General features: G+C 44.6%; 1 protein-coding gene across 6 annotated transcripts; it reads right to left on the bottom strand.

The window, feature by feature from the left end:
* Positions 1–18,717: 18,717 nt before the first annotated feature.
* On the bottom strand, positions 18,718–119,830 carry KLHL24 (kelch like family member 24). Of its 6 annotated transcripts, XM_075569486.1 has the most exons (8): positions 119,642–119,825; positions 79,477–80,631; positions 73,930–74,899; positions 70,520–70,704; positions 50,634–50,752; positions 43,829–44,017; positions 30,510–30,698; positions 18,718–23,401 (listed from the first exon to the last, which is right to left on the bottom strand). In XM_075569486.1, exons 3-8 carry the CDS (start codon positions 74,847–74,849, stop codon positions 23,201–23,203), a joined length of 1,803 nt encoding a protein of 600 aa, XP_075425601.1. In that variant the 5' UTR covers positions 74,850–74,899; positions 79,477–80,631; positions 119,642–119,825; the 3' UTR covers positions 18,718–23,200. The 6 variants fall into 6 exon arrangements, 5 of the variants coding, with proteins under 5 accessions (XP_075425601.1, XP_075425598.1, XP_075425600.1 ...); XM_075569483.1 differs by lacking the exon at positions 79,477–80,631; XM_075569485.1 differs by lacking the exon at positions 79,477–80,631 and having other exon boundaries at positions 73,930–74,895.
* Between the last annotated feature and the right edge of the window lie 11,947 nt (positions 119,831–131,777).

The following is a 131,777-nucleotide window of genomic DNA, read 5'->3' as shown; positions in this document are numbered from 1 at the left end:
CCACGCGTGGATTGGCTTTAGTATTTCATGAATGAACTCAGAAATACTATAAGAATGTCTCAGCCAATCCAGACATCCGATTCTAAGCGCCAGAATAGTAGCGGCAAATTCGAAACGTCCAAAAGATGCTCTGACAGAAATAGCAAAGGCACCGGCTTCAGATATCTGAGGCAAAATATTTTCTAAGTCCCACTTTTTGTGGTCAAGTTCTGAGAATTGAACGTAGCGGTCGCAGCTGGATTGCAAGCCAAATTAAGTTCCAGGACGTTCGGAGCCAACTCCCTGTGAATTTATTTCAGCACCTCCGGAGCAGTTACAGAGATGGAGTCAGGAACTTCATGCAGATTTGAGTTCCAGGACAACTCGGGCTAAGTCCCGGTCAACTAAAGACTCTTGTATTTCTTTCTGTTTTAATTAGGAAAGTGTATTTTTTTGCCCAGGTCCCAAGTAAGTGTGTCTCTTCTTATGTAGTTTGTGTCCCATTGTGTGTATGCCTTTGTATGCGAATACATTTTCAATTTATTTCACTTGTCTTGTTTTGCTCAATGTATGATCCAGAAAAAGATTTGCAAATGCCTGGTCCCCCGTGACACTATTTAAAACTCAGAGCCTTATGCTCCAGCCCGGGACACTCACATGGCATCCGGCACAAGCTAGAATTGGAGAAATATTACCCTGAAGGATTTGGAGAGATTCTCTAATAATATCAAGATATCCTTCCAAACAGCAATAAACAAGGTGGTGGCAGAATTAAAATCGGACATCGCGGCGCTGTCTAAATGGACCCTGGACTTGGAACAAAAGGTGGATGAAGTCCTTCAACTGCAGTTGAGTACAGATGACGAGGTCTTTAAACTTAAAGAATAAATAAACCTCCTACAAGATAACTTCGAAGAGCTTGAAAACAGGAAGAGGAAACAAAATCTCTATATCAGGAACGTGTCTGAGGCTTTTTCCCAGGACTCCGTTCAGATCTCAAGAGGCTCTTTTTACAATTGGATCCAGCTCTGGAAAATACTTGCACTTATTGCAAAAAGATAAAACGATTTCACATCTTTTTAAACTTGAACCAGTATTTTCCTAAAAATGGACACAAAACATATGACGTTAATAAAAGCAGATTTAGGAATTATATTTTATAATCAAAAATTTTTGGTATAAAGAAAAAGAGTACACACCCCTGTCTACACTGTGGCCATGGCAACAGTATAGCCGGGGGACAAACATTCGATCATCACCTAAATGGAAAGATTATTGAATGTAGGGAGTTATACACTTCTGACTGTAGTTGGGCAATCTATGCCTTTAAATGCCCGTTTGGTATGATTTATGTTGGACAAACTTCCAGAAGGATTAAATGACATATATACAATTGTAACACAGTTTCCCCACCCCCAATCGCAGATAGAGTGCATGTGAGGGGAATCTATATGTATTACCAGGTGTGTGTGGTGCTTTTACCTGTCAGGTTCACAGGAGGCCTGAACCTCCGCCAGTGAGAGCCTGGGGTGTGTCCTCTGGAACGATCTTACATAAACAGCGCCTCCACCTGTGTAGGATTCTAAGGGTAGAATGACCCCTAACACAGGACCCACATATATTAACCACATACACCAAAGGTATATATAAAACAGGTTTACTATATGGGCAGATAAATACAAAACAGCATACATCAACAATAAGACAGTGTCCCTCAGGTCACCTCGCAGGGCTTTAACACACACACCCTGTGTACTCAGGAGTCCCCAAAAGTCACCAATAATCCCGCGCCGTATATCAAAATCCCAAGTGTCCCCAGAGTCCCCCTCCCACCCAAGTGTGAGACAGCGCTGCCCACTAGGATGAGATGAGGTTGGTGCACTTGGTGACTTGACTGTTACCTGCCAGGAGTGTCCACAACTGGGCACGCAGATGCTCTGTACTTGAGATCCCTTTCCAGAAGGATGCTTTCCACGTTGCTTCTGCCTCTGTGATGGATGGCTCCCGCACGGAGTGATCAACCTTGAAATGTCTCTGCCTCTGACACTGCAGAGGATGATTCACCTTTAGACAGTCTCTGCCTCTGCTACGGCAGAGGATAATTCACTACACAGCAGAGGCCAGGAATTCCACGCTTCCTGGCTGTGACCCTCACTGAAGCTGGCTGTACAGGACCCTGTCCCTATCCTAGGAGCGTCCCTGTAGCAGCCACAAGCTGAAGGTGAGTAGGGCTTAGCTGGGGCCTAAGAGGAGACTTCTGGCCTAGTACAGGAGGCTACTTTCCTCCTTGCACAAACACACTCTCCCCTCTGTTTCCCAGCTCCTACTGACTCGCATGGTCTGTGCACAACAATGTATATCTCCAGCAGGAGAAGCTGCAAGCCCTATTGGCTCCCTGGCATCAGGTGGCCTGCCTGCCTCTATGCATTCTGGGGGCTGTAGTCCTTGGCCAAGCCCTTTAACATTAGGGCCGCATGCGCCTGCGCAACCCTGTAATGGCCACCACTAGCTCTAGCTGCTCCTGCTCACCTGTAATGGCCACCGCTAGCTTTTCCAACCTCTGTGCATGGCCCTGCGCATGCGCGAACTCCCATGCCAACCCTAACATGGCCGCCGCTAATCCGTGGGCTACACTGCGTGAACTCCCACGCATGCGCGAACGCACACAAGATGGTGGCGCCCTGTTGCTGATGTCGCCAGGGAGCTCCCGGCGACGCACTTGCCCCGCAGCATCCCCTAACTGAATGAGGGTGAGTGAGGGAGAAAAAGGGGAAACCTGGGAGCCAGAGGGGACCTGGCTACACAAACATGAATCAGACAGAGTGAAAAAAGAAGAATCTCCAGTCGCCCGACACTTCTCTGAAGATACCCTAGGTAAGCCCATTGAAGTGGCACTGAGCACGTAGTGAGCTAGGATTCCCCCTTGTAATCCCTGTTTTGGGGAGTTTGTGCTGTCATTGTGTATTGTATTGTGCCTGTTGACTTCAGTCAAAATAAACCTGCTTTCTTAACTCCTTTGTTTTTTTTGGCAAGTGCGATCCCATGTAAAGTATCCTGGTCTCCTGTGACGGGCTCTTCTCTGGTGGGATCGCTAGACTCTGCGTTGACATCCTTGCAGGTATTTCAGGACTGATTCAGTCTCGCTTTTGAAACTGCAGAACGAGGAGTCACAGGCACACCATACTCGGTTGCGGTTCGCCACACCCCCAGCAGTTTATCTAGTCAACCCGGGGATAAAACTAGAATATGGTGTCCCACATCATGTACATAAAAAAGTAAATGATATATCTATACATTTAAATCATTTAACAAAAGTGAAAATTTATCAATCTAGAATATAATATTAATATCATGAAAGTCACAAGATGCAATTGAAAAACTGTTACATTGCTTCATTTCTTAACAAGAAAATAGTAGAATACCGAGTTAACTGTAACAGTAAGGGGCTCCAACTCAGGTTTCTATCATTAGATAGTCAGAAACGTATGTAAGGGACATTTAATTAATCGTTATCCAGCTATTATTGATTTAATTACTTTGCTATTTAATCACATTGTTTTTATGTATAACATTTTACTATAAATCGGTATGGTAGTCTCATCGTCCTTAGAAAGCATCTGTCCGTCCTCTCCCTGTCGATGGATTTCTACTAGGGAACAAAGTGTTAGTTAGTTGGTGCTTGTAACTTTTGGGTGGGGTTGCGGAGGTACTGTATTCATTATAGGGTTTCCCTAAATCAATAACAAAACGGCAGCAACTGGGCTGTGAACTTACCTGTGCATATACCACCACACATCACCTCCTGGAAATCACACTTAGAATGCTTTAATAACACTTACAGTACTATTATTACTCATTTGCTTCCTGTGTAAACATGAATGTTTCTTTTATTATATTTCATATTTTTTTGTGTTAAAACAACCGAATACTCTATCTCCATTTAATTAAAGACTCACGAAGACCTGTCACAGTTGAACATTTGCAAAATAGAAGGGTAAAGGGAAGGGCATATGCGAGAGCTTGTAATGCCCTGTGTTAAAGTGATCTGTGGATACAGTAGAGGCAACGCTTATTCTAACATTTGCCTTAAACTAGCCGGGTTACATTCAGGGTATGTGCTGGGTATGTTCTGGGCTAGTTTGAGGCACGTTTAAGGCATTTCTGCATTGACTAACGACCCATAGAATTAACACAGCAGGGATCCCTGGCATTCCAATTCAGTTTGAATGGGACTGCCAGGGACCCCCGCTGTTAATCTGATAGGCCATTAATCAATGCAAAAATGCTGGGGCTAGTTTAAGGAAATGTATTCAGAATGTACCTGGGTCTTTTGGGGAATTGCCACTGGTTTTTGTTAGAATAATCGCTGCCTCTACTGTAAGTGACATGGAGTTACTCAAGTTGAACTGAGTTGGAAAGGAGGACATCTATCAACTACAGGCATACCCCGTTTTACGTACACTCACAAGTATGTACATTTATTTTTAGTTGCACCATACCCCTGTGTACGTACGCGTGCTTCGCGAGTACGGACACCAGGGGGCGGTGTGCGCACCTCAACACTCCTGCAACCTCCTTCATGCTTGTCTTCATTATGGTGCGCTCGATCTCCCTGTTCCCTCTGCCCTCCCATCTGTCTCCGTTCCCCCTGCACTCACGCTCCATAAAGCAGCAGCTAAACCAGTGATTCCGCCCGTGACTCTGCTTCCTCCGCTCTCCTCCTTCTCCCCCATCCTCCCTCCTCCCTCCTCAGAGCTCTGCGAAGCTTTGCATGTGATGTGAATTACGGAGCAACAGTGAGGGGAAGGAGAAGATCTTCTGCTGCAATCTTTGCTTGTGTGTGTGTGTGTGTGTGTAGACGGACGCTCAGAGAGGTACACAATTGGAGACTTTTGTAAGGTGAAATTATAACAAGGCTTTTTTGTGCCTTTTCCTTAACATCAGGAAACCATCCAAACACGGGGGAAACAAAGCTTCTATTCACTTGGGAGTATTTCTATGCAATTCACAACTCCCTTAGATAAGCATGTCTCCCAGCCCCAAACACATAGCATGAAATGAACAGATATAAAAATTCTTGTTAATAAAAGTCTTATCTGTTAGCTGGCTGCTGTAGGGGAAGCTTCTCTGCTCTCCTGGAACCGCACCCGTGTGTGCACAGAAAATGTCAGCATCCAGGTTTAGAAGTCTTATTTGTCAGCTCCAGAGATCTGTGTTCTCTTGGTCAGTCTCTCCTGGGAGACTCAAGAACCTCTGCTCTGTCTCCAAAGTTCAGCTCACACGTGAGCTAAGGAGTCTCTCTTCCTGTCTCAAAAGACAGGCTTTTGTAAGCAATCTAATCAGGCAGGTGGTGTTTGTTAATTGACTACCAGCAGTTAACCACCACACTGCTGGATTAGAGGCATATTTCCTGAACAGGGATAACTCCCCTGTTACATACCTCCCCTGTTTGTGGGAAGCTCGGGCTTGCCACGGCTAAAGCCCATCCTTCCACTCTCATCCTAGATATCTCTGTGACTTGAATGAGAGTGGATGGAGGAAGAGAACCCTCAGTCCCGCTGGGATCGGAGCCCTTTTTCCAGTTCATTCGTATCTCCTCCCGAAGGTGCTTGAGATCAGCACTCCTCAGTCGCTCAAGGAGGACTTTTTCTAAGTACAGTCTTTTTTCTACATGCGCGGTCATGAGATTTCCCTCGCGTCGGGTGCTTGCCTTATTGTAGGCAGACTGTATAGCAGCAGTTGCAGAGCCCTTTAAAAACAGCCCTTTGAGTTTTCTGCTCTTGAAGCTGTCTCTCTGCCCTTTTCTCACTCAATGGGGTTGCTAGTTCAGCCTCTTTGAGATTAAGTTGCAATTCCACACCCACTTCCAGAGAATGTCCCATCTTTTCAGCTTCATCAGCTAAGGATTCTTCTGGTTTTGATTCAGCACGTGTACCTTCTTTTGTTGCCTGTTGGGTGGCTGAAGGTTTTGCTAGTGCTTGTTTAGGTGGTTCAAATTTTGCAACCTTGTCTTTCAGACGAGCGGTATTCCCAGCTCTCACTGTACTTCATGGGTTTTTGTGGCCGTGGGATACTGACGCTTAGTCAGGGTCAATACTTGTCCTTGTAGGACTGTAATCTCATCCGCGAGAGATCCCTGTTTTTTGAGTGCGTCTTGCAAGTCTCTTCTCAGGGAATTTATCTGCGCACTTTGCTTTCTCTGAGTCTGTATCAGTGTCTCCTTCATAGTCTGGAGCGCTGTAATTTTTGTCGTTAAGGTTGCCGCTGCGTCTGTTTTCTCCTTGGTGTACTAACTGAAGGGAATGGAACAGTCTCTCTGTCTCTCCAGCTCTTGCTCCAGTTTCTGAGCCTTCTCATGCTCCCTCTCATACAGAGTCACCTGGTATCAAAGCTCCGCCTCCAATGATGCTCTGAAGACATGCAGCGTGGCCTTTAGCTCCTCATACTGCTCTGTGGGGACGTACTGGGTATTCAGACGTTCCTGCAGCGCTTGTACCTCTTCCTGCAGCGTTTGCTGCTTCTCCTCAGCATACTGGAGGTGTGTACGCAGACCTTGCAGTTGGTTCTGCAGTCGGTGCTCTGCTTCAAACTTTTCCTTGACTTCTTCTGTCAACTGAAAATTTTCTTCTTTCAGTTTTAAATTTTCTCTTTTTAATCTTGAATTTTCTCCTTTTTCAGTCTCTGTATTATTCAGGGCCTCTTTGCAGTCCTCCTTCCATTTACGCACATCGGCTTTGAGAATGACAGTCTCCTGGCGTGAGACTTCCTTCTCTAAGTTGAGGGTCTGAGGTTCCTTCTGAGAGACTTGGAGGAGATCTGTATTAAGATAGTTTTCCTTGAAATGTCCAGCTCCTCAGTGAGACTGTGTAATTCCTTTCTGGAAACTTCCAGGTCTGTGCGACAGCTGTTGGTCTCATGATGTGAGGCATCCAGTGCTCTGCGGAGTGTCTGAACCTCTTTCTGAGATACGTCCACCTCTATCCGTACACTGTTGACCTCCTGTTGTAAGGCATTCAGCTCTATGCGAAGAGTGTGAACCTCTTGCTGGAAGACTGTCATCTGCTTCATTGCCTCCTCATACTTCCGCTTTAGCGTAGCCACCATTTTATCAGATTGGCTTTGCTTTTCATCCATGGCGGAAATAGTAGCATTTGCAGTATCTAGCTCAGTCTTGAGATCGTCCAATTCTGTCCTAGCTAAAGAGTAAATTGTGAGCACATCTTTTTGTAGCCTCACGTTATTTTTCTGTAGCTCTGTGTAACCATCTTCCTTTTCTTTCAATTGTTCACGGAGCATATCACAGTCATGCCTGGCATTTTTCAGGGCATCTTCAGGGCTGGTCAAGGATCGTCACTCACTGGTTCCGGCTCCACTTCCCTGGGATGGTTGGTTGAGGGTTCCTCATTGTTGGCACCGGACAGACACTTCTTTGGGGTACACGACTTCTGCCTTGGGCCCTCTGGATATTTGGTTAACCGCGGGACGAATTCTCCATTTTCTCTAGCCTGCAGAGCAACTCGGTCCCCCTTTTCCTCCACAGGATCTGCGGACGTATATGTTCCTTCCACGGTAAGTGAAGAACCGCTTTTCTTTTTCTTTTTACGCTTTTTTGTTTTGGATGACTCCGTCCCATCCGGAATACTGGGGTCTCCTTCTTTATTTGATACTTTAGCAGCTTTATTATATACGCCAGGCTTTTCTTGCAGTTGCTTTAGCTGACAGAAATATTGGGTGATCTGCTGCTCCCGCTCTTTCTCTTGTCGACCATATTCGTCATCATAGAGGGCGGTCTTTTCTGTTCGTGCCGAGTTCAGGCACCCCCACCATTCTTGGGGTGTTTTGTGGATGTGACTCGGTTTGGGTTCCCCGTAAGAGATGTCTTCCTCTTTATTGGACTGGAAGGGCCACTCTTCCGTGGGGTAGGGTTCATTACAGGAATGCTGCATCTTGTCCTCCATTTTTAGGCTATCAGGTGTAATTTTCTTCCTGACCTCAGGAGGCGCTATTGCAGCTGTTGCCACTGTATTTGCTAGAACCCCCAATTGTGGTAGTCCTACAGGTGGGCATATTTTGCTTGTAGAGGTCGTAGCTCTCACAGGCATCTCTGTAGACTTTTCTTTCTTGGGTAAGTTCCACAATATCAGCAGTACTGTGCAGTTGCTAGGTAAAACGTCTATTTGCTTTACACCATTTACTTGCTAGATATAATCTCTCATTAGGTATAAAACAAAAAGAGATACCGGCGCCTAGTGAGTCCAAGTGATGGAATCCTGGATATCCAGTAGAAATAGTTCAAGTCCCAAGATGATCAACAGTCTCTAAATCTTTGGGTGATCAGATAGGACTTCATTCATGGGAAGTGGAACATAAAATGAAAAAAGAGATATTTAGTGCAACACAGCTAAAACAAATTATACAGACATAGATTTGCAAACTGGCTGACAATAGTGACAAGACAAACAGACACACCAAGACAGATAACACAAAGCAAAGCTAATGATAAAAGTTAATTTAATAAAACTAATGAGTAAAATTGTTGGACAAAATTCTGGAACGCCGCTCCGGTCGGTTAAAACCTGAATAACACTCACAGGACGGCAGATGGTATATAGCAGTAAACTGGTGTGGGCTGTTTTCCACGTGTAGAGGGTCCGCAAAGTGTCCTGGAAGCTGTGCGATCCTTCTATGTCTCCTGGCTGGCAAAAACCGGAAATGGCGTCTCCGTCGTGTGCCGGCAAGGCCTGGCAATCTCCAACGAAGCCAAAGGAAACGGCAATCCGCGCCTCCTTGCCCCTCTATCACTAAGCCACAGCACTCAGCGCTTGTACTGCTTATCCACTTTTCTGCTCCCGGGGTCACAAGACATCTCTTACGGGGAACCCGAACCGAGTCACATCCACAAAACACCCCAAGAATGGTGAGTGTTATTCAGGTTTTAACCGACCGGAGCGGCGTTCCAGAATTTTGTCCAACAATTTTACTCATTAGTTTTATTAAATTAACTTTTATCATTAGCTTTGCTTTGTGTTATCTGTCTTGGTGTGTCTGTTTGTCTTGTCACTATTGTCAGCCAGTTTGCAATTTTATGTCTGTATAATTTGTTTAGCTGTGTTGCACTAAATATCTCTTTTCTGATTACATGTTCCACTTCCCCTGCATGAAGTCCTATCTGATCACCCAAAGATTTAGAGACTGTTGATCATCTTGGGCCTTGAACTATTTCTACTGGATATATAGGATTCCATCACTTGGACTCACTAGGCGCTGGTATCTCTTTTTGTTTTATGCTGTTTATTCTGATTGTACCATCAGTTTATCATCAGGCTGCCTTTTCCACCACTAGGGCTCACCCTCCAAGTAGGGTATATTGTCTATTTCCCATTAGCGCTACTATACATCACCTTTTCTTTCTCTCATTAGGTATGCTGAATGTGTAGTTGCTAGGTAAAAATTTCCGTTTGCTTTACACCATTTACTTGATAGGTGCAGTCCCTCCTCTTCAGCAACAGAATTTGGTTTACTGCTTGAGTTCAGTAATTTTCAGTCTCATCTTTGGGTATTATGGCATTCACACTTCACCCTTCACCCTTTGGGTGTCTGTTTTGCTCCCAAGATATATAGGCAGACTTTTTTTACTTGTAGAAAAAAAAACATTCTTTGCAGTGGAATATTTCTTTCACTCCCGGCAGGGTGACTCAACACTCAGCTATTGGCTTTGGAAATACCTTTTACACAGTTCAGCAATCCCTTTTTCCCCTGTAGGGCAATTTTACACTCAGCATTTGTTTGCTAAAAAATTCCCCTGCTTCAGCACAGTCTTACATCAATTTTCACACTTTTCTGCATATACTCCATTCACAGCTGGTAGTCCTATGCGGTGTGGCAACCTTTATTAGCAAAATCAGTACCGCTCGTGGGTCACCATCTGTATTCACTGCTTCAGTGAAACTTTTGAAAACAACAAACACCTATCCCTTTTTAAGGGCTGACTCACTTCTTGAACCCTGACTATGGCTGGAAGGCAAAACCCCTATTTCAATGACCATATTACACTTTGTGATAGGCAAATAAGGTTTAGCTGCTTCAGCAGTCTCTCGCCTCTTGGGATTGGGGAAAAGAGTCAATCTGTGGTTTTGTAGGTTTCAGTGCTGTGGTGTGTATCACTTTAACTCTGGTCTCTGCTGCCTGAGGTTTTTTTTTTTTTTTTTTAAGTTGCTCAGACTGTTTGTAGGCAAAAAGCATTAAAAAAAATTCACAGAAAAAATCTCCGGTCCTTTCTAACTTCAAAGACGACCTCTCGTCCCACTTCGGACACCATATGTAGACGGACGCTCACAGAGGTACACAATTGGAGACTTTTGTAAGGTGAAATTATAACAAGGCTTTTTTGTGCCTTTTCCTTAACATCAGGAAACCATCCAAACATGGGGGAAACAAAGCTTCTATCCACTTGGGAGTATTTCTAGTTAAATACTATGCAATTCACAACTCCCTTAGATAAGCATGTCTCCCAGCCCCAAACACATAGCATGAAATGAACAGATATAAAAAGTCTTGTTAATAAAAGTCTTATCTGTTAGCTGGCTGCTGTAGGGGAAGCTTCTCTGCTCTCCTGGAACCGCACCCGTGTGTGCACAGAAAATGTCAGCATCCAGGTTTAGAAGTCTTATTTGTCAGCTCCAGAGATCTGTGTTCTCTTGGTCAGTCTCTCCTGGGAGACTCAAGAACCTCTGCTCTGTCTCCAAAGTTCAGCTCACACGTGAGCTAATGAGTCTCTCTTCCTGTCTCAAAAGACAGGCTTTTGAAAGCAATCAGGCAGGTGGTGTTTGTTAATTGACTACCAGCAGTTAACCACCACACTGCTGGATTAGAGGCATATTTCCTGAACAGGGATAACTCCCCTGTTACAGTGTGTGTGTGTAACTGAGTGACTGTGTGTGTGTGTGACTGAGTGACTGTGTGTGTGTGTGTGTGTGTGTGACTGAGTGACTGTGTGTGTGTGACTGAGTGACTGTGTGTGTGTGTGTGTGTGTGTGTGTATGTGACTGAGTGACTGTGTGTGTGTGTGTGTGTGTGTGTGTGACTGTGTGTGTGTGTGTGTGTGTGTGTGTGTGTGTGTGTGTGTGTGTGTGTGTGTGTGTGACTGAGTGACTGTGTGTGTGTGTGTGTGTGTGTGTGTGTGTGTGTGTGTGTGTGTGTGTGTGTGTGTGTGTGTGTGTGTAAGAGTGACAGTGTGTGTGTAAGAGTGACAGTGTGTGTGTGTGTGTGTGACTGAGTGAGTGTGTGAGTGACTGTGTGTGACTGAGTGAGTGTGTGAGTGACTGTGTGTGACTGAGTGAGTGTGTTAGTGACTGTGTGACTGAGCGACAGTGTGTGACTGAGTGACAGTGTGTGACTGAGTGACTGTGTGTGACTGAGTGTGTGACTGAGTGTGACTGAGTGACTGTGTGTGACTGAGTGACTGTGTGTGACTGAGTGACTGTGTGTGACTGAGTGACAGTGTGTGACTGAGTGACAGTATGTGACTGAGTGACAGTGTGTGACTGAGTGACAGTGTGTGACTGAGTGACAGTGTGTGACAGTGTGTGACTGAGTGACAGTGTGTGACTGAGTGAGCGAGTGTGTGACTGTGTGTGACTGAGTGACTGTGTGTGACTGAGTGACTGTGTGAGACAGTGTGTGACTTAGTGACAGTGTGTGACTGAGTGACAGTGTGTGACTGAGTGACAGTGTGTGACTGAGTGACTGTGTGTGTGACTGTGCGTGTGTGTGTGTGTGACTGAGTGCATGTGTGTGACTGAATGCTTGTGTATGTGACTGAGTGCGTGTGTGTGTGACTGAGTGCGTGACTGACTGAGAGAGAGACTGAGTGAGTGAGAGAGACTGAGTGAGTGAGAGACTGAGTGAGAGAGAGAGAGACTGACTGAGTGAGAGACTGAGTGAGAGAGAGAGAGACTGACTGAGTGAGAGAGACTGCGAGAAGGAGAGAGCTGCTGTACAGTACTGTCCCGCTTGTAGCTGCTTTGCCCAGGAATTCTAAGAGACTCTCAGTATACCTCTTTATGATGCGCATGTGCCGGGAATTTACATGATGACGTCATGACGCGATCTGGCACAAAACGGAGGCGAATCAGCTGGGTATTTAGAGGGGTGTATCTGCAGTAGTTATTCACTCCTTGACAAAGAACTACTGTTCAAACTGCGTAGGAGGTGTTTTCCTGTGCTTATTTTACTCCAATAAAGAATTTTTTTATTATTTGGATCCCCTCCTGACTCCAGTTCTTGATGGTGCTCTACTCTTCTCGCATATATCAGTGATTCCGCCTGCCCTGCAGCTCCTGGCTCTCCTCCCTCCTCAGAGCTCGCTATAACCTGCTGCTGCAGAGCGAAACTAAACTCTGCCTGTGAGCTACGGGGCTACGGGGGAGGAGGTGCTCTTCTACTGAATTCTTTGCTTGTGTGTGTGTGTGATCGTGTGAGAGAGAGAGTGTGAGTGTGTGTGAGAGAGTGTGACAGTGTGTGTGTGACTGAGTGTGTGTGTGTGACTGTGTGTGTGTGTGTGTGTGTGTGTGTGTGTGTGTGTGTGTGTGTGTGTGTGAGAGAGAGAGAGAGAGTGTGTGAGAGAGAGTGTGAGAGAGAGAGTGTGTGAGAGAGTGTGTGAGAGAGTGTGTGTGAGAGTGTGAGAGAGAGTGTGAGTGTGTGTGTGAGAGAGAGAGTGTGATAGTGTGTGTGTGACTGAGTGTGTGTGTGTGTGACTGAGTGTGCGTGTGTGTGTGTGTGTGTGACTGAGTGTGTGTGTGTGTGTGTGTGTGTGTGTGAGAGTGTGTGAGTTTGTGAGAGAGTGTGTGAGAGATAGAGTGTAGAGAGAGAGTGTGAGTGTGTGTGTGTGTATGTGTGTGTGAGAGTGTGTGTGTGAGAGTGTGAGAGTGTGTGTGAGTGTGTGTGTGAGAGAGAGTGTGAGGAGAGAGAGTGTGAGAAGGAGAGATAGGGTGTCAGAAGCAGAGAGTGTGAGAAGGGGAAAGAGTGTGAGAAGGGGAGAGTGTGAGAAGGGGAGAGAGGGTGTGAGAAGGGGAGAGAGCATGAGAAGGAGAGAGAGGGTGTGAGAAGGGGAGAGAGCGTGAGAAGGGGAGAGAGAGTGTGAGAAAGGGAGAGAGAGTATGAGAAGGGAGAGAGAGTATGAGAAGGGAGAGAGAGTATGAGAAGGGGAGAGAGCGTGAGAAAGGGAGAGAGTATGAGAAGGGAAAGAGAGTGTGAGGAGAGAAGTAGAGAGCGAGCTGCTATACAGTACTGACCCGCGTGCGCGCCTCTCACCTCCTTGCTTGCTCCCATTCATTTTATTTCAATAAAGCCTACAGTATTTATTTTGGTTACGAATGCGTTATTTACATCAGTTATGCACGTATATGATGTTTGCAGTACAGTACATGCATTGTAAAGTGGAAAAAGGCAGTGCTTCACTTTAAGTACATTTTCACTTTACATACATGCTCCGGTCCCATTGCGTATGTTAAAGCGGGGTATGTCTGTGTTACATAGTTACATACATGCTCCGGTCCCATTGCGTATGTTAAAGCGGGGTATGTCTGTGTTACATAGTTACATACATGCTCCGGTCCCATTGCGTATGTTAAAGCGGGGTATGTCTGTGTTACATAGTTACATACATGCTCCGGTCCCATTGCGTATGTAAAAGCGGGGTATGTCTGTGTTACATAGTTACATACATGCTCCGGTCCCATTGCGTATGTTAAAGCGGGGTATGTCTGTGTTACATAGTTACATACATGCTCCGGTCCCATTGCGTATGTTAAAGCGGGGTATGTCTGTGTTACATAGTTACATACATGCTCCGGTCCCATTGCGTATGTTAAAGCGGGGTATGTCTGTGTTACATAGTTACATACATGCTCCGGTCCCATTGCGTATGTTAAAGCGGGGTATGCCTGTACTCAAGATGACACTGGGCTTTTCTATCAACATTCTAGAGCACAAACACTAATATATTGTTTATTTTCCCATCTTGTTATTTACTTTTATCCTAACTTCCTTGTCAGTGCCCAGCCCTCATCCAGCTCTTAACTTTTACTTAACTGTTTTCTTATTGTAATACGAAAAAAAAACATTACCATAATCCGTTTATTTTTATATTTTCAACAAAAGACAGGTGACTGCCTACCTGGGTGGGTGGGTGACTGACTGCCTGGGTGGTTGACTGCCTGAGTGGGTGACTGACTGAGTGGTTGGTGGATGGGTGTGTGACTGGGTGAGTGAGTGACTGGGTGGGGTACTGAGTGACTGGGTGGGTGGGTGACTGACCTTGACCGGGTGGGTGCTGCTTCCTTGCCCACCAGATGCTTCCCCCACTACCCCTGATATCCCTGTGGCAGGAGGTGGGCACATGGGGGAAGCTGGGTTGGCGCGCGCAGGGAAAGCTGGGTTGGCACGCATGCAGGGGAAGCTCAATTGGTGCGTGCGGGCTCGCAATGGCGCTTCCCCTCCATCCCACGTTGGGAGCAGGGGGGGGGAGCGGGCCCACAGGCTGCAGGCCGGACACCTTGCTTGATCCTTTGCAGACGCACTTACTAGAACACCCTCCTACTGTCTCTGTAAGTTCTCTCTACTTACCAGTTAGATTGTATGCTCTTCAGGATAGGAACACCTTTAACTAACGTTACTTTTATGTCTGAAGTGCTTATTCCCATTATATTATGTTACATGATATGAATTGCTATGTACATGGATGGCGCTATATAAATATATACATACATACATACATAGTGTGACTAGGGGAATGGGATTCAAAACAGTTATAGAGATGAGGACGGGTCTGTCAGAGTAGGGTAATATGGACAATTGGGGACATAAGGAGAGACCTGAAGTAACAGAGCAGTGTGAAACCTTTCAACATATTAATTTAAATGGTCAATGCTTTATTTAAGAAAAAAAAAGTTAAAGACCAATACTGTGTATTCTATATTTTAAAATGTTTATTGGTATAATATATATATATTTTTAAAAACCTTACAAAATCGTTCAATAGAACAAAAACATAAATATGACAGTATATCAGAAAGTTACAAACAAACCCTTATGTATTGTGCAAGTACACCAATAAAACTTTGTTCTGCAAAAAAAATCCTATTGAAAGGTGCACGGTCAGTGACCCAACATGTATAGAAACTCATAGAAATAGATTAGAACTCTTGACCCACCTAGTCCACCTATCAATCGTGAAACCTCAGACTCCATTAGATCCTGACCTTTCTTTCAGATTTGGCAAGCCCTTGTGTTCATCTCACGACAGTGTTGAATTTACTCCCTGTGTTGACTCTACCATCCCTGCTGGGAGGCTATGCCACAAATCCAACACCCTTTCCATGAAGAAGTGCTTCCTCACATTTCCCCTGAGCATCCCCACCCTCCGGCTTCAGGGCCTGTCCTGTTCCAGTGCTTCTCTTTCTCCGGAATATGCTTCCATTCTGTACCTTGTTTATATGCTTGATGTATTTTGCAGTTTTTCATACACACAACCCCCCCTCCCCCCCCCCATCTCCCTTATTTTTTTTCCCATTCTGCACATGTGATCTTTTATTTGTATGGCACCACATATTCTGCAGCACAGTACAATGTGGGAGGGAGGACAATAAGATTATATATCAGTACATATAATGTTAAGACAAATGGAAACAATAAGTTGACCCCTTCCCTGAGAAACTTTGATATGTTCACTGTTTAATAAAAAGGGTTGATTTGAAAGTATTGCCTCTGCCCTATAAACAAACAATCTGTAGCACAATTTCCCCATTTATAAAGATAGGTCCATATACTAGTCACCAAGAGAAAGAAATGTATCAGTATAATTGGTTTCCTTAGAAAAGATTTTAACACCCTCCGTTAAATGAATGTACAGTACTGTATCACTGATTTGTTCCTGTAGAAATGGACACTTATTTATCTTGCACAAGTCCTCTTTTATTCTGGTCTTAACAAATACTAACTGTTCTACAGTGTTATGCCTTTGACTAATTTTGAAATCATATTCCCTTTACAAAGGAAGGAAGTGGGAATTGAATATGTAACTATAGATTCCAGGGCTCCTATTCAATACAATATGAAGACTGTGCTGGAGAATTCATCTGACATTATCTGAACTTCTCTCCAGTTCGCCGCATACTAAGTAGAGGCCAGTTACTCAGCCTAGTCACGAAAGAGATTAGATAAAGGAGGTGAAGCCCTCTTAAACCATCTGGAGGCATTAAAGCTGCAGTTCAGTCAATATCCTGCATGTGTGTTTTTTTTAATAAATCAGTTCTGTATTAATACTTTTAGCATTTTCTGTTTTTAAAAAAACAACTTTGAAAGACCAATTTTCTTGTATTCTATTTTAACAACCATTTGCTAAGGCACTGCCCCTTCATGTCCTGTCACAAGCCCTGGCACACCCCTTTGTCAGCCCTGCCCTCCCTCTAGCACATGTCAGTGCAGGAGTGCTCATGAATATTCATGAGCTTCCACTGAGTGACAGAAGCAGAGGAAAAACATATGCCATATCTAAAAATTTCGCCGATCAATACATGGAGAATGAATTGACTGGCAGCTATACAGTTTTTTAGGTAATTAGAGATTGCCCACATGAAACTATTGAATGAAAAAAAAAATAATAAAAAATAAAAAAAAGACCGAACTGCAGCTTTAAAGATCTTTTGCTATTTCATTTGTTTTAACATGATATTTTAAGGAAGAAATATGCTGGTCACATATATAAAGATGGATTGTCCTGTGAATGTTTCCTTCCATCCATATTTAAGTATCTACTTGTTGAATGTTTGGAAGACTGATCCCTCAAGAATCTTGTGTTAGGCTGCGTCCCCGCTGGCACGGAGTGCGCGGTGCTTGCCGCTTTTAGTTACATAAATGTATATGGGCAAGTCCCCGCGGGCACTCGTGCGCGGGCACGCACGCTCACTCAATCTTGGCGCTTGAGTAAACCAAAAAAAATGTATTTTCCAGAGCGCTCAATTGCCTGCAACGCCCCCCGCGCATGCTTGCGAAATAGCAAGGACACCCAGCGCTCATGCTTGGAGAGCTGGTTACGTCACCACCGGCGGGGACGCAGCCCTAAAGAGGGAAGTAGATATTAGGCCAGCACTGGCGGTAGCCATGGAAACACCTTAATTTGGACGCGTCCCTACTGTTTAAATACATTTAACTCTGCCTCAAATTAAAATATACTGTTGCCATTATAATGCCAATAAACATGGTTTTCAACACGTCTCAGTGTAATTTGGGGAGCGACTATAAAAACGTTAATAACCCACATTTATACGAGGGTTTTGTTTCCCTGGGGTCCTGCTGTTTAAAGTACAAATCATTTATGCTACATATTATCTGGAAGTAAAACATGCAGTCTGGTAGTGAATTAAATGGTCTCTAATGCGGGAGAACAGGACAGAATGATGTAGCCAAGAAACCTGCCATCAATCTCCCAGTGCCGGTGGCATCAAATTAGACTAATGTATTCTTGGCTCAAGTCTATTGGTACAGTACCTGTAACTTCACCGTATAACACCACATCATAAAAAGTAATTAGAACCTGTAGGTGGCGCTGATGCTTTAACGTGTTAAATGGTATATTGTGCTTAAACAGGAACAGTTTATCTGAATTTAATAAGACTAATCGGTCATTGCAGTGCAGCAAGGGATTCTCAGCTAGTGACCTGTGGGCTAACACTGGCCCACAAAGGGCAGTTGAGTGGCCCGGTCTGCTCTGGCTATTGTCATTGCACTTGCCAAGTACTACTGTACTTTTAACACTGAAACTCACTTTTATAATGTAAATACATATGGAATGAATGTTATAAGTGCTGACAATTTTTAAGTGTAATGGTTTTAAATCTTTTTAAATACAACTACAATGGCAGTATTCTTGTGGCCCTTCGACTCCGAAATTGTTACTGCTCTAGGCCCCTGGGAAACAGAGCGGATTTGCACCTGCCACCACAGGAAAGCCATAGTAGTATTTTGGAGAGGTATCCATTCAAAAAACACAACGCCATCTAAAAGTCAAGGTGGAAAATAACATTAACCTTGATCTTTGAACACGTTAACTGGGACAATAAGAGCCGCTACCTGTCTCTATGTTCCTTTCACCTGAATACATTACAGTTTGTTACTTTACAATCTACGTGATTAGATTAAAACACTTTTAAAATTTCATAAACTACATTGTAGCCTGTTCCATGATACATCCAGGATCCATCAGACTGGCTTCAGCTGAAAGGTTTCAGGAATAATGTTATCAAAATATGAACATATGCACTACCGTCAAATATAAGAAAGTTGTTTTAATTTCCCAAATGCTTTTCTTTTGGGTGCTATGGTTAATGATCTATATATCTATATCTATATATATCTATATATATCTATATATATCTATATCATCAAAAAATAAATAGATGATACCGTTCTGTGGCTAACGAAATGCTTTTATTTGTGCGAGCTTTCGAGATACACTGATCTCTTCTTCCGGCGATGTTACAATGAATGAAGCAAAAGCTATACCATCGCCGGAAGAAGAGATCAGTGTATCTCGAAAGCTCGCACAAATAAAAGCATTTCGTTAGCCACAGAACGGTATCATCTATTTATTTTTTGATTATTGAAGCTCGGCTAACACGGTACTGATACCTCTACATGTGTATATATATACACATATACATATACATACACATACATATATATATATATATATATATAATATTGACTTGTATAGCAGTGAATCACCCCCCAAAGCTCCTTCATAAGTTGACACCAATTCTATCTGCAACATAATGGCAAACAGCTTGGTTTTTGCATGTTTGTTTGATTGACCATTCCTAGGCTGTTTATTTTCTTAATATATGTATATTACTAACTTTGTTCATATTACAAATCATACCCTTCAGTTCTGGAGGAGTTTGTTGCCAATACTTAGAACATGTTGAATTGCAGACATGTTTAACATTGATAGACATGCATGGCACACGGAAAATCCCTTTACAGGTTAGTTAGTAGTTATTAAAGCAGCAATCCCAGCTGTTTATTTCTTCTCTTTTAACTTGCTTTTATATTTTTTACAGGATATGAGCAGTCCTCTGGAGCGAAATGCACTTATTGTGAAGTTACTGGTTTTAAATCATGTCAAATAACAAATAAACAAAATGACCACCATATCTTGCGGATCCAGTCTGCTGATAGGAAGCCACAATGTAATTGGCTGTGGCTCCCTATTGGACAGACATTTAAAGCCCCTTTCAAAGCAAGGAAGAAACACTGGTAACTGTACTGGTAACTGTACTACTAAGTATCTCAGGAACCAGACGCATTTTTTTTTTGTATTTTAAACAATTTATCAGTTGTCCACTTCATTAAATTCCAACTACTCAAAGAGAAACGTTACTTGTTTCCAATTAACTATGATTCCCCCCTCTTTCTTTGGGTCCTTTGTACTTAATGGTTATTAGCAGATACATATTGTTCTACAAAGAACAGAAGAACAATATGGATGCACAACTTACCTACAGACACAAACACAAACTTATCACATAGGAGATTAGGTAAAAATCACACAAAGTCTGCAAAACATTTGGATACTATGGGAAATTGAAAGTTAAATAAAGGTTATAAACAATTTAATATACCTACTGTTTAGTTTTTTTTTAAGGGTTAAATCTCCTATAGTTCAACCACTGATCATCACCAACGAAGGGGTGGTGTGGGGGGGGGGGAACCAGCCATGGCCCGGTGGAGTAAGGGGCAACGCAAACCGTGAATGTCATTGCTAGGTGTCCCCCGCACCGTGCTGAAGCACAGGGCCTGCCGGTCGATCAGGATCAGGTGCAGATATAATAAGAGTTACCAAGGTCCCCAGAGCAGCAGAAGAACAAGCAAAGGTCTGCGGTACTGGGGACCGTGTCGGCGTTAATCCTCCGGTGCCGTGACCATCGTGTGAGCGTGACACCAAAGACATTAAATCTCACTACATCTGCATTCCACCCCCCTCCCCACCCCAGCTCATAACCTTAGCTGATTCCCCTTCCACACACTGGTAACTGGGACCAGTGCGCCAGGCTTGTCGTGGGCCCTGATAACCTGTTGGCGGTCCGGTCAATGCGATTTGTTCACTTTGGTCCTAGAAGGTTCTTCATCTTTAAAAGTCATAAGTATACATGGCACTACAAATCCCCAAAGTATTAGATGACACAAACAAAACATTCAACTTAATTGAAGTATCTGTAGAAGTCAAGTATTTTTCCATTGATAAAAATGTGTTTTATACATTTACAAATACCTTTGGTAGGTGCATGTATTAACAAGGAGCTGTTCTAATTGCCCTCAGGATCCTAATAAAGTGAAATGGTGTCAATAATTAAAAATAATTATAATTCAAATATAAACATATAATATACTTGTAAGATACACAACATGGACAAACTTACTAAGATAAAACCTGGTAAGCAGGCAACAGCTAAAGGCAAGAACCTAGAGCTCCCCAGTTTCAGCAGTGAGTTTTCAAGTGAACACACTAATAATAACGCATGGTAGCCTATACTTTTACTAATAATTAGGCCGATAGGAGGGTTAACATCAAAGAGAAAAGCACTTTTAAGTGCAGTATGGCAGAGGTGCGCACACTGGGTTGCGCGGCGCTTACAGAGACCATGCGGTCTTCACCAAAGTATTTAAATAAAATACTGGGGGAGCGCACGCGAGGCCACTAAGTCCCTTACTTGGTCTAAGGCGGCTTTGGCGACGCGTCGCCATGGTGTCAAATGATGCCGCGACATCACATTGGCAGGGTGAGTTCAGAAGACGTCAGAGAACAAGCGGGGGGGGGGGGTGGGAGAGAAGGGGGGAGAACAGGCAGTGGTGCGTGACGGAAACGTTTGCGCACCCCTGCAGTATGGTATGGTCCCGCTGTGCATACAGTAGGTATAGCAACAGGGAATATATCTTTCCTGACGAAAGTATCAAATACTAAACACTTACCACTGACATGGGCAATATGGCGATGAGCAGCGTCCCATATTACCCAGGCAACTGACTGTTTAACACTTCAGTCTGGCGTTGCTCTAGTCACCCAGGAAGAAGCATCTGTCATGACAAGAAACGTCGCTGCGTAGGCGTCTGACATCACAAGCAAGACGCCACCTGGTCGAGTAACAGTGTCTCAGAGACGTCGGCAGATCCTTTCACTCTGCCGGTCTCTGATAGGAAGGTGATTCCCTACAGTGCCAGTAACGCACGGGGGTGGTGGATTTGGAGGGATCCGTCAATTATTAATTCCTTGTACTTCACCTCTCCACTTACCCTTTATAATCTTTTGCTTTCACTCCTGCAAACCACTTTAGCAGGAGATACTTTTTGATTGCAACTAAACTGATACAGTTACTGGGACTTGTTAGAAATTGATACAAGCCCACTCCAGATTTTGTATCTGTAATCACATGAGTTCCCTGTTCCTACACCTATGCACAGGGGGACCATACCATACTGCACAAAAAGTGATTTTCTCTATGATGCTAACCCTCCGATCGGCCTAATTATTATCTCTCAGTAAAAGTAGAGGCTACCATGCCTTATTAGTGAGTTCACTTTAAAACTCACTGCTGAAACTGGCGAGCTCTACGCTCGTACATTCAAATGTTGCTTGTTTACCAGGTTTTATCTTAGTAAGTTTGTTCGTGTATCTCATAATTATATGTTTATATTTTAATTAAATATTTTTTAATTATTGACACCATTTCACTTTATTAGGATCCTGTGCAATCCTAACAGTGATCTTTCCGCTCTCCCTGTGACATTTAATACCTGCTGTGCACCATCCTATACATGCAGATGTGTATTGTTATAAGTTTACATCCGTTCACTATAGTATTTAAGCTGTAGCAAGTGAGTTTCCTTATCTTATTAACAAGGAGCGCTACATGTATGTAGGAAAATATACCATCGTTATAAATATGCTTTTTTCTCTACATAAATCTTAGTTTTTTTTACTTTGTATTATTCTACACCTGGCACATTTGGATACATGGGCGCCCTATTAGATTGTAATCGCTTTAGGAAAAAGGCTCCCTTTTCCTATGTGTATTTGCTAAACCACCACTTTGTCCTCCTTCACTCCTGAAGGGGTTAAATCACTGTATTGTGCAATTTCTATGTATATTTCAATTGTTTGCATTTTTAGATGGTAATGTGCTTTGCTCACGGTTAACAAAATACAGAAATAATACACATTATGTTATTTTTTACAAGATTAAGCACTTGTGCTTTGCTAATCCCCCACACAACAATGCCACAAAAACGTTTTGCCGAGTATATTAATATATACCTCTAGCAATAAAAAAAACTTTTGTACGTAGAGAACAATAGTCCCAATACTGTGCTGCTGACACAATTCCAAACCCCAATAATAAAATGGTCACTGTGTAGAACCTGTTATTACAATGGGATAGAAGGCAGGACAGGGTGTCAACACAGCAGATCAGACAAGGATCTGTATTTTAGAGCCATTCAAAGGGGCAATGCCCCATTCTGTAATGCACTAAAAGGTGAATTGGGGGTGGGAGATGCAGCTGCTTTGAACCAAATTATTTCTGTGGAAAAGGAGGCTTGCAGAAAGAAAAATGCATAGATATTCATATAACTATCATTATAAAGTGAATATATGTATGCCTGCTGGGCATATTTTTGTCATGACCATGAACGCGTTACTTTTATACAACAATATTCTTTGAAACACAAAGCAACAGTGAAATGTTCTTATCAAAGATCAAGATGAAGAGTGCTAAATATTCTGAGAGTGCTGTGTGTTGTTCTCAGAAGCTTTTGTAGAGAAATTCCCCCATTACAAATACTTAAAAACACAAAATCAGAAGCCCCAACAAACATCATCAAATGAATCTGCATATAAAATTAGCAGAAAGTTCCAAACACATATATTACAAATATTTAACAAGTCTTTTTCTCACCCCAGAAATACAATTGCACCAAACAAACGGAGATATGGCTAAATCCAGACAGTTCTAAAGGTTAGGGAAAAACAAACTGTACCTCCTATTATAATGAACCCTTTTGCTGACTAGGGGAACCCATTGCGTTGCTAGCCCCTCCTGCAGCAAAGGGGATACATGGCGTACGTTTCCCACTGCCTGGCTGTTTTCCGTCCTCTCCGGACGGTTGTTCACAGTTTGAAGGTTTTTTCGTTGTATCTGTGGATCGTTACGCAGCCGTGGTAAGAGACCGGTCTGGGCATCGCCGCCACGCCAGTGATGATGCTGGTTGCAGGATCGTAGCACAGAATGGTGTCTGCGGCTTCTCCGTTTTCCCCTCTTCCTCCCAGTATAAAAATTTTCCCGTTGCATACAGACATGCCACAGTTCTCCTAGAATGGGAACAGAGAGCATAGAATTAATTTTGGCAATGTCACACAGGGAAAATGGGATAAGGAACACCCAACAACTGAAAAATACCGTATTTCCTCGATTGTAAGACGCCTTCGATTGTAAGACGTACCATCGATTTGGCCCTTACAAATCGAGGAAAATTACTTTTTCACTTACCATGTTTCAGGAGAGGTCCCATGTCAACAGAGGATGAAGCTTTGTTGAAGATGGAAAGTGGGCAGGTGTGCGCGCGGGAGAAAAGGGCCCAAGTCTGCAGGTGAATGAAGATAAGAAGACAGTGGGCATGCGGTGGTGGCAGGAGATCATAATAGCAGGAGAGCTGAGCAGGAGCAGAACGGCATAAGCGAACAGCTGGGATGGAGCACACTGTAACACCAGAAGTTGACCGGTGTCTGACTTCCGGTTACAGTGTGCTCATCCCCAGCCGTTCCACTATGAAGCTCTGGTCCTGCTCAGTTCTCCTGCTATTATGATCTCCTACCGCCACCTCCACCGCACGCCCGCTGTCTTCTTCATTCAACTGCAGACTTGGGACCTGTCCGGCCGCCGAACTTCCGCCCGCTGTCCATATTCAACCATCTGCAGACATGGGACCTCTCCTGCTGCGCCCCCTTTGTCCTCCACTGACATGGGACTTCTCCTGGAACATGGGAAGTGAAAAGAGGGGGTTAGTACTGTGGACACGTTTTATTTTGTATTTTTTTTAATACATCGATTCTAAGACGCACCCCGATTTCAGACATGTGAAAATCGAAAAAAAGGTGCATCTTAGAATCGAGGAAATAGGGTAATACAATGGATGCAAGTTGGAGGAAAGGAGATTTCACCAGCAACAAAGGAAAGGGTTCTTTACAATAAGGACAGTTACAATGTGGAATTCATTACCCATGGAGACTATGATGGCAGATACAATAGATTTGTTAAAAAAAAAAGGTTGGACTTCTTTATAGAAAGGAAATGTATACAGGGATATACCAAATAAGTAAACATGGGAAGGATGTTGATCCAGGGAGTAATCCAATTGCCAATTATAGAGTCAGGAAGGAATTTATTTTCCCCTTATGAGATATCATTGGATGATATGTCACTGGGGTTATTTGTTTGCCTTCCTCTGGATCAACATACTGTAAGTATGTATATAGGATAAAGTATCTGTCGTCTAAATTTAGCATAGGTTGAACTTGATGGACGCACGTCTTTTTTCAAACGCATCATCTACTATGTAACAAGTGTCTAAGGTGGAAAAACGTTAAGCCACCTAATAAAGATACTCGCGCAGCATATTTCAGCATGAACATTGGGATTTGCAATCCTGCAAGGCTCATCATTGCTATGCCTTTATTTTAAGGTTGTTTGTAAGCGAGATCTATTTTTGCTACCAATATACTTTTTTTGCCAGTTACACAAAAGCAGGGGTCCCGGTATCGATCCTTGGAGATACTCCACTTACAACTTTTGCCCAACCTGAAAACATTTAAGTTATGACAACACTCTGTTGTCTATCCTTCAACCAGTTTGTAATCCAGGTTCAAATATTTCTTACAGAGTCTAATTGCCTGTATTTTGAACACTAACCTCGTGTGGCACCGTATCAAAAGCCTTTGCCAAATCTAAGTAGACCACAACAACTGCATTACACTCGTCTAAATTCCTACTTACCTCCTCAATAATAAGGTTAATCTTGTGGTACTGAGCCTGTGGAAAATTGAGTCCTTGAATATTAAATATAATGGTTTGGCTATTACTGAACTTAAAGAACTCTTGGATGTATGCCATCGGGGCCAGGTGCCTTATTTACTTTCATTTTATCAAGCCGCCTATGCACTTTTTGGGCAGTTAAAAAAAAAAACATTGTTTGTTAATATAAAAGTTGTGCCTTCCTCCTGTGGCATCCCGATTTGTTTCCCAACAAGGAACTACTGCAAATAATCTACTGTATATAGATAGTGAAGGACAAAAACATTGATGTCAAGTATTGTATTATTAAAATGGCGGTCCTGCAGCAAGCAAAAAATAAACAAACAACATTCTCAATACAGATCTGATCACATAAAATCCCCAAATATCAGTGATATTTTGGCGTTCTGGGCCATAATTTATTTATTTTTTCAGTGAGGCTACACTGCATTTCATACAGCAGATAAGCACCACTTGTCCCACATTGTCTACCCATGATCCTATATGTCGTTAAACCTCAGACCCTATTTGATCATTGGGTGTCTTTCAAATTTAGGATTTAATACTAGGGAAAAGAAAAATTCCTGCTCTAACCTGTACTTGTAGTGACAGTCAGAAGGTTGCTAACAGGGATGACATTATTTACCTCACTATATACAAAAAATCCCTTATGATGCACTCAAGAGCTGCCTCTGATTAAAACTTAATACTTATTAAGTACCAAATAAAATGGTGCAGGTAGCAAACAATCTAATAAGGAGTACTGTTTTACTAGTAGAGACGACTTCCGCTGATTTACTGCTGAGGGGCCACTGCTGTCAACAGGACGTGCTTTGTGAACTCAGTGTGCACACACAAATGCTGTAAAATGTAGCCTTTTTCTAAAAAGAAAACAAAAGTGTATCCTGCTAATAGATGCTGTGCTCAAATTGTGCGCAAGGTGAAAATATAAGTACGTTTGGAGAGTGAATAAAAGAATAGATAGGAATATATAATATCAACCAGAGAGTGGATGTGTGTAGCGCAAACACACGAGCCAAAGAGTAATGGTCTCGCTCTGACTTGCTGATTAAAACCCCCCAATAGTTTTGAGGGAGCGGTGATCTCAAGCAGAGAGACTGTTCTTTCTCTGTCACTAACTCCCAGCTGTAGAGAATAGTCTCTCTGCTCGAGATCACCACTCACCCCAAAACTATTAAGGGATATTAATATCAAATGTCAACCCTGGCTAAGGTTGTTGCCGTTTGGCCACTTTCTATGTATTGTACATACTGTATGACATTATAAGCTGGTATGAAAAACGACCAAACACAATATTGTTATTGTAACTGGAAAACAAATGAACACATGCAATAAAAATAGTGGACATATCAATTAACGCCTTACATTGTATAATATATAAAAATGTAGAGGTATCTGTACCGTGTTAGCCGAGCTTAATAATCAAAAAGAATAGACGATACCATTCTGTGGCTAACAAAATGCTTTTATTTGTGTGAGCTTTCGAGACACACTGATCACTTCTTCTGGCGATGTTGCAATGGATAAAGCAAGAAAGGATTTTATTTAAAAACAGTGTCTCTTGGAATGTTATCTGTGACTGAAACCTATCCCTCCCACCTGTGCAGTATGCGATTTATGGCTTAAAGTGTTAAATGGTCCCTGAATGTTAGTGATGTAAGAGTATGAATGTGTGTGTGTGTGTGTATGTGTGTAAATATAAATGTATAAAGCACCAACAGTGTATACAGTGCTTTACAAAAGGTGTGTATGGGAGTGTATACCAATGGAGTGGGTAAGTGTAGAAATGTAAGAGGGTGTTGCATTACTATTAATGTGTGTGGATACTATGTGCTCCCTATTGATATATAGGGATATAATTACATTATACATATGTATGTGTAAGAGACAGCTGTGTGTGCATTCATATAGCGCAGTATGTATAGGCATGGCCTTTAACACTCATGGGAAGAGTGTTATATAGCTCTCTTGTGTCAGGGTAGGGACTCATGAAGCTGCGGTCTCGGTTTAGTCCACCGCAAAGTGTCCCGAACAGTTGCATACATTTGAATTCATGCAACCGTCTCTCTTTCGTTGTTCTAAGATTACCTTTGAGTATGGCCACCTTATGATCGTTCATCTTATGGCCAGAGTCAGAGAAATGTTCGCCGACAGGGCTGTATTGTATTGTATGTCTTTATTTATATAGCGCCATTAATGTACATAGCGCTTCAAAGTAGTAATACATGGGGTAATCAAATAAATAACAGATAATATAAATAACAGATCATGGGAATAAGTGCTTTAGACATAAAAGTAACATTAAGGAAGAGGAGTCCCTGCCCCGAGGAGCTTACCGTCTGTCTCTTGTTCCGCGTGTGATGCTGTGGCGATGCAGATTCATTCTCTTGTTTAGCCCCTTTCCCGTCTCATCTATGTAATAGCAGCCACTTAAGCATTTCATGCACATGATGAGGTACACGACATTGCTGGAGAACAGGTGAACCTTCCTCTGATTTTGTACTCCAGATTCGTATGTGGTATTTGTATTTTTGGTCTTGTCCCGCATTCAGTTGTACTGTTTAATACTTTACTCCTCACCATCATTCTTGAGATAAGGCTTTTCCGAGCGAAACATGTCCGTGTGATCTTCCACTTGTGCAATAAATCATTTTTTTGTACTAGTCCTGTTATAGAATGTTGTTATATTGTCTGTTATTGTTATTGTCTGATTTTGCTGCACTTATTGTATTATTATAATTCCCTATACTGTATTCTTTGTGAAGCGCTGAGTACACTTTTGGCGCTATATAAATAAAAACATACAATACAATAATATTTTTATACAGTATAGATATTACTGTTTTTATATTGACCATCCCCTAATCAGTCCATGTCTATTGTTGTATACATAGCTTTTTTTGCTGCTGCACATTTACAGATCAAATTAGATACACACTACTGTAGTTCTCCTTTGTGTTTTGAAATATGTATATGTATATCTCTGGTATAGGAATCTTTTCGTACCACCAGCAATGTTTACCCTTATATATTTTCATGGTCTCATTGGTTTCATCTATTACCATGTCATTATGGTTAAGGTGATATATATATGAATGTATCTAATATACTTCTCTCATTTCAGCTTACTTCTACATGTCAGTTTTTTCAGATTTGTGATATATTTTTAAATTTGTTTTATTGTATTTTTTAAACATTGTTATTAAACGGTGTTTTACTGGGCCAGTTGAAGAGTTAGATCAGTTGTGCCATTTACTCAGAGCTTGCCTGATTGGTCAGACACCACACATCCCCCCTTTAATTTACCAATCCGGTCAGACTGTGGGTTTTAAATATCCTTTATGTGTGTCTATACCAAATATTCCGATTAAGTTGTTTGTGAACTATGAAACGCATTGGATGTTTCATTTATTTTCCTATTGGACAATACTCCTATTGCCACCGTCACTGGTGTGCAGCTTATCTCAGGTTCGCTGATGTGCACCTTATGGTCACCCTTTGTGATGTCATTAGCCGTCTCTACAATCGCCGAGACAGGCTTGGCTGGATGTTCATTCTTTTGGGCTGTATTCCTTCTATGGCACAACCTGTGCTTGCAGCGGTTACTGCGGCTCCCTGACAAACACCATACGGTCACTACTCGTGACGCTGCATGGTGACGTCATTGGCCGCTGCAGCCAACACAGCGGAGTACAGGACTCAAACTTGGAACGGCGTCTCTCCATCGCCGTGGTCTGTGTGCCGCCGGTTACATCGAGGAGAGCTCCTGTGCTTGCGGCCATAAGAGTACTGTGTCCCCCGGATGGTGCCGACTACCCAGCAAAGACCAGTCACACTTACCTTATCCTGTAAAGGACACAGCGTTGACGGACGTCGATCCCCAGTGTGGTAAGCCCATGTCGATATATATTACCTTCTTCGTGGTGGAGTATAGAGTGTCCGTGCATATTCATTCTGCATTGAAGCTTTTGGCTGGTGTCGCCAATGTAGCATCCTTGGTCACATTAGATAAATTCAATCATATATACAACATTCCTGGATGTGCAGCAGTATGATCCTTTAACATTGAGTGTTCCATGGCTATGGGATATTGGCATATGTCCTATGACATAAATTGTTAGTCCAAAAAAAAAAGGTATCACCTACTACTGAAGTACCACAGCTATTTCTAGATGCAAAACCTGCGCAATGCTCCACACAGCGGACACAATACAAATACCACACAGGTATCTGGAGTACAAAATCAGAGGAAGGTTCACCTGTTCCTCCAGCAATGTCGTGTACCTCATCATGTGCATGAAATGCCCAGGGGGCTGCTACTACATAGGTGAGACGGAACAGAGGCTAAACAAGAGAATGAACCTGCATCGCCACAGCATCACACGCAGAACAAGAGACAGTCCTGTTGGTGAACATTTCTCTGACTCTGGCCATAAGATGAACGATCTGAGGGTGGCCATACTCAAAGGTAATCTTAAAACACCGAAAGAATGAATACAAATTTATGCAACTGTTCGGGACACTTAGCGGGGGCCTAAACAAAGACCGAAATTTTATGAGTCATTACTGACACAAGTGAACTCTCTTCCCATGAGTGTTAAAGGCCCTGCCTATACATACTGTGTTATATGTATGCACGCACACCTGTCTCTCTTACACATACAAATACTCCATGTTATTCCATCCCTATAGAACAAGAAAGACCGTCTGGCGATTCCATCCCTATATACTAATAGGGACAACATAGTATCTACACACACTTTTAGTAATGCAACACTCTCTCACATTTCCACACCATTAATATACACTGCCACTCCACACACACCTTATGTAAAACACTGTATACACTGTGGGCTCTTCATTCAGTTATATTCACATAGATACACACACACACACTCTTACATCACTAACATTCAGGGACAATTTAACACCTCTAGCCATAAATCACATCTACACACAGAGGGACAAGCACAGATAACATTCCAAGAGACACTGTTTTTAAGTATACCCTTTGCTTGCTTTATTCACTGTAACATCGCCGGAAGAAGAGATCAGTGTATCTCGAAAGCTCGCACAAATAAAAGCATTTAGTTAGCCACAGAACAGTATCATCTATTCATTTTTGATTATTGAAATTCGTACATCAACGTTTTGGTCCCCCATTGTAGGACCTTTCTCAAGATTTTCTTTTCAACCCAAAGTGAATCTTCCGCACAGCTTTACACCCTTAAAGATGTCAATGCAAACGGTTCATTTTAGTAATTGGAAGAACTGCATCATTACTTCAAATTGTAGACTGCGCTGCATGATTCAGTACACACCAAACACTCCCATCTGTGGAGCTTTACACCCAGCCCACAGGGAAACATTATCGCAATATATTATTACCTGTCTGCTGAATGAATTCTGCACATGAATCCAGTAATCCTCCACTGGGTCATAGCAGTAAATTGTTTTAGTCAGCCCTCCAGCAACATAGACAAGGTTGTTTAGGGACACAGCTGTTATGCATCTCTTTGCTATAGGAATGGATGCTCGAAGTAACCAAGTGTTGTTTTCTGGATCATAGCATTGAACCTGAATACAGAAACAAGAACAATGATTTGTGATGCCTTTATTATTAAGGAAGCAGCACATAAAAGCCATATGTAATGCCCCGGAGAACAATAATATACCTGTATGTATTCTATTCCTACCCAGATACTGTATATATTTGAACATATTCATGTCAAAAATAACAATAAGTATCCTCTTCTTTGGTTGGCAGATATATAGAAGTGCATGCAGCTGACACACAGACACAGCCCCCTGGCTGCAATATGACAACTACAACTCCCAGCATGCTGTGCTGCATCAGGCAGCCACTTCTGGGGCAGGATAATGTGACCCATAATAGACAGAGAAGTAGCCAATAAGAAAGGTTGTGGAAGAGAAGAGGAATCTTTCAGAGGGGCTGCAACAGCACGTGGAGGCAGTCCTGGGGGGGGGGGGGAAGAGAGAGAGAGAGAGAGAGAGAGAGAGAGAGAGAGAGAGAGAGAAGAAAGAGAGAAAGAAAGAGAAAGAGAGAGAGAGAGAGAGAGAGAGAGAGAGAGAGAGAGAGAGAGAGAGAGAGAGAAAGAGAGTGAGAAAGAGAGAAAGAAAAAAAAAGAGAGAAAGAGAGAGAGAGAGCGGAGTCAGTTGATTGGAGGTTTGGATCCGCAACACCAACCAGGTTCCAAGGGTTGTGAGTAAAGCAGAACATTTTAAAAACAGACAAGGGTACTGAAGGCTTTGCGAAGAACAGGTCTGCCAAGATTACACTCATCGTTACTAAGAGCTCTAACATTATCCCGGCACCAATAAATGGGCCATTCATAACACAGGGGACTTGGGAGAGACATTGGTACATGACTGTGCAGCGTTTAAAGTAATATTATGTACATGATCCTCAGATGGAGGATCACGGTTATCTCTGCAGATCTGTGGTAATAAGAGGCATATATAAATAAGTTTGTTATTTAAGGCCTGGTGTCGTGTTCTATTGTCTGTCCCTTGGGCCGCGTGCCCAGTACGTGAAATAACACTGTTATAATGGGGAGTAGGACTGTCGGACCCACCTTAGCATATAGAAGTTAGTCTAAGGAAAAATTAAGAGGGGTTACACATTATATATATATATATATATCTATATTGTGATTGAGAGTCACTGTCTCGATCTGCTTGTAAGAATCGGGGAGTCACGCCGCCCTCGGCGCACTCCCCGCTTACCTTCCTCCACTGCCGGGGGTCCCGTTCCTCTTGCTCCACTTAACGGCCGTGCACTCGCTGCTCCAGGGACTGCCCGCCATGCAAGGTGCAAGCTTTATGCTTCCCTCTCTGGACTCGCCCACGCTGCAACATCAGCAGGACACAACGAACACGTGCAGCGCACAACCAGCACGCGCAGGAGACGAGCCATCATCAATTCAACTAGGCGCAGTGGAGCAGCCAATGATGGTGACCACTGCTGACACACCTCCATATCACCTTCTTCTCATTGGATGCTCTCTCCTATATATGCTCAGCTTTGCCACTGGCACATTGGCTGAGCATAATCCTATGTTCCTTTGTGTTCATTGCTTCCTAGCCTTGCAGTCTTGTCTTGTCCTCTTGTTCACAGCTCTCAGTTATTGACCCGGCTTGTTTTGGACTCAGCTCTTCTGTACTCCTGACCCCGGTTATCTATGACAATCCGCACCTCTCTAACCCTGACCTCGGCACCTGTACAATGACCATTCTCCTCTCTCCAACCCGGACCCTGGCTAATAGTACCTACAATGATCCGTACCTCTCCAACCCAGACCCTGGCAAGTATATCGACTATCCATACCTCTCCAACCCAGTCCCGGCTACCTTTACCAACCTACACTCCAGACGCCACCACACGGCTGTGGGTGGTGTTTATATCCATCCCCACCTTGGCCTCGCGTTCACGCCTTGTTTGTGGTGAGCACATCGTGACAGTATGCTCAGCCCAACAAATATGGACCCCGCCAAGGTGGGGCGGGTCTTGAGCACGCATGCCAATATGTTCTCTAAAATAGAGAAATATCTATAACAGAACGACCGCTGTATGGACTTGCTACAACAGAACCTTCTCTCTCTCTCTGTCCAGGTGCAAGCCCCTCTTCCTACTCCCGTTCCGTCGAGTTCTACCACCCCTATGCCTACTCTTATGTCTGTGACCACGACTTCTGAACTCCAACTTTCGACTCCCAACCGCTATACTGGAGATCCGCATGGATGCCGAGGGTTCTTGAACCAATGCTTCATCCAGTTAGAGATCACGCCTTCTCGCTTTCCTTCCCACAGATCCAATGTGGCGTATATTATTTCACTACTCACTGATGACGCCCTGGCCTGGGCTTCCCCCATCTGGAAACAAAGATCCGACCTAACTCAGGACATCAGACTATTCGCTGGGGAATTCCGTAGAGTCTTTGACACACCTGGTCACAAGGTAACTGCTGCCTCCTCTCTTTTTCATATCTCTCAGGGAAAACGTCCGGTCGCCATATACACTCTTGAGTTTTGCACCATCGCTGCGGAGACCGGTTGAAATAACAAGCCGTTGTCATCGGCCTTCTGGCAGGGTCTTTCGGAGTCACTAAAAGACGTCCTCACTACACAAGAGCGCACAAAGGATCTTGAGGATCTTATTGGTGTCTGCATCCGCGTAGACCAATGGTTGCAAGAAAGGAGGTCCGAACGCTCCCGTCATCGCCAACTCGCACGCAGATCGTCTTCTTTCCACCCCGGTACGCCGGAATCTTCTCACTCTGACATTCCCGAACCCATGCAACTGGGTGGTAATAAATTGTCTCTCTCTGAGAAACAATGCCGACGCAAAGCCGGACTCTGTATTGTGGCCACTCCGGACATCAAGTACTTCTCTGCCCTCACAAGTCGGGAAAAGCCAGCTCCCAATGAGGTCCAGGGGAATTCTTTTTGGGAACACTCTCCACTTCCCCTATCACCAAGAAGACCTTGCCAACCAGGATATTGATCCCAGTTTCTCATACCGGTAAGGGTTTTCAGACCACCACCGTAGCATTTGTGGATTCAGAGTCAGGAGGCAACTTTATCGAAAATGGCTTTGCTGAGAGGAATAACGTCTTGCTTGTCTGCAAGAGGATCCCGGTAGGATTAGAAGCCATTGATGGTCGGCCATTACAACTAGCCTTCATTTCTTTGCAGACTATTCTCTTCCATTTACAGACCAGTTAGGATCATAGGGAGGAGATCCATCTGGATGTGATTCACACTCTTTCCGTCGAAGTGATCCTGGGCTTCCCGTGGCTTCAACATCATAATTCCCATATCAATTGGACCAATAAAGAACCTGTCCAGTGGAACACCCTTTGCGCAGAAGACTGCGCTGTCTCCGTCCAAAAGATATGTGGGTCTGTTACCCCAGGAGGAGACAAGCTCTTTGCCCGAGGTATATATCAAATTCCGTGATGTGTTTGACAAGGCAAGATCAGAGGTTCTACCACCACATCGCCCCATTCGATTGCCCTATCGAGCTTTTACCCAGTTCAGTTCTTCCCAGGGGAAGGTCTTATTCGCTCTCACTCCCGGAGACTAAAGCCATGACTGACTACATTCAAGAAAATCTTAAAAAAGGGTTTATTCGGAAGTCCTCTTCCCCAGCCAGAGCAGGATTCATTTGTGTAAAAAAGGACGGATCTCTTCGCCCCTGCATCGACTACAGAGTTCTTAATAAGATTACCCTTAAGAATCATTACCCTTTGCCTTTGATCTTGGATCTTTTTGATAGTCTTCAAGTGGCTACCATCTTCACCTAGTTGGATTTGCATGGTGCCTACAATTTGTTAAAAATTCGCAGGGGGGACGAATGGAAAATAGCCTTCAACACACGAAACGGCCATTATGAGTACCTAGTCATGCCCTTCTGTCTCTGCAATGCCCTTGCCATCTTCCAAGACTTTGTCAACGAGATCTTCAGAGATCTTATTAATCAGTTCCTTATTGTCTACTTAGACGACATCATGATTTTTTCCAAATCTCTCCAAGAACACATCGGCCACGTCAAACAGGTACTATTACGCCTTTGTGAAAATCATCTTTTTGCCAAACTGGAAAAATGCCAGTTCCATCAAACTTCTACGGCATTATTGGGATATTGTCAGGATCGCCTCCAGAACGCGTCACGCAGCTGTACCTCTGGTGATCACAGATCGCTATCTGTGCACAGCCACCCGATGCTTCGTCCACGGAGGCGCGCTCCTGCTGCATCACCACAGCGGCCACCCGCTCTAACAACGCGCACACCCTGCGCCACACTCCTCGTGCGCACGCACGCTGCGCGGCACGAACACTAGCAACATCAGCTGTGTTACACCTGCAGCCAATCCAGTACTACTCTATCGGCTGGTGGCTTATGTGTGAGGTTATCATCTACTGGTTCCTGATTGGTGCTTTCTCCTTTAAAGGCCTTCCTGTTTCACTTTCACTTTGCTGAGCATAAACTAAGGTTTATGTGCTGTGCTCGCTGCTTGAAGATTAGCTATCTGAACCTGTGCCTTGACCCTTGCTTGTACCCGGACCCGTCTCTTCTCTAACTCTGAACTTCGGCTTGCCTTTGGACTCCTGCTCTCTCCTCTCTCTGATCACGGCTTACGGATATCGATCATTCTTCTCTCTCCAATCCCAGATCACGGCAAGTACCACGGCTTCCCCGAACTCTCCTACCCCGACCCGGCTACATGACTGACTACACATTCCAGACCTGGCTCCGTGGTTGTAGGGCAGAGGTTATATACATCCCCACCTCAGCCCCGTGGTCTAGTCCTGTTTGTGGTGAGTGCAGCGTGACAATATGCTCAGCCCAACAAACATGGACCCCGCTCGGGTGGGTCGACAGCTGGACGAATATGACGGGTGGTTTCAGCAAATCATCAGATCCTTTGCTCACAAGGACAAACAAGTAGACCACCATAAGCAAGACCTAGACACCAAATCTGACAGAGTCAGGCTTCTTTCTGCCTCTACTACTAACCCCGCAGCATCTGTACCTATTTCCGCTCCAGTGGCCCCGACTTTTGAACCACGGTTACCTACCCCTAACCGTTATGCTGGTGATCCTTTGGTCTGTCGGGGATTCCTGAACCAATGTTCAATACAGTTCGAACTGACCCCTTCTCATTTTTTCTCCCACCGCTTGAAAGTGGCATACATAATTTCCCTTCTGACCAACAATGCCCTGGTGTGGGCCTCTCCGATCTGGGCGCAATGACCAGACCTGACCTCCGAAATCAATCTCTTCACTGCTGAGTTCCGGAGGGTCTTTGACAATCTTCGAAAATCTTCATCACACACTGGTGCAGGCTTCTTTTTTGTAAAGAAGAAAGATGGTTCCCTCAGGCCATGTATAGATTACAGTGGTCTCAACAAGATAACTATCAAGAATCGTTACCCTTTACCACTAACTGAACTCTTTGATAGGCTACAAGGAGCTACTATTTTCACCAAGTTGGATCGTAGAGGTGCCTACAACCTGGTAAGAATTCGTCAAGGAGACGAGTGGAAGACGGCCTTCAACACTCGCGACGGGCATTACGAGTACCTAGTCATGCCCTCTGGCCTCTGCAATGCACCCATGGTCTTCTAAGACTTTGTGAATGACATTTTCAGGGATCTGCTGGACCGACATGTAATCGTGTACTTGGACGACATCCTAATTTTCTCCAGATCCACCCACGAACATCCAGGGAAAGTTAGGCAAGTTCTTCAGCGACTGAGGGAGAACAACCTTTTCGCTAAACTAGAGAAATGCCAATTTCATCAGGATTCCACTTCCTTTCTGGGTTATATTATTTGTGACACCGGTCTCGCTATGGACCCAGTCAAAGTCAAAGCAATCATGGATAGACCATATCCATTATCTCTCAAAGCTATCCAAAGATTCCTCGGGTTCGTGAATTATTACAGGAGATTCATCCAGAACTTCTCATCAGTAGTGGCGCCCATTACGGCGTTAACCCAGAAAGAAGCCGATCCAGCACACTGGCCTTCTTAGGCCATCAGAGCATTTGAAAAATTAAAGAGAGCCTTTTCCTCGGCACCCATCCTGGTACACCCAGACCCTTCACTACCGTTTACGCTTGAAGTCGATGCATCCGATGTAGGAGCAGAAGCTATACTCTCACAGAGAAAGAACCCTCAAGCTCGACTTCATCCCTGTGCGTATTTTTCTAAAAAATTCTACTCCACCTAAAGGAACTATAATGTGGGAAATCGCGAACTCTGCGCAATCAAGATGGATCTGGAGGAATGGAGGCACCTTCTGGAGGGTACAGAAATTCTGGGTCACTATCTTAACCGATCACAAGAGTTTATTGTACACAGCGGAAAGGTGGTCCTTATTTTTTACCCGCTTCAATTGTATAATTTCCTACATTCCCGGGTCAAAAAACATAAAGGCCGATGCTCTTTCCTGGCAATTTCTAGTGGAGGACAATGCCGTGGATCAAGAGACTATCCTTCCCCCAACCTGCATCTTGGCAGTTGTGACAGGGTAAATGAACGTCACCAGCCATATACCTGGCAAACCTATGATTAGGCTTGCAGTGCAGCAGTGACAAGGTTAAGTTTCAGTTGAGAAGGGCTGCTTAATTAGTCTGACCCCAGCTGCATAATCAAGGTGTTTTAAAACCCCCAGGCTGTACACACATGCAAGCTAGCTGGTCAGGAGACAGGACTGAAATACTGAAGAGATTACTGCTATAAGGTCTGTTTTTCAAAGTACATGTGTGATGAACTGTCTGTGTCCTGCATGCTGAAGAGAAGTTGCCTTGTTTTCTATGCTGAAGAGAAGCTATTTTGTTTTTGTCTGCTGAAGAGAAGCTATTTTGTTTTTGTATGCTGAAGAGAAGCTATTTTTTTGTGTGCTGTATGTTTTTAAGGGTCAATAAAGAAGCCTTATCAAGAGAACCCGCGTGTGTGCTTGCATGTACCCTGCAATAGCAGCCAATACCTTTGACACATTACCGGACATCACCAAAGCTGAACAAAACATTCCAGAGGGACGCTTGTTCACGCCACTAAAATTCCAGAGGAGAGTAATGGAATGGGGTCACGCATCCAAAGCAGCCGGTCATCCTGGGACAAGGAGAACGACCGACCTACTGTAGCGCACCTTCTGGTGACAAAGCATGCGCAAGGATATTAAAGATTTTGTTGCTTCTTGCCCCTCATGTGCCCAGAATAAGACGCCTCGCAACAGGCTTTCAGGTCTTCTTCAACCTCTGCCAATCCCAGACCGCCCATGGACGAACCTGTCAATGGATTTTATTGTTGACTTACCCAGCTCTAAAGGGATGAATACCATACTGGTGGTCGGGCATTGGTTTTCCAAACAGGCGCACTTCATCCCACTTAAAGGCTTGCCCAGCCTGCCTAAACTCTCAGAGGTCTTCGTCAAGGAGATTTTCAGACTCTACGGTACTCCGCAAGTCATAGTCTCGGACCGAGGCTCACAATTTATCTCTAGATTCTGGAGAGCCTTCTGCAAAATCCTGGGCATTTCACTTCATTTTTCTTCTGGCTACCATCCGCAAACTAATGGACAAACAGAAACGACCAATCAGTCATTAGAACAGTTCATTCACTGTTTTATCTCAGATGCACAGGACAATTGGTCGGATCTCCTTCCATGGGCAGAGTTTTCACATAACCTTAGAAACGAATCCACTCAACAGTCCCTTTTCTTCACGAATTATGGATTTCACTCCTCGGCTTGTCCTTCCATAGTCTCCAGTTCGGGAGTTCCCCGCGTCGAGGACAGAATCCAGTGCCTCCAGGACTCTTGGGAGAACATTCAGCGGAACCTGAGACACGCCATCAATATGCAAAAGAAAGATGCCGATCGTCACCATCTGGAGACTCCATCTTATACTCCTGGACAAAAGGTCTGGCTTTCTACGAAGAATATTCGTCTCAAGGTCTCTTCACCCAAATTTGCACCCCGATTCATTGGACCCTTCATCATTACTGAGAGGATCAACCCTATCACCAACCGACTTAAACTGCCTGCAACTATGAAGATCCCTTCCTCCTTTCACATCTCACTACTGAAGTAATTTATCCAGGATTCTCAATCGTCCATGTGGGACGTCCCACCTCAGCCTGTTCTTGTGGAGAGTCAACAGGAGTTTGAGGTGCAAATGATCCTCGACTCCAGAATATCAAGGGGGAGACTGCAATATCTCGTTCATTGGAGGGGTTTAGGTCCAGAGGAACGTGAATGGATCCCTCAGGAACAGGTATACGCTTCCAGATTGGTCAGGGCTTTTCATCACAAATACCCTTTGAAGCCTGCTCTGGGTCATCCGGAGTTCTCCCCTGAAAGGGGGGGGGGGAAGTCAGGATCGACACCTGGCCCCGCCTCCAGAATGCGTCACGCGGTTGTACCTCTGGCTCTCACAGATCGCTATCTGTGCATGCGCAGCCACGCGATGCTTCGTCCACGGAGGCCCGCTCCCGCCGCATCACCACAGCGGCCACCCTCTCTAACAATGTGCATGCCCTGCACCGCGCTCCTCGTGCTGTGTTACACCAGCAGCCAATCCAGCACTACCCTATCGGCTGGTGGCTTATGTGTGAGGTCATCATCTGCTGGTTCCTGATTGGTGCTTTCCCCTTTAAATTCCTTCCTGTTTCACTTTTACTTTGCTGAGCATAAACTAAGGTTTATGTGATTTGCTCACTGCTTGAAGATTAGCTATCTGAACCTGTACCTTGACCCTTGCTTGTACCCGGACCCGTCTCTTCTCTCACCCTGAACTTTGGCTTGCCTTTGGACTCCTGCTCTCTCCTCTCCCTGATCACGATTTACGGATATCGACCATTCTTCTCTCTCCAACCCCGGATCACGGCAAGTACCATGGCTTCCCCGAACTCTCCTACCCCGACCCGGCTCCACGACTCAGACTACGCATTCTGGACCTGGCTCTGTGGTTGTAGGGCGGCGGTTATATACACCCCAACCTCAGCCCCGCGGTCTAGTCCTGTGTAGTGAGTGCAGCATGACAGATATATCATCTCTGACTCCGTGTTCAACATGGATTCAGCTAAAGTTAGACAGTTCTGGATTGGCCTTGCCCTACTACACTTAAGGCCGTACAACGTTTTTTAGGCTTAACGAATTATTATCGCAGATTTAGTCGAAATTTCTCCTCTACAGTAGCTCCAATAACTGCCTTGACCAAGACAGGAGCAGATCCTGCTTCTTGACCGCCAGCTGCCATTCAAGCCTTCGATCTCCTGAAAGGAGCCATCGTATCTGACCCCATCCTCATACATCCGGATCCCAAACTACTGTACCATTCACCTTGGAGGTAGACGCATCTGATGTCAGGGCCGGAGCCATCTTATCACAAAGAAGATCACCTCAGGCCAGGCTTAACCCTTGTGCCTTTTTTTCTAAAAGATTTTCTTCTGCTGAGCAGAATTATGACGTAGGGAACCGGGAACTCCTGGCCATCAAGCTTGCTCTTGAAGAATGGAGAAATCAGGGAAGGTTACTTGACTCCAGAGGCGCATCGCATTTTGAGACAGAAGACACACAGACAGCACTTTACCAATATTTATTGGGACATGCCTTTAAAGATTTGGGAATCTGTCAGTACCCACTGCACAGAACTTAAGACTCACACTATACTAATTGTGTTAACATATTGCACTATAATTTGTATGTGTTTTATTTTACATATATCTGCGCTCCCCATTACTCCTGGACTAAGGTTTGAGAGGATATTTCAGATGAAAAGCGTGTACGAGTCTGGAAGCGTGAAGATGGTGGTGAGGGACCCAGGAGCATTCCTACTACGACTTGTGTGGGATTGAGGGAATCCAATCCTTTAAGGGTTTGAGCAGCAAAGTATTATCTATTTATTTGTCACTCATTTGTGATTATTTTGTATCACTTACACCTATCACAGTGTGCGTTCTATTAGAACTATATTTGATCTAAGCGCTTGTTTTTGGTAAGACATCTTGTTCACACTATCCTCTCAAACCTGCCTGGAGACACACGGAGGTCGCTCCTGAAGGAGAGGTACTGTAAGGATCAGGGAGTCATGCCGCCCTCGGAGCACTCCTCGCTTACCTTCCTCCACTGCCGGGGGTCCTGGTCCTCTCGCTCCACCTACCGGTCATGCTTTCGCTGATTCAGAGACTGCCCGGCATGTGCACGCACCTCGCTCAAAGCTTTTGCTTCCCTCTCCTGTCCGCCTCTGTACTCCGCCCACGTCGCACCGTCAGCGGGTCGCAATGAACATGCGTGGCGCGACCAGCCCGCACAGGAGTCAAGCCATCAACAATTTACCTGGACGCCTCCCCACCCCAAACATGCGCAGCGGAGCAGCCAATGATGGTCACCACTGCTGACACACCTCCACATCACCTTCTTCTCATAGGATGCTCTCTCCTATATATGTTCAGCTGTGCCACTGGCACATTGGCTTAGCATAATCCTATGCTCCTTTGTGTTCATTGCTTCCTAGCTTTGAAGTCTTGTCTTGTCCTCTTGTTCACAGCTCTCTGTTATTGACTCGGCTTGTTTTGGACTCCGCTCTTCTGTACTCCTGACCCCGGTTATCTACGACAATCCGCACCTCTCCAACCGTGACCTTGGCATCGGTACAAAGAATATTCTCCTCTCCCCAAACCGGACCCCGGCTAATAATACCTACAACGATCCGTACCTCTCCAACCCAGACCCCGGCAAGTATATCGATTATCTGTACCTCTCCAACCCAGACCCGGCTACCTTGACCAACCTACACTCCGGACACGGTCACGCCTTGTTTGTGGTCAAATTCCTCTTGGGCAGAGGCTAGCTACAGGTGTAGCTAATTAGCAGAGAACTCCTGAAGGAACAGGAGTTTTAGAAGGCAGAGAGCTGACACTTTGAGAGATTTCTTTCCCCAGAGAAGGGGGAGAGAGAGAGAGACTTCTCCCCAGCCAAGAGGAGCTGGCTGATGATATCCCCTAGGACTGCTGTGGAAGCAGGGCTGTCTTATTCAGGACATTGGAGCTACAGAGGAATTTCCTGGACTCTCGTGGGGCCGTTTGTACTTACAGTATATTGATCCAGAGGAAGGCAAATAAAAAACCCCAGTGAAATATCATCTAATATCTCATAAGAGTAAAAATAAATTAATTCCCGACTTCAAATATTGGCCATCAGATTACTCCCTGGATCAACATCTTTCCCATGTTTACTTATTTGGTATATCCCTGTATACTTTTCCTTTCTAAAAAGACATCCAACATTTTTTTTGACAATATCTATTGTATCTGCCATCACAGTCTTCATGGGTAGTGAATTCCACATTTTAACTGCCCTTACTGTAAAGAACCCTTTCCTTTGTTGCTGGTGAAATCCTTTCCTCCAACCTTAAGGTATGCCCCCGAGTCCTTTGTACTGCCTGTGGGATGAATAGTTATTTTGAAAGCTCTTGTATTGTCCCGAATATATTTGTATATAGCCATCATATCCCCTCTGAGATGCCTCTTTTCTAATGTCAACAAAACTAATTTAGCTATCCTCCCATCATAAATCAGATTATTCATCCTTTTTATTTGGTGTCTCTTCTCTGCACTTTTTCTAGTTCCAAAATGTATTTTCTAAGGATTGGTGCCCAAAGTTGAACTCCATATTCAAGGTGTGATCTTTCTAACGCTTTATAAAAGGTGCATAATTATGTTTACTTCCTTTCTATCCATTGCCTGTTTAATACAAGAGAAGATCTTGTATGCCTTCGCAGCTAAATGTATCTCTTTTAAATGGATTAAAATAAAAGTTACGTATTATGTTTTTCCTCATTGGGGTGTATTCTAAAATGGATACTGAGACTATGTCCACTTCTTTTTGACTTGAGTGCGAGATATATAGCATGCGATAGAGAAAGCAAGACGCGAGTCAGCTGCTGATACTAAGGCTGAGAATGAAGAGAAAGAGCAGGGATTCAATCGCCTACCCCACAGAAACTCCTGTCAACTGATTTACCTCGGTCTCGACACCCGTGCAATACACACATACACAGCCAGTGATCTATTTGCCAATAAGCCTATCTATAAAAGGTGATGTCATACAATACAGGCATACCCCGGTTTAAAGACACTTACTTTAAAGCTGCAGTTCAGTCAATATCCTGCATGTGTGTTTTTTTTAATAAATCAGTTCTGTAGTAAGAAAAAATACTTTTAGCATTTTCTGTTTTTAAAAAAACAACTTTGAAAGACCAATTTTCTTGTATTCTATTTTAACAACCATTTGCTAAGGCACTGCCCCTTCATGTCCTGTCACAAGCCCTGGCACACCCCTTTGTCAGCCCTGCCCTCCCTCTAGCACGTCAGTGCAGGAGTGCTCATGAATATTCATGAGCTTCCACTGAGAGACAGAAGCAGAAGAAAAACAGATCCCTTCACTAATGATGTCACCAAATTTCGCCGATCAATACATGGAGAATGAATTTACCTGCAGCTATACAGTTCTTTAGGTAATTAGAGATTGCACACATGAAACTATTGAAGTAAAAAAAAAAAAAAGACTGAACTGCAGCTTTAAGTACACTTGCGAGTAAGGACATATCGCCCAATAGGCAAACACAGATTGCGCATGCGCCTGTCAGCACGTCCTGAACAGCAATACCAGCTCCCTACCTGTACCGAAGCTGTGCGCAAGCGGGGAGACTATAGAGCCTGTTACAAATGCGTTATTTACATCAGTTATGCACGTATATGACATTTGTAGTACAGTACATGCATCGATAAGTGGGAAAAGGTAGTGCTGCACTTTAAGTACATTTTCGCTTTACATACATGCTCCGGTCCCATTGCGTATGTTAATGCGGGGTATGCCTGTGTTACATACATGCTCCGGTCCCATTGCATATGTTATTGCGGGGTATGCCTGTATGTGTATATTTGTTTTACTGGCACATTCAAATTAAATCTGAAATCGCCATCACGGATTGAGTTAGTGGCAGAAATGTTTCTCTCTCCCATGGAGCGGGAACTTCTCAGTTTGCATGTTTAGAAATACAAATGTCAGAGTTATAAAAGTCATAACCACAAACAGTCTTCCTTCCAACGCTCCGATTTGACATAATATAGCGGACTGTACAATATATTCAAACACTGACAACTGAATCACTTACTTTGTCAGAACAGGTGTTGTCATCAGGTCCTCCTCCAATCACAAACAATTTCCCCACACAGCTGGTCACTGCTGGAGAACTCACGGCCTCCTTAAGTGGAGCAACTTCTGTCCACCGATTGGAGAATGAATCGTAGCATTCTACACTGCTCAGTCTGTTCTGACCATCATAACCCCCAACCACATACACCTGCAAAACATGTTTCAGAAATCATTGCAAATGATCGGATTGAGAATTTAATGCCGCAGTGAGGGTCTGGTCTTGGGTTACATAGTTACATAGTTACATAGTTACATAGTAGATGAGGTTGAAAAAAGACGTACGTCCATCAAGTTCAACCTATTCTAAATTTAGGCAACAGATACTTTATCCTATATCTATACTTACTTATTGATCCACAAGAAAGCAAAAAAAAAAAAACCCCCATTAAGGGGAAAAATTAATTCCTTCCTGACTCCAACAAATGGCAATCGGATTAATCCCTGGATCAGCATCCTTCCCATGTATACTTATTTGGTATATCCCTGTATACCTTTCCTTTCTAAAAAGATGTCCAACATTTTTTTGAACAAATTTACTGTATCTGCCATCACAGTATCCATGGGTAATTAATGCCACATGTTAACTGCCCCTACTGTAAAGAACCCTTTCCTTTGTTGCTGCTGAAATCTCCTTTCCTCCAACCTTAAGGGATGGCCCCGAGTCCTTTGTACTGCCCGTGGGATGAATAGTTCTTTTGAAAGCTCCTTGTACTGTCCCCGAATATATTTGTATATAGTTATGATAGCCCCTCTTAGACGCCTCTTTTCTAATGTAAATAAATCTAATTTAGCTAGCCTTTCCTCATAAGTTAGATTGTCCACCCCCTTTATTCATTTGGTGGCACTTCTCTGCACTCTCTCTAGTTCCAGAATGTTTTTTCTAAGGAGTGGTGCCCAAAATTGTACTCCATATTCAAGGTGTGGTCTTACTAATGCTTTGTAAAGGGACATAATTATGTTTACTTCCCTTCCATCAATTGCCCAGTTGATGCAAGATAAGGTCTTGTTTGCCTTTGCAGCTACTGCATGACATTGGGCACTATTGCTAAGCCTGCAGTCTACAAGTACTCATGAATCCTTCTCCATCAAGGATTCCCCCAATATATCTCCATTTAATTTGTAAATCGCCAGTTTATTCTTGCATCTCAAATGCATATGAATACAAAAAGGATGGGGGAGCACAATGGTTGGAAACAGGCAGTGTTATAGAACTAGTAATTGCTTTTAAAGATGAAGCAGTTATATCCTGAGCAGGTGTGGTGGCTCAGGTGTCTAATGTTCAATTAGAAGGATAGGCACACATGGGTGTATGTGTGTTGGTGTGAAGGTGAAATAGAATAAAGGTAAATAAGACTTACACGGCCTTGTGTAAGCCCGTTCGCATCAGAGTTTCTTTGGGAGTCCCTTGTGCTTCTGATAAGGCTTTTCTTCTTGTGATGCGAGTTCTTCTTCTTGATGTGTGGGCCACTTGCTTCGTTGGTTCACAGTGCCGCTCCAGGGGGATTTCCTCTCGTATAAACAGAAAGGAGGATAGGGTTAACACATATACTTATATACACGTCAATGAGGGGGGGGATGGTGTGTTTATGGACCACCAAAAATTATATACTATATATTATAAACTGGCACTCACACGGACTAGTGTGAGTGTAATCTTATCTTGGTATCTTGTTGCCCAACCAATATCAGGTGATGAAAGGGTGGGGTATAGGGGTATTAGTGATAAATATATCACAATACTCACACGGGCCAGTGTGAGTACACACTCCTAGCGGTATCTTGCTCTTCTGTTCCAGTAGTAACTGATACTGAAGATGGGGTTAACATATGAAAGACACTAATGTCTGGAGGGTAAAAACTAACTTTAATATAAACATGAGAAATAAAAACAAAAACAAACACAGAAAACAAACGATTCTGTGGAGGTAAAAGCAAGGGGTAGACAGTATGGTGTATAGTTGTAGGGGGTCTCTCTCTTCCGCGTCCGGATGGGGAGCTACAACTACACCTCCGCCTCCTCTGTAATGTGCTATAAAATGTTCCAGGTAAAGAGCAACGCGTTTCGTCCGGAACTGGACTTCCTCAGGCTCAGTAGATGTGGACCGGCTGTTCCTTGTCTCTTTTATGCAGGGATTGGCCAATCCAAATCGTAGTGTAGTAGCTTCCAATTTTTCATCTGCGACTGGACGCCGCCATCTTGTGAGGTGCGTGCGCATCGCGTGTTTTGTGAGATCGCGCGTGTGTAAAGTCAAATTTTAAATAAAGTTTTCAAAATTGAAGGGGGATGGTGTTGGGGGTTGCGTGCGCATCCTTGCATTAGCAGTGCAGCCGCATACCCTCGTGCAGGCCTCTGTTAGTGTCCATATTGTTTTGGGAATAAAGTTCCTCGCTTTTGAATGGAGTGATGTTGAGGGTTGCGCGCGCATTCTTGTATATACCTCGCGGCTGTATACCCTCATAAAAGTCTCTGTGACTGTCTATTTGTGACCGGGTGTGGGTTTTGACCCAGAGAAGCTTGTAAACATGCCAGAGATAGCATGGAGGGTGTGAGTTATGCCTCCGTGAAATTCAAGTTTAAAGTTTGTTAGTTTTGGTGTGCCATAAGCCTCTCTATGTGGGCAAATAAAATTACATGTGTGAATAATGTGTTGTGTCTCTTTTTATTCTTAAAGTGCATATATAGGTGATTGTTTTAGAATATAGCTAAACTAGAGAAAATTGTGCTTTGTTTTATTCCAAACATGATAAAAATAAATAAATGTAATCTTTGTATTATTCCAATCATGATAAGGGTGTATACTGTATGTAATCAAGGCTGGTTTGATTGCCTGTAGATAATGGTGTTTATATAGTGTTATTGGAGATATTTACAATTAAAGTGATATATAAATGGAATGTACTAATAATAGTGATAATGCGTGTAATAAAGGTGATGTATAACGTTTTGACTAATGTCCTATAGGGGTGAATATAATAAGTGAAATTTTATGTCCTGTGTGTATGCTAGTTAAATATAATAACATGCGTGCATTTAACTTAGGTGAAAAGGTGGGTGAATGTGGCGTGGATGAGTGGAACGGTAAGTGTAATAATATGTATAATGATACAGGAAATAGTCTCAGTGTGGGAGTACAGAAAAAGATATATAAAAATATTAAAATATAAAAAATAAAAAGATGATCCTAATAAAACAAGTCCAATGTTTATGGTGATGAAACTTAGAAAACCTCAGACGAACGCAAAAATGAATTTAAAAATGGTATTTTACCATTTTTAATACCATTTTTAAATTCATTTTTGCTCCGATTTATCAGGGATAGAGACCTCTCTCCAGATCATTTTTTATTCAAGTATCATCAACTCCACCTACTTTACTCAGCAGTGTGATTTAAACTTGATTCATTCGTCTGAGGTTTTCTAAGTTTCATCACCATAAACATTGGACTTGTTTTATTAGGATCATCTTTTTATTTTTTATATTTTAATATTTTTATATATCTTTTTCTGTACTCCCACACTGAGACTATTTCCTGTATCATTATACATATTATTACACTTACCGTTCCACTCATCCACGCCACATTCACCCACCTTTTCACCTAAGTTAAATGCACGCATGTTATTATATTTAACTAGCATACACACAGGACATAAAATTTCACTTATTATATTCACCCCCATAGGACATTAGTCAAAACGTTATACATCACCTTTATTACACGCATTATCACTATTATTAGTACATTCCATTTATATATCACTTTAATTGTAAATATCTCCAATAACACTATATAAACACCATTATCTACAGGCAATCAAACCAGCCTTGATTACATACAGTATACACCCTTATCATGATTGGAATAATACAAAGATTACATTTATTTATTTTTATCATGTTTGGAATAAAACAAAGCACAATTTTCTCTAGTTTAGCTATATTCTAAAACAATCACCTATATATGCACTTTAAGAATAAAAAGAGACACAACACATTATTCACACATGTAATTTTATTTGCCCACATAGAGAGGCTTATGGCACACCAAAACTAACAAACTTTAAACTTGAATTTCACGGAGGCATAACTCACACCCTCCATGCTATCTCTGGCATGTTTACAAGCTTCTCTGGGTCAAAACCCACACCCGGTCACAAATAGACAGTCACAGAGACTTTTATGAGGGTATACAGCCGCGAGGTATATACAAGAATGCGCGCGCAACCCTCAACATCACTCCATTCAAAAGCGAGGAACTTTATTCCCAAAACAATATGGACACTAACAGAGGCCTGCACGAGGGTATGCGGCTGCACTGCTAATGCAAGGATGCGCACGCAACCCCCAACACCATCCCCCTTCAATTTTGAAAACTTTATTTAAAATTTGACTTTACACACGCGCGATCTCACAAAACACGCGATGCGCACGCACCTCACAAGATGGCGGCGTCCAGTCGCAGATGAAAAATTGGAAGCTACTACACTACGATTTGGATTGGCCAATCCCTGCATAAAAGAGACAAGGAACAGCCGGTCCACATCTACTGAGCCTGAGGAAGTCCAGTTCCGGACGAAACGCGTTGCTATTTACCTGGAACATTTTATAGCACATTACAGAGGAGGCGGAGGTGTAGTTGTAGCTCCCCATCCGGACGCGGAAGAGAGAGACCCCCTACAACTATACACCATACTGTCTACCCCTTGCTTTTACCTTCACAGAATCGTTTGTTTTCTGTGTTTGTTTTTGTTTTTATTTCTCATGTTTATATTAAAGTTAGTTTTTACCCTCCAGACATTAGTGTCTTTCATATGTTAACCCCATCTTCAGTATCAGTTACTACTGGAACAGAAGAGCAAGATACCGCTAGGAGTGTGTACTCACACTGGCCCGTGTGAGTATTGTGATATATTTATCACTAATACCCCTATACCCCACCCTTTCATCACCTGATATTGGTTGGGCAACAAGATACCAAGATAAGATTACACTCACACTAGTCCGTGTGAGTGCCAGTTTATAATATATAGTATATAATTTTTGGTGGTCCATAAACACACCATCCCCCCCCTCATTGACGTGTATATAAGTATATGTGTTAACCCTATCCTCCTTTCTGTTTATACGAGAGGAAATCCCCCTGGAGCGGCACTGTGAACCAACGAAGCAAGTGGCCCACACATCAAGAAGAAGAACTCGCATCGCAAGAAGAAAAGCCTTATCAGAAGCACAAGGGACTCCCAAAGAAACTCTGATGCGACCGGGCTTACACAAGGCCGTGTAAGTCTTATTTACCTTTATTCTATTTCACCTTCACACCAACACACATACACCCATGTGTGCCTATCCTTCTAATTGAACATTAGACACCTGAGCCACCACACCTGCTCAGGATATAACTGCTTCATCTTTAAAAGCAATTACTAGTTCTATAACACTGTCTGTTTCCAACCATTGTGCTCCCCCATCCTTTTTGTATTCATTACCTACAAGGGTCCTGGATAGATCCTGCTGGGGTTCCGAGTCACAAGAGGATAACACTCGAAAACCATTTACAGGTAGTATTACACCACTCTTTTTATACTTCTGCACATCAGATAAGCCACACAGAGATAGCGCCCGGGTACCTTTCTAAACAAACTTATCTCAAATACATAACCTTACATTTATCTGTATTAAACCTCATTTGCCATTTACCTGCCCACGTTTCCAGTCTCTCCAAGTCCTTCTGGAGAGAAATTACATCCTCCTCTGATTCTACTACCTTACACCAGGGCCGCCAACAGCGGGGGACAAAAGGTATTGGCGTCCCGGGCCCCGTGGTCACCCACCCAGTCACTCTCACCCACCCAGGCACCCAGTCACTGTTTCCCACCCACCCAGTCACTGTCTCCCACCCACCCAGTCACGAAACCCACCCACCCAGTCACTAACCCACCCCCCACCCAGTCACCCATCCACCAACCCAGTCACAAACCCACCCACTCAAGTCACCCACCCAGTCACTATCACCCACCCATCCAGTAGCCTACCCACCACCACCCACCCATCCAGTAGCCTACCCACCACCACCCACCCAGTCACTAATGTCACTAAGCCACCCACCCAGTCACTAAAGTCACTAACCCACCCACTCACCGTCACTAACTCACCCATTCAGTCACCCACCAAACCCACCCAGTCACCCACCAAACCCACCCAGTCACTCACCCAGTCACTGTCACCCACCAAATGTCAGTCACTAACCCACCCACCAAACCCACCCAGTCACTGTCACCCACACAGTCACCCACCCAGTCAATGTCACTCAGTCACAGTCACCTGTCTTTTGTTGAAAATATAAAAATAAACAGGTTGCATTGTAATGTTTTTTTATGTATCACAATAAGAAAACAGTTAAGTAAAAGTTGTGCGCTAAAAAATATTTTTTCGTGGTTGGTGCGCTATGGGTTCAGGGGGGGGGGGGGAAATCATTTGATACACTTCAATATAACATGGCTGTTAAACTCCTCCCGGACTCCTTCTACTGAAACATGAATGCAAGATAATATTGTGACAGTTGTGCTCTATATTTGCCTTGATACAATATGCTGTGAAGCAAACCTCACAATGTCAGTGAAGCCCAGAAGACTTATTTTCCCAATACGGACTGAGTTTGCGTGCCAGGACACTGAACAAAAACACTGCAGTATCCAGGAATACGACCCCAGGCACAATTTTTATTATGTAAACACGGGAGAGGTCCCGAAATATTCCACCGTACCTTCCCAAGCAGGACAGCCATCTTATGGCGCCATCTACCCTTATTTAAAGAAGCAACTCTGATCCAAATGTTCAGCTGGGAGTTATACATCCACACATCACGGCCGTTGATTCTACCACCTACCAACAAAGAAATTAAAATCAGAATCAATTATCCAATGTTATTTTTTCCATACATACAAAAATGCATCTGTTATGTTATTGTGACAAACACACGAGAACAAAAATAACAATTGACAGTGCACTCCTGAATTACCTTTAATTGTTATTACTATTATATATACACACACACACACACACACACACACACACACACACACACACACACACACACACACACACACACACACACACACACACACACACACACACATATCTGTACCATGTTAGCCAGGTGTTATATATAGCATTACACACCTTACACTGGGATTGACTTAATATTTTATTAAGAGGATACACTGAGCGAGTGCTTACGTTTTGTTTATATTTTGTCTTTTTCAGTGTGAAGTTTAAGCAGCTGATCCTCCACATATCCCAGATACAATATGATGAAAAATAGTAAGGAAAGGCGGAAAGATTAAATACGAGGATTGAATATTTAGGTAATTCTATTCCTCCAACTGCTGAGAAAGATATGGACATCAAATATAGTTTTATTAATCTAAAAAAAATGCAGAAAGAGGAAATGCGGTTTTGGTATGATAAGGTTTCCTTACAAAATTATATAGATTTAAAGATCATACCGCGAGGTCTTAGGATTCGAAAACCACCGGCCTTTGAAACAAATGAAAATGTTTTAAACGAATGGAATGAATCATTGACAAGTTGTTCCCTTGCACTTATGTCACATCTAGTTAAATTTAGAGAGGAGAGACTTGTCACTCTAGAAACAGCGATAGAGAAGGTTCAAAATGAATTAAAACCTCATTGTGAAGAAGTAGAATTCGTTCAATTAGAAGCCACTACTAATTTAAGAAATATACGTTTTGAGAAAGAACTTATTGATAGACTTCCAATTTTTCCTATCAGGGATAAGGATGATTATGCCAATGGCAAATTAATGAACTGGAGAACAAGAGACAGTTCTAATAACAACTATTATAAGAAATCCAAACCCAACTCTTTTAATATAAATAAAAATAAGAGCAAACATCAAGATACTAAATCTAGGAAAGAATCTATTGGCCCACTGGAGTCCGCATGTTTTGTGGAGACACGAGTGGACATTGCCTACCAATCCTGTTGTCTCCAAGGGTATTGTGACATCAAACAGATTTGAAAGCCTTGAAGTGGATAGCAGTGGTGACAATAGACCAGGTTTTGTCATCAGGGTGCTATACCAAAGGACATTACACACAACAGAACCCCAATTCTTTTTTAGGGAATACCCCAGATTTTTATCCTCAGGATGAAGGAAAAATGTATCCATTGTGGACCCAGAGATTCCCTTCAAATACACCTACAAGGAGAAAAGGGGAAGACGAGGAATTAGAAGAGGAAGAGCTATCCAGGAGAAGAAAAACAACAAAACATTGAGGAGCAAGTTGGTATCTAATGAAATCCTCAATCTTTCATCACATACACTCAGTGACAACCAGCGTTCCCTTTTAATTAGAGGTTTAGGATTTGCACCTAACTCCAGACCTTCATCATTTGAACTATTTGTTGATCTTAACCGATTCATTAGAAACATTACACTTAAAAGATTTTTTGCCATAAAAGAAGGGAAAAATGTCCATAAATTGTTCAATACTCAAGAACGTGCATGTATTGAACATATTGAGTCGGTTATGGATGAATCTGTCTCTACTGAGAATATCACTGGATGTGATTTCTCGGTATATTCAAGTTCATCAGTCAACGAATCGAGTAATATATCTCTACCAAATATTTTACACTCACAATTTGCACCAAAATCATTATAATACCCTTATTTATCAAAGGGAAATTATATTGAATCTTTTTACTCACTTGTGCTTAAAGACTTTGAAAAGATGTGTTTAGTACCTTCTAATGCCCATGCTAATCTTACTGTTGGCGAAAGAGAGACCCTTAAAGAACTTCAAGAACTTGATACAATTGTTATACGTCAGACCGATAAAGAGGGTGCTATCATATTACGAGACAGGGGCACATACATTAGAGAGGCAGAGAGACTCCTATCAGATCAGGAATTTTATATACAATTAAGAGCAGACCATGTAGATGAATTCCAGAGTCTGTTCCTCTCTCTTTTGAATAAAGTTAGATCGGAGGGTGTTATACCAACAGCAGAGCTAAAGTATTTGTATAATCCACACCCACATGTCTCTGTCTTTTATCACCTCTCTAAGACGCACAAGGATCCTGTCAATCCACCCTGTAGACCTATCATATACAGGATGAAGTCCATGACATCGGGGATGTCCAGGTATGTAGATTACTATCTGCAGCACTATGTGGTGGAATTACCATCCTACCTCAGGGACTCCCTGCATGTGATGGACTCCATCTCGTGTATCAAGTGAAATCGACCTACCTTTGGGCTACACTCGATGTACCGGCTTTATATACTAATATTGAGCATACCAAAAGGTCTGGCTGCTATTGTGTACTTCTTGAATGCTGATAACAAACATCCTAAAGTGCAGCAAGAATTCTTACTAGCGTGTATCCAGTTCATCTTGTCCCATAATTATTTTTTGTTTAATTAACTATTTTATCTTCAGATCTGTGGAACGGCCATGGGGCCCAGGTTCACCCCCCAGCTATGCGAACCTATTTATGGGTTTTTGGGAACTCTAGAACATCTGGGCCAATATTGAGTTGAGGTTGGGCATGGTGTACTATGGCCATTTCATTGATGACATTATTATAATTTGGGATGGAACAAGAAAGGATCTGGATTTTTTTTTGCTGGTTTTGAACATGGTTTGAAGTTTACACACACCATTCATAATGAAGAGATTGTCTTTCTGGACCTTTCTCTATCCATCGATGGAGATATGAATATCCAAACCAAGGTACTCTTTAAGGACGTTTCAGCTAAAAGATATCTGCATGCAAAGAGTTGCCATCACCAGAAGTGGCTCAATAACATCCCATTTAGCCAGTTTAGTCACCTCATGAGAAATTGCTCTGTTGAACAAGACTTTGAACACCAATCAAAAATGTTGAAAGATAGATTTTTGGCAAAAGGTTACAAGCAATCCATCATCAAGGAGTTACATAGTTACATAGTTACATAGTAGATGAGGTTGAAAAAAGACGTACGTCCATCAAGTTCAACCTATGCTAAATTTAGACAACCGATACTTTATTCTAGATCTATACTTACTTATTGATCCAGAGGAAGGCAAACAAAAAAACCCATTAAGGGGAAAAATTAATTCCTTCCTGACTCCAAGAATTGGCAATCGGATTAATCCCTGGATCAACATCCTTCCCATGTATACTTATTTGGTATATCCCTGTATACCTTTCCCATCTATAAAGATGTCCAACCTTTTTTTGAACAAATCTATTGTATCTGCCATCACAGTCTCCATGGGTAATGAATTCCACATTTTAACTGCCCTTACTGTAAAGAACCCTTTCCTTTGTTGCTGGTGAAATTTCCTTTCCTCCAACCTTAAGGGATGGCCCCGAGTCCTTTGTACTGCCCGTGGGATGAATATTTCTGTTGAAAGCTCCTTGTATTGTCCTTGAATATATTTGTATATAGTTATCATATCCCCTCTTAGACGCCTCTTTTCTAATGTGAATAAATCTAATTTAGCTAGCCTCTCCTCATAAGTTAGAATGTCCATCCCCTTTATTAATGTGGTGGCTCTGCTCTGCACTCTCTCTAGTTCCATAATGTCTTTTCTTAGGATTGGTGCCCAAAATTGTACTCCATATTCAAGGTGTGGTCTTACTAATGCTTTGTAAAGGGGCATAATTATGTTTACTTCCCTTCCATCCATTGCCCGTTTGATGCAAGATAAGATCTTGTTTGCCTTTGCAGCTACTGCATGACATTGGGCACTATTGCTAAGCCTGCTATCTACAAGCACTCCTAAATCCTTCTCCATCAAGGATTCCCCCAATATATCTCCATTTAATTTGTAAGTCGCCTTTTTATTCTTGCATCCCAAATGCATAACCTTACATTTATCTGTATTAAACCTCATCTGTCATTTACCTGCCCACGTTTCCAGTCTCTCCAAGTCCTTCTGAAGAGAAATTACATCCTGCTCTGAGTCTTTTTCTAAAGCTAAGTTACAAGAGAGAGGGGTTCTTATGAGTGAGTCACGCAAAAGATATTTTGAAAAGAGAGAAAACGCTAGGTCTAGAGCAGTTGCTAATCAAGCCAAATCTGGCACTTCTAAATTTGTGACTAAATTCAACACATCTGCAAAATAATTAAGATTCTAAATACACATTGAAAAATCCTCTAATGTGAACCACATTTAAGAGAATTATTGCCCAATAGAGCACCTGTAGGCGACCAATGTTAAAAATGTAATAGCGCAGAATAAATTGAAAACTAAATTGAGAAACAAAACTACAAATACTAATGGGAACTTCGGGTGCACGAGGTCAAAATGCATAATGTGTAGACAGATGTGTTTAGAACATACATTTGCATCACATTTGGAGCAACTATGGGGTTAAAGGGCATATTGAATGCCAAACCCTGTATGTTGCATACATGCTGAGTTGTCCCTGTGGGATGCAGTATATTGGGAGAACTATTCGTTCTCTCAATGTAAGATATCTAGAACACAGGAGAAATGTGGCAAGGGGTATAACTGCACACAGCGTATCAAGACATTTTACTCTCCATCATGACAAAGATCCAGGACTCCTGACAGTCATGGGAATTGAGCATGTCCCCCCTTCTATTTTGGGAGGAGACAGGTTCAAAACCCTGTGCAAAAGGGAGACCTATTGGATTTATATGATAGGTACACTGGCCCATGCCGATTTTAATGAGTGTATTGACACCAGTACTCTTACAGATTTATTCATGTCTCTGGTCTCATCCTGCGTGTTTCAAAGCTCTGTAACCTTATCACCCCCTACAAGTGTTCCCTTTCTCTCCTGTTATACCCTATTCCATTTTCTTTTCTTTCCCATACCAGTCACCCCACCTTCTCCCCATTTCCCCCCCCCTCTCTGATTCTTCTCTTTCCCTTTCCCCAGAAGCATTGTTGTTTTTTCCAGTCATTATTTATAGTTATTGATTTTTTAGTCATTTGCATTTATAGATGTGCACTTTTTATATGGTTTTTATATTATTTTTTTTCACACTGAGTAGTTTAATATATTGATACAATTTAAATTCAATGTAAAATCCCTACTTAGCGTATTTAAATTTGCACAGATTGGGAGGCGCAGACTAATATATATATATATATATAGTTCGACAAAACACCCAAAAATCTACTCGCCCAACCAAAAAAATCTACCCGCCACCTAGTCCCGCCACCTAGTCCCGCCCCCAATCCCGCCCCCAACCTCGCTTTAAAATAAAATATATAAATAAAATACATTTAATAAATTCCTAGTCAGAACAACATTCGTTTTTGACATAAATGTATTTATTGTATTACATTATACTACAATTAGTCCTTGTTACGTGTGTGTGTGTGTAAATGTCGGATCTAGAAATAAAAGCCAGGTGTGAATGACTAGTTTCCTGAACCCCTTAACGTCCCGCTTCACAATATCTAAAGCAGCAATCCCGCCTGGGATCTTACCTGATCCACAGTCCCTCAATGTCCAGGTACCCTCATTCCCACAATGTTATACATTGGAGGGGAGGTGTTTCTTACCTGTCTTCTGGGTTAGGGGGGTTCCGATGTCTTCTGTGTGAAACTTGAGTCAGAGCTGGAATAAAGCAGTGTAGGTTATATCCGTGTAGTATAGGGCAGTTAAGATATATAGGGTAAATAAGAGATCCAGAAACAGAGTGTGAGATAGACACAGAGAGAGGGTGAGAGAGAGAGGGGTGAGAGAGAGAGAGGGGGTGAAAGAGAGAGAGGGGGTGAGAGAGAGAGAGGGCGAGAGAGAGAGAGAGGGCGAGAGAGAGACAGAGGGCGAGAGAGAGACAGAGGGCGAGAGAGAGACAGAGGGCGAGAGAGAGACAGAGGGCGAGAGAGAGACAGAGGGCGAGAGACAGAGGAGTTGATTGGGTGGGGTGGCGGGGTGATTGGGTGCATCTCCCATCTCTTTCTCACCCCCCCCCCTGCATCTCCCATCTCTTTCTCTTCCCCCCCCCTGCATCTCCCATCTCTTTCTCTCCCCCCCTGCATCTCCCATCTCTTTCTCTCCCCCCCTGCATCTCCCATCTCTTTCTCTCCCCCCCTGCATCTCCCATCTCTTTCTCTCCCCCCTGCATCTCCCATCTCTTTCTCTCCCCCCCTGCATCTCCCATCTCTCTCTCTCTCTCTCTCTCTCTCTCCCCCCCTGCATCTCCCATCTCTTTCTCTCCCCCCCTGCATCTCCCATCTATTTCTCTCCCCCCCTGCATCTCCCATCTCTTTCTCTCCCCCCCTGCATCTCCCATCTTTCTCTCCCCCCTCCCTGCATCTCCCATCTCTTTCTCTCCCCCCCTGCATCTCCCATCTCTCTCTCCCACCCCTGCATCTCCCATCTCTCTGCCCCCCCTTGCATCTCCCATCTGTCTCTCCCACCCCCCCCCTCTGACTCTCCCATCTCTCTGCCCCCCCCTGCATCTCTCATCTCTCTCTCCTGCCCCTCCTCTGCATCTCCCATCCGCCCCCCCCTCTGCATTTCCCATCCGCCCCCCCCCCTCTGCATTTCGAATCCGCCCCCCCTCTGCATCTCCCATCTCCCCCCATATGTATCCTACCTCAGGTAGCTGCGGGTTCGGCGGAGGCGGCTGGTTCGGCAGAGGCACGTGCTCACTAGCAGAAGGTGCCGCACTGCTAGCGAGCAGCTGTGAGCGGGCTCCAGGTGGGGAGAGCCAGCTGGGTGGAGGGAGTGCCGGGGTGCCTGGGGAAAGAATGCCGGGAACCGGAGGGAGGGCCCGGGGAGCGGCAGAATCGGGGTGCCGAGGGAGGAGGAGCCCGGGAACCGAAGGGGGAACCAGAGGGAGGCAGAACCGGGGTGCCGAGGGAGAGCCGGGGGAGGGAGTGCCGAGGTGCCTGGGGAAGGAGTGCCGGGAACCAGAAGGAGGGCCGAGGAGCCGGAGGGAGGCAGAACCGGGGTGCCGACGGAAGAGGAGCCGGGGGAGGGAAGGCAGGGGAGAGCGGGAAGCCACGTAGCCGCCCCTGCGACTGCTTTTTTTTTTGTCAAAGCCACAAAATCCCGGCATCCCATCCAATCCCCTGCGGCCCGGCATTTTAAAGCCCCGCCCCCGGCATCCCATCCAATCCCCTGCGGCACACAGCTCTCGTCCTCCCGCTCGCCCTTCGTGCTCACCTGCGGCGATGCCGGAGTCAGGGTTGCACCGGAGCACGTCCGCTCCCCGCTCCCCTCTCAGACGTCCATCCCGGGCATCCCCGTCAGTTCTCCCGCCGGTTGGTGATTGTGCGGCGAAGCTTGTTTAAGGCGGTCCACATGCGGTCGGCGGCCATCTTGGGAGCCTCAGGGGATCTCGGCCGTAGCTCTCGTTGATCGAGAGGAATTATTTATTTATAAAAAAAAAAATTAATAGAGCCGCAGAACGGCTCGCCAGCGGCCTAAATCCTCTCGCCACGGGCGTGTGATTATCATTAATTGTCGAACACTGTATATATATATACTGCACTGAGTGGGCTAATTTTAATTTTTGCTGCTGTTGATCCTGCCTGCCTTTGCCCTATTTTGGACAACCAACTAAGTCCTATATTTTTGGACTTTTCCAGTGGACAGTGCTGTGCTGATCTTTGTATGCAGTATCTTTACATCAAGGAGCTGAGTATCTTGGGTTATTATATCCCTCCCTGTTTTTGTTTCCCATCTGCTTTAATATATGTATTTGGGTCACTAAATATACATACCTTTATGTCTCCTTTGCCCTAGCATTACCTGAGTTGCAATAGGTTTACACCTTGCTAGTGATATTTTTTACTGCTATCAGTATAGCACTTATGTTATTTTCTGTAAGAATTTTTTCATGCTTATATGTGTAGACCTGTGATGCTCTATGGTTTCTTATACATGTGGTGACCGGCCGGTCCATATTGCCTTATTGTGGGAACTTCTGTTCCCACAGTAAGCTAGTTTCATAAGGGCATATATCTTTTTGGGTCCATTATTATATGTTGCATTCTATGTTTTTTTTTTTTTTTTTTTTGTTTTTCTTTGTCCATTGGTTTTTTCATTATTCATTAGTCAGGCAGGCTCTCCAGTTAGTTGTTTGTATGTCTGTTATTTTTTTCTAATTTAATTAAAGTACCCCTTTTATTCTTTGCAATTTGTCTGAGTGCTAATTTAGAGGTTTTCTTTTTTGTGTTTCCATATATATATATACATACACATACATACATACTGTGGCAGGATGGCCTCGCGGCGGGGTCAGTAAGACGCTAGACACGGTGGGAAACGTTCAACTATAGTGGTTTATTAGCCACAACCAAAATAAATACGGGTGCACTGTCCCTTTAACAAACTACTTTCTTGCAAATTAAAGCCTAGTCCCATTAGGGACACTAACTCACTTCTTGAGCCCTTACTAACAGGACAGCCAGCTAATCTGGTCATGCCCAAAACATGCTACGAATAATAAGAATAAAGTCTTATCTGTTTCAGCTCCAAACAGCAAACAGGAACACGGTTCCGGGGAGCAGGCTGTGTCCAGCCTCGCAGCAATGTTTATCTTTATCCTGGGTTGGGGTCCCAGCTGGTCCCAGCAGCAAAGCTCCTCGCAGGACTGGGGACCAGAGCAGCAGCAGCTGCTACGGCTTCCAAGCCGGGAGAGTTCTCTCCACCTTCCTGTGGAAAAACAAGCTCACCTTGTGTGAGCAACTTCCTGCTTTTTAAAGCACTTGTTTCACTGATAGTTCAGCCCCTGTTTAATTAGGCTGCAGGTGTGCTTCTTTCTGTCTGAGGAGATTAACACTCTGTGAACTGGCTGCAGCGTCTCTCCATTCATTATTCCAGCCTACTGAGTTAGTGACTCTGTCACATATCCCTCTCCACAGTGAAACATTGTCCTGTGGAGAGGCCCGTGCACCATTCCCGTGCACCAGCATCTTTGTCGAAAATGTCTGACGTCGGCCCTTCCCTCCCCCTTTTTTTTTTCTTGCCTTCCAATTTAGGCATTTTCTTTTTGGGGTAATTACCAGGCCACCTGGGTCTGAAGACTGGTACCTCCCTATCTCTTTGTCTTGTGCCAGTTTCAGTTTAAGGTTGATGCTCCGCTTTTGTTGTATCTCTTCTTGACAAGGTTCCTGAGCATCCTGCTGTCTATTAGCTCTCTCTGCCAGGACTCTACGCCACGCTGTGACCTTGATCTGTAAATCCTGAAGATGCATTGTTGTCCTTGTCCTCTTGTGCTCAGAGTCTCCCTTATAATGTAGTAGAGCATTGACCTTGGTCAGCTCATGGCATATACTCGCCAGTGACTGTTTGGCCTTCTCTTTTGGACCTTTCGTCCTCAGTGTACCTTCAGTGTTGGGTTCCACATCATTTATCTTCAGTACTTCAACTTGGTCGGGATTCCTTTTAACCCGAAGTACACCCCATGGCACCTCCCTTTTACGGTCAGCAGACTCATAGGCTTGGGCCTTTCTGTCTTGACTCTTTAACTTACTCTGTTGGGAGATTTGCTGGACTATCTGTGCGGTCTTTCTCCCCTTATGATCACGGGCACACTTCCGTCTCATTCGCGGCTGTCTCTTCACAGTGGCTGCCCTCATGGCAAGGAATCCACTTTTTTCCCCTGGGCACTGTAGTTTGATTGGATTCTTACTGTGCTAGTGCATCGCAATTTGGCCTTCGCATTCCGTGCCTTGTGGAAAGTAGACTGTAGTTCTGCAACGGTATCACGGTCATGCTTCCTGGAGTGCCTCCCTTGTTTTATCTCTACCGCCATCTTTTCCTTGGACTGCTTCAGTAACCCAAACGTCTGTCTTGGGGTTGCAAGCTTTTCCTCCAGCTTCATCTGAGAAACCTCCTGCTGGTCAGCCGTAGAGTCCAACGTTGCGTCCCGCTCAGTCTTCAGAGCCTCAAGCTCCTTGACCAGGTCACACTTTTGTTTCTCCGCCATCTTGCGGCCAGCACACTCAGACTCCAGGTCCTTCCTCAGGTCTTGAAGCAGTCCTTCTGCCTTTCTTCTTTCACTCAGTGCGGCTGCTAGTTCATCTTCGTTAGAATTGAGTCGCGATTCTACGTCTCCTAGCAGACTCAGAGCAAGGCTTAAATCTGTCTCTCTTTCTTTATTCTGGACCTGCAGCTGCTGGTGCTCCTCCCGGACCTTGTCTAGCTCCAGCTGTAGCCGGGCCCCCTCATTGGTCGTGTAGTACAACCACTTGTGGATATCAGCCATCTCGGTTTCATGGTGCAACATCAGGCAAGCCACCTGTCGGACGGTCACCTTCTCCCGCTCGGCGAGCTGTATCTTGCGCTCAGCAACCTGCGTTTGCAGCTCTTCAATCTGATGCTGCCAGTCCCCTCTTAGGGCCTTCACCTCTTCCCGGTGCTTACTCTGGGTTTGCATCAACGCCTCCTCCATCTTTTTGAGCTCTGCAGTTCTTGTCGCCAGTATCGCTGTTGCTTCTGTCTTCCAGGCTTCTTTCTCCTTGGCATACTGACTCATGGAGATGGAGTTGCCTCTCTGCTTCTCCAGCTCTTGCTCCAGTCTTTGGACCTTCTCATGTTCCCTCTCACACAGAGTCACCTGGCTTCTAAGCTCCGCCTCCAGCGATGCTCTTGTGGCGCTCAACGTGATCTTCAGCTGCTCCAGGGCGAGGCATTCTTTTTCCAGCATTTTCTCTGCATTCTGCAGAGCAGCCTGTACTTCATTTTTTTCTTGCGCCAATTGCGTCTTCACTTTCTGCGCTTGGTGAAGCTTCTCAGTCCCATCACTGACCTGACCAGACAGGTTTAAAACCTCTTCCTTCAGGTTTATATTCTCCATTTTCACAGTCTCTATATCCCTTAGGACCGTTTCATTGGCTTTCTTCAAAGTACCCAGCTCTGCCCCTAGCAATGCTCTTGTGGCATACAGCGTGGCCCTCAGTTCCTCATGCTGTTCTGTGGGGACATACTGGGTACTCAGCCGTTCCTGTAGCACTCGCTGCTTCTCCTTGGCTGCTTGCAAACTTGCATGTAGCTCTTGCAGCTGGCTCTGCCATAAGTGCGTTGCCTGTGTGTTCTGCTGCAGGGAGACACGTTGCATCCTCTCTGCATTCTGCAGTGCTTCCTGCACCTCTAGCTTTTCCTGGATCAATTGCTTCTCCACTTTTCCTGCTTGGTGGAGCTTCTTATCACCTTTACTGATTTGATCAGTCAAGTCTGAATTTTTCTGCGTCAGACTTACATTCTCCTTCCTTACAGTCTCTAAATCCCTCAGGGCATTCTCATGGGTTTCCTTCAACATACCCAGCTCTGTGTTTAGACTGTGGCCCTCCTGGCGTGAGAGCTCCAGCTCTGTTTTGAGCGTGCTAGCTTCTTGGTGAGAAACTTCTAAGTCTTTGATGAAGTTTTGCACATCTCTCTGGGACATCTGATAGCATAGTCTCCAGTCAGGACTTGTTCTCTCTGATTCCATGTTAGCAATTGCGGTGTTGGCTTTATTCAAGCTTGTCGTCAGCTCCTCCAACTCACTCCGCAAGAGTTTCTCTGTTTTCTTTAAAGCCGCATACTCTTGTAAAGCTGGGAGTATACACCTCTGTACCTCGGCATTAGCTTCTCGCTCCCTGTGATTTGAGGAACAGTTTTCTTTTTCTTCTTTCTTTTTGCTTTATTAGCTCCAGAGATATCAGTGGTACTGGGCACACGCTCACTGGTATCAGCTTCCACATCTTGCTTGCACTCATAGGGCGTTGCTTGCTTTTGCAGCTGTTTGTCTTTGACAATTTTGGGGCACACATCTTCCATGTGACCTACTTTATGACAGGCCCAGCATACTAAATTCATCTGTGGGTACGGCTCTCCTCCAGGGGCCACATACGAGTCGTCATCATCATCATCATCATCATCATCATCGTATTGCCTGAAGGGACACTGTTTTGTATGGTTATGTACATTGCAAAACTGACACATGACAGCGGCCATTTTAAAACCCCGGATTTTTTTTCTTTCTTCACACCGGACGAGGCAGACTTTGCACAACACACGTAACTTGTATGGGCTTTACAATCTTTGAACCTTCTGGGTTCTTCTTAGGGCAACATCTTTGCCAAAATTCATTTTCACTTTCTTTTTTACCAGACAGGGCAAACTTTACCTCACAGCACTTGCTAGCTGCAAGTTCACTCACTTCAGCAAAAGGCATTAGCTTTACACTGCAATCCTTTCATACCCGACGGGGCAAAATTTACACTCAGCGCTTGCTAGCTGTAACTTCCATGCTTCAGCAAAAAATCATTTTTTTCCCCGCTTGAGTTCAGTGTCTCAACACATCTTCATCTACTGACCCCCAGAGGCGTAGCATCCCACTTCTGACACCACCTGTGGCAGGACGGCCTCGCGGCGGGGTCAGTAAGACGCTAGACACGGTGGGAAACGTTCAACTATAGTGGTTTATTAGCCACAACCAAAATAAATACGGGTGCACTGTCCCTTTAAGAAACTACTTTCTTGCAAATTAAAGCCTAGTCCCGTTAGGGACACTAACTCACTTCTTGAGCCCTTACTAACAGGACAGCCAGCTAATCTGGTCATGCCCAAAACATGCTACACAAACGATAACCAATAAGAATAATAAGAATAAAGTCTTATCTGTTTCAGCTCCAAACAGCAAACAGGAACACGGTTCCGGGGAGCAGGCTGTGTCCAGCCTCGCAGCAATGTTTATCTTTATCCTGGGTTGGGGTCCCAGCTGGTCCCAGCAGCAAAGCTCCTCGCAGGACTGGGGACCAGAGCAGCAGCAGCTGCTACGGCTTCCAAGCCGGGAGAGTTCTCTCCACCTTCCTGTGGAAAAACAAGCTCACCTTGTGTGAGCAACTTCCTGCTTTTTAAAGCACTTGTTTCACTGATAGTTCAGCCCCTGTTTAATTAGGCTGCAGGTGTGCTTCTTTCTGTCTGAGGAGATTAACACTCTGTGAACTGGCTGCAGCGTCTCTCCATTCATTATTCCAGCCTACTGAGTTAGTGACTCTGTCACATATCCCTCTCCACAGTGAAACATTGTCCTGTGGAGAGGCCCGTGCACCATTCCCGTGCACCAGCATCTTTGTCGAAAATGTCTGACGTCGGCCCTTCCCTCCCCCTTTTTTTTTTCTTGCCTTCCAATTTAGGCATTTTCTTTTTGGGGTAATTACCAGGCCACCTGGGTCTGAAGACTGGTACCTCCCTATCTCTTTGTCTTGTGCCAGTTTCAGTTTAAGGTTGATGCTCCGCTTTTGTTGTATCTCTTCTTGACAAGGTTCCTGAGCATCCTGCTGTCTATTAGCTCTCTCTGCCAGGACTCTACGCCACGCTGTGACCTTGATCTGTAAATCCTGAAGATGCATTGTTGTCCTTGTCCTCTTGTGCTCAGAGTCTCCCTTATAATGTAGTAGAGCATTGACCTTGGTCAGCTCATGGCATATACTCGCCAGTGACTGTTTGGCCTTCTCTTTTGGACCTTTCGTCCTCAGTGTACCTTCAGTGTTGGGTTCCACATCATTTATCTTCAGTACTTCAACTTGGTCGGGATTCCTTTTAACCCGAAGTACACCCCATGGCACCTCCCTTTTACGGTCAGCAGACTCATAGGCTTGGGCCTTTCTGTCTTGACTCTTTAACTTACTCTGTTGGGAGATTTGCTGGACTATCTGTGCGGTCTTTCTCCCCTTATGATCACGGGCACACTTCCGTCTCATTCGCGGCTGTCTCTTCACAGTGGCTGCCCTCATGGCAAGGAATCCACTTTTTTCCCCTGGGCACTGTAGTTTGATTGGATTCTTACTGTGCTAGTGCATCGCAATTTGGCCTTCGCATTCCGTGCCTTGTGGAAAGTAGACTGTAGTTCTGCAACGGTATCACGGTCATGCTTCCTGGAGTGCCTCCCTTGTTTTATCTCTACCGCCATCTTTTCCTTGGACTGCTTCAGTAACCCAAACGTCTGTCTTGGGGTTGCAAGCTTTTCCTCCAGCTTCATCTGAGAAACCTCCTGCTGGTCAGCCGTAGAGTCCAACGTTGCGTCCCGCTCAGTCTTCAGAGCCTCAAGCTCCTTGACCAGGTCACACTTTTGTTTCTCCGCCATCTTGCGGCCAGCACACTCAGACTCCAGGTCCTTCCTCAGGTCTTGAAGCAGTCCTTCTGCCTTTCTTCTTTCACTCAGTGCGGCTGCTAGTTCATCTTCGTTAGAATTGAGTCGCGATTCTACGTCTCCTAGCAGACTCAGAGCAAGGCTTAAATCTGTCTCTCTTTCTTTATTCTGGACCTGCAGCTGCTGGTGCTCCTCCCGGACCTTGTCTAGCTCCAGCTGTAGCCGGGCCCCCTCATTGGTCGTGTAGTACAACCACTTGTGGATATCAGCCATCTCGGTTTCATGGTGCAACATCAGGCAAGCCACCTGTCGGACGGTCACCTTCTCCCGCTCGGCGAGCTGTATCTTGCGCTCAGCAACCTGCGTTTGCAGCTCTTCAATCTGATGCTGCCAGTCCCCTCTTAGGGCCTTCACCTCTTCCCGGTGCTTACTCTGGGTTTGCATCAACGCCTCCTCCATCTTTTTGAGCTCTGCAGTTCTTGTCGCCAGTATCGCTGTTGCTTCTGTCTTCCAGGCTTCTTTCTCCTTGGCATACTGACTCATGGAGATGGAGTTGCCTCTCTGCTTCTCCAGCTCTTGCTCCAGTCTTTGGACCTTCTCATGTTCCCTCTCACACAGAGTCACCTGGCTTCTAAGCTCCGCCTCCAGCGATGCTCTTGTGGCGCTCAACGTGATCTTCAGCTGCTCCAGGGCGAGGCATTCTTTTTCCAGCATTTTCTCTGCATTCTGCAGAGCAGCCTGTACTTCATTTTTTTCTTGCGCCAATTGCGTCTTCACTTTCTGCGCTTGGTGAAGCTTCTCAGTCCCATCACTGACCTGACCAGACAGGTTTAAAACCTCTTCCTTCAGGTTTATATTCTCCATTTTCACAGTCTCTATATCCCTTAGGACCGTTTCATTGGCTTTCTTCAAAGTACCCAGCTCTGCCCCTAGCAATGCTCTTGTGGCATACAGCGTGGCCCTCAGTTCCTCATGCTGTTCTGTGGGGACATACTGGGTACTCAGCCGTTCCTGTAGCACTCGCTGCTTCTCCTTGGCTGCTTGCAAACTTGCATGTAGCTCTTGCAGCTGGCTCTGCCATAAGTGCGTTGCCTGTGTGTTCTGCTGCAGGGAGACACGTTGCATCCTCTCTGCATTCTGCAGTGCTTCCTGCACCTCTAGCTTTTCCTGGATCAATTGCTTCTCCACTTTTCCTGCTTGGTGGAGCTTCTTATCACCTTTACTGATTTGATCAGTCAAGTCTGAATTTTTCTGCGTCAGACTTACATTCTCCTTCCTTACAGTCTCTAAATCCCTCAGGGCATTCTCATGGGTTTCCTTCAACATACCCAGCTCTGTGTTTAGACTGTGGCCCTCCTGGCGTGAGAGCTCCAGCTCTGTTTTGAGCGTGCTAGCTTCTTGGTGAGAAACTTCTAAGTCTTTGATGAAGTTTTGCACATCTCTCTGGGACATCTGATAGCATAGTCTCCAGTCAGGACTTGTTCTCTCTGATTCCATGTTAGCAATTGCGGTGTTGGCTTTATTCAAGCTTGTCGTCAGCTCCTCCAACTCACTCCGCAAGAGTTTCTCTGTTTTCTTTAAAGCCGCATACTCTTGTAAAGCTGGGAGTATACACCTCTGTACCTCGGCATTAGCTTCTCGCTCCCTGTGATTTGAGGAACAGTTTTCTTTTTCTTCTTTCTTTTTGCTTTATTAGCTCCAGAGATATCAGTGGTACTGGGCACACGCTCACTGGTATCAGCTTCCACATCTTGCTTGCACTCATAGGGCGTTGCTTGCTTTTGCAGCTGTTTGTCTTTGACAATTTTGGGGCACACATCTTCCATGTGACCTACTTTATGACAGGCCCAGCATACTAAATTCATCTGTGGGTACGGCTCTCCTCCAGGGGCCACATACGAGTCGTCATCATCATCATCATCATCATCATCATCGTATTGCCTGAAGGGACACTGTTTTGTATGGTTATGTACATTGCAAAACTGACACATGACAGCGGCCATTTTAAAACCCCGGATTTTTTTTCTTTCTTCACACCGGACGAGGCAGACTTTGCACAACACACGTAACTTGTATGGGCTTTACAATCTTTGAACCTTCTGGGTTCTTCTTAGGGCAACATCTTTGCCAAAATTCATTTTCACTTTCTTTTTTACCAGACAGGGCAAACTTTACCTCACAGCACTTGCTAGCTGCAAGTTCACTCACTTCAGCAAAAGGCATTAGCTTTACACTGCAATCCTTTCATACCCGACGGGGCAAAATTTACACTCAGCGCTTGCTAGCTGTAACTTCCATGCTTCAGCAAAAAATCATTTTTTTCCCCGCTTGAGTTCAGTGTCTCAACACATCTTCATCTACTGACCCCCAGAGGCGTAGCATCCCACTTCTGACACCACCTGTGGCAGGACGGCCTCGCGGCGGGGTCAGTAAGACGCTAGACACGGTGGGAAACGTTCAACTATAGTGGTTTATTAGCCACAACCAAAATAAATACGGGTGCACTGTCCCTTTAAGAAACTACTTTCTTGCAAATTAAAGCCTAGTCCCGTTAGGGACACTAACTCACTTCTTGAGCCCTTACTAACAGGACAGCCAGCTAATCTGGTCATGCCCAAAACATGCTACACAAACGATAACCAATAAGAATAATAAGAATAAAGTCTTATCTGTTTCAGCTCCAAACAGCAAACAGGAACACGGTTCCGGGGAGCAGGCTGTGTCCAGCCTCGCAGCAATGTTTATCTTTATCCTGGGTTGGGGTCCCAGCTGGTCCCAGCAGCAAAGCTCCTCGCAGTACTGGGGACCAGAGCAGCAGCAGCTGCTACGGCTTCCAAGCCGGGAGAGTTCTCTCCACCTTCCTGTGGAAAAACAAGCTCACCTTGTGTGAGCAACTTCCTGCTTTTTAAAGCACTTGTTTCACTGATAGTTCAGCCCCTGTTTAATTAGGCTGCAGGTGTGCTTTTTTCTGTCTGAGGAGATTAACACTCTGTGAACTGGCTGCAGCGTCTCTCCATTCCATTCACTATTCCAGCCTACTGAGTTAGTGACTCTGTCACAATACACACATATATATATATATATATAAAAAAAAAAGTGACAAAAACCCTCCACAGCAAAGCATATAGCAAATGTAAATATACTGTATGCTCATTTGCATGTCTTAGGCAGGTCTGCAACCCCGCCTTTCACCATTATCACCCAGCACACAGCACTTCCACTGCAGCAAGGGATTCTGGGAAATGACATGCAAATGGGCACACAGTGTCACCTTTTGCTTCAAAACCATTTTTGACATGGTTCCCTATAGGCTTAAGCTTGCTGCATGGTCACAACTTTAAGCACAGCCAGGGTTAAGATGCATAGCCAGAAACCCCACCGACAGACAGCCGTTTCGACCTTAATAGGTCTCATCAGTGTGGGGTTGGTTAACTGGCTATGCAATGAAGCAATGAGCATGGGGTTTACCATACTTAAGTTATGGTGGGTAAAAAAAGTGACAAAAACCCTCCACAGCAAATATATATATATATATATATATATATATATATATATATATATATATACATACATACACACACACACACACACACACACACACACACACACACAACGTAAGCGCATACTCTTTACACACATACACATACACACACACACACACACACACACACACACACACACCACAGGATGGCCGTAATATCCCACATATAATAAAACCTCACATAATATAATCACTGGTACTGTGTCTTATAGTTCATGAAATATCCTATTGCATGGTTACTTGTTAGAAATAAAGTGCAATGGGTACATACGACACTTTATAGCTTTGCTCACCTATATTCCTTATTAATAAACACACTTTGTATAACCATCAGGGTAAGAGCCATGCAGTGACATTGGCACTGTGTTGAACTGGTTAGACCTTATTACTTGGTTAATACTTGGTCAATCACTAATAGCACTTATTCACATCACATACAGTAACCATAAAATGCAGTAAGGGACAATTGGCCACCATCGAAATCAAACCATAAAAGTATAAAGGATATAAGGAAAATAGGGGGGTTATGTTACCACCACCTGTAGGAAGCAACACAGTCCATTAGTTCATGGTAAGCCACTGCATGGTAAGAAAAGAGCCGTTCTCCGCTGTCATCTGTATTCTGTATCCGTACGAAACTTGAAAACCGGAACAGCAGCTGAGACTGGCGGCAGGGCTACAATCAAGGTCACTTCTCCATGCAGGAACACCACCCCCATATAATTCACTGCACGGTAAGAAAGGCTACGGCCCGCTGCCTGCGCGTCTGCGAAGCAGGCGCTGCGTGTAACCGAGTCCCCTGGTCTGCAGTGAGCTGCAGGGGGAAAGATAGGGGGGAGCGTGACGGGGGAGTGACGGGGGCGCAGCCGTGACGTCACCCGGCAGGTTCGCCCTCATTGGCTGAACCACCGGGGGGCGTGGGCTAGCGCTCTGTCGCGACTCCTGATCTCAATTTTCTTGAGAGCAGGAGTTTCTGTCGGCGCAGCTTGGCAGACCCCCCCTCGCAGCGGGCCCGGCCCCATTGTGGGGCGGCTCTTGTCCCTGCAGAAGTCAGCAGGGAACTGGCCTAAGGAGCCGTTCTCACTTTCATTTATATTCTGTGGCCGGAAGAAGTTTGAAAGCCGGACCAGCGGCAGGACTACAATTAATAGAACAAAGTTCCAAAATAGTGCTCAAATGACTGTAGTAATAAGTCTTTATCAGACCAATGAAAATTATAATCTTGATTGAAGAATAATATCAAGCAGGAAAAGATATGAATAAAGTGAGTGCTGGGGTATATAGGTAAGCGCTATATACAGACAAACATATGAAGTCCTGGTGAGTGCTGTGAATGGAGATTGATTGGCTCCACTACATCACTCCCAATGAGGACAGTGTCTGCAACGCTGACATCCACCTTGTATATACCTCCCAGTAATCAAAGATAACTCACATAAATCATCCTGTGATTCTTCTGTTGGCGTGCATCTTCTGTAGTCGGTAGAACGTTGAACCTCCACAAGGTAAGGTGATGCGGAGCACAGCCGTGGCGGAAAGGATATTGCAGGATACCAGCCGATGAATAAAAAACTTCTTTATTGAAACAACATGGTGCAGACTGGAGTGACGAAGCACCAATCGTGGCGTGAAACACGTAAGAGCTTTTCTTTTCACTCCAGTCTGCACCATGTTGTTTCAATAAAGAAGATTTTTATTCATCGGCTGGTATCCTGCAATATCCTTTCCGCCACGGCTGTGCTCCTCATCACCTTACCTTGTGGAGGTTCAACGTTCTAAGGACTACAATTAAGGTTGCTCCTCAATGCAGGCACTGAAACCCTATCACTGAGGAGCAACCTTAATAGTATTTCTGCCGCGGCTTAGAAACTTTGTCCTGCCACAGAATATAGATGCCAGTGTACTTACATGACACTTACATGTACTTAGATGCCAGCTCCTTACCGTGGAGTGGTTCATCAAACTACTAAAACCAGACTGAACTTGCCAAACTTTTTGTAAATCTGATCCCAATTACCTGAAACGAGAATATCATTCCTTAGGGAACACACTGCGTATTCTGACTTTGTAAACTCTGGCAGCTTTGCCAATGACTTCCACTCTCCTGTCACTGGATCGTAGCATTCGGTGTAAGGAAGATTAAACCCTCCAACACGTTCACAACCTCCCACTACCACAATTACCTCGGAGTATCCCGTAGACCTATAAAAGAAGAAGACATTCAGACATATTTGTGATAGCAATGAATCCCCAAAATGCGTGAATGTTGACGTTAGTACAGGGCATAGGGCTGGGGATTCGTTTGTAGGTAGTGATTCAATTTATAAGGGATTATTGTGTGTTTATCCGTTCAAAAAAATTAACTTTTCTACCATATTAAAAAATATATTTTGAGAATGATGTGAAGCATTGCAAAGAAACCTGAAAAGTATAAAGTAAAAGCTGTAAGGCACCTTACAGCCCATACTTACTACTGCTACGTAAAGACAGTGATGGCAAGTACAACAGATTTGTTCAAAAAAAGATTGTACATCTTTTTAGAACGGAAAGGTATTAGAGTCAGGAAGGAATTTATTCTCCCCCCTATGAGATGTCATTGGATATGACTCTGGGGTTTTTTGTTTGCCTTCCTCTGGATCAATGAGTAAGTATAGATATAGGATTAAGTATCTGTTGTCTAAATTTAGCATAGGTTGAACTTGATGGACATACGTCTTTTTTCAACCTCATCTACTATGTAACTATGTGTACATTCCTGTTATTATCTAATATCACTCAGGGCTATGTGTAACTTCTCCACAATTCCACACCAAACAGCGCATTGGTACATCTCCATAACAGCATATACACTTGCACTGAGTTTGCTGTACAGTGTTTGAGCCAGCCCCCTGATTGTAACCAATCAGTGAAATAGGCGGAGTCAGCACGCTCTATTTAAAGGGAACCTAGTTCCAGGGGGGTTATTCCCTTGAAGAAGCAACAAACTATAGTTGTAAAATGCGTTTAAGGAAGAAAGGATCAGAGGAGTTTTATTCCTGTTGAGGATCCGTAGCAAGATCGGAGTTTCGACTAGTGATGTCACCGCAGCTGCAGCGTGGATGTCCTGTCAGCAAGCAGCACAGAGCTTTTCTATTACCCACATCCCACACAGATAAGCAGATTGCGTTTTGTACATTGTGAGTGCATATTATCAGCTTTAATCTTTGAATAAATTGTTTAAACAGTCTGCACATTGTGGGTTGTTTTGCGCTTCTGTCTTATAGATTTTTTTCAAATTGTGCGTTTATATAGAGGTTGTGGCGTCATCCTGTTGCAATATTTTTGCAATTTACTATTCCCTGGCAAATACAGAGGCAAATAATGTATTTAATGCCTCCACCTTTTTCCTTATCTCCTATAATGTCCCTGCCTATTTCACACTGAAAGGCTCCCATATTCTCTTTTCTAATCATTTTGTTATTAAGGTAGTAACAGAAACATGAAAACGTAAGTATTTAAATTATTAGCACCGGACAAAATAAAGCGCAGAAAGGGGTCTAGTGACCCATAAAACACATGATTACTCAAAATTTCATTTCCCAAAGGGACCGTGCTTCATTTTTCGGTTAGATTCCCCCCCTTTTTTTTAATCTAGCACGGACACCCCCCTATAGTGCGTTCACCACAGAGGGTGCAGGCATTTTCTAAACCTATAGTTATGAAGTTACTTGAGTAACATTTTAGGGTTGATTTTACTTTCTATTGCAAGACTTTATTTGTTTTCAATTTTTGCTAAACTGATTGCCTTTTTGCAATTTTTGTTACATTACTTATAATTCTGATGACACCCACTTCCCTTCTGACTTTACAAATCTAAATGCCTGCCTCTTTTCCATTTCCTCCCCTACCTGTTTATTTAGTCACATTGGTATAGACATTTTTTATTTTATATTTATTACCAATGGGTATACACTGATATATGTACTTATCCAACAATGTTGTAAAGAATGTCCATTTATCTTCTACATTTTTTTCTTGCAAAAAGATCATCCCAATTCATTCCTTGTAGATGATTCCTCTATTGATTAAAATTTGCCTTTCTAAAATGTAAGTCTTTGTTGAACAAGACTAATATGTTTTTTCATAATTTATTTAGAATGAGACCATGTTATGATCACTGTTTCCCAGATGTTATTACTTCCAGTAATGCCCCTCTCCTGGTTGGTTCCTCAATAATTTGGGTCATGTAATTTTCTTTTAGCACTCCACAAAAACCTGTTTCCATTAGTTGTAATGCTAATCTTATTGCTCCAGTCTATGTCCGGATAATTAAAATCACTTGTTTTAAAAACATACCCTAGTTTTGCCACTTTCTCAATTTACAAAATGATTTCGGTTTCCTCAATTTCAGTTATTTGGTGGTTTTATTAGGACTGATAAAAATAATAAGTATTGAGAATATGATTCATCAATGTACTTTTCGCATGTATGTTTTAGGTTCAAATTTGCTAAATTTTTAAATTGATCTTAGACTAAACATTTTAGAAAATGTGGTGAATGGGGATATCTGTACATTGTGTCTCTTGTCATCTTTGTGTGGATATGAGTGGAGTTTCTTTACTTGTGTCTGTATAGGTCATCAGACCTGAAGTGGCATTAACCTCTTCATTGGCAATAAATATAAGACTTTAATTAGCAACTTTCTCTCATTTACTGTCAGTGCTGATTAATGCAGAAGAATGCTTGTGTTGCAGAATGTAGTGAGCATCTCACCAGCGAGCAGAATGTGTGAAACGAAGGAGCACAGCAAAAAATGCCATCCATAAAGATAACATAAATTCAGGGCAACTCCATGTAAAAAGTAAAGGTATTTAATTAATTAATCCACAAGGGTGAAGAGAGAACTAACGCACCAACACGTTTCATCCCGTAGGGACTTTATCAAACCTTAATAAAGTCCCTACGGGAGGAAAAGCTTTGGTGCGTTAGTTCTCTCTTCACCATTGTGGATTAATTAATTAAATACCTTTTACTTTTTACATGGAGTTGCCCTGAATTTATTTTATCTTTATGGATGGCATGTTTTGTTGTGCTCCTTCGTTTCACACATTCTGCTCGCTGACTTACCCTGCAGGACTGCACGCCTACGGAACCTTGGAACTTTGGATCTTCTCTGGACACCCCTATGGGCAGGTAATGGGCCTTGGCCCCTCTTGTTTACCTATGACCCTACATTTGGGGATATTGTGGGGCTAAAACACCAAGACCATTGGTTGCGGTAGTCATGTGGACACTGCTAGGTCTGGCTGCCCCCTGGATTATATATATATATATTGCAATATATTATGATTGTTTCCAGTTTGCCCATCTTCGTTTGGATTATCTCTGTAAGAACAGAGCACACACTTATATTTGAGCACCATTTCTCCATACATCTTTCAATCTCACCTGCGAGGCCTGGTCCTTGAGGACATCATCTCATTTCCAAGGATGTGATACCTTCTAGCTTCATGAAGCAACTGATAACAGTCTGGTGAATTCTGAATCAACTGATCCACCTCTACAGTTTGAACAAAGTAGTTAGGATGCAATAAGGGGAGTCGGACATGTGTCAGGAGTTCTTGCAACATGGGTCTTCTGATATCGACATGGTGGTACACCCAACGCATGGCTGCTTCAAACACCACTTCTTCTTTGCTGACAACCAAATCGTCAGTGCTGATATAATCGATAAGTTCAGCTTTTCCCAGTTCCAGAAATTCCTCATGCTGAACGACGACTTCAAAGGCCTGTTGTGCAAAACTTTTACACTTGGTAAAGAGTGTTTTAAGTGAGTGCGTGTCTGCAAAGTGCTGGATCCCCAAGCAATTGCAAGGGTCCAGCTGTTCTTCCAAGAACTTGGCACATGCATCACGTAACACACTTATTTGAAAAAGGCTTGAGGTTTCAAAGAGATACTGGACATTATCAGTGGTGATCTTTACTTTTCCCATGTAGACGTACTGCAGGAAGCAGTCCATGGCTTCAGCAAAAATCCCATTGATCTCGACCAACATCTCGCGACTTTCTCTGTGATCATTACAAAACATGGCCCGGAAATAGCTACTGCAAGCTGAGAGGATGGCTCTGTGACAGGGGAACTCCCTGCCCTCTACACAGATAATCACATCCGTAAACAGTCGGCTTTCTCTGAACTCATTAAAGACCTGCAGGATGCTTTCTGAATGAGAAGAGCCGGAGTTGAAATCAAACACTTCCCGACCGGTCAACGGTTTCTGGTCCATCTCAAAGACTTTGCGTTTGGTTGCTGGGGATTCACGGACCCCGCTCTCGTGTCTGCTCAATCTTCGTCCTAATATGAGTACCATTGTTCAATTGTTTGGCTACACAGGAGCTAAAAGAAGACTTTAGCCTCTACCTGGGAAACAACAACAAAATCATCAATTAAACACACATCTTTCCTTCAAATAACAAGTAGCTAATATTGTCTTTCGAAACCAGTCACTTACTTTAAAGACAGTGGTGTGACCAGACTAATCTAAAATCTGTCCTGTCAAATAAATTACCAAATTTGCATAAAAAAAACAATTAAAGTAAAAGTCTAGAGTGAACACGGTGGGTTTGCCATGCAGACACTATATAAAAGCAAGATATGAACCCCTTCTTTGCCAGAATCACTGTATGCATTGCTGGCCCCTCTGGCAACAATGAAATCAAAGTAGCCACTCCACCTTTTTAATCTTTGTGTCTCGTAACCTAAACCCCTTCAGAGCAGTGCTACTGTTTGCTGATAGCTGGGAGGATATCAGTTTAGAAAAACATTGATACCCCTTTCCTGGATATCTGGGAAATCAAAATGGCGGCCGGCTACATCACAGTCATACTTATCAATGAGGTGAGGATTGCTATGGTACATGAAGTTCTCAAAGATTGGCACTGTGGCTTCCTACTTACACCGGAGCCACTAAAGGGGGTCCCGATAATGTGGAAGCAGTGGATCTGTTCAAGGGGGCCGCTCAGGTATATAAGATAATGGGCCCATGTAATGACCTTGTAAACGGGGCTAAAACAGACATGACACCTGTCACCGATTTTCTCTCAGTCTAAAAAAAACAAAGTCTTACACAGCAACATTAACTATAGTTAAAATATAGTGGAATCATTCAGACATTTAACATATTATTCATAATTTCAAAATGTACTTAATCGTTTTTCGACGGAAAATTTAGCAATAAAAAAACCCCACACAATAATAAGTATAATAGAATATTCAATATATACAGAGATGACATCCTCAAAGGACCTAAATCAATGAGACGATGACCAAAAATGGCATTTAAAGCATCCATCTGTGAGACTCCAATGAAGTCAATGAGACCCACAAATGCTAAAAATCAGCGAGACCGACTACACTTTAGGGAGACTTGCTGAAAATCAGAAGTCTGACACAAATATTTTGTTAGGAGCCAAGTTACAGACCCTTTTGGCAGAGAAGTGGTTGGTATTCATCCTTAAAAAGGGACAGTCCCATGTTACTCTGGGCTTAGTAAAGATGGCCAGCAATAAAACGTTGGCATTTGTATGGCTTTCTTCCCCCCCTCCATTAGGTACGTGCTCCTAACTAGCAGCCTATCATCTGGGATATTGTATCATCTGGGATATTTGTGCATGTATTATTTTCAGTGTCAGATATTTGAAACTACATTTCCTAAGCTAATTGGATGAGCGAGTAAAGTGAAGACTATTACATTTTGTGACCTCCTTGGTTGTGTGTTTGTATTTTTGTCCTTGTGTGCTTTCTACACAATTGCCTTGACCGATTCCGATTATGTTTTGTGGGTACCTTTATGCTATCCTAACTTAGATCTGTCAGAAGTTTCAACCGAGTCAGTGCAGCCCCCTTCTTGGAATTACATTTTTTTAAAGTGAAAAAATAAAATCATCGACTAGATTCTTGATACAAAAAAATTGAATACATTAATTTGCAAATTGTACTACATTTTTAGACAATTTGCACTATAATAGTTACATAGTAGATGAGGTTGAAAAAAGACATAGGTCCATCAAGTTCAACCTATGCTAAATTTAGACAACAGATACTTTATCCTATATCTATACTTACTTATTGATCCAGAGGAAGGCAAACATAAAACCCCATAAAGGGGAAAAATTAATTCCTTCCTGACTCCAAGAATTAGCTATCGGATTAATCCCTGGATCAACATCCTTCCCATGTATACTTATTTGGTATATCCCTGTATACCTTTCCCATCTAAAAAGATGTCCAACCTTTTTTTGAACAAATCTATTGTATCTGCCATCACAGTCTCCATGGGTAATGAATTCCACATTATAACTGCCCTTACTGTAAAGAACCCTTTCCTTTGTTGCTGGTGAAATTTCCTTTCCTCCAACCTTAAGGGATGGCCGTGTCCTTAGTACTGCCTGTGGGATGAATAGTTCTTTTGAAAGCTCCTTGTATTGTCCCTGAATATATTTGTATATAGTTATCATATCCCCTCTTAGACGCCTCTTTTCTAATTTAAATAAATCTAATTTAGCTAGCCTCTCCTCATAAGTTAGAATGTCCACCCCTTTATTAATTTGGTGGCTCTTCTCTGCACTCTCTCTAGTTCCATAATGTCTTTTCTTAGGATTGGTGCCCAAAATTGTACTCCATATTCAAGGTGTGGTCTTACTAATGCTTTGTAAAGGGGCATATTTATGTTTACTTCCCTTCCATCCATTGCCCGTTTGATGCAAGATAAGATTTTGTTTGCCTTTGCAGCTACTGCATGACATTGGGCACTATTGCTAAGCCTGCTGTCTACAAGCACTCCTAAATCCATCTCCATCAAGGATTCCCCCAATATATCTCCATTTAATTTGTAAGTCGCCTTTTTATTCTTGCATCCCAAATGCATAACCTTACATTTATCTGTATTAAACCTCATCTGCCATTTACCTGCCCAAGTTTCCAGTCTCTCCAAGTCCTTCTGAAGAGAAATTACACCCTGCTCTGATTCTATTACCTTACACAATTTAGTATCATCAGCAAAGATAGAGACTTTGCTCTCGATGCCAACCTCAAGGTCATTAATAAACAAGTTAAAAAGCAGGGGTCCCAGTACCGATCCCTGAGGTACTCCACTCACGACTTTAGCCCAACCTGAAAAAGTTCCATTTATGACAACCCTCTGTTGTCCGTCCTTTAACCAGTTTTCAATCCAGGTGCATATATTATTACTGAGTCCAATTTGCTTTATTTTGTACACCAACCTCTTGTGTGAAACCGTATCAAAAGCCTTTGCAAAATCTAAGTAGACCACATCAACTGCATTACCCAGGTCTAAATTCCTACTTACCTCCTCAAAGAAACAAATAAGGTTAGTTTGGCAAGAAATATCCTTCATAAATCCATGCTGACTATTACTAATAATTTTGTTTTCCATTAGGTATTCCTGAATATTATCCCATATTAAACCTTCAAGTAGTTTCCCTACTATTGATGTCAGGCTTACAGGTCTGTAATTTCCCGGTTGTGATCTAGCTCCCTATTTAAATATAGGCACCACATCTGCTTTACACCAATCTTGTGGTACTGAGCCTGTGGAAATGGAGTCCTTGAATATTAAATATAATGGTTTTGCTATTACTGAGCTTAACTCCTTGAGAACTCTTGGATGTATGCCATCGGGGCCAGGTGCCTTATTTACTTTAATTTTTTCAAGTCGCTTATGAACTTCTTCCTCAGTTAACCAATTGTTCATTAATATGGAGTTTGTGGCTTCCTCCTGCGGCACTACTATTGAACTTGATTCTTCCCTGGTAAATACAGAGGCAAAGAATTTGTTTAATACCTCTGCTTTTTCCTTATCTCCATTAATCTGCCTACTCATCTCACACTGAAAGGGTCCTATATTTTCTTTCCTCATTTTTTTGTTATTAAGATACTTAAAGAACTTTTTAGGGTTGACCTTACTTTCTATTGCAATCCTTTTTTCATTATCCATTTTTGCTAATTTGATTGCCCTTTTGCAATTTTTGTTACATTCCTTATAATTCTGATACGATGTCTCTGTCCCTTCTGACTTAAAGAATCTAAACACCTTCCTCTTCTTGTCCATTTCCTCCCCTTCCTGTTTATTTAGCCACATTAGTTTTGACTTATATCTTTTATACTTATTACCCAAGGGTATACACTGATAAGGGTGCTTTTCAAACAATGTTTTAAAGACTGCCCATTTATCTTCTACATTTTTCCCTGCAAAAACATCATCCCATTGTATTACTACTAGATTAGACCTCAGTTTATTAAAATCTGCCTTTCCAAAGTTGAAGGTCTTTGTTTAACCCAAGTAATCTGTTTTTTGATAAGTTATTTCAAATGAGACCATGTTATGATCACTGTTACCCAAATGTTCCAGGACTTGAATATTTGTTCTTACTTCTACATTGTTTGATATGACCAAATCCAGAACTGCCCCTCTCCTGGTTGGTTCCTCAATAATTTGGGTAATATAATTGTCTTTAAGCACCATCCTTTTCAGATAAGTTAAATATTAAAAACTGTCACGCTGTGCTGCCCGCAGACCGGACCAGTCCCCGATACTGGAGGTGGGAAGTGAGTAGACCACGCACCCACAGCAGTAAATGCGTGCCCAGGGTGCGGATTGGTAGCGTGTCCAAAGGCTGTGGGTACAAGGGGTTAGCCATAGTACTTGCCAAATCCGGGCATAGAGAGTGTAGCGTAGTGAAGTCCAACGCCGCAGGTCAGGGGATAGAGAGGTCAGAGTAGTAGATATCCGTGAGCCGTGTCCGTAGGGTCCGAGAGATATGCGAGGTCAATGTCACGGTAACTTATGACAAGATATAATAAACACCAAATATCTGGGTTGAACTGTACGAGGCTTAGATATAATAAAATATATTTATTCCTTAAAAAGGTGAACACAGAAATATAGTACAATTAACAGGCAAGAAGGTAACACTTACTTAGAGTTGGGGAATGGAGAAGTATCAGCTAGCAATTCTCCAGCAATCCGGTGACATTCAAGATGAAATCAGAAGAACAAGAACTGTAGGGTTGACACAGTTTATATACCTTTGTAACCCTATTCTTAACATTGAATACAGACTATTGGTGAAAAATTATCTGTATCCAATCCCTAACGTGGAAACACAGTTTTAAACCATGCCCCCCACATCTAATCAGGGGCGCCGGCCAGTCTACCTGATGAAGTATCTGGCAGAATCTTCATTGTTTGTAAGTGTAAGATATAACACTTACAAACCACTCCAGTTTGATGCTTCTCCGCCCTCATGTAAAAAGTTAGAGTGGCAGAGACTTTTGATCAGTACTTGGTTCCTAGACTTTGGGTCGCCCCCCTGACCATTTGCATTCCATTGTGTGAAGGAATCTTCACGGGTTTTTATCCCCGCTTTGGAATACAGTAATAAAGTTAAAACCCACACATATTAAAATATCCGGTTCCGTTAGGTCCAGTGGGTCCAAACTTCCCAGACCTTACTGCCGGAACTGGGACATTATAGGGTCCAAGTTTCAGCAAGCTGTGACCTTCACAACCGGAGATACACAAATAACACTTAAACCGTTTCATACTTTAACACAAAATTCTCCGCTGTAAAATAAATGACAGTTTTCCACTAAATCCCTATTGAAAACAACGGGCTCCGCCTCCATAGACTTTCAACGGTAATCCGCCGCCGTTGGCGGCTATGGGAGTCTTCCGCCATAGACTTTCAATGGGGCATCGCCGCCGTTGAAGCCTATGGGGTTTCTCCGCCATAGCCAGTCAATGGAGACCGGCCGCCATTGAAGTCTATGGGAAAAACTCCCGAACCTTTATGGTGGTCCATACTCCGTCAGGTTGGTCAGAGAGGGTCAGGAATGGTTTTGCAGCCATGCCGGAACAGCGGCTACAGGCACCCCAAACAATGGCCCTCTGGACCCTCCAGAACCGGAGATATGGGCTATGATTTGTAGGGTTTCAGACTTAGCTGTTTTCTCGTGCTGCTTCTGCCGCCGCCATTGGAACCTATGGCGCGACCCGCTCTGCCAGCATGACCAATTCTGGGGGTCCTGGATTCTGGGACCTGGTGGTGGTCGAGTGAGGGGAGGCCTAGGAACTAGGGGCAAAAAGAATTTTATTTCTGGGTGCCTTAGAACTTAAGATTCTCACGCCACTAATCAGTGATGAAAGCTCTCTTTCACACAATGTATTCGCTTTGCGGTTTCGTGGTTTGGACGGTTGCCAACTCGTTCCTGGAAAGTGCAGTTGAGGAATCTCCAGTGAAGTCAATGAGCCCATTGACTTACAATGGGAAACCGCTGCTCCTCCTCTCGGACGCCATCTGCTGGTCTTCGAGGGAAACCGGTCCAAAACAGCTAGATCCGCCATTGAAACCTATGGAGCTCCAATGGCGGCCTATGGGACCCTGCAAAATGGTGCCTGAAAAGGCGGGAAAATTAAACAAAGGGCTATAGTCACTATACAACTATTAACCCTTGCCCTCCCGGATGGATCCCGGTGTGTGTGTGGTGCAGACACTGACATTATAATGAAACATGGGAACATACATTTTCATGACATGACAAGGTGTAAACCAAATTCATGGTCCGCAGTCCAGTTAACCCCTTGCCTCCCTAGTGAGGTCAGGGGGTGGCCATATGGGGTGCAACCCCTTTAATACTGGGCCAACCCCCCTCTACCCTCTACACCTCCCCTTCTTAATGGGTGACCTGTTGCCCACTGGCCCTAACGGGGAGTGGGGCACTGCTGGCACCCTTAACGAACTCAGTCTCAGAGGGATAGTCCTGACGTGACAGTCCATCAGCATTGCTGTTTTCACTACCCTTTTTGTGCTGAATAGTAAACTCAAATTCCTGCAAGGCCAAGCTCCACCTTAGCAACCTGGCATTCTCCCGATGCCCTCTGCAGCCAACTCATGGGGTTGTGGTCTGTGAGGACCGTGAAAGCCCATCCATACACATAGGGCTGGAGTTGTTTGAGTGCCCACACAATCGCCAAGCACTCTTTCTCAATGGTGGCATAGGCCACCTCTCTGGGGAGTAGTTTTCGGCTGAGGTACACCACAGGGTGCTCTCTGCCGTCGTCCCCCACCTGGCTCAACACAGCCCCAATGCCAAAGTCCGAAGCATCAGTCTGTATAAGGAAATGTTTGGTATAGTCCGGTCCAGCCAGTATGGGGGCCCCAGCAAGTGCAGTTTTCAGTGCCTGGAAAGCACTTTTACAGGCAGGAGTCCAGGTGATAATCACAGGCAGTTGCTTCTTAGTCAAATCAGTCAGGGGTTTGGCCACGGCGCTGTACTGTGGGACAAACTTCCTATAGTACCCTGCGGTGCCCAAAAATGCCATGACCTGTTTCTTGGTTTTTGGAACAGGCCACTGAACTATGGCTTCTACCTTGGCTGGCTCTGGTTTGAGGTGCCCTCCACCCACCCTGTGCCCTAAGTACAGGACCTCTGCCATCCCTACCATACACTTAGTGGGTTTCAAGGTAAGCCCAGCCTCCCTGATCCTATCCAGCACCGCAGCTACATGTCCTAAGTGGGAGTCCCAGGAATTAATGAAGATAGCAATGTCATCTAAGTAAGCCATGTGTTGAGTGAAGGTGAAAAAACGGCGCTATCTCTATAAGTGTTTCACTACAAACTATATAGTGAATATTTTAAACAAAATCAATTATTTGTATAACAATAAAGACGTGCTCAAAATAACGTGCAGGTGTAAATATTTAAAATGTTCAAACCCCCTGCTCAAACCCAGCTGATAGGGACTGGTTTCGGTAGTCCCGCAAATCGTCACATTCGTTGTATTCCAGGGGGAGCATGGAGGGAAATAGAACAAAAAAGAGACAAAAACAATCTAAGTGTAGACGGTTATATCAAAAGGTGCAAAATTAGATATCTTGTCTTGGCTCGTATGTTGTGCCTACTTACAAGATGTAAGTTGTATACAAGCGATTTAGACACACAATGGTCTCTGCTAGGGATGTTGTTCTCCACTCTATGAAGCGGTCTCCAGTAATCAGCTCAGCAACCAAGTGTATGTGAAGAAAAATGATACCATAGTGCAGACCAATATAATGTTAAAACTAAACTTTATGATATTTAAAATTGAACACTTACAATAAAATTGATTATAATAAGCTTTGTTCACAATATTAGTGAGGAGAGAAGAGTGTATTAGCTTCCGGCTCACCCGCCTCTTCTGATGGAACTTGATGTAATCAGCCTCTCTCTGTGACCTGATGTCGCTGGCGGTGAGTGTCCTGAGGAAGCCACACACCCTTTTCTGGCGAAACGCGTAGAGTGGGAGCCGTCCTGTCAGGAGAGAGGAGAGAGGCGTGATCGCCATTCAGAAATTTCATCAGCCGCGCCCGGAAGTGACGTGACGGAACAAAGCGGAAGTGACGTATCGGCAGTGAGAGAGGCGGGATCGCCCACCCGAGAGGCAGCTCTAAGCTGCAACAGCAGAAGGGGAGTCTAACAACCCACGGGGGGACACAGCCTGGGTATACAGTCCACCGCCAGCGACATCAGGTCACAGAGAGAGGCTGATTACATCAAGTTCCATCAGAAGAGGCGGGTGAGCCGGAAGCTAATACACTCTTCTCTCCTCACTAATATTGTGAACAAAGCTTATTATAATCAATTTTATTGTAAGTGTTCAATTTTAAATATCATAAAGTTTAGTTTTAACATTATATTGGTCTGCACTATGGTATCATTTTTCTTCACATACACTTGGTTGCTGAGCTGATTACTGGAGACCGCTTCATAGAGTGGAGAACAACATCCCTAGCAGAGACCATTGTGTGTCTAAATCGCTTGTATACAACTTACATCTTGTAAGTAGGCACAACATACGAGCCAAGACAAGATATCTAATTTTGCACCTTTTGATATAACCGTCTACACTTAGATTGTTTTTGTCTCTTTTTTGTTCTATTTCCCTCCATGCTCCCCCTGGAATACAACGAATCTAAGTAAGCCATGGCATAGCTCTGCAACCCTTCCAATAACCTATTGACCAGGCGTTGGAAGGTAGCCGGGGCATTCTTCATCCCAAATGGCATCACTCAAAACTCATAGAGGCCACTTGGAGTGATGAATGCTGACTTCTCCCTAGCCTCCAGGGTCAGTGGGATTTGCCAATAGCCTTTGCTCAAATCCATAGTGCCCAGATACTTTGCCCCCGTGAGTTCATCAAGTAAGTCATCCATGCGGAGCATGGGGTAGGCATCTGACACCGTCCCAGCGTTGAGCAAGCGGTAGTCCACACAAAACCGGGTGGTCTTGTCCTTCTTAGGGAAAAAACTACCGGGCTTGCCCAAGGACTCTGGGATGGAGTAATTACCCCTAGGGTCAGCATCTCCTCTATCTCCCTTTCCATACTGGTCTTCACCTCTGCTGACACTCTATAAGCGTGCTTATGCAGAGGCTGCAGATCCCCTGTGTGCACTGGGTGTTTTGTGAGATGTGTGGTCCCTGGCATGTCAGTGAAGAGGGCCCTAAACTTAGCTAGCATGTCACTGGCTTCTATCTGCTGCCTAGCACTCAACTGTGCCCCTATCTCTACCTGCTCCACAGTGTTTCCCTGCCAAGCCTCCCCTAGGAGATCAGGTAGAGCATTGCTCGCTGGATCCTCCAGCAGTGGGCTACAAATGGCCATTACTGCTCCCATACTCGGTGCTCTGTATTCCTTCAGCATATCAACGTGATATGTCTTATGCCTCTCAGGCTCTACCTGTACAACATAGTTGTACTCATTCACCTTTCGGATGACCGGGTACGGTCCCGACCAGGCAGCCATCAGCTTGTTCTCCCGAGTGGGTTTGAGAACAAGCACCTGCTGTCCTGGGATGAATTCTCTGCTACGGGCATGCCGGTCATACCATTGCTTCTGCTTGGTCTGAGCGGCCCTAAGGTGGTCCTGGGCCACCCCCATGAGCATCTCTAACCGGTCTCGGAGATCTGCTACATACTGGATCAATCAGTAGCCTCCCCTTCCCATCCCTCACGGAATAGGTCCATGTACCCTGCGGCCATATAGTAGCTCGAAGGGGAAGAAGCCTGTAGATTCCTGCGGTACCTCTCGGTAGGCAAACAGCAATTGCTGTAAATGAATCTCCCAGTCTTTCCCCTCCGCCTCTATAAAGGTCCGAAGCTTCTGCTTCAGGGTACCGTTAAACCGCTCACATAATCCGTTTGTCTGGGGATGGTAAAGGGTAGTGCGCCGGTGCTGTACACCGCAGGCATCCCAGAGACAATGTAACTAGGGAAACCTACCCTAGAAAAAATGTTCATCAAAGCTGCTGCCACTGTCTTGGCATCTATGGTGCCAAGCGCTACCGCCTCAGGGTACCGGGTGGCAAAAATCCACCACCGTGAGGATGTAGCGCTTCCCTGACCTGCTAGGAATCATAAGGGGTCCTAAAAGGTCCATCGCTACTTTCTGGAAGGGTTCCCCTATTATCGGTAGGAGTTTCAGGGGTGCCTTCACACGGTCGCCCGCCTTACCCACTCGCTGGCAGGCATCACAAGAGCGGCAGAAATTGCCCACATCTCGAGATACCCCCGGCCAGTAGTAACGCTGTAATAACCGGGCTCGCGTTCTGTTGACCCCCTGATGTCCCGCTAACGGAATAGAGTGAGCTACCCGTAACAGTTGCTGTCGGTACCCCTGGGGCACTACTAGCTGTCGTTTACTGGTCAATCCCTCCTCTATCCCTGGGTTCCCTTCTTCTCTATACAGGAGTCCCTTATGCCATAGGCAGTGCTCAGTGCCTTCCCCTGCCTGAGATTCGGATGCCCGAAGTCTCACGCCGGCCAGGGTAGGGTCTGTCTTCACTGCCTCCCTAAACTGGGCTCCTAATTCTGGCCACCCCCCAGTCATGTCGTTGTCCGGAGAATGGGGAAGGGTGAGGGGAAACAGTAAGTCAGTCTGTGGTTGCAACTGATCCTGGCTTACCTCCCCGGGCTCCTCTGCGCCCTCCGCTAACGTTGGTCCCAAAGGCTGGGGGACTGGCACCGCCGCCATTGCCGCTGTCTGGCTTCGGGTAACCACCGCCACTGCAGCAGGTTTGGGCACTCGTCGTAGGTGCAGGTCATCAGACCCAGATCATTGCCAAGAAGAACTTCAGCATCCAAACCGGGTAAAACCCCCACCTCCCGCACACCCTGGCCCTCCCCCCAATCCAAAAAGATTCTGGCCACTTGCAGGAAACGTGGCTCTCCGTCGGCCACAGTGATCTGTATACCAGGGCCTGGGAGTAATTCCTCTGGCTGGACCATATCAGGTCGGGCCAGGGTCACTGCAGCTCCTGAATCCATCAAGCCGACTGCTTGCCGGTCACCGTCTGTGACCGGGGTGAGATGTCTGCTCCGGCCGTCCGTCTGCTGCAGGTCCGCGCTGAGATGTCCTCCGCTCCTGGCTGTAGGCACCGATGAAACCGGGACAGGTGTGGCATGGGACGTCTCGCTGGGAGTTGGTTCCATGACCGGTCCGGAGTCTTTGGTGGAAACCACCCACACACGGGCTACCGGCTTCGCAGCTGGGGTGCGTTGCCCCTGATGGGGTCCGCCGGAACGCAGGGGTTCCGGGCAATCTGGTCTGATATGACCAGGGCGGTTGCAGTTGTAGCACCAGCGCTCGTGCCGGAGCTCCCCCTGCCACCGGTAGACTGCTGCCCGCAGGCAGCCCCTGAGTCCATTGGGGGGATTGGCACACTTTTTGACCGGTGCCGCCGCCATCGCCGCCTTGGCTACTGCTTTGGTGGGCATCAGGGCTCGGCAGGCCACATAGTCGTCTGCAAGCCTCGCCGCCTCCTGGTAAGTCTTGGGCTTCTTGTCGTACACCCAAGCCCTCACCGCCGCCGGGCACTGTTGCATGAGCTGCTCCTGAAAGATGAGGTCCAGCAGGCATTGGTAAGTCCATGCCTCATAGCCCTCCACCCAGCATATCCCGTACAAAGCCATGTGGGTCACGTAGGTAACATAGGACTCCAAGGGCTGCCTCTCTTCCTGCCGGAATTTACCCCGGTAGGCTTCAGGGGTAAAACCGTACTGAAACAATAACAGTTCTTTCAGGTGTTCATAGTCATCAGCATACTCATCTGGAAGCGCCATCATCGTCTGCTTAGCCAAGCCGGACAGTAAGGGGTCCAAACGTGCAACCCGATGCTGGGGAAGCACTTTGTACCGCTGGCACTGTGTTTCGAAGTTCTTTAAAAAACTGTCGAGCTGATCAGTAACTTCCATGAACTTGGTGAGACTGTGCTGATCCAGTTTGAGTTCATCTTTGTTGGGTTGGACAGGGGGGCAATAAGCGGGTCTGTTCACTGCCATAGTGATAAACTGCAGCCGCTCCTCCGGTATCCCTCTGTCTCCCCATGCAGTAATCAGTGCCAACATTTCAGGGGTGAATGGACTGGTAGCCGCAGCAACCAGTACCCCTCCTGTTGCACAGCTCCCGGGAGGTGCACTCGTTCCCTCCCAGAGATTCCACCGCCCCGGCACTGGGTTCCTTCCCTGATCTCCGGGTGGCTGTATAAGGGCAAGCTGAGCCGTATCCTGAGGCTCTGCAAGCCGGGCTTCATAGTCACCGATTGCGTCAACCATGTCTGCGACCTCCTGGTTCTCATAGGGCAGTCCATATTCATGGCACTTGTCTTTCAGCTGAGCTTGGGTCCTCATGTTGGATGAGTCTTTAGCCTCGCTCATGGTTCACGGTCGCAGCTGTGAGGTGGTGTTACAACTTGTGTTAACTGTTGCACTACTGTGTGCTCAATATCTTTAGTCCCAGGAACTCGCAATTCCCTTCGAGTTCCCACTATATTACAGGGTCCCGCAGTACACTGTAATACAGGTTCAGTTCATTCCCGCCGCTGCCACCAGTTAATTATATGCTTGTCACGGTAACTTATGACAAGATATAATAAACACCAAATATCTGGGTTGAACTGAACGAGGCTTAGATATAATAAAATATATTTATTCCTTAAAAAGGAATATAGTAAAATTAACAGGCAAGAAGGTAACACTTACTTAGGGTTGGGGAATGGAGAAATATCAGCTAGCAATTCTCCAGCAATCCAGTGACATTCAAGATGAAATCAGAAGAACAAGAACTGTAGGGTTGACACAGTTTATATACCTTTGTAACCCTATTCTTAATATTGAATACAGACTATTGGTGAACAATTATCTGTATCCAATCCCTAACGTGGAAACACAGTTTTAACCCATGCCCCCCACATCTAAATCAGGGGTGCCGGCCAGTCTACCTGATGAAGTATCTGGCAGAATCTTCATTGTTTGTAAGTGTAAGATATAACACTTACAAACCACTCCAGTTTGATGCTTCTCCGCCCTCATGTAACCAGTTAGAGTGGCAGAGTCTTTTGATCAGTACTTGGTTCCTAGACTTTGGGTCACCCCCCTGACCATTTGCATTCCTATGTGTGAAGGAATCTTCGCGGGTTTTTATCCCCGCTTTGGAATACAGTATTAAAGTTAAAACCCACACATATTAAAATATCCAGTTCTGTTAGGTCCAGCGGGTCCAAACTTCCCAGACCTTACTGCTGGAACTGGGACACTATAGGGTCCAAGTTTCAGCCCGCTGTGACCTTCAGAAACAGAGATACATACCACTTAAACCGTTTCATACTTTAACACAAAATTCTCCGCTGTAAAATAAATGGCAGTTTTCCACTAAATCCCCATTGAAAACAACGGGGTCCGCCACCATAGACTTTCAACGGTAATACGCCGCCGTTGGCGGCTATGGGAGTCTGCCGCCATAGAATTTCAACGGGGCATCGCCGCCGTTGAAGCCTATGGGGTTTCTCCGACAATAGCCAGTCAATTGGGACCGGCCGCCATTGAAGTCTATGGGAAAAACTCCCGAACCTTTATGGTGGTCCATACTCCGTCGGCTTGGTCAGAGAGGGTCAGGAATGGTTTTGCAGCCATGCCGGAACAGTGACTGCAGGCACCCCAAACCATGGCCCTCTGGACCCTCCAGAATCGGAGATATGGGCTATGATTTGTAGGGTTTCGGACTTAGCCGTTTTCTCGCTTCTGCCAGCACGACCCTTTCCGGGGGTCCTGGATTCTGGGACCTGGCGGTGGTCGAGTGAGGGGAGGCCTAGAAACTAGGGGCAAAAAGAATTTTATTTCTGGGTGCCCTAGAACCTAAGATTCCCACGCCACTTGACATTGACCTTGACTAATCAGTGATGAAAGCTCTCTTTCAGACAATGTATCCGCTTTGCAGTTTCGCGGTTTGGACAGCTGCCAACTCGTTCCTGGAAAGCGCCTTTGAGGAATCTCCATTGAAGTCAATGAGCCCATTGACTTACAATGGGAAACCGCCGCTCCTCCAGTCGGACGCCATCTGCTGGTCTTCGATGGAAACAGGTCCAAAACAGCTAGATCCGCCATTGAAACCTATGGCTCCAATGGCAGCCTATGGGACCCTGCAAAATGGTGCCTGAAAAGGCGGGAAAATTAAACAAAGGGCTATAGTCACTATACAACTATAAACCCTTGCCCTCCCGGATGGATCCCGGTGTGTGTGTGTGGTGCAGACACTGACATTATAATGAAACATGGGAACAGGGGAACATACATTTTCATGACAAGGTGTAAAGAAAAAAATGTGAACAAGCGCTAAAGTCTAAATACCAATGTGTATACAATAACAAATAACTTATAATAAAGAAAGGCTGCCTGGTAATACTGCCAGTACTAACAGAAAAACGTGAAAAAGAAAAAGAAACCTGGCGCCAAATAATCAATGGAAAGTCCTGTACCCCTACAGAGTTGCACTATGATCTTTGTTTGTTTGTGTTTTTTTCATTACATGGCCTGTTGAGCAAGTGTGCGGACCCTATGAGGAAAACAGGACTTTCCATTGATTATTTGGTGCCAGGTTTCTTTTTCTTTATGACAAGGTGTAAACCACATTCCAGGACCGCAGTCCAGTTAACCCCTTGTGTGATGGATTGGATAAAATGCCTATTTCTTCATCTGTAATACTTTGCTATGATTCCTTACTCAAAATGGCTACCACGGCTACCCCTGCCTTCAAGTAAGGAAGATGGCACCGAGGAATTCCCCTCAAATGCTGATGTGTCCAAGAAAACCTACAATAACAAGACCATAAATCATAACAACAAGACCATACAAGGACAAGACCTAACAAAGAACCACTGAGATAGCTCTTTTGCATACAAACCCCCTCCCATACAACCCCTGTATATGAACGCAGGCTGTGTAGGAATAAAGTCAGACATTATCATCCTGAACTCCTGTGTGTCAGCGTGATATTTTCTCAGTGCATGCACTATATATATATATATAGGGAAAAATAATCTGGACGGGGACAGATACTCTGCAGACGGTTGTTCTGATCCAAATCAGCTGGCGCTCTAACGTGGGGCCCTGGGTTGTGAACCAACAGACAGCCGTGCACAGAGGGACCGAGGTGGACCAAATGCGGACGCGGCAGGAGACTGATCACCTCTGGAGTACGGTAAGATAACATTTATTATCTACCGATACGCACTGTCTCCGCTGTTGGTCTATTTCTGTGTCTCATACGGCTCTCCGAAGGTCACCTAAAGACAGGTAGATATCTTGCCCAGAGCCCGTTTTAAACTCAAACCTGTTACCTAGACTATCTGTCACTCGGTATATGTTTATATGTTATATGTGTTAGTCAGTGCCGCAAGTGGGAGCCCGGAGTGGAGTGGGATTTTTGCCGGCTGACTAGGGGTCTTGTCAATGTACGTTGTAAACTTGGTGGAAGGAGGGGTAAAGGGGGAGTAAGGTATAGTCGGTTCAGAGAGGAAACACGGTAATCCCGGTAGTGACTGTGCGGTTGGCGCGTTGCAAGGGAAGGAGTGTTAAAGTTGCGCGTTACGCTTGGTAACTGCGCGGAATCCTGTCGATTGATCCCTGAACAACCTTTCCCTCTCTCGTAATCAAGTTGTATGTTATGTCCAAAATGTGTTTGTGTATTAGTGTTGAGAATTCATGAGGACGGGTGGGGATTGTTGAGAGTAGAAGAGATAGCCCAGAGGTGCTTGGGCGATAACCCCTAGACGTTAAACTGCCCGAACTCCTGTTTTTTCCGCGTTAAGGTACGCTTTGCAGTAGGAAAAAGAAAGTGAATAGGAAAGAAAAAGCAAGTGGATTTTGGGATACTAATTAGACACTGTGTATATTATTTGGAAGGGAAATAAAGTGTTATAAGTGAAGGGAAAGAAGAAGAAGAAGGAAAAAAAAAAAAAAAAAGCAGGGCATTTTTGCTAGTAATTGCAGTATAGAGAAAAAAAAAAAAAAAAAGTGCAGTTTTAACATTTGAGCACAGGCAAGTAAGACAGAGAAAGGAGTCTTAGCCTGCCACCTAGTGGCCGAGAGAGAGAACAGAACGGAAAAGAATGGGACAGCCCTGGTAAACTTTTTATTTGAAAGGTTTGTTCGTACTGGCCACACGAATGGGTCTTTTAAAACCAGAAAATATTCTTTTTCCTTCTGTTCTAATGGCAACTAGAAAGAGGGGTCTTTTTCTGTGGGAGGGAGAAGTTCAGTGAGCGCAGTCTTGTGTGTTTTTGAATCCCACAGGGAAACATACCTTACATTAGTATGAGTCAAAATAATTCTGTTGAGGGACAGAAGGGTCCCGCTGCATTTATTTTATCATTGCCAGGACAGAAGTTAATATAATAACAAGTGAAAAAACAAAGCAAGTAGGCTGTTTAAAGTATGTAGTATTACTGCAGCAGAAGGCAGGTTACAACCAGAAATGTGGCGAAAGATATTGAAAGAAAAGAGAGGAATTTTGAATGATAACAACCTGCTGAAGATAGCAGAAGCCTGGTTTAATGTTACCAAGGCTGTCCAGAGAAAAATGGACCGAGCAGGAGATAGAAAAGGGAGGGAATGTTGTTTTAATTGTGGTGTGACTGATTTATCTATACTCACTCCTTTGTTACCTTCGCTCCCAGCTCCAGCAGCACCCCCACCTATACAACCCACTACCCCGCCCACGAATGACAAACCAATTTTGACTGTTTATGTAGCACAACTATATCCTGTGATGCAGGCGGATGGTTCCTATTACACCCCGACTGTGCCCCTAATGCCCCTGATGCCAGTCCTTTCACCCCAAACAATCACTACCCCAGCGGTAGGGATTCAAGTCTACCCTGACACAACAATAGCACACAGACCCAGCAGCAGTGTCCACTATAGTACGCCTGGTAGTTTTGACTCAGATAGTGAGTCACAGGCCGTTGCACAGGAGGCAAACATGACCTGGAATATTAACCCCAGACCCCCCCCCAGTACCCGACCGCTGCCCAAGGTTATATGGGCAGACGCCCAAGCAGGTAGAAGGCGCCCCAATAATGTATGTCGCCTCACCCCCTTCCTGGTAGACACAGGTGCAGCCAGGAGCGTAATTAGAGCTGCAAACATACCTGACCCTTCCTATTTGTCTGATATTGATGTTTCATGTGTGGGGGTAGATGGCACACTGCGCTCTAGCCCATTAACACGACCCCTGCAGATAGGTCCCTACCCTGAACTATTTGCACGATTTGTAGTTTCCTCTACCTGCCCGCTTAATCTGCTTGGAGCTGATGTTTTGTCCAAATTATGATCCACAGGCCCTGAGGATAACGGGCACCTAACGGTACCGCCCGTTGTTGTACAGCTCAAACAAGGGGCCCCGCTTCCCCGTAAACTGCAATACCCCTCTTTTCCCTGTGAAGAAACGCACTGCAAAGGGTGAACCTGATAAGTATAGAATGGTTCAAGATCCTCAAGCAGTAAAAGATGCAACCATTGTACGATGTTTTAACAACAAATCTTTTCCAGATGACCCCAGAGGCTTCCAAGAATTTTACTGTTCTCAAACAGGTAATATCCTCTGCCCCTGCCTTGGGCCTCCCAGACTATGATTTACCCTTTAAGCTTTTCGTATCAGAACGAAATGGACATGCAACTGGAGTGTTAACACAGCCACACGCTGGCCGATGTCGACCTATTGGTTATTACTCCAGCCGTCTCGACGCTGTGGCTCGTGGTGGACCGTCCTGTCTTCGTGCTGTCTTTGCTGCTCAAGCACTGCTGGATAAAACTTCGGATATCGTTCTAGGGCATGACCTCATTCTCCTGGCACCACATGACATTGCTGCTATTCTCAATCAGACACAGCCAAAACATCTGTCCACTGCCAGACACCTCAGGTTGCAATGCTCGCTTCTCATTCCAGATAATGTCACACTTCTCCGGTGCCAAGTGCTTAACCCCTCCACTCTTCTTCCACTTCCCGAGGGGGGAGATGTGCAGGGACACGAACAAGAACAAAACACAGCTGGAGTCGACCTACCCCATGATTGCTTCGAACTCATGAAGCTAGAAACTGCTCATCTGCCCACGGTGAGTGAAAAGCCGATACAGAACCCAGATCTAATTCTGTTTGTGGATGGTTCTCGATATGCTGATCAACAAGGCACCTGCCATACGGGTTATGCTGTCAACACAGACTCTGTGGTCTTACTGGAGAGCACACTACCGTCAACAGCATCCGCACAAGAGGCTGAACTACAAGCTCTCACTGCAGCGTGTAAACTGGCAGAAGGACAAACGGCGAATATCTACACTGACTCTAGATATGCCTTTGGTGTAGCACACGATTTTGGCGTCATTTGGCAAACCAGGGGATTTCTGACAGCAGCAGGAACACCAGTGAAACACAGCTCAGCCATACAAGCTCTGATGGACGCCCTACTCCTTCCAAGCCATGTGGCCATCCTAAAGGTAAAAGCCCATGGGAAACTGAACACAGAAGAAGCCAGAGGAAACCATCTGGCGGATGCTGCGGCAAAACAAGCTGCCAGCGGGATACGAAAAGTGGAAGATCGAGTGGACACGACAAGGATGGTTCCGTTAATGCAGAACCTCCCAGTGAATCGAGAATATCTGAAGAAGTTGCAAGAATCTGCAACAAAGGAAGAAAAGAGGTGCATCGCCCCAAGAAGGAATTTATGAGTACAAAAAGAAACTTTGTCTGCCACGGGAACTGTATCCTGCTGTGGTACAATGGGCACATGGAGCAGCACATCTCTCAAAGACTCTTATGAATGCACTGATCGACAAATACTATGTGGCGCCTGGAATTATCCCAATGACTAGTAATTTCTGCAAATTATGTACAATTTGTGCAAAGTGTAACCCAGGATGTGTGGAAAAACCACCGCAGAAATACCTTGCAAGGCCCCGCTTTCACTGCTACGTTAGCTAAAGAAATTTGGTCCGCGCTAGGGACCACCCTTGCTTTCCACACCCCATACCATCCCCAGAGTAGCGGAAAGGTAGAAAGAATGAAGGGCACACTGAAAACTAGAATGTTGAAAATGGCCCAGGAAACAAATATGCCCTGGCCAGATAGTCTACCCATTGCTTTGTTCAGTGTTCGATACACCCCACGAGGGGAACATGCTCTATCCCCATTTGAGATACTGTTTGGTACTGCCCCCAAACTTGGTTGTTACTACCCACAGCAGTTACAGATGCAGTCTGATGTTTTGACCAAATATGTAACTGCCCTAGCGCAAGAACTAACCAATATGCATGGTCGAGTGTTTTCTTCTATTCCAGATCCAGATCTAGATACCGGGACTCATAAACTCGTGCCCGGAGACTGGGTACTCGTGAAGAAATTTTGTAAGGAAACACTCCCTAGAGCCCAGATATGATGGTCCTTTTCAAATTCTGTTGACCACAGGGACATCAGTCAAACTAGCTGGCAAGAAGGTTCCAGCTCCCAACGAGGACACCTCAGAAGGAAAATGATGCTATATATCTTTTGTTTGTTGGGTCTAGGGGGGGGGGGGCACAAAAGGTTGCTATCACCCAATATGAAGGGGTAGTCACGTTTTGGTATAATTCATACAATACTCATGTAGCTACCTTCTCCTTTGATTATTGTAATATAGTCTGCTGCCCCTCAACACATTGGCAATATAATCGATATAGCAATGCCGGTTTCAGGTCTACTTATATATGCGTAACGGATTCCTACTGGGGAAAGGAATGTGATTACTGGGGAGCAGTAGGATGGAACACGGGAATAGATTGGGGATACCGACCACAAAATGGTCTAGCAAGGAAAGACGGGATAGCAAAAGATTCTTGCCCAAATAGGTATCGCAATAGTTATTATTTTTGTTTTGTTTGTGATTATTGTCTGCTGTGTTCTCCCATGTTTTAAAAAGTTCATGACCAAAGCTGTTGACAATAGCACTCCTACCCTTTTTCTGCAGTCAGATAATAATACTCCACTCTTGGAAGATGGTCCATTTACTCCGTTACAGTCCCTCCCAGTTAAGTACAATAGTATAAATCCAGAGGGACAGCATCTGACTTCCTTATGTGCAAAGTCTGTGGCAAGGGGGGTCATGGACAAGCCATGACTCGTCTAACGTACAGCACAAAAGAGTTCCCAGGCACATCTGGACAGATGAGTTAGTATACATCTAGGGACAGACTCAGAAATAGACATTTCAAGGGGGGACTGTGATGGATTGGATAAAATGCCTATTTCTTCATCTGTAATACTTTGCTATGATTCCTTACTCAAAATGGCTACCACGGCTACCCCTCCCTTCAAGTAAGGAAGATGGCACCGAGGAATTCCCCTCAAATGCTGATGTGTCCAAGAAAACCTACAATAACAAGACCATAAATCATAACAAGAAGACCATAAAAGGACAAGACCTAACAAAGAACCACTGAGACAGCTCTTTTGCATACAAACCCCCTCCCATACAGCCCCTGTATATGAACGCAGGCTGTGTAGGAATAAAGTCAGACATTATCATCCTGAACTCCTGTGTCAGCGTGATATTTTCTCAGTGCATGCACTATATATATATATATATAGGGAAAAATAATCTGGACGGGGACAGATACTCTGCAGACGGTTGTTCTGATCCAAATCAGCTGCCTCCCTGATGAGGTCAGGGGGTGGCCATATGGGGTGCAACCCCTTTAATACCGGGCCAACCCCCCTCTCCCTCTACAGTCAAGGAATAGCCAAGGTCGGGGAGCTAGAGGGGGTACGAAGACAAGCCGGGCCGGTGACGAGATCTGAAACTAGAGAGAGCTGGGCACAGGATCCAAACAGCACGAACCAAACGAAACTATGCAGAGCGAGGTTGCAAAGGAGCTACAGGGGTAATATAGTGTGGTAGACCAATAGGCGGAGGAGGTAGGGCAGGGGTGTGCAGGAAAGTCATGTGTGATAGGACAGAGGGAGATTGCAATGTTCGTTGCAGCTGAGCAGCTGAGAGGGACGGCCGTGGATCCCGCGTAGGGCGGTGGGAGGAGTATGGAGTGAATAAATTAGTGACATGCGCGTGCGCTCCGGAGGGTTTGGTGGCGGTGAAGGAGAGAGCCGCGGAGGAGCGGGAGGCGAGACTACCAACGTTGCGGCGTGCGAGGTGGGAGACAGAGGCAGCCGGAGCCGTGGGAGTCTGGAGAGGTAAAAAAGGGGCACGCTGTGGACGGCGTGTCCCCGATTCCTTACAGTACCTCCCCCCTTGAGGATCGGTCTCAGGACGATTCACCCATGGCTTGTGTGGGTATTTGAGGTGGAAGAGTCGAAGCAGCGTTGGGGCGTGAATTTGATCCAAAGGTATCCAGGAGCGCTCCTCCAGACCGTAACACCTCTAGTGGACCAGAAATTGCAACTTGCCTCTGGAGAAGCGGGAGTCCAGGATGAATTGAACCTCGAATTCTGATTGTCCTTGATAGGTGATGGGTTTAGGCCTACGGACACTACCGAAAAAGCGAGTATTCTGGACACAGAGTTTCAGCAACGAGACGTGGAAGACTTTGGGTATCTTCATAGCGGCGGGCAATAGAAGTCGATAAGCCACTGGGATTAAAGTCACGTGGGGTAGTAACCTCGCATATATCCAGACTGGGTAAATTGTAATTTCTCCTTACTCACTGCAATATTGCTCTTCTGGGCTGTGGAAATGGAACAATGTAACGCTTTGCCGCACGGTATACAACCGGCATCTCCTCCCATCCTCGCTGTTTATGGGGTCACGTGGGGTAGTTGACTCGGGTCTCGTGAGATCCGCAGTGGTTGCTGCTCACACACGAACTCCACTATACCGCACATGACTTCACCGTTGAACCTCCAAAGATCAGTCGTGTGATCCTTGTTGGTATAGTGTTCAAACTATCCGCTGATAGGAAAGCTCAGAGAGCGCTGGGAGAACAGTGTGTGGTATAGTGGAGTTCAAGTGTAAAAATACTGACTAATTTTTTTTCTGCCGCCGCCATATAACTCCTCTGCTGCCCTGCTCCGCTCTGGCCGGCCACCATCTTCTCCAACTGCCCACCTCTACTGCTCCCACATACTGTATCGGCACCCTCCCCCCCATAAACATCATGTGCCGCCTGTTTCCGTGCCTCTGGTTTACACATTAGCTATATGTATAATTACACATCTGTATATAGGATTCTTCCAGTCAGTTTAGCAAAAAGGCATCAGATCCTAACCTCATTGTTTCCGTGGCTCACTGTTAGTCAACCACTACCACATGAGCACAGTAGTGAGTATTTAAATCCAGCTTCTAGCAGGTCTCCATATCAGTTCTTCTCCCTGAGGAAGCAAGCTGTTGCCTTGAGAAACTCATGGGAGGATTATGGACTTGGACAGCATCCGCCCTCCGTAATGCCACCCACTCTGAACACTGAACACCAGACGCAACTCTGTACCAGGACTGCCGGATGCAGAAAAATTACCTAAGCTGAATGTTGGAGGACCGAGGAGGAAGCCACAGCACTGTAGGAATGCCTAATGCACACTGGTGAGTGTATTACTTTATCGTTTTTGTTTAATAAAAGAGTTTTTTTTTTTTTTTTAATAAAAGAGCTTTTATACTGCACCATTGGAGGCTTTTTTCTGCGCCCTCGTTCCAGATCTACCTTTTAGTCCGGTTCTATACTGCTTGCGCGCGCGGCAATTTTAGTTGGCTGAGGTTAGTCAACCATTCTATAATGGTGCCGCGTCCGCGCACAGCAGGGAGAATGGAACCGACCAACAGGGGGGAAGATGGAGAAAAAAAAGAATTTGCACCGCTACCGCCGCTGAAATGTTTGTATATGTGTGTATATATGTATGTATCTGTGTGTGTGTGTGTGTGTGTGTGTGTGTGTGTACAATGTTATTAAAAAAAATTATTAAAGTATTTATTTATTTCAAAACGTATTTAAACACACACACACACACACACACACACACACACACACACACACACACACACACAAAGTGTGCGGCACGTGCACGCACCGCCGCACAGGCACGGCCGCACACAGTATATAACGAGCCTTACTTGAATAGCAGTTAGTTTATGCCAGACAGGGGTGCGATATCTTGTATCCCAGCTTCGAGAATCACACCCATCATTTCCATTAGTTACATTTGTCCTTTCGTGAAACATGATCAAGTAAATTCTTATTATATTTTAATACATTTTGTGGTGTACAGCTTGGTATCTTTAGTTGATATTTCTCAGAAAATCCCAAAAGACTGAATTGCAAAACAAAAAGCAACATTAGGTTGAAAAAAAAAAAACAAGCAGAATTTGTTTATTAAAATAAATAAAAATAAGCAGAAACTTTCAGTGGGGCAGACTTTGCGTGACACTGTATTTTTATTGTTGTGCTTGACTACTCTTTGGAAAAGTATTGGCTTTGCTCATGATCCTACTTAACAGCACAACGCTAATAACGTAGAACAGCGGTGCGCAAAGTGGGGGGCGGAAGATTGTGCTGGGGGGGCGCGGGCAGTTGCAGAGGCCCCGCGCTCTTCCCCCAGGCATCTAAATTAAATGCCGGGGGAACGCGTGAGGCCCCTGCAACTGTTTACTTACCGGGATTCAGCCGTCTGTGTTGCGTCGCCATGGCAACATGGCGTCAATAGATGCCGTGGCACCATGTGACCTGACGTCACAAGCCCACGCAGCGTCATCTGACGTGGATGAAGGTAGGCAGGGGGGCGCGAGAGCCGGGGGCAGAGAAACAGGGGGGCGCAGCACAAAAAGTTTGCGCTCCCCTGACGTAGAACATACTTGTCTTTGTCCTGCCGGTTCCTCTCACCCTGCAGCAACTATTACATAATACGTTCTGTACAGAACGTGCATCCGAGTTCATGGTAAACAAAGCAGCTGGTTAACGCCTTTGCTGCCAGAAACAACCGATACATCCTGTACATGGTTATACACTGAAGAATAATGAGATCAATATACTGTACACACTTATGTGCACAACATGTACCAACAAATTGCAAGCCAGTGCCCAAAGGATATACCCACATATAATTCGAGATAAAGTCCAGTAACAGTGTTTCCTCCACCATCTGGGAGATCACCCTACTTTTAGCAGTGTTGTGCTGATTACCTGCTGGTTCACAGGATGCCGAGCTTTCCGCTGTTGTCATTGGGGAAGACAGGACAGGCTTCTGGGGTACATCACTGATCTTTATCTCACATGGTGCTCCATCTGCTGCAGGCTCCAGGGATGTGGAGACAATCCCTGCAGGAGAACTTTCTTCCACTCCCGCGGATAGATTGCAGACCAGGCCGGAATATATTTGAACACAGGAACACTTTATTTGCCAACAGCATACAGAGCATATACTGCACAGCACACTTCTTGGGCTTCACCCTCAGGATGGTCCCTGGACATCCACCCCAGGCTAATGGCACCCGGGGCAGTCCTGGCTCTTCCTTGACTCCCTAATAGAGCCAGGAGCAAGGTATCACTCCTCACTCCCCCAAAGGGGAGGGGACAGTAGGTGCCAATGCTCGGTACACCTCTGTGTGAGTACCTGTCTCTCTCAGGGGTAAAGTCACAGTACTTAAGTAGCTGCACACCTACATTTAGGCAGAGTGGGAAGTTCCAAGGTCTGAGCCCAGGATTGGGCAGAACACAGGCCTTAACCTACCTCCTTCCCTGTCACTCAAGGCAGCTGCTTACTGTGGGGAAAACCCAGTACTATTGATCCTGACACTGCCTGCACTTTTACCAGGGCTTTCATGTCAGGCATGGCTACACTCCCAAAGTACACTATGTGGAATGCCAATAGGGGGTCTCTGCAGCCTTCCAGGGGTCTCTGCAGCCTTCCAGGGGTCTCTGCAGCCTTCCAGGGGTCTCTGCAGCCTTCCAGGGGTCTCTGTAGCTCGCCAATGTGGAAACTTTTTTTTAGCATCTTTTCTTTAAAACAGCAAAACAGGTGAAATCTTACACGTTTTTTATTTATTTATTAATAAAGCAGTTCTATAGTATTAGATAATACTGACTTTTTTTTGTTTTGTTTTTATTCAACTCTTAATGAAAATGTTACTGAGTTTTAAAGCATCCTTTGATTTAAATAGCAGGCTTCAGCCCACCTCCCAAGCCGTGCAAGATTTTTGCAACACTTTGCTGTTTGAGATATATTGTTGCAAATGTTCCCAGCAGTTTGAGCTGTAAATTGTAACAATTGATGTTATCTTAGTAATATAAGGATATATTGTAGCTGCTGAGTTACACTGACTGAAGCAGCCATTATGTTAGTCACACAAGCAGGATTTTGACAGATTTATAACAGGAGCACCAAACGATTGCCAAGCTTAGGTAAGAATGTAGAATTACAGTGTCACATACTTTCCATATAAAAATAAACAATAACAGGTTGGAAAGTAGTATTGCTGCTTTAAGTCGTACATAAAACCTTGAAACAAGCATACAAAAGATCCCAAGATACTTTAGTAGAGCACATTTTAATCTAACATATAAAACAATCAGAGGCCATTTATGAATTCACAAAGTATCAATAGTATCATCAAGTAAACAAAGTCTTGTTCTGGTATAACTACGGTTAAAGATACAATTTCACCCAAGATTAATTTTGAGCTAAACACATTACATTATATAGTGGACAAACAATTACTACGCTAAAATAAAAGTGCCTACACATTAAGCGGCGCAAACTCTTTCGTGGCGCAAAATTGGCACATGGAAATCTCATTTGAAATTGCTCGTGTGCGGGTATGTACTAACCCGACAATTCTCAATCTGCACCATCAACACATTTTCATTCTTGGTGCACAGAAATGGACAGCACTAGGCGTATTGTTGTAAATGGTGTGTACTAAAAATAAAATACTCTCTGACGAAGCGCTACCATAAGCGTGAAACGCGTTAGAGTACTTACTTTGTTTGTGCCATGTTACCTTTACAATAACTAGATTTTATTTAGTCTTTATATTGTAGCCCCTTCACCTTTTCGCTGCTGTGCTTGTTTTTGCTACTGAATCTCTAATAAAAATAAAAGTCTGTTAATAGTGTTAGTTAATAATGAAGTTGCTATGTATCAATCAAAATATTTTTGAGTGCGACATGGATGATTTATTATGTAGGTCAGTGGATTTGAACCTTATTTTGGTTGGGGAACCCCAGAATTCGATTGCAAAATTCTGGGGAACCCCCACCCAAGTCTCTCGCGCCCCCGTTTTCGTTTCTCTTCCCCCTCACACTCTCCCCCTTATGCTCCCTCTCTCTTCTATGCACACACTTTCCCCCTCTGACACACACACACACTCTCTCCCTCTCTGACACACACACACACACACACACACACACACACACACACACACACACACACACACACACACACACTCTCTCTCTCTCCCCCCTCCTCCACACAGTCACACAGACACACTCTCTTCCCCCCCTCCACACACACACACACACATTACCCCTCCTCCACAGACACACACACTCTCTCTCCCCCATACAGACACACACACACTCTCCCTCTCTCTCCCCACCCCCACACACTCTCTCACCCATACTCTCTCCATCTCCCCCCCAACACACACGCACACACGCACACAGTCTTTAAGGGAGCCGCTCTCACACTGATTTTCCTCTCTCTGTCAGCTGGAAGTTGATGGCAGAAGCAGGGAGAGGAAAGAGCAGTGAGCTGCTGCCGCAAGTTATCCCAGCTCTCCTCTCCCACTCTGGCGGCCGGCCGCAAAACACCGGTTGAAAATCACTGATGTAGGTTAACAAAATGTATTCCTTTCACAGTATGGTTTAAACAGATAACACTACACAAATTATTTTTAATTACCAACAATAGTTATCAATTAAAAAAATACTGAAAATGCTGTTTAAATTTAAAGCGTATCAATCAATTCAAAAATATCTAAACCCACTGACGTTTCAGGATTGTCACTACATGAGAGACTCCATAGTTGTAATTTTCCCTCCCAGAACCCCCCGTTTGTCTCACCCACACTGTTTATGGGGTTCAATCCCAAGTGAGACTAGAGACATCAAACTGGACCTAAAGCTTCATGTTACTGTATACACTATATTATTCTATCACCAGACAGCAGTGTTTTTTATGGGTGCTTTCTCCCCGTTGAAAAGATTGAGGAAAGTTTCGGATTGGCCTTTTATACAGTATGATAACTACTATTGTGCATTTTGCAAATAGACTACAGAACCTAAATTAGAAAACCTATTGAAAAAAATCATAATAAAGCAGGCAGATCCACTATTTCAAACTTGAGTTTTTCACATTATTGTAACAACAATATTTTGTGCTAAGAGGGCCTGAACCTTTAAAATCGATACAACATTTAAAATGTAGCACGATTTACTAAAAACAGTGCCAAGCCTTAGAGGCTCATATAGCTAATCCATGTCATTATAATAATTCATATAGAAAGCCAAAGTTATTTCAGTGGTTTATTTCAGTGGATTGGACTTCATCATTGGATCAAAACAATATTCTCTGTATGCATCATGTTGAATTATTAAATTACCATTAATATTGAGAGTACTTCACCCTGGATGCACCCAATTTGATTTCTTCAGGGCAAGGAGTGTCTCAATAATTATTTCTTTAAAAACTCTTTGGGGCTCAAAGAAATGAAATCGGGGCCTCTGCCATCCTGTAAAACTAGAGCTTGTTGGTACTTGAGTTGCTCGCGAGATTACATTAGCTGCCAAGGAATAAGAGGTCTACAAGTAGAGGCATCCCGTAAAACAAAGGAATGCTGGATATTTCAGCTGTCTCACTAAGTGACTGTGGGATCAATTTACAAAACCAGAGCAAAATTAAAGCAGGAAAAACAGCACCAGATTTTTTTAATATATATAAAATATATATTATATAATATATATATATGTAGCCAGGTCCCCGGTTACCTCCCTCACCTCCGCTGTGCGGCCGAGAGTTGTTGGCGGCGATTGAGTCGCTGATGGCTCGTCTGAGGTGCGGGCTAGTGCAAAGAGCGCTCCGGGGGCCCCGTGGATGTATGCGTGCGTAGGGCGCCGCCATGTTGGAGATCGCGCCTGCGCAGTGAGTCCGAGTGAGGTGACCTCTTCAAGCAGTTCGGGTACGCGCAGACAGAAGCACGCGAAGGGCAGCTATTAGGATAGGGCTCTTAGCTGGGACTACGATTCCCATGAGCATTTGGGGAGTCACATGTTCCTTGAGAGCCAATAGTTACATAGTTACATAGTAGATGAGGTTGAAAAAAGACGTACGTCCATCAAGTTCAACCTATGCTAAATTTAGACAACAGATACTTTATCCTATATCTATACTTACTTATTGATCCAGAGGAAGGCAAACAAAAAACCCCATTAAGGGGAAAAATTAATTCCTTCCTGACTCCAAGAATTGGCAATTGGATTAATCCCTGGATCAACATCCTTCCCATGTATACTTATTTGGTATATCCCTGTATACCTTTCCCATCTAAAAAGATGTCCAACCTTGTTTTCAACAAATCTATTGTATCTGCCATCACAGTCTCCATGGGTAATTAATTCCACATTTTAATTGCCCTTACTGTAAAGAACCCTTTCCTTTGTTGCTGGTGAAATTTCCTTTCCTCCAACCTTAAGGGAAGGCCCCGAGTCCTTTGTACTGCTCATGGGATGAATAGTTCGTTTGAAAGCTCCTTGTATTGTCCCTGAATATATTTGTATATAGTTATCATATCCCCTCTTAGACGCCTCTTTTCTAATGTAAATAAATCTAATTTAGCTAGCCTCTCCTCATAAGTTAGAATGTCCATCCCCTTTATTAATTTGGTGGCTCTTCTCTGCAGACTCTCTAGTTCCACTATTGCTAAGCCTGCTCTCTACAAGCACTCCTAAATCGTTCTCCATCAAGGATTCCCCCAATATATCCCCATTTAATTTGTAAGTCGCCTTTTTATTCTTGCATCCCAAATGCATAACCTTACATTTATCTGTATTAAACCTCATTTGCCATTTACCTGCCCTTGTTTCCAGTCTCTCCAAGTCCTTCTGAAGAGAAAGTACATCCTGCTCTGATTCTATTACCTTACACAATTTAGTATCATCAGCAAAGATGGAGACTTTGCTCTCGATCCCAACCTCAAGGTCATTAATAAACAAGGTAAAAATCAGGGGTCCCAGTACCGATCCTTGAGGTACTCCACTCACGACTTTAGCCCAACCTGAAAAAGTTCAATTTACGACAACCCTCTGTTGTCTGTCCTTTAACCAGTTTTCAATCCAGGTACATATATTATTACTGAGTCCAACTTTCTTTATTTTATACACCAACCTCGTGTGAAACCGTATCAAAAGCCTTTGCAAAATTTAAGTAGACCACATCAACTGCATTACCCTGGTCTAAATTCCTACTTACCTCCTCAAAGAAACAAATAAGGTTAGTTTGGCAAGAAATATCCTTCATAAATCCATGCTGACTATTACTAATAATTTTGTTTTCCACTAGGTATTCCTGAATATTATCCCGTATTAAACCTTCAAGTAGTTTCCCTACTATTGAAGTCAGGCTTACAGGTCTGTAATTACCCGGGTGTGATCTAGCTCCCTTTTTAAATATAGGCACCACATCTGCTATACGCCAATCTTGTGGCACTGAGCCTGTGGAAATTGAGTCCTTGAATATTAAATATAATGGTTTTGCTATTACTGAGCTTAACTCCTTGAGAACTCTTGGATGTATGCCATCAGGGCCAGGTGCCTTATTTACTTTAATTTTTTCAAGTCGCTTATGAACTTCTTCCTCAGTTAACCAATTGTTCATTAATATGGAGATTGTGGCTTCCTCCTGTGGCGCTACTATTGAACTTGATTCTTCCCTGGTAAACACAGAGGCAAAGAATTTGTTTAATACCTCTGCTTTTTCCTTATCTCCAATAATCTGCCTACCCATCCCACACTGAAAGGGTCCTATATTTTCTTTCCTCATTTTTTTGTTATTAAGATACTTAAAGAACTTTTTAGGGTTTACCTTACTTTCTATTGCAATCCTTTTTTCATTATCCATTTTTGCTAATTTGATTGCCCTTTTGCAATTTTTGTTACATTCCTTATAATTCTGATACGATGTCTCTGTCCCTTCTGACTTAAAGAATCTAAACGCCTTCCTCTTCCTGTCCATTTCCTCCCCTACCTCTTTATTTAGCCACATTGGTTTTGACTTATTTCTTTTATACTTATTACCCAAGGGTATACACTGATAAGTGTGCTTTTCTAACAATGTTTTAAAGACTGCCCATTTATCTTCTACATTTTTCCCTGCAAAAACATCATCCCATTGTGTTACTACTAGATTAGACCTCAGTTTATTAAAATCTGCCTTTCTAAAGTTTAAGGTCTTTGTTGAACCCAAGTAATCTGTTTTTTGATAATTTATTTCAAATGAGACCATGTTATGATCACTGTTACCCAAATGTTTCAGGACTTGAATATTTGTTAATAGGGTTGAGAGATTGCGGCTGACAGGATAGGGAAGTGAGAGCTGGGAAGTGAGGCTGGAAGAGCAAGGGGGGAGGAGGTGCGTGAGTGCAGAGGGTCAGTTACCCACTGCATAGGCCAGTATTCCCCCTTAGGCCCCAGTGCAGGCCCTGAGACATCCATAGTTTGTAGTTGCTGCAGGGACAGTCATTTGACATGGATCTTGCCTGATTAGTGTGTAGATATGTACACGAGTGAAACACAATGTTTAACCCATCAGGTGCTCAGAAGAATAAAAGGTGCTGTTTTATATTATTCCACACATATGTAGTCATTGATGTTGATTATAAACTCCACATGAGTGTGCATTTAAGCATTTAAACATTGTCCTTCCCAGCAGCTGGCTCCAAATGAGCTCTAGTAACACTGAGATAGAAAGACTCACTGTTTAGATGGAGTGGATGATATTGTGACTTTATGATCTGTCCCGCTTGTTGACCCGTCAGATCTTTGGTGATTACTGTAGTTTCTCCGTCCAGTAGTGACTGTAAAATCAATGTGTGGCGCTGTACCTCCACGATGTGATGTACCTCTTCTTGCCGCCAACCCTCCTGCAACTGCTCCGTCGCAGTGGGTGGTCGCGTGACCGGCGGCTGTGACGTCACTCAGAATCAATGGGGAACAGCAGGGAACAGCGGTGAACAGCTAGGAAAACAACAGCAACCCGGCGTGCTTGCAGCAGACGATGATGCAAAGGAAATCCTCCCACAGGAGGTAAAGGCGCAGCACAGCCAAAGTGTACAAACGAAGGAAGGCTGATGGGCTAACTGAAAAAGACTTTATTGAAACGGGCTGAAACGCGTCAGAGGACCCGTTAGCACACTGTTTCAATAAAGTCTTTTTCAGTTAGCCCATCAGCCTTCCTTCGTTTGTACACTTTGGCTGTGCTGCGCCTTTACCTCCTGTGGGAGGATTTCCTTTGATTAGTGTGTAGAGCTAGTCAGGGAGTCAGCGCTGCAGTGAGGAGCCTGTCATCATAAGTCTGGGCTCAGGCTATTGGAAGTCGCGACCCGTGGAAGCCTCTCCTGCGGTGGGGAACTTCTCGTGAGAGACGACGCTGGATCTGCGGATCCTTTGTGAAGAATCTGCGACTGGGTATTGGAACGCCCGGCAGGTATTACACACGTGCACCAACAAACTGTGAAAAAGAAAAAAATGTGGTAGCGCTAAAGTTTAAACACCAATATGATAATAAACAGTGAAATAATGTCCTTTACATAAAGGTAGGCTGCCTGGTACCTACTGCTGGTACAAACAGATGACAGCGTGAAAAAAGAAAAACCTGGCGCCAAATGTTCAAATGGATAATCCTGTGATCCTCAGGGAATCTGCACACATGCTTGACAGGCCATGGAACGAGAAAAGAAAACAAACAAAAATCATAGCGTAACACTGCTGGGTAAATCAGTATAACACTATGACACATAAAACAGTGAGACTCCTAGTGACAAACTAAAAAATAAGCAATTTATTAAAACTAGAACTATGTCATAAAATAAGCAATGAATCAAATGAAGAACAGCTGGTCGTCCGGAGATGGTAAAATCAAAACCCTACTTACAACAAGCAGGGTGATAACAGGCGATGTAACAACAGTGTCCTCTCGGCGCAAGGGGTAGTCCTGGCAGAGTGCAAACTCTGCTCCGCCGGTACTCTCGTCCGAAATCCCTTCTGCGGTGTACAGGAACCGTGCTGGTGATGGAGGCAGTCTTTTGGGTGCACAGCCCAATAGCACATGTGGCTGGCTCACCTTACTTCCTCTTCCTTGTAACAGGCAATCTCCGCGTGCCCGCGCGCGAGTGTGCCCGTACACTTAAAGGGACAGGGGCTGCTGTCTGGATGCCGGGGGCTAACAGAAAGCTGGAAGCTCTGGACCAACCGCTCAAACAAAAGTTCAATGCTATCCTCAAGGTGACCGTGTCACCTGCCCTACGCGTTTCGTAGATGTGAATCTACTTCCTCAGGGGCTACATGCTGATACCTCATGACACTCTAATATACCCTATTCAATTAAAAGTTAATTACCATTTTAAAGCGATATGGCCTATATGTCATGTATATCATATCACTATGCTCACTTCACTAACACAACATAACTAAACAAACAAACATACTTAAACAATAAATGATATAAAATAAATAACATAAAAACATGTAACCACATACAATTTACATATTACAAAATAATACTTAACTTAAACAATGTGAGCACCTGAATTGGCCAAGGATCATTCAAACTCCCACGAATATTTCTAATCCAATATTTCAAACCCTCAAAAACTTCAAAATAACCACAAATTGGACTGGCAAAAAGATGATGACCAACAAACTGGTACATTACAGGCGCTGATCTCGCCTTTGGGGGTTGGAGGGTTCCTTGGGGACACTTGGGAGGTTAAGTGACCAAGGGACTGGTCGGTCACGTGGGACACACGGTGGTGAGAGGACATTATTCAGAGTGACGTGTGGCCAAGGCCACTGGTGTATAAATGTTATATGTTATATGTATAGAGGTGTGCATATATTCTATAAAGTAAAGCACTACGTTATATACATATGCAAGCTGTTATTGTTGTTCTTGTTCAGGGGAATGTCACATATTGGGGATCCTGGGTGAGTGGAGGCGCTGCCAGTTCTTATATTGTTGCTCCAGGCTCCCAGTAGCGGAGGCTCAGATCTCTGTGAGCCAGCAGGTAAAGATAGCCCCGTAGACCTGTCTAGTCAGAAGGAAAGAGGGCTACATACATACATACAGTACATACATATAAATATAAACATATACACATATACACACACAGTTGTGTAAAAAAGAAAGTACATCCTCTTTGAAGTCTATGGTTTTACATATCAGGACATAATAACAATCATCTGTTCCTTAGCAGGTCTTAAAATTAGGTAAATACAACCTCAGATGAACAACAACAAATGACATATTACACCGTGTCATGATTTATGTAAGGAATCAGGGCATTCGCCGCCCTCGGTGCTGCGGTTCCTCCCGCTCCTACCTCTCGCCGTGGTCTGCTCCTCCGCGGCTCTCTCATTTGCCGCCATCTCTACCACTGGGCGCACGCTTGCTCCGTTTACAGAGCACGCATCACACAGACTAATTTATTCACTCCACCAGTCTCATAACTCCGCCCACCGGCCGACTCAGAATCCAGGCTCACGCCTCCCTGCCGTTCAGCTGCAACTAAACAGCTCATCATCCCCTGCCCTATCCACAGATGGCTCCTTGGCTCACCTCTGCCCTGCCTCCTCCTCTGATTGACCCTCTGCGCTTTATTACCCCTGTGGCTCCAATACAACATCACTCTGCATACAGTAGTTTCGTTTGCCTTGTACTGTTGGATTCTGTGCCCAGCTCCCTCTTATGTTTCAGATCTTGTTACCGAACCGGCTTGTCTTCCTACCCTCTCTGGCTCCTCGACCCCGGCTTCCTCACGACCTCGCTTACCTCACGGACCTCTGGAACTTGGCTCATGGACCCCTACGACTCGGACTTCTCCATCCCTCGACCCTTGGCTTCGGACTTCACTACGGTACCTTCTCTACCCCCGGATTTGGCAAGTACTATAGCAAGCCCCTTGTACCCTCGACCTTGGCCACGCTACCAATCCACACTCCAGGCACACCCTCATTACTGCGGGTGCATGGTTACTCACTCTCCACCTCAGTACTGGGGGGTTAGTCTGGTCTGCGGGCAGCACAGCGTGACAATTTAACACAAAGCCAAAATGAAGAAGCCATGTGTGAAAAAATAAGCCTACCTTATGATTCAATAGCTTGTAGAACTTACTGACTGGGTGGGTGACTGACTGGGCGACTTGACTGGCTCGGTCGGTGGGTACTTCTGGTGTCACGCACACGCACGCGCACGCGCACGCACACACACACACACACACACACACAATACAGGGATTGAAAGCACAAATAGAGGTCAGCCAAGCGCCGCCAGCCAGGACTGCCACCCCCTGCGCCCATCTCCCGGAACCCGGACAGTTTACCCATGGGAAGCAGGGGAGCACCAGGATGCAGGGGAGCACCGGGACGCAAGGGAAGCGCACCCCCCCCTCCAGCGGGCGCACCCCTGCTACCTTCTCCCGCTCCGGCGGGCGCACCCCCGCTGGCACATCCCGCTCCGCCGTGCGCACCCCCGCTCCGGGCGGGAAACCAAGGGGACACCGCTCGAGCAGCCGCCTGAGGGGCATAATATAAAAAAAATTCACGCACACACACACACACGGGGGGGGGGGGGGGCAGGCATGAGAGGCCATGACGCAGTACTTACCTCTCTGTAGAAAAGGCAGGGCGTGCCTGGCTGCACGCAAACAAAACAGAAAAAAAAGTCCTGGCAGCGAGCGTGCCAATATGGGTCAGCCAATCAGGCAGGGGGATTTTTTTCCCTCTCCCTTCTTCCGAGCAGGGGAATTAGAAGTCGCCAGCAGGCAATATCCATTTGCCAGGTGCGACCTGGTGATTGGGTTTGTCGAACAATGCACCCCCCTTGAGAAAGGTTCCACACCGGGACCGAAACGTCAGACTGGGCGGCCTATTTATCTTGTATTTATGCCTAATACAGACTTTTGTTGTTTACATTGATCAGAGTGTAGTCTACCTTTACCGGACATGAGAATGATGTATGTATGTATGTATGTATGTATGTATGTATGTATGTATGTATGTATGTATGTATATATATATATATATATATATATATATATATAAATAGCAGCCAAGCAGGCTTTCTGTGCCCCTACTCTAAACGCTGGGACTATATGTAAAGCAGAGCATTTATGACACCATTTCCACAGTTTAAAAACAAATTCAACCTGATCCATTTCAACTCAATATTCAAATATCTAAAGAAAGAGGTTAAAAGATGAGATTGATGACACAATATTTAAATACCACATTAAAAAAAAAAAAATCTTTGCTTTTATTGCTATAGCCTCACGAGATAGAAAAAGAGAAAGAGAAAGAGAAAGAGAGAGAGAAAGATAGAGATATATATATATATATATATATATATATATATATATATATATATATATATATATATATATATATTATATATATATACATACATATATATGCACTCATCCAAGTGATTAGGGTGTGATGTTCTAGAGGGATACGGACTACTACCAATTTATTTTCACATTCAGAATACCACTACTTTGGAATAACTTGCGTCTCCAAGATGCAATTATAATACAACATGCAAAGAAATCAGATTATTAACACCTGTACTAAAGCACCAAGCAGGTTAGCCCAAATTGCAGCTAGAAAATGGGGTTAACAGCTATATGCAACAACTACATGAGAACAGAAAATTGTATTCTACAATAATGGGGTAAGCAGAACAGTGACTCTTCAACCATAGTTTGGCTGTACAAGCTGACTGATAATATTACACACACCTACTGAAAACAATGGTGTTTTCCCTAAAATCTGGTGGTGTTTTTTTCACTGGTTTTGCGACCGTTTTACAGTGGAGGTTTTTGATAATTAGACCCATAAGTTTCTACAAAGAAGTTAAGAATGAGTTTCGCCTTCACAGAATCCAGAATATGTATTTTTACTGAAACAAGTCACTGCTTCTTCAATTAAAATTAAATGTGCGAGTCATTGAACGTTCATGCCTTATGGGGAATATTCTACTGTATTATTTACATACAGTAACATCCTAAATCCCGAGCCTTAAACACTTTTGGTGTATTTATTTTTTGTCTCGTTCCACGCATCCCCACCCTATGGCACCAACTGTTAGCGATTTCTTATTTATAAAGTAGAGCAGCACAAATGTAATTTAAATAAATAACCTCTACCTACCTAATCTGGGACAATTGTCCCAGATTATCATGCATTCCACATACATACTACAATCTTTAGTGAAGAGGCTTATTTTGTCAGTCAAATTCTACTTACAGTAATTGTACAGTGTCAGTGCGAATACAATTAAATATTAGATATACACAGCATGTTAGGAGCTACTTAGTACTCATATGAAATTGAGAAAATAATGTTCCTTTGATTCCTAAATTGTAGGGATAAAGGTTGAGTTATAAACCAGTTAAATGGCTGTGTTAAGATGCCTTGAAAATGTACTTTGTCAATAATTCTCCAAAAATGAAAAAACTAAAGTGCAGCTTTTCACAATAAAACATGGAGAAAAAAATGATACATCACGCACACACACCTTAATTTTTATTTCATCAAGAAAAGACAATATAATTACATAAGATACAAATCAGCTAATATAATAATTTAGATTAACTGTAAAATTATAGTTTTAAAGGAATTATATTGATTTCCTTGAAATGTAATAGTTGGAAAATATTTGATTTAATTTAAATTAGGGGTGTGCAAATTTAGCAACATGCGCTCCCCTGTCTCCTCTCCGGCTCGCGCCCACCCCACCTCCCTGAACGGCTCCGATGGCAAATGACGCTGCCGGGTCATGTGGTGACGTGACACCCCATGGCGTCATTTGATGCTGGTTGACATGTAGCTGGAAATCCAGGTAAGTGAAAGTTACAGAGGCTTTACGCGATCCCCGGCATTTATTATAAATGCCTCCGGGGAACCGGGGAAGAGCAGGGCCTGTATAACAGCCGTGCACCCCCCAGAAAATCTCACGCCCCATGCCCCCCACTTTGCGCACTGCTGATTTAAATAATGGTAAACTTGTATGCAGCAGATTTAGAACATCGCATACCAATGCGTTTCAGGACCTGCTGCAGCAGAGGTTGAACATATCACTGCCATCTGTGCACGTTGGTCCTATGTGGGACTACACCATTAAAAAAAAAAAAAAAAAAAAAAACACAGACAAACATCCTGTTAAATAGCTACCAAAATAGCACTGTGACTAAGCAGGTGTTTTGCTCTTGGTTAAAAGTAGAAAAAAAAGCAAACTGTCCTTTCCTTTTCAGTGAAACATGTGAATGTTACAGGGGAAAAACAGAGGCGGCAGAAGGTTCTCATACAAGCAAAAAGATTCCTCCAATAACCTGAGGCCTAACTGTGCTGGCAGCCAGCCCAACACACAAAGAAAGGAAACGTTGAACACTGGAGAACCAAAAAAACCTTCACGGCAACAGTAGCCAAGCAGGCTTTCTGTGCCCCTACTCCAAACGCTGGGACTATACAGTATGTAAAGCAGAGCATTTATGACACCATTTCCACAGTTTAAAAACAAATTCAACCTGATCCATTTCAACTCAATATTCAAATATCTAAAGAAAGAGGTTAAAAGATGCGATAGACAACACAATATTTAAATACCACATTAAAAAAAATTATTTGCTTTTATTGCTACAGCCTCACTTAGATAGATAGATAGATAGACTGATTATCTATATACACATACATACACACACACATACACACTTGAAGTAAGGGGGTGCACTCACCCAAGTGATCAGGATGTGATGTTCTAGAGGGATACAGGCTACTACCAATTTTTTTCAAATTCAGAATACCACTACTTTGGAATAACTTGCGTCTCCAAGATGCAATTATAATACAACATGCAAAGAAATCAGATTATTAACACCTGTACTAAAGCACCAAGCAGGTTAGCCCAAATTGCAGCTAGAAAATGGGGTTAACAGCTACAGTATATGCAACAACTGCATGAGAACAGAAAATTGGATTCTACATAAATGGGGTAAGCAGAACAGTGACTCTCCAACCATAGTTTGGCTGTACAAGCTGACTGATAATATTAAAGCATTATGGTCATCTTTCTGAAGGAAGAAAGCTAAATACGTCACAACATGTGGTTGAAAATAAATTGCTGACCCTGTTGTTTCTTAACCCCGTAACTGTAGATACTGCCCATATTTTCAGGACATTCATATTAAAAGGAGAAAGCAAAATGTGTCACTCTTAAGGTGGTCATTTAAATGCTAGCACCTATTTCAGTTAAACTCTTTGCATGCTGGAATTTCTATGGAATCACTGTACACTCCAGGTCTAGGGTTATGTGATCAACAAATATGTCAACCTCGAGTGAGATTTGGGGGTCATGGCGATATCTGGCATTTTAATAGAGAAGTACTTTTAAAAAAATGTACTAGTAAGACTACATTGAAGTCTATGAGACCACATAGCTGCATTCAATCTGAACCCCATCAGTGTACATCTGCATCGCCCCAAAGGCAGACGCCTGATGCGGTTCCCCAAGAGCTGCTCTCCTCTGCACAGGACCAGCGTGCTAAGTGTTAACATTTGCTTGTACTATGTGGAATGTCAACCCCACCCACTGCATGTTAATGAGCCAATAGAACAAATGACTTTTATTTTACAGCTGCATGCAATCTGAACCCCTTCAGTGTACATCTGCATCGCCCCAAAGGCAGACAGCCTTTGGCGCAGCCAAAAAGCTGTGAACCGTTTGCGGTTGTTCGCTGATGTTAAAGCTGCTCTATTTCAATCTGAAACTCACCAGCCCTTTTATCCCCTTTACCCAACTTTCCAAGTCTCTCGGTCCATGAAATGTCTGTAAATGAACTGCGTAACCTCGGTTCTTTTAATGTAAACATATATTGTTGTAACTCTGCACAAGACATACTTGAAAACGAGAGGTAACTCTCAATGTATTACTTCTGGGAAAAACAATTTTTTATACATAAATAAATAAAACATACTGCTAAACATCAGTTTGACTGACTCCAAATCAGTGAGACTCTCAGCCAGTCATGCTGACATGTTTGTAATTTACTGTAAGGCCCTAATCAGCTCCCCTAATGCCAGAAACAGGAGGAAGCTATAATGTTTAGAGAACCAGCACTTGTGAGGTTCCTGCAATGCGATAATGGGTTACAAAAAGTATGTGACAGGCCAGAACAGATGTGGGGAAACTTTGTAAGACACAAGGATGAACTATCCAGTGCCATTTGTCTTAACTGACCCCAACATGGGAGCAGCATATTCACAAGCAGAAAACATGCACCGTAGGGCTGTTCTATAGTGTGCGAACGCGCGTGCACGTGCCGCACACTTTTTGTGTGTATGCTGAGCTGTGAGAAGATACTGTGTGTTTGTCTGTTTGTGTGTATGTATGTATAATTTATTATTTAAAAAAAAAACACTTTGGTAAAAATAAAATATTTTAACATTGTGCAGACACACACACACACACACACACACACACACATTTCAGCGGCGATAGCAGCGCGAAATCTTTATTTCCCCGTCTTCCCCCGCTGTCAGACCGCTCCATGCTACCTGCTGTGTGCAATCCTATTATTATTTATTTATTTATAAAAATATTTTACCGGGAAGTAATACATTGAGAGTTACCTCTCATTTTCAAGTATGTCCTGGGCACAGAGTAAAACAAATAATACATGGTTACAAGTACAGTTACATAAATGAACAAGGTATACATTATATACAAGACATTGCGTGCACAGTTAAAGAAAATATATATTATGAGCGTATGAAACAGTTACAGACCAGATTAAAGTGTGAGACAGCCTTAGATTTGAAAGAACTTAAACTGGTGGTGGATGTGAGAGTCTCTGGTAGGTTGTTCCAGTTTTGGGGTGCACGGAAGGAGAAGGAGGAACGTCCGGATACTTTGTTGAGTCTTGGGACCATGAAAGGCTGACAAACCTCAGCCACCTATAACGGCCGAGCGCGCGCACGGCGCAGCAAGTGCGCCCTCTATAGAACAGCCCTTAGATTTGGATACACGAGTCATCACAAACACTTGAACAGAGACAGAATGTACACAATTCCCTTTCTGGGTGACTTTGTGAACTGTGCAGCCTCATTTTACACTGCAAGCCTTGCACACTCCAATTCTAAAAGCAGCCGGATCAGTTTCCTCTTGGCAAGGCGTGGGCAGGCAACAGAGGACAACAAAGCCGATGTAAACAATGCATGATGGGAGTGAGGCCAGGTTAGGATGTGCAGCTGTATTCTGCCAACAAGGCTTTATGATGCAGCTCCACTTATATTGCTCCAAATAGGTGTCTTTTTTTTAAAGCAAGTTTTACTTCTGTACCACTAACTCTATATGCAGTGCACTGAATTTTGCAGGCACTTATGTACAATCTAAATGTTGGTGCCTATGGTACAAGGAGATAGATGTAAATAGGGAAAGGTCAGGAAAAGCTGGGGCTGGAATTCAAACCGGGGTATCTTCTGTTTAGGGCTCTCTCTCTTTTCCCTTTTTTTAATCATGAGCATGTTCTTTATTATGAAAATATCCAGCGATTTTCTTTTGTTTACAAAAGTAAAGACATCTTTAAAAAAAGCAAATACTATGGCATATATACTACATGCTTCGTTCACTGGAGGGCATTATTAAAGCAGTAAAACATGTGAAATTGTATGTATTTGTTTTTTGTTTAAATAAATCAGACCTGTAGTATTAAATAATAGTGACTGTTCTTTTTGTTTAAAGCTGCAGCAGACCAAGCAATATCCTACATGTTTTTTTTTATAGTATTATTACATAAATCAGTTCTGTACTATGAGAAAAAACCTGTAGCATAAAAAAAAAAAAAAACCCGTGAATGCATTTTTAATGTATTATAATGTAACCAGCATTTTAAAGTCACATCCCCTTCCTCTTCTGAAGCAGGCTCTGGCACATCCCTTTTTAAGCTCCGCCCTCTCTCTAGCAAGGCACCAATTGTATCTTCCCCACAGAACTTTGCCTCTTTGATCCTCTTCTGCTGCACTGACAACAATTTAGTGAACACCGAGGCGAATCTTCGCTAATCGGTCACAGGAGAATGGCCTGATAAATTAGCTAAGTTGCCTATTTGCCTATCATTGTGTGGATTGTATAGATGCACATAATAAAGGTTAAAAGAAAAAAGTGTGTGTCGAGCACGCACATTTGAAGTGAAACGTCTTTGTCTTTTGTCAGAAATTGTATTTGTGATGGTGACGTTTTTAATTAAAAATCAAAACAATTTCAGTGACAAAACGCAAAGAAGTTTGAATTAGAACGTGCGTGCTCTGCACACCATCACCTGTTTTAGCTATTTGCACTTCTATATTTATACTAACTGTGAATTCCTCGTGTTCGCGTCTGTGTGCGCGCCTCTGTGCATGCGCGTGTCTCAGTGTGTGTGTGTGTGTGTGTGTATGTGTCTCTGCCTGTGTATGTGTCTCTGCCTGTGTATGTGTCTCTGCGTGTGTGTATGTGTCTCTGCGTGTGTGTATGTGTCTCTGCGTGTGTGTATGTGTCTCTGCGTGTGTGTATGTGTCTCTGCGTGTGTGTATGTGTCTCTGCGTGTGTGTATGTGTCTCTGCGTGTGTGTATGTGTCTCTGCGTGTGTATATGTGTCTCTGCGTGTGTATATGTGTCTCTGCGTGTGTATATGTGTCTCTGCGTGTGTATATGTGTCTCTGCGTGTGTATATGTATCTCTGCGTGTGTGTGTGTGTATATATGTGACTGTGTGTATATGTGTCTCTGCGTGTATGTGTCTCTGCGTGTGTGTATATGTGTCTCTGCGTGTGTGTGTGTATGTGTCTCTGCGTGTGTGTGTATGTGTCTCTGCATGTGTGTGTGTGTGTATGTGTCTCTGAGTGTGTGTGTGTGTGTATATGTGTCTCTGAGTGTGTGTATGTGTATGTGTCTCTGCGCGTGTGTGTGTGTGTGTGTATGTGTCTCTGCGTGTGTGTATATGTGTCTCTGCGTGTGTGTGTGTGTATATGTGTCTCTGCGTGTGTGTGTGTATATGTGTCTCTGCGTGTGTGTGTATATGTGTCTCTGAGTGTGTGTGTATGTGTCTCTGCGTGTGTGTGTGTGCGTGTGTGTGTTATGTGTCTCTGCGTGTGTGTGTGTGTGTATGTGTCTCTGTGTGTGTGTGTGTATGTGTCTCTGCATGTGTGTGTGTGTGTGTATGTGACTCTGCATGTGTGTGTGTGTGTATGTGTCTCTGCGTGTGTGTGTGTGTATGTGTCTCTGCGTATGTCTCTCTGCGTGTGTGTGTGTATGTGTCTCTGCGTGTGTGTGTGTGTGTATGTATGTGTCTCTGCGTGTGTGTGTATGTCTCTGCGTGTGTGTGTGTGTGTATGTGTCTCTGCGTGTGTGTTTGTGTATGTGTCTCTGCGTGTGTGTGTGTGTATGTGTCTCTGTGTGTGTGTGTGTATGTGTCTCTGCATGTGTGTGTATGTCTCTGCGTGTGTGTGTCTGTATGTGTCTCTGCGTGTGTGTGTGTATGTGTGTGTGTATGTCTCTGCGCGCGCGCGTGCCTGTCTCTGCGCGCGCGTGCCTGTCTCTGCGCGCGCGTGCCTGTCTCTGCGCGCGCGTGCCTGTCTCTGCGCGCGCGCGCGTGTCCGAATAGGTGAAGCGCCTGTAAATCAAGTGCGTATTCAACCTTTACCCCACCATCTACCAGAATTAACATAAGGAGGGGGTAGAGGGTATGCTTGCCGGTGTAAACCCTTTCTCAGCACCTAAAACACAGCAGTCAGAAAAAATTAACCTACTGAGTGCCACCGGTCTTCTGGATCTCAACCACATGATCTGTTGATGCAGTGATCACATGGTCGCAGGCAGGTCCCTAGGATGTGAATGGAAGTGCAGGATACAGTACTACACTTAATTCCCGATCGTGTCAGTTAATGAGATTTCCCCTTATATATTCAATAAATGTAATTCCTAGTATGATATGTATCAACTCCAGTCCTCAGCCCTCCCCCCCCAGTCAGGTTTTCAGGATATCCCTGCTTCAGCACAGGTGGCTCAGTCTGATTGATGAGGGGGGGGGGGGGGGGACTTGAAGACTGGAGACTGATATGCCAAAGGGCCCCTAGAGTACCAGCACTCATGATGTTCACAGTACGTTTTGGAGCTCTCAGAAAGGGTTAAACCACTCATGTCATCTCCTCATGTTTACAAACCAACTTTAAAAAGGATTTAAATGGCACATGACCTTAATTTATATTGTTCCTAGGAGGGACTATATCTGTAAGGAAAGTACAAACGTATATTCGGTCACAGCTTCTGGAATCGTAACACAGAACATACAGTTGATACATTTGTGGCACAAAGCCAAAGTGTTGTAGGAGTTCAGCATAAATAAGCCTACCCCGAGTTACGAAACCCAGGCCTCCCCTCTGGCATAACCAAATGCCAAAACTCTGTGCAAATAAACACTGCGAGCCGGCTCACGTGATGGGACTATGGCAAATCAGCCTCCCTGCTCTATATATGCAGTGGTTTGCTCCTTCTGAGAAGTTTGCATTATCTTCACTCATCAGTAAGCGAGTGGGGACAGGTGATGTGGGGACAGGTGATGTGGCGCCGGATAATTGCGGTGTTACACACTGGGTGGGAAACACTTACAGTGTTAGCTCCCACAGTCCTACTAGAGACCGTTTGTACCCCCAGGGAAAAAGCGCTATTGCAGAGCATGTCCCTGATAATCTGGAGTCACATTCACACCTGGCAGAGCCATGCGGTCATATTACATCAAATATAAAGTAAGGACTGGACGGATTTGTCTTTGAGCCAAATCAAGGTGGTAATCCTTTAAAAAAATTTTTTATATATATATATATATAATTTTTTTTCCCTCTACAGTCACTAACCTACACTGAATATAACTGCATCTACCTTTTTCTAATACACTGGAACAAGGTAACCTTGTGGAATTTACATTAAGGAAACTGGTGCAGTATATCGCTCAATAAGATGCAGGAAAAAAGTGGCTTACGTATTTAAATATCACGTACAATCTAATAAATGGTTTTGATATCCCTAATCTGTAGGCTATACATAACAGATCAAATTCAAAAAGGCATAGTGCAAAGTATTACAAATAAATTATAAATTACAAAGCCATCAATCAGCATTGGATGTTTTTTTAGATCACAACAGAGCATATATTTTTAAAGATCCAGTTGCTGATACGTTATTGAAGTGAGCAAAACAGTCATTAAAAAAACTAAATATGTAATCCTTTTCTTTAAAACCTCAAGATTAACTGTTAACATGTGCAATATATATTCTAAATGTTAAATAAATGGTATCCTAATCTGCCTAGGCAATGTAGTCAGACAGTTTTAAGAAGGTTACAATAGGTAACATAATTATTTTCCAGTGCCCGCAGGTTCTATAGCAAACTTCAATAACGCTGAAAGGTTTATATAGATATTGTGTGATAATACACACGACTGCATTGTTTATTTTTCTGTTAACAGTTTTATATAGGTATATAATTAAGTATATACTCACCAAAATATCTGCAAATCTTTATTTTCACATAGATGTTTTGTGCAATTACATTGCTAGAGCCATCACAGTGATGATTATACTATGGTCTCCCGGTGCCTTTCCCCCCAAACACACAGTAATGATAAAGTTCTGATGATTTCTCTCTCTGTCTCCTTGAAAACAAAGACAAAGTAACACATGACTTTACAGATCCAAAACACATGACGTCAGCTAGCACTAACCAATTAGGAACTTGCTGAGCATGTCGGGAGTTGTAGTTCTTTGCAGAACTTCAAAGTACGTGATGTTACCAGGAGGTACTGTGGAGAACAGGGCAATGAGTTTATTATAGGTTGTATAGCAGTTAACCACTCTGCTGCCAGAGAAGATTACAAGCATCAAAGGGGAAAATGCTGCAAGGGTGATTGAGAGAGATAAGTTGTTGTTGTACAAATACATTATCAGGGGTGCACAAACTTTTTTGTCTGCGCCCCCATGCTCACCCCCCTCACCCACCTTACCTTGTCTCCGGCGTTTCTGATGTCACAACATCATGTGACTGTCATGGGAGGCCAGGTCTTTTAACAAATTTATAAGGTGGTGAAATAAAATGGGGTTTATTTGGATAAAAACCTCAGAAACACTACAGAAATACAAAAGACAGAAATATACACCCTTACTGGGGTCTGGGGGTTGAAATCTAGCCTTTCCTAGGTGCACGGCGCTGGCTTGCAAGGGCTTACCCTGACCAGGACCTCGTCCCGGACGTCCTGGAATGAAATTTGGCAGAAAATCCTGACCGGGACTTTGTCCTGATCGTCCTGGAACTGATTTGGCAAGAAATCCTGACCGCGACCGCTACGTTCTAAAATGAGAACTTGGTCCTCGCGTCTGACTTAGACTGAGTCCATGGTGACTAAGCCCGTGCGGAGGCGCGCTGAGACTGAGGGAAAGCGGGTGCTTTCCCTGGCCTTGGTTAGTGCGCCGTCCGGGGGCGTGTCAGGGGGCGGGCCAGTGACGTCACGGGGCTGGTTCGCCCTCATTGGGCGAACCGCTCACGTGACCGGCCCTGCACTCCCTTGAGCGCTTGAATTTAAAAATTTTCTAAGACTTACGCTTCCGCACGCTTGCGAAAGCGTAAGCGAGCCCCTGCAGGGGCTCACTGCCGAGCAGCAGCGCGCCTCTGCACTAGTCTGCGCATAAGCGCTGACCATGCCCAAGGCCTTAGTCTCTGCAGGGCAGACTTTCCTAGATTCAAAACGAAGCCGGGTACTCTGCTATTTGGAATAGAGCAACTTTGAAAAGCCCGCCCATGCGTCATTGACTCAAGCTACAAGATGGCTGGTTCTCTGACTGGGTTTTTTCCTTACATACCCACCGCTGAGCTATGTTCAGCATGGAGGAAGGGGGACCAATCAGAGCGTGGGAACCCTATCCCACTAGCCAATAGAAACAGGGGCTTGTCTCTTGGCTGATGTCAGAGGAGGAGGCTTGCGAAGCCGGCTCAAAAAGCCAGGTGAGCGGGAAATATGATTTAGGCAATCAGAGAAGCGCCTACGAGCTGTATTTCCCCCAGCTAACTCATTGCCACCCACTGGGCAGGCTCCACCAAGTCATGGATTTTCCCTGCTTCAGACATTGCACTGTCAGTGAAGGTAGGTCACCTGACCCTGTGTCCAATCAAGAGACACAGGGGCGGTGCCTACTGAAGCTACTTAGAGCAGTGTCATTTCCTATTTAGTGGTTATGTTGGTTCTGTAGTGTTAGCTAGTGAGAGGAGAAGGAGTGGAGCTGTTAGACCTACAGGGCAATAGGTGAACCAAATACCTCCTACCCTGCCTAGGGGGCAGGGGAAGAGCTAGACCCACTCTGGGTGGCCCTAGGCCCAGAGTGGCGTCTGTGGGGCAGCCTGAAGGGAGACAGTCGGCTGAGAGCGACTGCCTGTACCTGCTGTAAGCTGCTGTTGCTGAGGAGTTGAATAAAGGGTGCTGATTTAAAGAGACAGTGTGTGAGATTGGAATCTCTCCTCCCTGGGAGGGAAGTTCCACCCCATATCCCTGGGGCCTGCTACAGATGGAGGCGCTGCATCATTGAGGAGAACAAAGGCACAACCCCAGAAACCTGTCCTGTTGTCCCCCATGTCACCGCGGGAGACTCAGGCCCTCCTGTTGCCAGCAGGTATACACCACATTCAGACATGTAGCCGGAGCTTGAGACACCCTATGTGAGGTTGGGGGGAGGGGGGGCGGGTCGAGTGGCTTCAATTATAAAGTACACTTTAATAATGCATGGACTTTGGTGAACCTTATACTTATAAAGGAAATGGGTTTGGTATATTTGGGCTCGAAACTCAGGAGTCTGGGGGACACTGGGTTTCCCCGGTGTAATTCACCACGCGTTTGCGTAGCCCATAGCCCGTATGTTGCAGTCTGACACATCTCTGTAATGATCTTGTTTTACAAGGTCCTCCTCGGCGCAAGCAGCAGTTAACACAGGACAATATCGATGCTCTACCACAACGCGTTTCACACACTGTGCTTCATCAGGTGGCAGTTAATTGCGTCCACACCAGACAATATACAGTTTGTTGCACCCAAAATCAATTTGTCTTAATTGATTTATATATTTTGATTTCAGAATACAAATCATGGCCATGATTATCCTGCGTGAGCAGTAATCACTCTAATAGTGATGCAAGGGTCTGATAGTTATAATATGCGACCAGGCAGCACAGGCAATTATTCAACAAATCCACTGAACTATATAGTTGTTTCTTGCTTTATTTTGCCTGTATATTATATTTCTATCTTCACCTTTGGTGCGCCCTGTGTCCCTTTTCTTCTCTGGTTGTTCCGCCTGCGGAGCCCGTCCCTGGTGGATCTATGCAGAGCAGGGGAACGCTTCCACACACAGGAGCTGCAAGAAAGGGGAGTTGATCCATATCAGGATTCCTAGGAAGCATGATGTGCCAGTGAGGGGGTACCCAGGCCATTAATAAAGGTATTTGGCCCGGCTGGGTGCCCCTGAGCCATATTGGGGAATTGTAATCTGTCAGCTCTGCAACCCAATCATGGCAGAAACACTGTGTTTTGTGATAAAACTGTATATGTGTTTCTTATTATCCCAGGAGTGTTAAGCAGCGGACATTTCCCTTCTTCAGCACAGACCAGACTAGTTAGGCCGGGCAGGGGAATGGATTACATTCAGGTCCCCCGGTATATACTCGAGAACCACCAGAACCAGGGAGGGTTCAGAGTGATTTTTAAGATTGTGTATAACTGTGACAGGGTTTTCGTGTAAGCGCGTGAAAGGAAACATTTTGCCAGGTAAGGGGGTTTGGTCTCATATGCCAAGAGGCAAAGGTGCGAGGTTCGCACATGCCCTTAGCAGAATGAGAAGCCTCCAAAGGCTTTCCAAAGTATTGGCAACTCCACGATAGATGGGGAAACGTATTCCCACGGAGAGATTGGCTGCACTAGTTAGAGATAGGGATTTAAACGCTATAAGAATCTGTGCAGCCCGTCAGGAATTAGTTTACCTCTGCCAGGTTTGCAAAGTATTGGCAACTCCGGGATAGGTTGGGAATATTATTCCCACGGAGGGATTGGCTGCACAGGTTAGGTACAGTATAGGAGTTTTAACCCTATAAAAATCTGTGCAGCCCATCGGTTCTTCAGTTCCATCTACAGTTCTAAAATTCTACAAGATTCGTAACAAGCTTAAAGATTTCATAAGAACTCGTGTCCCTAGATCCAATACTACAGCGGCAGAACAAACAAAGCAGTTTCGGCAGTGGTTGCGACTGGTGCCACTGACCAAAGACTGTTTCTAGCTCTGCTTGCGAGCAACTCCAGCGCCTGGGAAATTGCTCCTAGAGACATTTGTTTCCAAGATTTCATTTTGGGAAGAAGTTTTTCATTTGTCCCAGTAAGTGTATATTGAGTGTAATTGTAAGCTAATGTGTGTGTGTGTTCATTCTGTAAATAAATCACAATTTATTTTATCTCTTTGCTTTGCTCAAACGATCCGGATTTTAAGGTGTTAAAAGTGCTGGTCTCCTGTGACACATGAGTATGGACCAAAATGTTGCTGTTTGCACATACAAAGTTTCACAGTTCTAGGGCAAAGGGAACTTGTAAACAGGAAAAGCAGGGGTCACTTTATTTTTCACATGTATAATCCCTGGTCCCTGGCTTAGGCCTCGGTCCCGCTGCGCTCGTTGGCGCGGGCGGCTATGTCGCGAGTTCCCCACCAGCAGGGGAATCCTCGCGAGCCGGTCCCGGTCCCCCCTGGCGGCACAGCTGACTACACGCTGTGGCGCGTCAGCCGTTAGGAGACACAAGAGAATGGTGTTTCCTAGCGTTGACGCGTCACGTGGTGTGGCTGTGAGCCAATGGGGAGGGGAGGCTTCGGGAGGAGGAGAGGCTTCAGGGAGCGGGGAGGAGTGTGGAGTGAAAGCAGGTGAGTGCCTGTCTGTGTGTGTGCCTGAGTGCGTGCGTGCCTGCCTGTCTGTGTCTGTGTGTGTATGTGTGTGCCTGAGTGCGTGAGTGCCTGCCTCTGTCTGTGTGTGTGTGTGAGTGCGTGAGTGCCTGCATGTGTGTGCGCGCGTATGTGTGTATTAGTGCGTGAGTGCCTGCCTGCCTGTGTGTGTGTGTGTGTATGTGTGTATGTATGAGTGCCTGCGTGTGTGTGTGTAACAGCTCCAGCCCGAGTCCGTGGAGGGAGGGAGGGGGGGGGAGAGTAGCAGCTCCCTCCTGCAGTCCGTGGAGGGAGGGGGGGAGAGTAGCATCTCCCTCCTGCAGTCCGTGGAGGGAGGGGGGGGGGAGAGTAGCAGCTCCCTCCTGCAGTCCGTGGAGGGAGGGAGGGGGGGGAGAGTAGCGGGTCCCTCCGCTCAAGCCACACCCACCCTCCCTGTAAAACCTCCGACTCCCGCCCACCTCCCGCTCCGGCTCCCGCTCCCTACAGACCGCATATCGCGGTCTGTGTATCTCAGCGCACCGCCTGTCAGCAGTGCGGGTGCGCTGACTCTGGGAGCGGGGCCTTAGCCTTATGGTGCTATGTAGCTACCAGGGACCCCACAGTTTCAGGGGTAACCAGATGGGCTTAAACCTTTATTGTATAGCCTGGTTACCCCCTCCTCTCACATCTCCACCCCTCAAGACGAAGGCTCTGGGGCAGTCACCCCATCAAGGGGCTCAGCAAGCCTTCATGTCCTGGAGACTTTCTGGTCATGGGGATGTCCTGTCGGGTGAGTCCATCTCATTGACATGCTCACTGCCCTTCTTGTGTTGAATTGTAAAGTCACATTCTTGCAGAGCAAGTCTCTAGCAAAGCAGCTTTCTGTTCTCCCCTGACAACCTCTGTAACCAGCTGAGGGGAGGCTAGGTATGCTCACGAATGGCTGCAACCCTGTAATTGTGTTAGAACGGTCTGTGTGTGTCCCGCTAGGTATAAGGGGACTACATGTATAAGTCATGTAACAGAGTTCCCCATAGTCATATGGGGTAAATGTGAAGTGTCAGCTATGCGGCCCACAGCTGAATGCCAGCCTGTAAATGTCTTAGAATTGTCTGTGTGTGTCCCGCTAAGCATAAGACAACCACATCATTATGACGAGTTACATTGTATCAGTTATGTATCGTGTGTGCGCATTGCAATAGTGTTTCACTGCCAACCGCAAGAAAAGAAAAAGGTTTTTAAAAACCTTGCGCTTAGCATATAAGTAGCAAGCTAACTTTGGATAGGAATATCCAGCGCTCTGATTTTTGCTATGCATACTGCTAGGGGGTAATCATTAATCATTTTTGCTATGCATTCTGCTAGGGGGTAATCATGTGTTCTGTGTTAGAAACTTTCATACGAAGTAATGAATGAAAGTCCCCCTCCTTTTGGTGTATTAATATTATAAGGGTAAGGGGATTTTCATTCAGGCCAGAACAGGAGGTGACATTTAGGGTATAAGTACTAGGCTTTAGAATGAATGGCAGGAAATCCCTGTGAGTAAGCAATGCATAATTAGACTCAGGTTTCTAAAACCACCCTGCTGATTCGGTTCTCCTGTGTCTGGTAGTTCAAAGAAACTGACACAGTGTGGCAGGACGGCCTGTAGCCGAGGTCAGGGAACAGTCCACACGTGTAGTTTCAGGATAAATGAAAACGTTCAGTGGCTTTATTTCTCCACAGCAACATAACATGCGGGTACACTGTCCCTTTAAACAAATAAATCCTGCTCCACGTTGGGAGAAAAACTGACTAATACAGAAGACCTATCTAGCAGGCTGGCTGGCTATACCATAACCAAACCTTAAGAGTCTTTTAAGCAGTCATGAAAACAAATGAAACAAATCTTACTTTGGCTGCAGTAAGTATTGTGCTGTATCCGTCTGGCTAGCAGCACAGATATCCATGTGCTCTGGTCTGAGAGACCCAGCTACTGCTAGTCACAAGATCCTTATCTACCTTGCTGGCTCTCAGGTGTCAGCTTACTTCCTGACTCCTAACTTCCACCTGAGTTAACCCTTATGAGTGCTGGATGAAGCACTCAGACATATCTCTCCCAGGCGTAACTGATAGGAGTTGACTTCACTCTGTCACATACATCCCCTGTTTGTGTGAGGCTAGTGTCCCACACGGCTGAAGCCCGACCCTCCACTCCTTCTCTTGACAAAAAATCAGCATTTCCATGGTCCTTTCCAGGTCTATGCTGAATATCAAAAGAGAAGGGTTGGAGGGCCATATACCACCTGGTCAACCTTGAGTTTTCGTCCTTCATGGTGTTTAACCACTTCAAGGGCGCATGGTCAGTGACCAGGGTGAAGTGTACTCCGGCGACATAATGTCTTAAGGCCTCAATTGCCCATTTTATCGTGAGGCACTCCTTCTCAATGACGGAATACCTCACTTCCCTTGGGAACAGTTTCCGGCTGATGAACAGTATGGGGTGTTCAACACCATCAAATTTCTGGGACAGCACTGCTCCCAGTCCTACCTCTGAGGCATCCGTCTGGATGATGAAGGGCTCTTTAAAATCTGGGCTCCGAAGAGCGGGGCCCTCTGACAGGCACTTTTTAAGCATGTCAAAGGCGTCTTGGCACTCCCAAGACCATTTAACTTGGGTCGGGGCACTCTTTTTTGTCAGATCTGTTAGGGGTGCAGAAATTTCTGAAAAATTGGGGATAAACCGCCTGTAATACCCTGCTAACCCCAAAAGGGCGCGGACCTGTGTCTTTGTCTGTGGGGTGGGGACTTCCTTTATGGCGGCCACCTTGCTAGCTAGTGGCCTTACTATCCCTCCCCCAATGGCATAGCCCAAGTACTTTGTAGTGGATTTACCCAGGGCACATTTTTTTGGATTTGCAGTGAGCCCTGCTTCTCTTAAGGACGTTAGGTCTGCCCTTAAGCTTTTTATATGAGACTGCCAGTGTCTGCTATAGATGACAATGTCATTCAAGTAAGCCGCGGCATATGCCCTATGGGGTCGTAGTACCTTGTCCATTAACCTTTGGAACGTGGCTGGAGCCCCATGTAACCCAAATGGCATAGTGATGAATTGGTATAAACCGAGAGGGGTGGCGAAGGCAGTTTTGCATTTGGATTCTTCCGCTAAAGGTATCTGCCAATATCCTTTCGCGAGATCTAGGGTGGAGATATACTCTGCTTTACCAAGCGAGTCAAGCAATTCATCCACCCTAGGCATTGAGTATGCATCAAATCTGGATACAGCATTTACCTTTCGCAGATCGACGCAAAACCTCACCTTCCCACCTGGTTTAGGGACCAACACGATAGGGCTACACCATTCACTGTGGGACTCCTCGATCACGCCCAATTCCAACATGTCTATTATCTCCCTCTCTACCAGGTCTTTTCGGCCCTCTGGCAATCTATAGGGACGGGACCGTACTTTTACGCCAGGTTCTGTCTCAATCCTATGGGACACTAAATCCGTCTGCCCTGGCAGCTCAGAAAAAACATCTGGGAACTGGTCACATACATCTAGTAGGTCTGACCTTTGTTCCGTTGTTAACTGCCCTCCCATGGGAACCTGAGGGTCATTGTACGTACTACCCTTTGGAAGCTGTGAACCCAAATCCGTCTCTCCTTCCCGAGGGTGAATGAACAGCTATCTCATCGTTTTCCAAGTTTTCAGGAGGTTCACGTGGTAGATTTGTTTACCCTTCCTGGACCCTGGTTGAGAGATCTCATAGTTCACCTCCCCGGTGCGGCGGAGAACTTGGAGAGGACCCTGCCACTTCGCAAGGAGTTTACTCTCTGATGTCGGTAGTAGTAGCATCACTTGGTCCTCAGGTTGGAAGACCCTCAAGCGAATATTTTGGTTGTACTGCCTCTCTTGACGTTCTTGAGCAGATTTGAGGTTTTCCTTAGCAAACCGACCTATCATGTCTAGGCGGTTTCTAAGGTCTATGACATAGACATAGGTATTCTTGAAGGGGGAGGGCTCCTCCTCCCAGGATTCCTTCAGTAGGTCGAGAATACCCCGAGGTTGGCGTCCATATAGGAGCTCAAACGGGGAGAAGCCTGTGGATGATTGGGGAACTTCTCGTACCGCAAACAACAGGAAAGGGAGAAGTTCATCCCAAGCTCGCTTTTCAGTGTCCACAAACTTCCTAAGCATGGTTTTTAAAGTACGGTTAAACCTCTCTACCAATCCATCAGTCTGAGGATGGTAGACCGAGGTCCGGACGTATTTTACCTCCAATAACTTCAGGACATCCTGCATTAACTTTGCCATGAAATTTGTTCCCTGGTCAGTTAACATTACTTGGGGGAAGTCCTACCCTAGAAAACTGTTCTAACAGCCTGTGGGCAACCTGTTTAGCAGTGGCTGATCTCAGAGGGAAGGCCTCAGGATATCTGGTGGCATAATCAACAACAATGAGTATAAATGTATGTCCCTTCTCAGAGGGTTCTAAAGGTCCGACCAGATCTACCCCAATTCTCTCAAATGGGACGGCTACCAAGGGCAGAGGAACCAAGGGAGCCGGCTTCAGTCCTTTTTGGCTAGTTAACTGGCATTCAGGACATGTCTCACATAGTTTCATGATGTCACCATGTATGCCTGGCCAGTAAAACCGGGACGAGATGCGGTCCGTGGTCTTATCTCTGCCCAAATGACCACCCCATGGGAGAGTATGGGCTAGGGTGAACACTGTTTTAATTAACCCTTTAGGGACTAGCATCTGTCGAATGACCTCCCCTGTTTGTGTAACCTTATTCACATGATATAGGATGTCATTCAACAGTTCAAAATGTGGAAACACTTTTACACCTTGTTCATCCATTATCTTGTTGTTGACCTGTACCACCTTCTCATATTGTCTAGCCAGAGCTGGGTCCTCCCTCTGCCTCTGACGGAAGTCAGGAAGATCCAGGTCTGGCAACATTCCCGTATCTATCTGTTCCCCACCCTGGTCATCCCCGGCCATGACCTGCAGTCCTTTGGGCTGACTAATGTTACCAAGAGTCCCAGCCTTTCTTAACCAGTCCTCTTTTCCCGCACATCTCTGTTTACGTGTCTTTGGGACATGTTGTCTACGGGGGAAAATCCCTGGGGAAAAAGGGAATAAGTCTCCGGGCTTCTCCGGTACCAGAGAAGTGGGCTCTGTAGGAATAGGGGCCAACAAAGTTTCGAGGTAGGGCCAGTCTCTGCAAAGTAGAACAGGAGCAGGTATCCAGGGAGCAACTCCCACTAGTAGGCTAGCCTCTTGATCCTGGATACGCAGTAGAACATTCGCCGTCGGGTATCTCTTTGTATCCCCATGGATACACTCGATATTCCAAGGAGAGTCATAAGATAGTCTATTGCTTGGAATTAGGCCCTGTAGGATCAGGGTTTTTCCAGAGCCCGAGTCCAGCATGGCGTTTACTTTTGTCCCCTCCAGAGATGCTGGGACTAACCACAGATTGTGGTCCCCTCGGAGAGAAGCTGTGGCAGTGGTTCTGCCATATGAACAGTCCATCTCATCATCTCCTGAGTCTGCCAACTCGGTCGTCAGCGGAAGCTCTCGACGGGGCTCGGTGCTTGGACCTCTCCGCTGTTGGATGGGATCCTCCCTTCTGCTTGGTGGGGGTATCCTCTCTACCGGATGGGTGACAGGAGTCCAGGTTCTCGGGGAATACTGTGGGTGGCGGCCTCCCTTGGGTGATCCAATGGCCTCGGACCCGGGACGGGCGTCTCTGCGGGAGTTTGTACCAGGAACCCTCCGAGATGGGAAAGTGTCTTCCGATCGGGTTCACTGGATCTCCCGAGCTGGCGGGTTGTAGACCCCTCACTTGTCTACTCTCCTGCCTCTAGCATCACCGGAAGCAACTGATGTTTGCACGGACCGTTCCCAGCTATCCTGTTGGGTGTCGTCGCCAAGGAAGTTTTCCACCAGGCGGACCGCTGAATCCAGGGAAAATGCAACGTGTCTTTTTACCCAGGAGCGGGAGAAGGGGGGCAGTATCTGTATGAACTGTTCGAGCACAAACTGTTCAAGGATTTCTGCCTTGGTATGCTTCTCCGGTTGTATCCACCTGGTACATAAGTCTACTAAGCGGTGGGCTACGACCCGGGGTCTGTCTCTGTTTGCATATTTGACTTTCCGGAACTGCTGTCGGTAGGTTTCTGGAGTGAGGCCTAGGCGATCCAGAATAGCAGCTTTTAGTTGCTGATAGTCCATGGCCTCGTCTGCTGGAAGAGCCTGGTAGGCTGCCTGAGCTTCTTCTATGAGGAGTGGAGCCAGAGTCGTTACCCAGCAATCAACTGTCCTACCCATTCAAAAGTGAGGAGAAATGCCTCTGGGTCTTCGGTTGGCTTCATTTTAGGCAGCATCACCGGTGGGTTATTTGGAATCGCTGGTCTGCCTTCGACTAGCAGTTGGAGTAGCTTTTCCTCCCGCCGGCCTGTTGCTCATCTTGCTGGGCCTGTCGCTCATCTCGCCGGGCCTGTTGCTCATCTTGCTGGGCTTGTCGCTCAGCTTGCTGGGCCTGTTGCTCAGCTTGTTTCTCTGCTAGCTGGAGCTGTTGCTCAAGGAACTGAGAAAAAAATTTCTCCATTTTTTTTTCTTTTCTTTTGTGTGTGTGTGGCCCTTCAGATACAGGGCCCGTCCGTCATCTCACTTCTGACACCACCTGTGGCAGGACGGCCTGTAGCCGAGATCAGGGAACAGTCCACACGTGTAGTTTCAGGATAAATGAAAACGTTCAGTGGCTTTATTTCTCCACAGCAACATAACATGCGGGTACACTGTCCCTTTAAACAAATAAATCCTGCTCCACGTTGGGAGAAAAACTGACTAACACAGCAGACCTATCTAGCAGGCTGGCTGGCTAAACCATAACCAAACCTTAAGAGTCTTTTAAGCAGTCATGAAAACAAATGAAACAAATCTTACTTTGGCTGCAGTAAGTATTGTGCTGTATCTATCTGGCTAGCAGCACAGATATCCATGTGCTCTGGTTTGAGAGACCCAGCTACTGCTGGTCACAAGATTCTTATCTACCTTGCTGGCTCTCAGGTGTCAGCTTACTTCCTGACTCCTAACTTCCACCTGAGTTAACCCTTATGAGTGCTGGATGAAGCACTCAGACATATCTCTCCCAGGCGTAACTGATAGGAGTTGACTTCACTCTGTCACACACGGTCAAGTGTTGAGTGGGGAGGGGGAGAGGTAAATAGTTTTCCCTGACAAATGTCCACGTGTCAGGGGAAAGGCAGACAACCTGTCACCAGGGAAGTGGACTTGGCTAGGTATGCAAAGCGGCTTACGGGTGAAGTTCGCATATGCTCGCAGCATACCTTGAAGCATCTGCCAGGCTCCCTGAAGTATGGGCGAACCTTGCCAAGAGGTGGGATGTTTTGTTCCCACGCCGCGATTAGTTGCACAGTGTAAAGAAAGGACTTGTGAGGTTTTAAAAGTCTGTGCAGCCAGTCAGGAGGGGCACAAACTTTCTATAGTAGCCAGCGGTGCCTAAGAAAGCCATAACCTGCTTCTTTGTTCGGGGCACTGGCCACTCAAGAATTGCTTCTACCATAGCCGGCTCCGGCTTGAGATGCCCCCCGCCTTCTCTATGCCCGAGGTACAGTGCCTCTGCTATCCCGACTAGACACTTCGATGGTTTGAGTGTCAGCCCTGCTTCTCCTATCCTTTTCAGA

The sequence above is a fragment of the Ascaphus truei genome, chromosome 14 (assembly GCF_040206685.1).
Source record: "Ascaphus truei isolate aAscTru1 chromosome 14, aAscTru1.hap1, whole genome shotgun sequence".
Lineage (NCBI taxonomy): Eukaryota > Metazoa > Chordata > Amphibia > Anura > Ascaphidae > Ascaphus > Ascaphus truei.
Note: the sequence above shows the minus strand (reverse complement) of the source record. Positions and strands in the feature narration are given on the sequence as shown.

Coding starts and splice junctions, on each gene's coding strand:
- KLHL24 (XM_075569486.1), bottom strand. CDS start 74,849: ATGGTACTCATATTAGGACGAAGATTGAGCAGACACGAGAGCGGGGTC. Junction 44,018..50,633: donor TGGCTGTCCTGCTTGGGAAG/GTACGGTGGAAT, acceptor CATGTTTTGCAG/GTGTATGTGGTTGGGGGTTA. Junction 30,699..43,828: donor ACAACACCTGTTCTGACAAA/GTAAGTGATTCA, acceptor TTCTGTATTCAG/GTTCAATGCTATGATCCAGA.